The sequence below is a fragment of the Podarcis muralis genome, chromosome 9 (genome assembly GCF_964188315.1).
Source record: "Podarcis muralis chromosome 9, rPodMur119.hap1.1, whole genome shotgun sequence".
In the NCBI taxonomy this organism is placed as follows: domain Eukaryota; kingdom Metazoa; phylum Chordata; class Lepidosauria; order Squamata; family Lacertidae; genus Podarcis; species Podarcis muralis.
The window spans coordinates 29,224,236-29,367,984 of NC_135663.1; the positions used below are offsets into that span (position 1 = coordinate 29,224,236).

A 143,749-nucleotide genomic window follows, 5' to 3' on the forward strand; every position below is an offset into this window, starting at 1 on the left:
GACCCATTTATTATTGCTAATTTTATTGGCAGAAGCTAGCACTGAGTATTTAAAAGTCTGTATTAATGTGTCCCATAACATTCTACTTCTCCCTCCCTCCCCCCCCCCCCCCGCCCCACTTCCCACAGGCAACAAAATGCTTCAAAAACCTTAAAAATGCTGCAGGACGAGAAATAAAAGCAGGATGGGAAATGACCAAGCATGGCCTGGACAGCAACAAACCTATAATGTTTCAAGTCTGTCCTGCTCTGAAAAATCATTTTATGTATATATAAATAAGGTTAAGGACCCCTGGATGGTTAAGTCCAGTCAAAGGCAACTATGGGGTTGCAGCACTCATCTCGCTTTTAGGCCGAGGGAGTTGGTGTTTGTCCACAGACAGCTTTCTGGGTTATGTGGCCAGCATGACTAAACTGCTTCTGGTGCAATGGAACACTGTGACAGAAACCTGAGCACACTTTTACCTTCCCACCACAGTGGTGCCTATTTATATACTAGCACTGGTGTGCTTTCGAAATGCTAGGATGGCAGGAGCTCACTCCGTTGCGGAGATTCGAATCGCCAACCTTCTGACTGGCAAGCCCAAGAGACTCAGCGTGGGTGGCACTGTGGTCTAAACCACTAACAGGAAAACACTTCTGAGTGTGCTCACAATATGCATGAGCCTGCTTTGTGTCTCCATGGATGTGTGCTTTGGGGGCCAATTCCTATAGGATACATACACTGAAGTGCAACATACATACATGCAGATCATGTCTGTTATGAAAGATAGATGGATGAATGAATCAATCATATTTTTTTTATAAAGGAGTATGAACACCAACCAGAAAAAAACCAAACCTATGGTTTTTAAAAAGCTAAATTAATGGATGTGCCCCACCCTTTCCAGCTGATGCAATATGCATATATTTTACAACATACTTTCCCTGAATATAAATAGATTCATAACAAAACATAGATGTGTGGCAAGGACTGTTCAGGTTTTAAGCCATTTGAGTGACCCTTCCCCCCCCCCCCAAATGTGTGTTCTTGAGGAGGAAGACACTCTGTACATGAGTAGAGGCCCTTTGTACAAAATTATTTTTAAAAACCCAGAAAAAGTAGCATTGTTGGTTTAAGGACTGCCCAATTCAACATACCTAAAAACAGTACACACATACTGCATATTCTCCAAATGTGCACACATTGCAATCAACTCAATTAATGTCCTGGGCTTCCTTTCCTAGTATCTTGGGACAACATCCAAGCATGTAACAGTTGTGCACCGCTACTATAGAAACAGCTTTGTTAGAAAAGCTAAACTACTCCAGTTACAAAGGATGTGGGTAATCATTGCAGCAAGGTGGTTATTCTAGACATTAGGTGACAGTACTGTGATATAACATTACAACTGTTAGTCAACCCAGGCTACAGCAGAGCAAGACTAAGCAAATACTAAGTGCCAGTAACTCTTTAGCATGCCTTCCCTAAGACTGAAAAATTATCTTACTTCACTTGTAGTTAGCTCCCGCTTGTTCATTCCTCATAAGCCAGATTTGCCCATGCTGCTTTGAATGTTATCACAGTGCCAGACTAGATATGATGTGGAAGGTATTTGAACAGACTTATTTCCCAGGCTTCAAGAATCAGAGTAACTGCAGACAAAACTAGCTGTTCTGAGCCCCTTATTATTTACTTCATTTACATCATGCATCATCCCATTAAATAATCAAGCTGTTTCTCTGTCTCATCTATCTTCGCAAAGATCAAACTGTGAGCTTCATGGAATTCAGAAAATGGAATGTTTGTATGAGCTGAGCCGGGTATTTCACATTATTTTGCCTCTTACTCCCTCTTCAGAAGTTATCACACACACATTCTAATGAATGCATGGAGAGGCCCACAAATGCTGTTCCAGGATCTGATATCTCCAACTCATATCTTCCTGTGTTGAGTAAAAGATCTGAAGAGAGAACCTACACATATCTGGCAGAAAATGCTTAGGCTCCCCATGAAATTCAGGAAACACAGTTGGGGTTCCCTGATCATGTGAAAAAGCCCATGCACCCAACACTTGAAGGTCTGGGAACAGAGCGTAGTGTTGACTCTCATGTTTATGAATGGCAACCAACTTCTGGTTAAACCAGTGTTTCCCAACTGAGTGCCATATGACACACACACACCCCGGGGCCCTCCAGGATATTCAAAGGGAGCCACAGGTGAAAATGTATAAATGGGGGGGGGGCACAGCACGAGGCTAGGGGGCCATAGATGGAAGTGAGAAATGAAGGGGGGAAATAATTTTATTTTTTAATCCTGATTGGCTGACTATCCTGCTTGGCCAATCACAAGCAGGTAAGGGGGTGGCCCACCAGGGCCTAATGCTCCTTTTTGCCATGTGTGTTTTCTTGGAGCAGTCCTGGTTTGTTTTCAGTGGGAGAGGGCGATAGCTGAGGCTCCCGTTTTGACCACTAGAGCCTGCGATCCAGAACCTCCAGGTCAGGTAAGTGCGCTGGTGGGGTGGCAATGAGTAGGGCTGGGCGAGCCGGAACTGCTTGTTGCTGCTGCCAGTGCTGGGCCCGGTGGCAGCCTGGGCCTGACTCTGCAAGGGGCAGGGTTCAATCCACCCCAGCGCCTAGCCTAGCGGATCAGGACCTTCAGATGTTGCAGAGGGGTGCAGGGCCCGCCAGCAGCATCAGCCCAGGTTTCTAAGCAGAGGTTGGATAGCTGTCTGTCATGGATGCCTTGGCTGAGTTTCCCGCATTGCAGGGGGTCGCACTAGAAAGATGTCACTTCCAGCTCCATTCTATGTTGTTGTTTTTCTGTTTCAACAATATTTTATTATGTTTCCATCATTTTTTGCAATTGTATTTTGTATAAATTATAAAAATTATAAATAAAATATGTTCTATTTACAAACAAAACATTTAAATAGCTACCTTTCTGCCAGAGGGATGGGGGGGGCATGGACATAGCCAGAATTTTTGTTAGGGGAGGCAGACTTTTTTGGGGGGGGACAGAACCTCAGATTTGTATTGATTTTTACATATTGGTGGGGCAGCTGGCCCCGGCCCCCCCTTGGCTACGCCCATGAGGGGGGCACAGGAAGGAAACAAGGTCGGGAGGGGGCCTCGTAGGGAAAAGGTTGAGAAACAGTGGATTAAACACTTTGAGCAAAAGCACCGTATCACATAAATCCTTCAGGACAACATCTTCCAATGGAGTCATTTTGTACAATCCCCTCAAAGTTACTGAGTGATAGCAAAGCAGCTGGAGCTACTAGTGCCAGAGGGAGCTGTGTGATAAACACACACCTGGGGGCCTGTTCCAACCAGGACTGAGGCTGGGGCAAAAGCTTAAAGGCCTCTCCCACTGTGCCATGCTCCCAATCTATTTATGAAAGAAAACCATTTACCTACAACCAAGTTGAATTACAACTGCCACATATGGAGTGGCCCATTGTTCCCAGAGATTCCTCTTTTGAGTTTTCCAAGCTTTCTTAAGAGTCAAACTACACCTGATAGGAGAGTTCCTTAACTGGAATCCAAACATCTTATGTTACAGATAGCAGCCCCAGTGCGAGGAAGTTCGATTTGCACAGGACCTATGGAGCCTCTGCACCACGTGGATTTCTCAACTCAGTGTCATTCCCCAAAGCTGCTATTGCAGGGCGAAAAAGTTGCACTTTAAACTATTAACCTCATAAGTTTCTTCCTCTCTGGTCAATAACAGCTCAGGGATGGGGCAATTTGGGCTAGCACTATGACACTGGGGCAAATGATAAAAGGTGTCCAACCAGCCCAATATTATGGTCCAAATTATTTTCACCCCCCAGGGCTGTTTTTTGTAAACATATAAAATATCTGTAGTCCCATGTGTTTAGTCCTTCAGCTGCCATTCCTGGACACTTCAAAAGTAAAGTCTTGTGATGATACCGAAAAGTCTTCATATACATTCAGGGGAAAAAGATAACTTTAAGGTTTATAAAGAAAAAAGTCATTCAGAGAGAGAGAAAATGAGTGTAATGCGAAAGAAGTCTGGCCACAAGGAGTAAGTAATAGAAAACAGAAGAGGAGGAGGAGGAAAGTGGAATTTGGGATCTTTCTCTCTGCCTGGCTTCTTGCTTCTTAACCACTAGAAATCGGCAACGCCAACTCACAGCACAAAACTACAGTGCAGGAAACTTGGCTAAAAGAATGGAAAATGGGGGGAAGTCTGACGTGGATTTCACATGATTAGGCTGAACTCACGTTGCTACGGAATCTGCCTCTCTTTAAAACTCTTGGATAGACTGACTCAGATGGAATTCAGCACTGAGCAGTATGAAAGTTAAGGGCAGAAGTGAAAGTCCCTTTTATCTGTAGGGCAGACTTCCCCACCCACCAGAAAACACTCCTCTTCAGTAAGGCAGGGACTAAGAAAAATGATGGGGGGGAAATGATGGGGAAACAGACTGTCAAGGAATTATAGAATTTCAGAGTTGGAAGGGTTTCAGGTGGTCATCTAGTCCAACCCCCTGAAATACAGGAATCTCAGTCAAAGCATCCATGACAGATGGCCATCCAACCTCTGTTTAAAAACCTCCAAGGAAGGAGAGTCCACAGCCTCTTCTGGGAGTCTGTTCCACTGCTGAACAGCTCTTACTGTCAGAAAGTTTTTTCTGAATGTTTAGTCAGAATCTCTGTTCTTGTAACTTGAAGCCACTGGTTCGAGTCCTACCCTCCAGAGCAGGAGAAAACAAGCATGCTCCCTCCTCCATGTGACAGCCCTTCAGATATTTGAAGATAGCTATCATATCATCTCCTCTCAGTCTCCTCTTTTCCAGGCTAATCATACCCAGCTCCTTCAAGCACTCTTCCTAAGGTTTAGTTTCCAGACACTTGATCATCTTGGTTGCCCTCCTCTGCACATGTCCCAGCTTGTCAACATCCTTCTTAAGTTGTGGTGCCCAGAATTGGATACATTATTCCAAGTGTGGTCTGACTAAGGCAGAATAGAGTGGTACTACAGGTATTACTTCCCATGATCTGGGCACTATACTTCTGTTGATGCAGCCTAGAATAGCATTAGCTTTTTTTGCTGCTGCTGCATCACACTGTGGACTCATGTTGAGCCTGTGTTCCACCAAGACCCCTAGATCATTTTCACATGTACTGCCAGGTGCCAACTTCCAAGTAATTAACAGAGGAAGAAAAACTTTATGTCTCTGCCATAGCAGCATCGTTTTAAAGGCAACAGCCACCATGACCGTTCCTTTGCAGAGCTTACTTTGTGGGTTTTAATGAGACCTTCCCTCGATCTAACCTACCGCACTGGGTTGTAATAAAGAGGGAGGGCGGTTAGAGACCCTGCACATCGCCCTGAGCTCTTCAGAGACAGACTGGGAGAAGGAACCCATTCAGATAAATGAATGCCCTGCAAGATGGCGCCAAGGCTGCTTCCCCGCCCACCCACTTCGTTAATTTATTAAAACACATTTTAATAAGGAGAAAGAGAAGGAAGCCGGGTATGACTCACCTTTGCCATTGTTTCGGGAATCGATCCGGCGAAGAAGAGACGCTGCAAGAGAAGACGAGCAGAAAGTATCAGGTTGTGCTCTGTGCAGTCGCCAGTAAACTCTGGAAAGGTCGCAGGAAACGCGGGGGCGCAAAAAGGCGGAGCGGAGGGTTCCCTGCCAGCGCCCAGAAGTTCCGATTTCGTAATCGTCACGTCGGGAGCCAACGCCCAAGCCGGCAAACGTGTCCCCACGTCCCCCCTTCCCCTCAGCACTGCAGGCGCACGGAACTATCACAGAGAGAGAATGCCTTCCCTCCTGCAACGATTTTTACGCATTACTTATATACCGCAGGGCTTTATTTTATGTTTATTAGAGCACTGCAGGAGCCTTCACTACACTTCTCCATGAAGTGCCATTACCCTTCTCCACTCCCCAACTCCTGGCCCACACGCCCGCGGAACTCACCGAAACTCGGCCGACGGGGAGCAGCGAAGCGCACGGCAGCGATTACGCGCACAGAGTGGAGGCGCCTAGGGAAGCGCTGCGGTTCTCGCTGCTTGCCACGCCCTGCGCTCCGATTCTCCCTGGCGGCCAAGCGTCGTGGCTCTTCCTGCCTGTAGCCACACCCATCCCCTCTCCGTTACCAGCGCGCTCGTCCAGAGAGAGGCTGGCTTTCCATCCGAGTCCCCGACGGATGCTTCCTCCCGCCCCGTCTCAAATCATCGCCAAGAGACTGAGGGCGAATTTTGAGACGTTTAAATAGACGATGATGGATGACAAACAATATGGGCGATTCAAATAAAGTACAGTGAATGTTTAGTATGCAGAAAATTTTCGACGGTCTGTATACATTGCCACTGCCTAGGCTGCTAAAGTGAAACGAAGGGTGGCGTCCCTATGAAATTGAGGATATTTATTTCTTGTTATTCATAACTCATTTTACGTGTGTGGCAAGGTGATTTATAACAATTATAAAACAGCTAAAAGTGTATTTCAAGTTTTGCATTTTGGAAATGGCCTTTTAAAACTTTATAAAAAGGTAAAGGTAAAGGACCCCTGACAGTTAAGTCCATTTGTGAACGACTCTGAGGTTGCAGCGCTCATCTCGCTTTACTGGCCGAGGGACCCAACGTTTGTCCACAGACAGTTTTTCTTTACACTGCTAGGTTGGCAGGAGCTGGGACCAATCAATGAGAGCTCACCCTGTCACGGGGATTCGAACCGCCGACCTTCGGATCAGCAAGCCCTAGGCTCAGTGGTTTAGACCACAGCACCACCAGCGTCCCCTTAAAACTTTATAGTGTACTTTAAATGCTGTATACAAATAACTGGAGATAGGTCTAAAAACAGTGCAAAACAAACACTTAAGGCAGAGACTGTCTTACTGTTATACTGTTATACTGTTATCATGGAATTGTAGAGTATGATGGGACACTAAGGATCATCTAGTCCAATTCCCTGCACTGCAGGAATCACAACTAATATGTCTACAAGATATGACTGTCCTGTGCAGACTTACTTGCGAGTAAGCGCCATTGAACTCAGTGAGACTTGCTTCCACATGAGTATGCCTATGGAGCACAGAAGAGAAAGTGTTCTTGAAGTAAATTGACAACGCTTTCCAATATAAGTAATTCCCATTGAATTCAAGGATACCTACTGCCAGGTAAGTGTGAATAGGAAAAGTGCAACATGTGGCTTGGTCCTGTGGCCTTCGTTTGGGTATGCACTCTATAGGAGTTCATCCTTACTTCCAAGGAAACTTACCTGTGCTATGCATTGAAAGCAGCATTATACCACTTTAAACAGCCCTCAGATATTTTGCCAACACTGTATCTATCAAAACCAACAAGCAACAGTTACAGCATAAGCTGTGTTCAGGCCTTTATTTATGATTATTTATTTAATTTGTATGCCGCCCTTCATCCAAAGATCCCAGGGAGAATCACAACAGAAAAATAGAAAATGAGAATACAAAATACCGTACATAGCAACAACAAAAAACAGTGACCTCCTTCCCACAAACACATTTTAAAAGCCACAGAAATCAGCTTTGATCTTGCACTCTGACAGCTGGATATGAAAGGGAGCAATGGACACTCATGTGTAGGTTCAATTATTGTATGCTGCTTCATGCATTTCCATGGAAATGTGAAAACAAATATGAATAAAACTGGTACAGTTTCAGAAGAATAAATAAGATGTGAACTGAAATCACACGGATCAGATTGTAGGACTAGGGATCTGCTGTGTGTTAAAACTTTCAAAATGGCTGTTTCCAGTAACATTCCAGAGAGATCAGTCTGGCTGTTTCAAAGCCAAAATCAGCCTGGATATATGCCCAGGTCAGTGCATTAAAAAGCCCACAGAAAAAATATTATCCATGGGAAGTCTCTGTGTACTTTAATCCAAGCTAGCCAAGTTAAACACTTTCTATATCCCCATGACTGAACCGTGTGTTGATTATCTGCATGTGGATCTGTACTGTAATTTCAATCTGTTTTAGCATTTTAACTTTTGTATGTTTTAAAGTATGGTTGTGAATTGTCCTTGGATTTTCTTGTTTTATCTTTTTGTAAACTGTTTTGAGATTTTTTAAAAAACAAGCAGTATATACATTTTATGGCATTAATAAATAAAAATGGGTGCATACGCAAAAGGGGGTACAACCAAAATCTACTGGAGTGTAGCAAAATGAAACTGAGTCAGACTCAAGGGAGTATTTATGAGTCAGAGTCATATGGCGGAATCCCCAGAAAGGAGGAGGAAAGTTAAAGAGACAGCAGATAACATATGAGAAGTACTTGGCTGCTATAATAAGCCTTTGTATTGGAACCAAAACTAGTTGCCTAAAGGGAAGAACTTTGTTCCTAACTAGAATGTGACTTCTGTACTAAATTGCCATGCATAATATGTGGAGACTTGCGAAACGTGTTCCTGCACTGAATAGCTGATTACCTACTTGGAGAATTCCGTGCACAAAAGGAGTTTTACCTTGAAAGCAAATAGCTGTGCTCTGCATTACTGGCATTCACTCAAGTAGATGTATTATTTCACCCAAGGACATTTTGCAAGAAAGTGTCACCCTCCTAGAAGTTCAAAATATAAATTGAATGTCCATCTTATGGAAACAAACCCATTAGGAAAATTGTACTCAGTATTCAGCACATTTGTACGTACAGTGGTACCTCGGGTTACATACGCTTCAGGTTACATATGCTTCAGGTTACAGACTCCGCTGACCCAGAAATATTACCTCAGGTTAAGAACTTTGCTTCAGGATGAGAACAGAAATCGTGCTCCGGTGGCACGGCAGCAGCAGGAGGCCCCATTAGCTAAAGTGATGCTTCAGGTTAAGAACAGTTTCAGGTTAAGTACAGACCTCCGAAACAAATTAAGTACCATATTTTTCGCTCTATAACACGCACCTGACCATAACACAAACATAGTTTTTAGAGGAGGAAAACAAGAAAAAAAATATTCTAAACGAAACAGTGGATGTATGATTTTTGTGGTTCATGCTGTGGCCACAGACATGTGATCTGACGGTGATTTTGGGGTAGCCCAATGCAAAAATCCTGAGGATCCATGTGGAGCCATGCTTTGTAACCACGTTTTTGCACCACTGCAGCCCCAGGCAACAGTGGGTGCATGATTTTTTTGGTGCAAGCTGTAGCCATGGACATGCTATGTGATCTGATGGTGAATTTGGGGTGACCCAGTGCAAAAATCCTGAGGATCCATGTGGATCCGTGCTTTGTAATCACGTTTTAAGTGGGGAGGGAAGGAAAAGCACTCAAGGGACAAGGAACACGCATGGGGTGGGTGGAGAAGGATGCTGTTAATAATGCAGAAGAGGGGTATAAGAGGAGAAGGCTCCTCTCCTCTCCCGCCTTGCTCCTTTAAAGCAAGCAGGCTCTCTGTCCCTCTCCTCCCCCCCACTCAGCAGCTCTTCTCCCGCTTTGCTGTTTCAAAACAAGCCACGGAGGAGGGAAGTAAGGGGAACCATGGATCCCGACTGCAGCAGATCCCCCCGCCATCCGTAGGCATTCGCTCCATAACACACACAGACATTTCCCCTTACTTTCTAGGAGGAAAAAAGCAAGTGTTATGGTGCAAAAAATACGGTACTTAACCTGAGGTATTGGATTTCTTAAATGCAGCAGAAATTCACAACACAGTGTAACAGACTACAGTGGTACCTTGGTTCTTGAACTGAATCCATTCTGGGAGTCTGTTGGAGTCCCAAAACCATTTGAAAACCAAGACACAGCTTCCGATTGGCTGCAGGAGCTTCCTGCACTCAGTTGGAAGCCACAGAAGCCATGCTGAACGTCCAGCTTCCGAAAAATGTTCGCAAACCAGAACACTTACTTCCGGGTTTGCGGCATTCAGGAGCTGAATTGTTCAGGAGCCAAGCTGTTCGGGAGCCAAGGTACCACTGTATCATGAAGAGGAATTCTTGGGCTAGCCTATGCAAAACAACCTGGCCAAACTAGGGCCACTAAGAAACAATTCAGGGTCATTGAGGGCCATTGGCAATGAAAGAGAACTGTTCTTATAATAATAACCTTCTTGCCCTGAAGCGTGAACAGGGTTGCCAGGGCAACTGGGCGTGATGCCATAGGAAGAGTTTGGGGCCTTTGGCATGAGGCTTGGCATGGCTGAAACAAAGACTGAGATCCATCTTTGGCTGAAAGGAGGTTGGGAGAGATGCCTTGGACTCCAGAGTTGCACTACCAAGGGGAACAAGCCCCTCTTGAGATGACCATACTGTAAGAACAGGACTTAAAAGACGCCTGTTTCTTGGGAGAAAAGCAATGACAAACCTAGACAGCATCTTAAAAAGCAGAGATATCACTTTGCCAACAAAGGTCCGTATAGTTAAAGCTCCGGTTTTCCCAGTAGTGGTGTATGGAAGTGAGAGCTGGACCATAAAGAAGCCTGATTGCCGAAGAATTGATGCTTTTGAATTATGGTGCTGGAGGAGACTCTTGTGAGTCCCATGGACTGCAAGAAGATCAATCCTATCCATTCTGAAGGAAAGCAACCCTGAGTGCTCACTGGAAGGACAGATCCTGAAGCTGAGGCTCCAATACTTTGGCCACCTCATGAGAAGAGAATACGCCCTGGAAAAGACCGTGATGTTGGGAAAGATGGAGGGCACAAGGAGAAGGGGACGACAGAGGACGGGATGGTTGGACAGTGTTCTCAAAGCTACCAGCATGAGTTTGACCAAACTACGGGAGGCAGTGGAAGACAGGAGTGCCTGGCGTGCTCTGGTCCATGGGGTCACGAAGAGTTGGACATGACTAAACGACTAAACAACAACAACAACAAAGAACAGGACTCCATCCTAACTCAGGTGTAAATATGTGAACAAATCATCTTTCTTAAAGCTACGACAACCTCCACCAAGTCTTGATTCTCAAAGGAACCCCCTGGAATCCTGCTACCACTTAGCAGAGAGAGGGCAGTGGTGTGCAACTTTTGTCACAATAGAAATGGTATAAAAACTCAGGAGATGGGACACAGCTCAGTGGTAACACACATGATGCTCTGCATGCAAAAGGTCCCATGCCCAATCCCAGGCAGAGCTGCAAAAGAGTCCTGCCTGAAACCCTGCGGTCAGTGTAGGCAGCCCTCAGCTAGATGGAGCAGAAGTCTGATCAGTATAAAGCAGCTTCCTATGCACTCTCCCTGGTATTTGATCCAGAATGCTAGAGTTTCTGTTACAGTGTTAGCATTAGCACAAACCAGCACAGAGTAGAATGGATGTACCAAGGGGACTCCTGTGTTTCTTGCTGTAACGTGTTCAGAATGATATATGAGTATGCTTCAGGTTGGTGATGGCTCCAAAGCACAGTACAGTACAGGCAAAACATCTCTTTTGAGGGCAGGGGTGGAAAATAAATTAAATTCAGTTCATTTTTAAAGGTGAACCTACCTAAGTCATACTTCCCAAACAATACACAAACTGGTGTGCATGCACATGAAAGCTCATACCAAGAACAAACTTAGTTGGTCACTAAGGTGCTACTGGAAGGAATTTTTTTTTTATTATGTTTAAACTAAAATGTTGCCATTCTTCAAAATTCTCACTTCTCTGAATTTCACAGTGCCTTTCTCCGGAATGCATATACTAGGGTGACGTGTGCATTGAAATGCGTCTGTTACTGAAAATAACAAACAAATTTGCATTATATCAGGGGAATTTGCTTTACAAAAATGTGTAGATTTGGCAAATTTTATACAAAAATATGTATATTAAGAGAAACTTTATACATACTGATGAATTTTCATGAGGTTTTTTTTTTTTAAAAAAAAAGCACTCACATACTGATGTGGAAATGTGAAGAAATGAACTTCAGACTGGAAGAAGGTGAACCTAAAAGAAACAAAAATGAACCGATTCACCCACCCATCTAGCACAAAAAGGGCAGGTGGAAGAGGCAACAGGGGGGCTGTAAGTCCAGGAAAGGAATTTGAGCCACAAGAAGAGAGAGGAGGTAAGAGAAACAGGAAGGAAGAGAATATCATATACACTAGAAGCCAGGACCATACTCATGGTTCTGTCACAAAGGAGCTCAGAACTTTTATGTTATGGACTTTAATGTTATGGCCACTATAGGAGGATACAGAAGAAGTCTGTGTAATGCTCTCCCTAAGGAGGCTCGCCTGGTACCTTCATTACATATATTTAGGCTCTAGGTGAAAATGTTTCTCTTCCACTAAGTGTTTAGCTGATTAACATTCTACAGCCTTTTAAATGTGTCTGTTGGAGTGCAGTGGTTATTTTGTTTTGTTTTTGTTATATTATGTGTTTTGTGTTTTCATTTCATACTTTTATGTTGTGAACCACCCCGTGATCTTTGGATGAAAGGCAGTGCACAAATTTTATAGATAGCTAAAATAAGTTGGGTGAAGGACAGCAGTTTGTGCAATCAACCTATTTTCAACCATGGCCTGCTCAAGACATTTTGCTGCCTGAGGTGGAAAAGCAAACGGCAGCATTTAAGTCAATGGGCTGCGTAATCCAAGGCTAATCAAGTTATTTTGGCACCCGAGGGAAAAACATATCCACACCTGCTTCTGTCTGAGAGTAAAATTACAATATTTAATACATTAAATAACTGGACAATTTTCACCCTTTCCTGACACCCAGAATCAACTGTCTGAGGGAGCCATCTCTCTCTGTCTAATAGGAGGACCAAACCCATTTCCAATCCATGTCAAGAGAGTCATGGGTTCCAATGGCAGCTCAATAGGCTCTGATTATAGTGTTATGCGACTTCTTTACAGTTAACTTCCACGGAATGAGAATTGCTCTCTCCACAGCCTAATAGCTATTTTGCAGTGAGCGCTAAGCAATATGACAGCTTCATTTTAGAATGATGGGCAGAAAGATTACATGTGTATTTTGATATTGTATATACCAAAAGTCAAAGATGCTTTATCCCTAGGGTAATTGTGATTGTTTGTGAAAGGGGGCTGATTCTTTTCCCATCTGCCATACTTAATCTGAAAGCGGGAAATGCTATTTTGAGGCCCAGTAAAAAAGTATTTTGTGAAAGATCATATTTCATTTTAAACTGTAGCCCATTACAAATGGACATATCGGAAGATGCTTGAATTCTCATGTGATCCCTTGGTATTGAAGCGGAATGCTAATGGGGGGAAAAACACCACCCTACTATAACAACACTTGACTTTGTAGTTATCTTACAGGGAAAATGCTCATTCTTTCTCCAACCCTCATGTCATTTCATCTAGCTCCTGGAGGGCGGGGGAATTACATTACAGGAAGAACATGAAGTAAGTTTCTGAAACAGAAGAAGCGTAGGCCGCAAAGGCCCTTAAGTGGAAGAAATGCAAAGAAAAATACTAGAGAAAAAGAAAAAAATAATGACCAGAGTGCAAGGCATATGCCACATCCAGTGTTCAAATTCTGATCCCTTAGCTACTGGTTTTAGAAGGCTATACTTGATTTGGCTGAAAAAGTCAAGGAGTGGCTTGATTTTTATGTGAGGAGTGTGGATTTCATCAAAGCCCCACAGTTCAAGCACTGATTAGGATTGCAGGATGGCCCTATTTCCTTAGCCTGATCCTCATCCTGTATATTAGCATCAGACCAGCTAATATCCAATATTTGTCTCTTACAGGTAGTATGGGTTGGGGAAGGGACAGGGAATATCCTAAAATGTGGGAATTACCATGCAAATAATTCCAATTGAGATAATCATCCAGCTAGCATCCAACCATATTGTCCTTTCAATGTTTGCCTCATAATTATGATCTTTTATTGGGTGTGGGGGGCAGGTGAGGATAGTGTTTTCGAGGTTACCAGCATGAGTTTGACCAAACTGCGGGAGGTAGTGGAGGACAGAGGTGCCTGGCGTGCTCTGGTCCATGGGGTCACGAAGAGTCGGACACGACTAAACGACTAAACAACAACAACAATATCCATTTGAATTAGACTGGATTACACATCTGACCTAATTTTTCCATGGCACAGTAGACTTCCACAATTACAATTTGTGCATGTTTCATTGATATAGTATGGGTATAGCCAAGGCCCCAGGCACAGAATTTGGGAGTTGTGGTCGACCAGATGCCCCCACAGAGTTCCCCATGCCTTGCCTGGCTCCAGAGGTAGGGCCTTGATGAGAGAGGAGGGTGAAGAGCATCCTATATCCCGCTCTTGTCAAGAGCACCCTCTGTGTCCTGCCTCCCCATCTGCCAAGCATCCAGGGCGAGGGCTGGGCAAGTGCACTCTGGTACACACATGCACTCGCCCCGGGCACCAACAAGCAGCGCTGTGCTACTGGTGTGTTTAAGTAGTGTGGAAACTATGAATCAGAAGGTATAAACCTTCACATGAGTTGTTGTGCGACTCTTTATGCTAGAATTAGCAATACACATACTTTAAGGACTTCTACCTTGGGGGTGTTTACTCTGACATTCCATCATGGGCAGCTTGAGGCACCTACTTGTGTTTTCCCACGGCCCTGATCCAGAGAAAGTAAGACATGCTGAGGTCCAGCTGAATGGAATACAGCGGTACCTCAGGTTAAGTACTTAATTCGTTCCGGAGGTCCGTACTTAACCTGAAACTGTTCTTAACCTGAAGCATCACTTTAGCTAATGGGGCCTCCTCCTGCTGCCACGCCGCCGGAGCACGATTTCTGTTCTCATCCTGAAGCAAAGTTCTTAACCTGAAGCACTATTTCTGGGTTAGCGGAGTCTGTAACCTGAAGCGTATGTAACCTGAGGTACCACTGTACTTTGTTCAATGGGAATTACACAGCATATTTCCAAAGCCGACATGTTCAAGTAGTACCATGATCGAATCCTGAGCTATATAATGTCCATTCGAATTGGTTACATCCATTTGGATTAATTACATTCCGTTTTGACTGAATGCAAACATGAATTGCACAGCAGAAGAGATCAAGCACAGTGAAGGGGAAGACTATGAAGAGGTCTGGAAAGAGCAAATCATAGACCAGGACAGGTTGAAGAAGAATTCTTGGTGTGGCTTTGTGTGGGATGACGCCTGGATGAATCAGTGAACAGAAGCAAAAACACAAAAGACTAGCCCTCAAAATAGTCCTGTATATTTTTAAAACATTGTTCTATAGAAGTGTAAAATAGTGAAGAACTTTTTAGGGGTCACATGGGTACAGTTTTCTTATTAAATTCCAGGCAGGCTCTGGTGACATCTGGGACAAGCATGTACAGTGGTACCCTGGGTTAAGAACTTAATTCGTTCTGGAGCTCTGTTCTTAACCTGAAACTGTTCTTAACATGAGGTACCACTTTAGCTAATGGGCCTCACGCTGCCACCATGCCGCTGCCGCGCAATTTCTGTTCTCATCCTGAAGCAAAGTTCTTAACCCGAGGTACTACTTCCGGGTTAGCGGAGTCTGTAACCTGAAGTGTGTGTAACCTGAAGCGTCTGTAACCCAACAAGGTACCACTGTACTCAGGACTGTCATGGAATTCTACTCAGTATTGATCCAGAGCAGATTCCAGAGTATAGTTAGCAGAGTAAAAACAGGATCCCCCCAAAATAGACCAGAGGCAATTGTATTTCATCCAGCAGAGCGTTAATGCTACTGAAGGCAAAGGAGCATAATGGTCACAAATCCAATACATTCAAGATTGGCACTGTCTATAAGAAATCCAGTTGCAGCAGACTTAACTGAAACTTACAATAACTTATAATAAGTCTAAACATTAACACTACAGTGGAACCTCTACCTGCGACCATAATCCATTCCGGAGGTCTGTCTGGAGGTTGAAACGGGTCACTGGGAGAGGCACCGTTGCGCGCAGGTGCGGGTGGCAAACCCACTGGTTACTTCCGGGTTTGCTGCGGACTTTGGGTGAAATGGACGCAAGCAGAGGCGGATGTAAGAAGAGGTTTGACTGTACAGTGGTACCTCGGGTTAAGTACTTAATTCGTTCCGGAGGTCCGTACTTAACCTGAAACTGTTCTTAACCTGAAGCACCACTTTAGCTAATGGGGCCGCGCCGCCGCCGCACAATTTCTGTTCTCATCCTGAAGCAAAGTTCTTAATCTGAAGCACTATTTCTGGGTTAGCGGAGTCTGTAACCTGAAGCGTATGTAACCTGAAGCGTATGTAACCTGAGGTACCACTGTAAATACAGAACATCAAACCAGAAGGAAAAGAGATAGAAAGAGAAAGTGAAACCCAGGCTCCTTCTGGCCAGCATGACCTTGACAGAAAGAGATAAGAGTGTTAGGATTCTTGCCTGACAAAGAGAACCAGTTTAAGCTGGCTGTACTCGGCTTTTCTGAAGGAATAACCCAAACATCATGAACCTTCTGCTTGTTTCACACAGAAAAGCTTCCAGAACTCTCTTGAATTAATTAGAACAGTGGAATGTTAATAGGTGAAAGCACCACCCTACTGGACAAGGGTGACAAGGACACGGTCACAACTATACACTTATTCACACAGCCCCTTATACCACATTGGAGGTGTCTAGTAGCTGCTACTATCCTGGCCATGTCTTGGCAATGTGGGGAAGGTCTGTAGGTCTGTGGGAAAGACCATGCTTTGCATGCACAAGATCCCACCTTTAAATCCCGGAATCTCCAGGTAGGGCTGGGATTTGAACCTGGGATCTTCATGCAGCTTCTCATGATGTGCTGGGCATCACTGGGCTATCTTTCTCATGGTGCAGGTGTTAGTTTCTGTTTATGCCACTGTGCAGCGCTTGGAGTCACAAGACTCTGTTTTACATTCCAGAGATTCCAGGCTACTGGAAGCCTCACGGAAGACAGGAGACGGATGTGATGTTACTGGTTTCCTGTTCCTTTGTTGTTCAGTTGCTCTCTGCTTTTACAGAGAGTGGATGTTTCTTTTCTGTCTGCGTAACTAGAATTTAAACTCTTTGCAATGTAGCTCATATTTTCTCGTCCTTCCCTGCTGCTGGATACTCTGCGTAATGAGGGAACGTGCCTGGAGCCTTATCAGAGGCCCAGGACGTTAATCATCGTCGGAGGCGATTCCGAAGGACTCGACCGGAGGATGAGCTTTTCCAGTGATGTGGGTATGGCAGGAGGGGGAAGAGCCAGCCGTTGAAGCTGTGCTATCACTGCGTTCAGCTCCACACCCAGCTCCTCCCGACATCCTGATATTGTGTGCATTGACACCCCCCAATTGCCCTCAAAGCTGGCACCTCTGGGTGTAAGCTCCATTGAGCACAGTAAATTTCACTTCCAAGTAAACAAGCAGAGGATTGACCTCCTCTTAGAACACTAGCCAATATAACTGAACCCAAGTTCTCAGTAACATTAACTTCTCTAGTCATCGGGATGTGGTTTGTATCTATTGCCAATATTAAGAATTCATAACAGCGGCGTCTGGGCCCTGAAGAAGAGAAGCCAGAAAGGGAACATGAAAGGGAAACATCAAGCAGAAAGAACAGAGCAAACGAACCTGAAAAATTCTAACGGTCTGAATCCATACCCCAATTACAAGGATCATTTAAACGTCTCTAGGACCCAGTATTCAATATCTTGAGATAATTAACACCAAAGAGAAAGCAAATAGCTATGGTCTGTTTCTCTTTCCTTTTATGGTCCAGCAGAGTCTGCTTAATTGGCTTGACGCAGTGTGTTTCGTCTGGAGATTTCTCTCTCTTTCTGGATAGTATTAGCAAAACTCCACAAAGCTGCCATACATAGATTCGTTGAAGATAATCAAGGCACGTGTAGAAATATCACTCACATTCCAATAGGGAAAGAAGTGTGTCTCATAAACAATCACCCAATTAGAGAAGCTTGGAGATGCACACTGGGCCAAGGGGTATTATTTTTTTATTTCTTGAGGAGGCTTTAAGAAATAAGCAGAAGAGGAGCGATGCAGCATTGAAATGATATAATGAGATAATATTGACCAATTTAGCAGCCATAATGGAATAAGGAACAGCAGCAGCAACTGATAATGTCTCCCCTAAGGAATGTCACCAGAGAAAATTCATGACAGATAATAACAACTCGTGGTGTTTAACTCTTAAGCTTCACATCCACAAACAAGAGCGACAGTACTGATGGAATACATCAAGTGATGTAAGAGGCTGATGTGACCAGCAAATTTCTCTGCAGACTTTATCACTTTCGCTGATTATGTGACCGAAAGGTATGTAAACTGAATTAACTCCACAATGGCATCACAACATTAAATGTGATTTTTTTCCTCAGAGCATCACATGTTGCAATATAAGCAAGCAACTTATTTCATGAATGGAACCTTTTGTTTCATTCTTAGCTGTAAAGGCATGGATCATTTCATGAACAGCGTTGTCTGCAATCACTCTGCACTTCTCCACACATTGGCCAGGGTTCCAAAGGGATGTGCACAGAACACAGAGGTTTCTGCCTGAGAGAATTCCCTGTTTCCTTACAGCTACCTACCAGGGTTAATCAGCTGTGCTGTTTATGTTTTGGTTTTAGTTTATTTGTTATTTTGTTTTCTCTCCTTTGCATTCATTGTACTTAACCTTTATTTTTCTTAAAGCTCAGTGGTACCTCGGTTTAAGAACTTAATTCGTTCTGGAGGTCCGTTCTTAACCTGAAACTGTTCTTAACCTGAGGTGCCACTTTAGCTAATGGGGCCTCCTGCTGCTGCCGCAGCATGATTTCTGTTCTCATCCTGAAGCAAAGTTCTTAACCCAAGGTACTATTTCTGGGTTAGTAGAGTCTGTAACCTGAAGTGTCTGTAACCTGAAGCGTCTGTAGCCCAAGGTACCACTGTATAATGCCTGAATAAAACAACTAAAGCCAGAGTTTGTGTAGAAGAATCATTCATGGAAAGTTGGTGCCCCCATGTGGAGGCCAGACACACAACCCCATGGTACAATTACAGAGCCCCTATCCCCTGCAAGGGCTACTGTGAGCCTGTAAATAAGGATGGAGAACCTTTTTCTGATTCAGGGCCAGGTTCCTTTCTCTACTACCTGGCAGTGGGAAGGGACAGGGCAAGACAAATGTAAATTTTGCCTTTACAGGAACTTGGTATCTCATTGATTATTATATACTTACTTGTATGAGCAGAAATTCATACCTATCCATAACCAGTAAAGTTCCCTTCTAATAACTTCTGCTGTGGCTACTCTGAAGGGTTTGTTTGTTGGTTTGTTTCCCACCTCCTTCTCTGTCACAGAGCTGCTCCGTTGTAGCATTTGATGTTTGCAGTAATGTAAAAGGGTCCTGCAATTGTTCAATCAAAACTTATGAGATATGGTCTACTTTCCTTAGTGGTTGATCAACTGGGTGGAATTCAACGTCACACTCTTGCAAACATTTCATCTCTGCAAGTTGATCAGCTTGTCAGGTGGAATGATTCCCTCTCCCCCTGCAAACAGGGGGGGGGGTCCTCCCACCCTGCAAAGTCAATTTCGGAGGCACTGGAGGACAGAGGGGAGGAGGTGCCATTGCACAAGTGGAAACTCTTGTGCACGACTTCCACTGATGGGGCTTGTTAGGTGAATCCTACCCATTATTCCCCCCAAATTATTCAGCTATCTCTTAGAAATGATTGTGTAATGTTCAACTGCTTACTGAGGAAAAGACCCCTAATCTTTTTCACAAGCTTTTTCATCCACGTGTTGCATGGACATCTATGACCTTGAGATCCTTTCTTGTTTAGTTGTTGGTCCAAAAGAGGCTGGAGAAACTCCAAAAGAGGCTGGGAAAGTTACCTCATTTGGGACTTTTTAGTTTAGAGAAAAGGTAAGAGGTGAGATGGCAGAAATGTATAAAATAATACATGGGAAGAGAAAGTGAATAGAGAAAAGTTTTTCTTCCTCACTCATAACACTCATAACTGGTGGATACCCAACGAAGCTGAATGTTGAAAGATTCAGGAAAGATAAAAGAAACTAGTTCTTCACACAGTGCATAGTTAAACTATGGAATTTGCGCTCACAAGACGCAGTGCTGGCCATCAATTTGGATGGCTTTAAAAGATAACTGGACAAATTTATGGAGGTATAGGCTATCTATGGCTACTAACCACAATGGTTTTGGTCTAGCTCCACAGTTGGAGGCCAGTTGCTGGAAACTGCATAAGGAGTGAGTGCTGTTGTCCTCAGGCACTGCTTGTGGGCCTCCCATTGGCATCTGGTTGGCCACTGTGAAAACACGATGCTGGGAAGATGAGCCACTGGTCTGATCCAGCACGGCTTTTCTTATGCTCTTAACAAAGAATTTTGGGGAAAGATAACTGCTTTTCTCATTAATTGACTGTAATAAACTGATCACAAAACAGGCAGTTAAGCCTAACAATGAATGCTGACACAACAGAGCATGAAACACAATCACTAGATGATGGAAACTTAAGGCTGTTTTATATATACTGTATATATATATACACACACACACATCACTGTGGATTTTTATTCATGTTCACAGGAAGGCACATGTTATGACAATTCACAAGACTTTGTATCAAGAGCACAAACATATTTTTAAAAAACAATACAAAAAAGACAAACATTCATAAGACGCTTTCCCAGCTCCTCTATAACCCAATGGAAGTTTCTCCGCTTAATTTAATGGAAGGTGAATCATAGCCTTGACCAGCTTTTGCACAGAGGTGTGTTCTTAAAATTTCAGTATATTCACCTAAAACAGGCCCCCTTTACCAGAAAAGTCATTATTGGGGGGAAGGGCACACAGAAGAGATAGCCCATGTAGTACCCTCCACAAGCTGGGGGCAACTCAGTCAAGTGGGCAGGGTACAAATAATAACATTGTTATCAGCATCATTATTATTCCAACAGCCATCAGCCCTAGCCAGCATGGCCAATAGTCAGGGATACTAGGAGTTGTCCAGCTACATCTGAAGGGCACATGCCAGGTATCCCTGGCACACAGGTCAATTATGTATTGCTACTAGACTTTAACCCACGTGGGTGGCGCTGTGGGTTAAACCACAGAGCCTAGGACTTGCCAATCAGAAGGTCGGCAGTTCAAATCCCCGTGACGGGGTGAACTCCCGTTGCTCGGTCCCTGCTCCTGCCAACCTAGCAATTCGAAAGCACGTAAAGTGCAAGTAGATAAATAGGTACCGCCCCGGCGGGAAGGTAAATGGCGTTTCCGTGCGCTGCTCTGGTTCGCCAGAAGTGGCTTAGTCGTGCTGGCCACATGACTAGGAAGCTGTACGCCGGCTCCCTCGGCCAATAAAGTGAGATGAGCGCCACATCCCCAGAGTTGGCCACTACTGGACCTAATGGTCAGGGGTCCCTTTACCTTTACCTTACTAGACTTTAGTCTCTCCTCTGCCTATATAGTCCCATGATGGATTTTATGATAATCCTTGAGTATGATGGGAGCTGGGCTTTTGACATATAGAGTATCATAAAACAGCTAGCATATTCAATAACACAAAAGCTGCCTGATTGAGTATATGAAACACTACAGGATGGTAGTTTAAAGTCATTGTAAGCTCTGCAGAGTAGATGATTGATGTTCTGGCTTAATGGGTCTTTTAGAATAATTATTAAATAAGGATTTCTGTTTTCTTCACCACCAGTGGTGAAGGTCAACAGCCTTTAATCTTGTTATAAGTATTATCCTTTCAGTTCAGTGTTTCCAGAAAGACCAAAAACATAAATCACAAGAGAGTACAAATTTCATTTGCAAAACAAAAGAAACGAAGTTGGGTGGTGGGAGGAGATGGATGAATACCAAGTTACTGCTGTATGATGCATTTGTAGTCTTGTTTATGTCGCGATCTAAAGAGATGCCAGCCGCTCAGCCACTTTCATGGACACACTCCCAAGGAGAAAGGCTATTTATGGGCTGGCCAGATTTGTGGGGATTGGCAAATAAGAAAAAGACAAAGAAAACATGACAGGCATTTTAAAATGCAGGTTGCAGTTCACCACTAAAACACATTCAGTTTTGCTACGTTGCATGGCCATTATTGGTTGACTCCACGACTTGTCCAGTCTCCAAGCACAGCTGCCTTTTCAACCAGATTGCCTTTCTCTGAAGAGCATAGTCTTATTATGTTCCAGGACAAGTGATATGGCATTCCTGTCCTAATGCCCAGTGGCACAGCAGAGTCCATCTCAACTGAGCAAATCATTGACACCATGTCTTTTGTAGATTAGCAGCACACTGAAAGTAAACAAGACATATCAGGTTGGTCACTCTGCAAACTTCAGGTTAGGTTTCTAGAGAAAGAGAGAGAGAGAGAGAGAGAGAGAGAGAGAGAGATGGTGAATGAATGAGTATGCTTTGCATCTTCATAGGAGCCAACTCCTAGGGGCCAAGGTCCCTGTGCTCCCCAAATAAAATATTTGAGGAGGCCATGGCCACCCAAAGTTGATGGGCATTGCCATTCACATGGTGTGCATGTGTATCATCTTGTCATCAATTATGCAGGGTGGGGCTTACCATACCCCCTCCAATGCCTCTTTCTCTCTGCTATAGGGCTGAATCAGTAATGTTTGACAGGCTAGAATGAATTTAATCCCCTCGATAGAGAGACCAAGAGCTTACCCGTACTTCCTCTCATCCCAGTGAGAGCTAGTGTGGTGTAGTGGTTAAGAGCGGTACTCTCATAATCTGGGGAACCGGGTTCGCGTCTCCGCTCCTCCACATGCAGCTGCTGGGTGACCTTGGGCTAGTCACACTTCTTTGAAGTCTCTCAGCCTCACTCACCTCACAGAGTGTTTGTTGTGGGAGAGGAAGGGAAAGGTGAATGTTAGCCGCTTTGAGACTCCTTCACGTAATGGTAAAGCGGGATATCAAATCCAAACTCCTCATCCCATTGCTTTCCCCCTAAGGAAAACCACTCTTTAGCACTCAATCAGAGCAAACAGTGCTTCATGTATTTACTCGTATTGCCATTTGTTCCAATCTATTACTAAAGAGCGGGTTTTCCCTTGGAAAGGAGCAGAGCAAGGTGGAAACCGCTTGAACTCATGTCTAGAAAGCACAAATTAACCATTTAGTCATGTGCTTTCTAGGCATGGCACAAGTGTGGACAAGCCCCACATGCACTGCATTGCCACAGCAATTGAGGCGGCTGGGGCCACACAACGTCAGCAACTTCAGTCTCCCAAATACAGTGGTACCTCAGGTTAAGAACTTAATTAATTCTGGAGGTCCGTTCTTAACCTGAAACTGTTCTTAATCTGATATACCACTTTAGCTAATGGGGCCTCCCGCTGCCGCTGAAGCACGATTTCTGTTCTCATCCTGAAGCAAAGTTCTTAACCCGAGGTAATATTTCTGGGTTAGCGGAGTCTGTAACCTGAAGCGTCTGTAACGCGAGGTACCACTGTACATATAATTAATCTGGAACTGTTGACTAGTTCTCCAGCTCAGCTTTCAGAAATAAAGACTGCAATCCCTCTGTCACCCTTTAATCAAGTATAATACACTTGGATTTCTTTAACCACCTCAACTATAAATACAAGAGGCCAGGTAAAATGTGTACTATATAACATCAAGTATGATCCCTTGGATCCTTTTCAGCCAGCACCAAGGTAGCCATGTGGGAATGGTTTGCAAAATCCCTCATTGAAATTGCTATTCCTTCAATTGCTGTTGTTTCCAGTAGCAAGAAGTGGATGATCAGAAAGTGAAAAAGAATCAAGAAGCCTTGAATAAGATATTATAATATTAGTATTGTTCTGTGAGGCGCCATCAGGATCCTGCTAGGCAACTTAGGCATGATCTAAAATTAAATTAATTAAATCAATTCACCAAAATTTATCTTGAGATAATGGGAATTAGATCTGATAACTAGCTGAGTCCCTAACAATCCTCATGCTTTTTAAAATCTTGTCATCATATTCCATTTATTTGTCAGTTAGCCAAGCCCCCTTATCCCTTTTGTTTTTATCTCTTTTTCCTATATTTGATCAATATTGTTCTAGTAATTAGCAGCTGATAACAGCACATAGCATCTCCTAGGCAAAAGCATTAAAACTGAACAGTGAACTCAACTGAACCTTACATTACCCAGCACAGCCCAGAGACACAGGGGCATCTATTCAGGTTGGCAGTCATTTTGCATTTTACGGTCTAGCTGGCCATAAACCGTCACGGCTTATACTTTAGGTATCTTTTGATTCATTATTTCCACAATAAAGAACTATGGTTAGGTCTGGTCAGCAGCCTTGAAGGTCTGAAACGGCAACATATTTGGGGTTTCCCTCAGATTTAAATACTTCATTTGCATCATTCATATGGCTTACCTCTGGTCCAAAATTGGCCTACTGGCCTACTCAGTGCTATTTTTCTAGAAAAAGAGGTGCCGGAACTCAGCATGAACACCTCTTAGAATGGGAATGGCACCCAGCTGAGAGGTGCCAGAACTGAGTTCCAGTTGAAAAAAAGCCCTGGGCCTACTTAACTGTCTATATTACTTATGATTGCTTGGGTCCAGCCAAACAAAGCTCTGTTATGTTTTTAAGAGGTACCCTATGATGTTGTATCACTTTCCATTTTAGAGATTTCTCAGTGAATTGCTGGAGGCCAGTCGGTGAATCCATTGCAGAGCTGGCATTGAAAACCAGGTTTTCCACATTCAAGGTTAAGAGCCTGTTCACTGGTCAACAGTGTATCTCTGCTCAAATATGTGTTACGTTACCTTAGATGCAACAGACAGGTTTTGGATGCACTATAGTAGGAGTGCCCAAACTTTTTTCAAAGAGGGCCAGATTTGATGAAGTGAACGTGCGTGAGGGCCAACCAAGGTTGTTGAGCTTTTTTCAGGATTTTGCCCTAGAACATATACTGCCACGGGGACCAGATTGAATCGACCCCTGAAACGATAGGAATCACACATTTAGGAAAGCAGGATAACCTCAGTAATTATGTGCCAAACCCAGGTGCAGCTATCATCACCAGGTCTCAAACTTTATGGAAGAAATGGGTCACCCAATCCTCTCTTGATAGCTGGTGCTGAAAATTGTTGTGGGATGCATCAGTTATCCAGGGAAAATTTGGGAAGAATTGAGTAACTGATTTCTTCTATAAGGCTTGACACTTGATGAGAGCTGCTGAGTTACTTACAAATTACCAAGGTGCAAATTGTGATTGTCAGAATGCAGCCACTGAGCTCATGATCCAAACTTGCCTCCAAGCTTCCTTACACAAGATTAACAGTCCAGTCATAACTTTCAAAGATTAAGAGTGGTCATGAGCCATTTGCAGCATACAGATGAAACCAATTCACCATGCATGCATTTTTTTCTCTCCCAAACAACTGTTAGCCTCCGACCTGTTACGTCTGCTCCTCTCCAAACTGCAGACAGACGCAAGAAATCCCTACACACCCTCTGAAAATTATCTCGATTCAAATCCACAGACTCTGCAGTTCTGAGCTTCTTTACAAGGGCACCCACAAAACAAAAAAACACAGCAACAACAGTCAGAGACATGAAGAACTTCCGAAATACAAATTTAAAAAAATAAAAAATCAGATGTTCTTTGGGCCTCATTTGGGTTGGTGCAGCTTTTTGTGGGTGGGCTATAATGATTCTGTAGTGAAGTGGAAAGAAGTTCAGAGGCTGAACCCTTTAGCCATAACTCAAAGTTAATCATGTCTAATAGTGACAGGAAGCTGCAATCTTTTCAACTTTTCTAATGAGAAAAGCAGTGTAGCAGAGCGCTTCCATATTTGATGAAAACTCTTCTAAGTTTGGCAGTGGTGTGCTCATCACCTGGCTATGAGCAAGGTCACAGCTGTACAGCAGGAATGATTAACCACCAGGTCAGGGATCTGATCTAGCGACCCCCAAGCATTTTTTCCTTTTCTCTTGCCAAGACCCCATCAATTTTGGGGGAAGCATCAAAGACTTTTCAGATACTAGAGTGGGCAGAGCCCACTGTGATGATAGGGATACAAATTGGCCCTCGCCAGTCATCACTACATCAATCATTTCATGGAGAGGAAATAATGCTCAAAGGGGGACTGTCTACCTTCATGTGCGTTCTGTGTGGTGGATGTCCACGCAAGAGGTGCGCATGAGAGTGCGCATGAGGCCCCACCACTGTATGCAGCCACCTGCAGCTCAGGGTTGGCTAAGGATCACATATGCTAGCCGTCCGTGCTATACTGGATTAAGGAAATGAATGATAAGAGGGCGTGTGTGCTGTGACAGGAAAGCAAAACAGATGAACATGTTGCAAGCAGCCTATTTTGACCCACGCTATTATGAAGTGCATCTCAGGGCCAAGCCAATGCAGAAAGTAGTCAAATCAGTGAAGTATTGCATGTATGGATGATGTCACAAAAATGAAACAGTTAAAACTAGGAATGGATGGAAAACAGAACAAAAGAGATGAGGAATTGTTAGGTTTTTAATTGGTGAGCAGTATGATTTAGAGAATGCAGCAATGGAAACATTTAGTCAATGCAATCTACTATTGAGGGTTTAAAACACCTCACATATATTACTTATGTAGTCTGTTCAGAATTTTCCCTCCCCGCCCCTTCCCCAGCTGTTATGTCAAATAGTTTTCTCAGTCAGGTCAATCACTTTACTTGAATTGTGACTTGATTCAGAATTATTTTTGCCAAGAGATTTGCTACGCCAGAAAAGAGATAAGTTACGAAAGCCAATTTAAATGATGTAACTAAAGAATGGCTCTGGGCATACAGATGGCACTGGTATACTGCTGCTGATAAACTTTAAAAACAAATTGCACAGCAACTTTTCTTTTTTAGGTAGGATGCTACTTGCCCCATTTCACAGGTAGGAAACTGACATGAGGAAGCAAGTTCTGTTGTGATGGCCAATGGTTCCACCAACAACTTGACTTGGGAGAGCATGTAGCATGCCTTTGGAGGGTCAGCTTCCCCATATCTAAGCACTGCTCAGCAAGGGTGCCAACTCAAATAAAATATGGGGGGGAGGTAAGCCCCACCCCACATAATCGATCACACGATGTGTGCTGCATGCACACTAGTTGAATGGCAAGCCCATCAACTCGGGGGGGGGGGGCAGTCCACTCAAATATTTTATTGCGGCGCGAAGCCCCCTCAACCCCTAGGAGTTGGCTCCTATGCCAGTACAGTGGTTCCTCAGGTTAAGTACTTAATTCGTTCTGGAGGTTTGTTCTTAACCTGAAACTGTTCTTAACCTGAAGCACCACTTTAGCTAATGGGGCCTCCCGCTGCTGCCACGCGACTTCTGTTCTCATCCTGAAGCAAAGTTCTTAACCCGAGGTACTATTTCTGGGTTAGCGGAGTCTGTAACCTGAAGCGTATGTAACCTGAAGCATATGTAACCCGAGGTACCACTGTATGCCAGTAACCCACTGCAGACATTGCTGGACTCCAACTCCATCAGCCTCTGCCAGTACAGTGGTACCTCGGGTTAAGAACTTAATTCGTTCTTAACCTGAAACTGTTCTTAACCTGAGGTACCATTTAGCTAATGAGGCCTCTTGCTGCTGCTGCGCTGCCACTGCACAATTTCTGTTCTCATCCTGAAGCAAAGTTCTTAACCCGAGGTACTATTTCTGGGTTAGCGGAGTCTGTAACCTGAAGTGTATGTAACATGAGGTACCATGTATAGCCAATGTGCATGGACGATGGAAGCCGGGAGTCAGGCTTAGCCGCAGGACCACAGAATTGTGGAGTTGGAAGGGATCCCGAGGGTCATCTAGTCCAACCCCCTTCAATGCAGGAATCTAGGGCTGGAAGCCCTACCCTGAGACTAAAAGTCCCATGCTCTGCGGACTGAGCTATCATTTGCCATTTAGGTCCTTCTTTAAGATTTAAATAAATAGATGAAACCCACCTGTGTCTTGGCTTCCGTATCTCCCCACGGGTGGGGTGGAGGGGGGGATACCAGGCGGTGGCGTCGTGGCCTGAGCGGTCCTCCGCAGCGCCCCCTAGAGGCGGAGCGGCGCAGCGGCCCTTTCCCCCCCTCGGCGCGGGGCTCCCTCACAGGGCTTGCTCTCGGAAGAAGCCCCAGGGCTCGCGCAAGGAGTGTCTCCCGGGCTGGCCGCCCGCCGTGCTGGCCACGGAGTTCTTGAGCTGCTTGATGACCCCGAAGAGCAGCAGGAAGAGCAGGAAGAGCAAGAGGAAGAAAAGCGCCAGGTAGAGGAGTAAGTTGAATTCCCACTCCATGCTGCTGCTGCTGCTGCTGCTGCTGCTGCTGCCGCTCCTCGCCTACAGGTTCCCATCAGTCACTAACTGCCCTGCTCCGGACTCCAGGGAGGCGGCGTGTGTGTCTGTGTTTGTTTGTGTGTTTTGGTGGCGGGATCGGGACATTCAGCCGCCCTGGGAAGCGCCGTCGCCTTGCCGATCCGCTGCTCCTGGCCACATCATGTCCCTTGGCAAGGTCGGGACCGTCCGAAGAAGAATCCGGTCTGGGTCCGGGGGCAGCGGCGGCGGCTGCTCGGAAGGGAATTCCCCCGGGAGAGAGCGAGAGAGCGGCCGGTTTCCACCGCCGCCCCGACAGCAGACGCAAAAGCAAGCAGGCGAACGAGGAACATCAGACTTGGAGGCGAGAGGAATCTTGGAGTCTCCAAAACGGAGGCGCGAAGAAGAGCTGCCCGGGGAAGAGGGAGGGAGGGAGGGGAGCAGGGCGACCTCTAGGAAGGGAGGGAGGGAGGGAGAAGCTGTTTCCTGAATGAAGTGCAAAGGAACAAAAGGCCTGCGCCCCGGGAACTAATAGAGCCAAAGGAGGGTGACGATTTCTGCCTCCGAATGAGGCAGTTTCAATTAGAGGGAGAAAAGAAATCATCGGGCCATTGTTGTCCCTGGCCTGGTCTGCGTCGAAGGTGGCGCAGAAGTTTTTGCCCACCGGATAAACTCGTCTGGGGGGAAAGAAAAGTCATCCCAACATATACAGCTGCAGAGCTCGCGTTGCATAGCACTGCAAGGGAAGGAACTGGGTGCGCGTCCTTGAGATCAGGCAGCACACTTTTCATGACCTTTTGGGAATCTTGCAGCCCAGTGCTGCTCATGGGCGTAGTCGGGAGGGGCTGTTCATGGGGCGGTGGCAGTTGTCCCCCAATCAAGTAAATGAATAATAATACTTAACTAACTGGTAGCGCTTTGGTCTAAACAACAGAGCCTAGGACTTGCTGATCAGAAGGTCAGTGGTTCGAATCCCCACAACGGTGTGAGCTCCCGTTGCTCCGTCCCTGCTCCTGCCAACCTAGCAGTTCGAAAGCACGTCAAAGTACAAGTAGATAAATAGGTACCGCTCCGGTGGGAAGGTAAACAGCATTTCCGTGTGCTGCTCTGGTTCTCCAGAAGTGGCTTAGTCATGCTGGCCACATGACCCGGAAGCTGTACGCCGGCACCCTCGGCCAATAAAGCGAGATGAGTGCCGCAACCCCAGAGTCAGTCACGACTGGACCTAATGGTCAGGAGTCCCTTTACTTTTACCTTTAACTTACCAATTGGGTCACAGATAACTTGGTTCTGCCCCATCCCTCACATAAAGCCTTCTCCCCCCCCCCCCGCCCCCCAACTCGGCAAATAAATCCTGGCTATACCCATGGTCCTGTTTGATTTCACAAGGACGCTCACTAAGCACAATGGGGGTCACTTGCTTCCAAGGAACTGTATGTGATCGTGCATCTTTTGACCACCGTTTGGTACTCACAAGTAGAGTGATTAAGAGGCAGGTTCCTCACTCTTTGGATGCATTCTTTGCCAACAAATTGAAGCTCAGTCCAGATAAGACTGCGGAACTGTTAGTAGGTGGTTCCCTACAGTAGATGGATGGAAGGTTGCCCTCCCTCTGAAGGAGCAGGTACGCAGCTGGGGGGCTACTTCTGGATGCTTTGCTGTCACTTGAACCCCTCAGGTGGCCTCAGTGGCACGGAGTAGCTTCCATCAGCTTTGGCTGGTGGCCCAGCTGCGCCCCTATCTGGATAGGGATAGCCTAACGTCTAGCAGTCTCTAGGTTAGAGCAGTAACTGGAAAGTGTGGGATAACACCTGATGCAAGGTTGTCTATCGCCTCTGCAAACAAATGAAAATGAATGCACAATTTAAAAAATGTCACATAGGACACTTTCACCACAAAGGGTAAGGCCAGATTTAAACATCATGCAGGGGTACCATATGCTCAGCAGCACATATTAACTGGATCACTGACATCTGTGCCTACAGCATTAGCATGGCAGGGATCTGTGGTCCAGGAGTCCATCACTCTGGTGCTAATTTGACGACAATGACAATGATTTATTACATTTATATACCACACATTCTTCCAAGGACCTCCAGTTGGAGTACATGGTTATCCCCTCCCCATTTTATCCTCACAACCACCCTGTGATGTAAGTTAAGCTGAAAGTCAGTGACTCACCCAAAGTCACCCAGTGAGCTTTATGGCTGAATGAGGAGTCGGACCCTGGTATCCCAAGTCATAGTCCAGCACTCTTATTACTCCACAATGTTGCATGACTCAGCAACACAATGTGTGTGCTGCTGAACTCTACATTGTAAGAACATTAGAAGGATCAGGCCAATAGTTCAGAATCCTGTTTTGCACGGTGGCCTATTAGGTGTCCCTGGGACAATCATGTCAGAGGCTGATCTATTAGTGCAAATGGGGCAATGCCCCATCAACCTCAGTCTGCCCTCACCAGCCCCTGCCTGCTTACTTACAACCAGTCCAGTGGGTGGCCTTGGCTGTCAGCTCCCCCCTCCTTAGCCTGAGTTGATTGGCAGGATGATGGATTGGGATAAAACTAGAATGAGTTGGCTTTGCTTGTCATTGATTCTGGCTGTTCCTGCTGTTAGCTCCACCTACCACTGACATCCCTGATTTCTGCCCCACCATTCCCAAGGGGAACCAAACACCACTGTCTAGAACTAAGGTACATATATACTGTATTCATATATGTTTAATGTTTCAGGTCATCAAAGTGCATCTGCAGACTTGGCTTCAGCTGTGTGTGCGTTTTCACCTGCAATATTCAGATAACAATATTCAGATAACAAGTCGGTAGTGGCACCCGCCTTGTGGAAACCCCTCCCATCAGATGTCAAGGAAATAAACAACTACCTGACTTTTAGAAAACATCTGAAGGCAGCCCTGTTTAGGCAAGTTTTTAATGTTTGATGTATTTATTGTGTTTTTAATATTCTATTGGGAGCCGCCCAGAGTGGCTGGGGAAACCCAGCCAGATGGGCGGGATATAAATAATAAATTATTATTATTATTATTATTATTATTATTATTATTATTATTATTATTATTATTACACTTCTTCAGGTGTGGCATTGTTTTTGCTCTCCCTGGAGCTAAACCTCTTGCTGGTATTAATACTTGTTCCTTTTTAACTTAGTTTTTTTTGGGGGGGAGAGGGAGTTTCTGAACAGTTTTGATCACCTAGTAATTTGTGCTTTAGGAAGCTGTGCCTCTTAAGATCCTGCAGTGGAAGTAACATAGCGAAGGCAAGGTAAGAAAGGGAATATGAAGCCTCTTGCATCCTACTTCCCTTCCTTTATATATTCCTTTACATATTCTCTGTTCCCGATGCTGACCTGCACAACCTACCATTCTGTCCCCCGGGTGGCTCTCCAGCAAAACTAGCTCTTGCTGAGAGCTGTAAGTCAGGGAATGCACGAACGTAATAGATGATACAAGTAAAAATGGCTTCTTAACCAGAGCCCAAGGACAACAAAACATATCAGCTAAGCCTGCCTAAGTGAAAACATGCTCAATTAATGAACAGTTTAATGGTTTGATCGTAAAACATGAGTGGATAGTTTGATCAATAAATAAAACACCGTCTCAGCTGTGCCTATTTCCAAAAGGAAACACAGACCCTGGGTAAGCATGCCTGGAACCCCTGTGATCTTGCATCACTCAGAGATTGGGCTGGCATGTAACAATATCAGTTTCAAGGCAGGGTGCCATCCAGCCCCCCTTTTTGAATACTGTACTGGGAACTTAAAATAGACCATGTAGGCCATCCCATTTCCCATGTGGAGACAGAATAGTGCTGAGGCAACTGTTATTAAGGAGTTTTCAGGAGACATTAACCATGGAGATAGACAAGTTCTGAATCCCAACCTAATTTATTCAGCTTAAAAATCAATAGTGCAGTAGGTGCCAGTAACTCATTGACTTTCCTGCGCAAACAGATCATCCTTGCTGTATCAGGGTGATAAGCTGTATCTTAATTCAGTTCACTAAATAAATGGAAGCAATTTCACTTGTCTGATTATCTCTTTTTCCTTGAAAAAGCACCTGCTCATTCTGACTTTTTAATCAATATGTATGAAAGTTATATGAACATATAGATTCAGCTTTAAACTGAAAGCTTTTCACAGTTATCAGCAACAGTTGGCAGTCATATGAACATTTTTCATTGACCATAGTGAATATTTCTTCCCCCATGTCTGTTTTCCTGCAGGAGGCCATCCAGAAACCCTTACTGGTGTACAAGTTGTCTAGTGACAGGGCTGGTCCTCACAGAATAATGACAATACATTTACTTAGTCTTTTATTTTCACGTATCATGCTATGTCAGTCTGCATTGTGCATATATTTCCTGCAGCATGGAATGGTAAGTAACTAACCAGTATGGAAGATGTGATAATAATATTTTTATTAAATTCCTTCCAGTAGCACCTTAGAGACCAACTAGGTTTGTTATTGGTATGAGCTTTCGTGTGCGTGCACACCAATAACAAACTTAGTTGGTCTCTAAGGTGCTACTGGAAGGAATTTTGTTTCAACTACGGCAGACCAACACGGCTACCTACCTTTAACTAGATTTTTTATTAGCTCAGAAAATCAAAGGTGCTGGAGCCAGGTGAAAATAGTATTTTCTTTAACTATTCCATTTACCCGATAAAACATTAATTTTGCCATGGATGTGCATCTGGTAGTTCAGGAATGGTTATCATTTTCTTCTCGGTCATCTTGTGTAATACCTTAGATGCCAGCAACTTAATTCCAACATCATTTGTCAGGTATTGTAAAAAAAATCTCTTCATTGCATTTCCAGTTTCAAACATTTCCCTCCTGCATTCAAAACAATGACAACCATAACAGCCATATAATTATTTGGTGGCAACTCCTGTTAGGTTCAATGAGATTTACTTTCAAGTACAGTAAGTATATTTAGGATGGCAGGCAATGCTTAATTTCTCACTTAAAACTTGTTGGAACATTTAAGAGGATGCTATTTATACATATCAAATCAAAAGGATACAGGTAGGATGGAAAAGTAGAAGCAGGAGATATAAATAGCAAGACTTATAGCACAATCCTATACATGTCTACTCAGAAGTAAATCCCAGTGTGTGAAATTGGGACTGCTCCCAGGTAAGTGAAGATTGTAGCCTGAAAAATATAACACCTGCACTGTGAGCTAATGGATGAGGCTTTACAACTAAGGCAGAATCCTATGCAGGTTTCCTTGGAAGAAAGTCCCACTATGGTAAACAGGATTTCAATTTATAATGTCTCCAGGGGTGAAAATCAAATGGACAGTTATCTGGGAGATAGTTCCACAGTGAGTCATACTGAGTAAAGCCACATAGGATTGGACTACATATATATCCTTGTGGTCTTGTCTTCTGAGCAGCCCAGAACCCACATACACACTGCCCAGGCCTGTGTCCCTGAGAGGTCACTTTGGTGCTGCTAACACAGTTTGAATTTACCCCTGGAGGTACACTCCACTGTCTCCCAAGACAGACAGATGCCAACAGGCAGGGGCAAGCATTATCTTTTAACTCTCTTGCCTTTCTTCTTCTGCTTGTACTTTCACACGCTAGTTGTGTACATTTGGTTCAATAGGCATGGATCACCTCCTTTGGAATGTCCCAAGGAGCATTAACCAAGAAAGACACATGCTACATGCAAGAATTACATAAGGTGAAGGTAAAGGGACCCCTGACCATTAGGTCCAGTCGTGACAGACTCTGGGGTTGCGGCGCTCATCTCGCTTTATTGGCCGAGGGAGCCAGCATACAGCCTCTGGGTCATGTGGCCACCATGACTAAGCCGCTTCTGGTGAACCAGAGCAGCACACGGAAATGCCGTTTACCTTCCCGCCGGAGCGGTACCTATTTATCCACTTGCACTTTGACGTGCTTTCGAACTGCTAGGTTGGCAGGAGCAGGGACCAAGCAATGGGAGCTCACCCTGTCGTGGGGATTCGAACCGCCGACCTTCTGATCGGCAAGCCCTAGGCTCTGTGGTTTAACCCACAGCTTCAAATGTCACATACAAGAGCAGATAGCCTCAAGTTCAACCATCCTTCTCTGCAAGGGCTAAATGAGCACCTGTATGCTACAGCAGTTGAGCGCTATGCATATTTCAGTGCTCCTCACCAAATAACCCTAGCAATGTATTAGGAAAGATCTTGAATCTTGTCATACTTCTGTACCACACTTCACTGCTACATGCATTTAGCAATCAGCTTCCCGTTGACACTTATTAAGGTAAGTGCTCCTGGAATTTCTGATCACAGCAGGCATTTCTTTGAAAAGACTTGATAGATACTATCACACATCAAAAGGAGCAATCCCACATTCATCTCATAGAGGGATTCCTGGTGCGATTTTGTAGAAACACAGCAGCAAGAAATGCAGCATTGAAATTGGCTTCTATCTAGGTAGTGTACATCTGCCAGCAATCAAAGACCTTTGTTAGCATCCATCACCTGTTCAGAAGGAACAGGCGAGCTGAATCCAGTATTCCTGCCAGTGTTAACAGCCAAACATTAGCATAGTTTGCAAACCAGCACCAGATAAACACACACCAGAATGTGGGATATCCTGTGCATAGCACCCTTTTCTATATGCAGTTCCTTTCCTAATATTACATTTCAAATAGAGTATAACTATAGACCAGCCACCAATGCCACTTTCTTGGCCAAGGTGGTGCAAAGGGCGGTTGCAAAGCAACTGCAAGTGTTCCTGGATGAGACTAATTAACTAGATGCACTACAGCCTGGGTTCAGAGCTGAAGCAGCCTTGGTTGCCCTGGTAGATTACCTTTAGCATAAGAGACAGGAACAATGTGAGCCTAGAGGTTTTTACACAGTTGACCATAGTATCCTCTTGAAGCAACTCAATGGGATAGTTTATCGGAGGCACTGTGTTCTCATGGTTCTCTGAACTGGGCAAGTGCAACTTGTGCTATGGACTTCCACACAGAATTTTCCTCTTCCCAGTGCTATATGAGGCCATTGGGAGAAGTCATTAGTTTTGGAACAAGATATCACCAATAGGCTGATGATATACAGCTCTACTTCTCCATTACATCTATAACAGGCTGTGAAAGCTGTTGATCCATGTATGAATGCAATAGTGGACTGGATGAGGACCAATAAACTGTGCTTGAATCCTGGGAAGACAGAGGTTCTTTGGGTTTCCAAGCTTGGGAGATAGGCAAGTTATCCTTTCTTGCTGGTGTTGCACTCCCTCTGAAGGAACATGAGGGTTACTCCTGAATACGTATATCTTTGTCACTAGAGGCCCAAGTGCCATCTATGGCTAGAAGCGCCTTTTACCAGCTTTGTCTGGTTCCCCAGCTACAGTCATTCCTGGACAAGGATAGCCTTACCACTGTAGTGCATCTGTTGGTAACTATTGTATTCTATGAGGGATCTGCAGATACTCTTAACAGGCTACTGGTAGACTGTGAAAAGAAGCTGACATGGTTTTCCTTGGTACGGTATATCATATCCAGAGAGTCGTAAGCAAAACAACCATTTGAAATGTTAAATTTGCTCATTACAAGGGTCATCACCCCGATATATAACAATGAATGTAGAATTAACTGTAATACTGACTTTCTTCTGCCAACCTATTCAAACTGTAAACCAATTTGGAATAAAGCATTGATATATACTACCCAAGTACTGCCTCCACATAAATGACCTTTAATTCAATGGAGTTTCTACAGGAACACCACTTACTGGACTACTTCTTAGGACTTACCGTACCTGCATTCTGTATAGCACTTAAAACTATGAATTAGTTAAATGACTGTTAGTTAAATAAAGAACCCAGAAACTATTGTCTAGACTCTAGATGTTTATGCTTACAATATTTATTTATTTATTTATTTATTTATTTATTTAGATTTAGACCCTGCCTTTAATCAAAATATTCTCAAGGATAGTTGATGGGCTTGAGTCCATTAAAGCATATGCCATAGTAAATTGTTGGTCTTTAAGGTGCCACAATACATCACTTGTTTTAATTTAGGCTGCAACTAAGTTACACACTAACTTGAAAGTTAGTCCCACTGAACTCAGTCAGGCTTCTGAGTAGACCTGTACAGTGGTACCTCGGGTTAAGTACTTACCGTAATTCGTTCCGGGGGTCCGCTCTTAACCTGAAACTGTTCTTAACCTGAAGCACCACTTTAGCTAATGTGGCCTCCTGCTGCCGATGTGCCGCTGGAGCATGATTTCTGTTCTCATCCTGAAGCAAAGTTCTTAACCCAAGGTACTATTTCTGGGTTAGCGGAGTCTGTAACCTGAAGCGTATGTAACCCGAGGTACCACTGTATATGATTGCAATGATAGGCAACCCTGTAATACAATCAAGCTGTTACAAAAATTAAGAACAGCAAGAGGGGTCTTTACTGTACAGTACAGTTTCTTTCTATTGCTAGAAAGATTAGTTTCTACCTCTGAAAACCTATATTCTACAATAAAACCTATAACCTACAATAAGAAACAATGGCTTCCAGATGTGGGCAATTAAGTTAGCATCCAATTATTGCTGCTCTGCCGCAAGATAGAAATACAATTAACTCTACTTTCAGACTTCTAAAACTCTGTAGCCAAGGGAGCAGTTCCCCTTTCCTTAGTTTCAGATGTGGAAGGGGAGTGTTACAGGGTCCACAGTTTGTGTGGGGGCAGGGGAAGCATTAAATCAGAGGTGGGGAACTCCAGTCTGTGGGTCTAATTAGGCCCAGATCCTAATTTGACCAGAAAAGCGTTTTCCCCCAAATCACACCCACTTGTCCACTGAGGAACAGATGGAAATGCAGTTACCAATGCACAAGAGCCCTGATGCACCACTGACCAGCTGATCACTGGTGGTTCAATGCATTGTGTAGGGCTATTTGCAAGCCCTGCCTGTTGCTGTGAAGTCCTGACAATTCTTGGGACTTCAAAGTATCTACCAACTGACATTATTCTGTCAATAAATTTGGCCTGCTGCCCAGATCCAGTTCTCCACCACTGGGTTATATAATCTCTTCTCCCCCTGTCCCCACAGTACTAGTGATCAGGATTTACCCCGGGGATGGAGAAGAGAAAAACAGATATAAAGGCAATGGTATTTAGAAAGGGAAGGGTTAAAATGGTAGACTTGATTCCTAACAAGCAGAGATAGGCCATAGCAAAGCAAATAGCTAGAGGTCATCACTGGCCAGACTGACAGTAAAATAGTAATTTAAAGTAGCTATTCCATTGAGTTTTCAGTTGGATTTTCTTAATTTTGAAGGGGGGGAAACCTGAAAAGGGAAAACATAAAAGATACTGTACTCACAACGTTGTTAAGATGCCCCATAAAAAGTGAGCACAGTGTTAGTATCTAGGATGCCATGCATAGACATAGCCAGGAAAACAATAGAATACTTAAACTAACTGACCAATCATGACAGTTCTGTCTCCCCCCTAACAAAAATCTTGGCAACGCACATGATGTCAACAATGGCACTTTTCACATGCATCCAGTGCTTTTTTCCTGGGGGGACGCAGGGGTACACATACCCCTAAACATTTTGTGAATCTTCGTACTTTTGTCCATTTACTGCATTTCTTTTCCCCGATTTGAACTATAAAATGGTGATTTTCTTGAATCAAAATGAGAGTACCCTTAAACATTTTTTCCCCCAAGAAAAAAAGCGCTGCCTGCATCTCTATCACACTCCTTAGGCCTTTCAGAGCCAGCTATTGGGATAACCCAAATACCAGATGAATCTCACAGTCAGGTCACTAGATGTTAAGGGCTTCAGTTTAAGGAGATTGTGCTTTTTTGTATCTTGACCAAATATTATCATTGTGGTTTGGTACTTTGTTTTCTTTTCCCCCTTGCTTTTCTTTTCCTTCTTATGTAAATAAATAAAACATTGGACTCCACTGGGCTAGAACCTGCAGAGTAACTAAAAAGCTACAGCTCGAGCCATTTCTCTGAATCCTAACCTTAATTTACTAACCCTTAGTAAAGGTAAAGATAAAGAGACCCCTGACCATTAGGTCCAGTCATGGCCGACTCTGGGGTTGCAGCGCTCATCTCGCTTTACTGGCCGAGGGAGCCAGCCTACAGCTTCCGGGTCATGTGGCCAGCATGACTAAGCTGCTTCTGGCAAACCAGAGCAGTGCAAGGAAATGCCATTTACCTTCCCGCCAGAGTGGTACCTATTTATCTACAGTGGTACCTCGGGTTAAGAACTTAATTCATTCTGGAGGTCCGTTCTTAACCTGAAACTGTTCTTAACCTGAGGTAAGGTAAAGGTACCCCTGCCCGTACGGGCCAGTCTTGACAGACTCTAGGGTTGTGCGCTCATCTCACTCTATAGGCCGGGAGCCAGCGCTGTCCGCAGACACTTCCGGGTCACGTGGCCAGCGTGACAAAGCTACTCTGGTGAGCCAGAGCCGCACACGGAAACGCCGTTTACCTTCCCGCTGGTAAGCGGTCCCAATTTATCTACTTGCACCCGGAGGTGCTTTTGAACTGCTTGGGGACGCGGGTGGCACTGTGGGTAAAACCTCAGCGCCTAGGACTTGCCGATTGCATGGTCGGCAGTTCGAATCCCCGCGGCGGGGTGCGCTCCCGTCGTTCGGTCCCAGCGCCTGCCAACCTAACCTGAGGTACCACTTTAGCTAATGGGGTCTCCTGCTGCTGCTGCGCCGCAACCGCACGATTTCTGTTCTCATCCTGAAGGAAAGTTCTTAACCCGAGGTACTATTTCTGGGTCTGTAACCTGAAGCGTCTGTAACCTGAAGTGTCTGTAACCCGAGGTACCACTGTACTTCCACTTTGACGCGCTTTTGAACTGCTAGGTTGGCAGGAGCAGGGACAAAGCAATGGGAGCTCACCACGTTGCAGGGATTCGAACCGCCAACCTTCTGATCGGCAAGTCCTAGGCGCTCTGGTTTAAACCACAGTGCCACCCGCGTCCCATAACCCTTAGTACCCCGACACAGAAGCCAGTCCTATTGAGCTCAACGGGACTCACACCAAAGTGAGTACAGTATGTCTAGGATTACATAGCCCTTGTCCGAAGTACGAGACTCTCAACACGTCTCGCCCGCCTCAAACTCAGGCAGCTCGCTTTAGGACCGCTGGAGGTCGCCCTCATAGAGACTCCTTTCCCCCCTCCCGTTCACGACATGCTCCTTCCATTTACGGCAAGGCTTGCCGACGCGCGTTGTGACGGCTCGCCGGCCTGCTGAGGTGGATGGGAGCTGTAGTCCCCAAGGCAAGGCCTCGTTGCTAAGCAGCGGCTTGACCGGCGACGCTTACGAAGCGGGACGGTTTCTGCAGGCGTCGCATACCTGTGACGCCCTTTTTAAAGCGCGCCCGGAGAGGCAAAGCAGCGCGCCCGGTTACGAGCGTGGGACGGGCCTTAGGAAGGGGAAAGGCCACCGCCGCCGCTGCCATGAAAGAGACGCCGCTGTCCAACTGCGAGAAGCGGTTCCTGCTCCGGGCTATTGAGGAGCGGAAGGTGCGAGGTGGCGGGACGTGGATGCTCCTACGCAGGACTGTGCGCGCTTCTGTGCCGGGACTCGCGGGGGAGAGCGCGCCGCTGGCGGAGCGGGCGTGTGGATTCCGTCCCGCGCGGGTGGGAGAGGCGGTGCCCGTGGGGACGGGAGGGGCCTTGGAAGCGTGTTGTTTAAAAGGTCATGACGCGGGAGGGAGAAGATGTTACTAGCTGTCATTAACTCGAGTGGTGAAAGAACGATTCGACCTCTGGCAATGGATGATGCTGTTTTTTAAGCTGAATAATAATAATAATAAAATTATTTATACCCCACTCCCAATCTGGCTGGGCTTCCCCAGTCATTCTTGATGGCTTACAGCACATAAAAAATTGTAAAACATTAGACATAAAAAATTTACTGATATACAGCTGCCTTCAGATGCCTTCTAAAAGTCAGATAGTTGTTTATTTCCTTGACATCTGATGGGACGGTGTTCCACATGGCAGGCACCACTACCGAGAAAGCCCTGTGCAGTGAGGGAACTTCTCGCAGTGAGGGAACCTCTAGAAAGCCTTTGGAGCTGGACCTCAGTGTCCAGGCTGGACGATGGGGGTGGAGATGCTCCTTCAGGTATACTGGGCCGAGGCAGTTTAGGTCTTTAAAGGTCAGCACCAACACTTTGAATTGTGCTTGGAAACGCCCTGGGAGCCGATGTAGTTCTTTCAAGACCAGTGTTATGTGGTCTCAGCAGCCGCTCCCAGTCACCAGCCTAGCTGTCGCATTCTGGATTAGTTATAGTTTCTGAGTCACCTTCAAAGGTAGCCCCACTTAGAGCGCATTGCGGTAGTCTTAAGTGAGAGATAACTAGAGCAGTCTACAGGCAGGTAGGGTCTCAGCCTGCGTACCTGGTGGAGCTGGTAGACAGCTGCCCTGGACACAGAATTGACCTGCACCTCCATTGACAGCTGTGAGTCCAAAATGACTCCCAGGCTGTGCACCTGGTCCTTCAGGGGCACAGTTACTCCATTCAGGACCAGGGAGGCCCCCCCACACACACACCTGCTCACCCCTGTCCCCCCAAAACAGTGCTTCTGCTGAATTGTTTAAGTGTACATTACCTTGGGGTGTGGAGGACCAAAGGGCAGTTTTATAAATATTTTTAATATTTCTGGAAACCTTGCCCGCCCAAACGTGGCTACTCTAGTGTTAAGGACTGTTGGAATGTGTAAGGGAAATCTAAGCTGCATCCAGCAATTGCTGACCTTGTGCAACCGCTTCTGTACTTCTGTGGCTTACCTTCCCAGTCCCACACTTCACATCTGTAACACTGCTGTGCTCTTACTTTGTAGCGTCTGGATGGGCGACAGTGCTATGACTACAGAAACCTCCGCATTTCCTTTGGCACTGACTATGGCTGCTGTATTGTGGAGCTCGGAAAAACCAGGTATTTCAAAATAAAGGAATACAAGTATCCAGGCATAACTGAACCACCTCACTGCCACCCTTTCTGTCATGGCAGTATGCTGTGTCACTTACTTGGGGACCTACTTGTTATAGCAGGCAGGAGAAAGTTGTGTATAAAAAAGCAGGAGAAAGCCAGGTGGGAGAATCCACAGCTACTCTATTTCTTCCTTCATCTGGAACTTTAGGTATAATGGGAAGGGCCATAGTTCAGTGGTAGAGCATCAGCTTTGTATGCTGAAGGTCCCAAGTTCAGTCTCCAGTATCTCTAGGTAGGACCGGGAAAGATGCTTGCCTGGAACTCTGGATAGCTGCTGCCACTCAGTGTAGAAAATACAGTGGTACCCCGCAAGACGAACGCCTCGCAAGACGGAAAACCCGCTAGACGAAAGGGTTTTCCGTTTTGGAGGCGCTTCGCAAAACGAATTTCCCTATGGGCTTGCTTCGCAAGACGAAAGCCCATAGGGAAATCTCCGGGACAGCGGGGAAGCGCAGCGCATCTTCCCCACGGTCCTCGGACCTCCTCCCGCCACCCGGCTTCGGAACCAAGCTCCGATGCCGGGCGGGGGGGCGGGAAGCTTCCTCCCGCCGCCCGGCATCGGAACCAAGCTCCGATGCCGGGCGGGGGGGCGGGAACGCCTCCTCCCGCCGCCCGGCATCGGAACCAAGCTCCGATGCCGGGCGGCGGGCGGGAACGCCTCCTCCCGCCGCCCGGCATCGGAACCAAGCTCCGATGCCGGGCGGGGGGGCGGGAAACCTCCTCCCGCCTCCCGGCTTCGGAACCAAGCTCCGATGCCGGGCAGCGGGCGGGAACGCCTCCTCCCGCCGCCCGGCATCGGAACCAAGCTCCGATGCCGGGCGGGGGGGCGGGAAACCTCCTCCCGCCGCCCGGCATCGGAACCAAGCTCCGATGCCGGGCGGGGGGGCGGGAACGCCTCCTCCCGCCGCCCGGCATCGGAACCTAGCTCCGATGCCGGGCCGCGAAGCCTGGGCGCGCTGGTCTCGGCGCGCGCAGGCTTCGGCATGCTGGCAACTCTCCGCAAGCAGCGGGAGTGCTCCCGCTGCTTGCGGAGAGGTCCGCAAAGCCTGTCCAGGACAGCTTTTGAAGGGGGGGGGGAGAAGCAAAGACTTTCGCCCCCCGCCCGCCTTCAGAAGAGGTCCAGGACCTCTTCTGAAGGCGGGCGGGGGGCGAAAATCTTTGCTCCCCCCGCCTGCCTTCAAAAGCCATCCGGGACAGCGGAGAAATGCGCTGCCTTTCTCCGCTCTCCCGGGAAGGCAGGCAGGGGGGAGCAAAGACTTTCGCCCCCGCCCGCCTTCAGAAGAGGTCAAGGACCTCTTCTGAAGGCGGGCGGGGAGCGAAAATCTTTGCTCCCCCCCCCCCCCCGCCTGCCTTCAAAAGCCGTCCGGGACAGCGGAGAAACGCGCTGCCTTTCTCCGCTCTCCCGGGAAGGCAGGCAGGGGGGAGCAAAGACTTTTGCCCCCGCCCGCCTTCAGAAGAGGTCCAGGACCTCTTCTGAAGGCGGGCGGGGGGCGAAAATCTTTGTCCCCCCTGCCTGGCTTCCCAGGGGCTTTTAAATCACCCCGGACAGCGGAGAAGTCCTCCGCTGTCCCGGGCGATTTTAAAATGCCGCCCGCCAGCATTTTAAGATTGCCCCGGACAGCGGAGAAGTCCTCCGCTGTCCCGGGGTTTTTTAAAATGCTGGGGGTGGGAAGAAAAGCCCTTGCCCCCCCCCCCCAGCCTTCAGAAGAGGTCGGGGGACAGACTGTCCCCGGACCTGGTCTGAAGGCGGTTTCCCTAGGAACGCATTAATTGATTTTCAATGCATTCCTATGGGAAACCGTGCATCGCAAGACGAAAAACTAGCAGGACGAAGAGACTTGCGGAACGAATTAATTTCGTCTTGCGAGGCACCACTGTATTGAGCTAGATGGACCAATGGTCTGACTTGGTGTAAGGCAGTTTGCTGTGTTCCCAGTGTCAATTTGTGGGTTACAGCTTAGCAACACAATTGTCTCAAGGCTTGCAGTTAACTTATCCCAGGTAAATTTCCCCTTAAGTCCAGAGACTGGAATTTTAGAATGATTCATTGTTTGCTTTCCTGTCACATGTCAATAATTAGTAAGGTGTTAATTTGTTTTCTTTCTAAAAGCTTGTCTTTTGGGGTGGCTTCTCTTTCTGCAGAGTTCTTGGGCAAGTGTCGTGTGAACTTGTCGCCCCAAAGCCAAATCGTGCAACAGAGGGCATACTTTTCTTTAATCTTGAACTCTCTCCTATGGCATCACCTGCTTTTGAGCCTGGAAGGTATGTGAGTGTTCCCCCTGCTCCTTGTAAGGTCAACAAGCAAAGATAATGCAAAATAATAATAATACTGTTCTGGCTTTGCATTTGTTAGGAGCTAATGCTTTGTGTCTTTGGTTTTTTTCCCATTCTAGACAATCTGAGCTGCTTATAAAACTAAATCGACTGTTAGAAAGATGTCTAAGGAACTCCAAGTGTATAGATACTGAATCTCTCTGCGTTGTTGCTGGTGAAAAGGTGTGTGATTGCATAAATTCTGACACTTTAGTCAATTATTTTTCTTTTCTTTTTTGCATTATGTTTTTTGGATTGTGAACCTGTGATCAGGGATTTTTGTTCTTTCTCTCTCTTGTTGCAAGGTACCTAGTACCTATTAGGTACACACACACACACACATATATATATATATAAAATCTTAATTACGGGTATTTGCCAGGAATGTCTTGATTTTTAGTAAACCAATGGTAGGCACTGAGTTAAATGAAACTTAAACCTAAATAAGGTTATAACTGCTGATTATTTCTAGAGATAATGTATTGTATTTGGCAAAGGTATTTTAAATGTCTGCTGAACTGTAGAAGAGACCCCAGCATTTATCTGCTAAAGTATTCAATAGCAAAATATTTATTTATTCTGTAAAAGTTTTTATATGCTATCCTGTCATAAAATATAAGGGTGGTATAGAACATTATAAAAACCTTAAAAGTTAATTAAAAGCATTGCAAAAATTATTGCTGGAGAAAAGTTAATACTGGTTTGCTATTAATATTGGTTAGCTTTCTTTCTCCTGCAGCAGTAATGGGGAACATGTGAACCTCCCATCATCCCTGACCCTTGGGCCATGCTGGCAGAGTTTGATGGGAGTTGGAATCCAACAACATCTAGAGGGCCACAGGTTCCCGATTTCTGCTCTACAGTGACATACACTTATATTTTTAGATACTTTGCAGTGTGTGTGATCACTGATGAGAATGCCACATTCAATATTCCTGCAGAGATCTTGCCTTCCCATGTTTTTAATAGCCTCTTGGAAACCAGCAGAGCCTAGACGTGTGTCCTTATATTCACATGAGTTTTGATTCTTTATTCAAATATGTTTTCTCTAGTTTTTAATGAGATTTCTAAGGAGGCACAAGGCAAATGTATGAACAAAATATGACAGCAGGACTTTTAGGGTTATATTTGCTGAACATTAAAAAACTGAGAAGCAAAGTGAAATGCCATGCTTGTTTTTTATTTTTATTCTGAGGTCTGGCAAATTCGTGTGGACCTCCATTTGTTGAATCATAATGGAAACATTATTGATGCTGCAAGCATAGCAGCAATAGTGGCATTATGCCACTTCCGGAGGCCAGATGTATCTGTGCAAGGAGAAGAAGTAACCCTGGTAAGTTGCTTCAGTCTTGCATTCTTGACTTTCCCTTTAAGTAGAATCCTGATGGTCCATCAGTGAGAGTTACCGTTACAAAGCAAAACAACATACTTGGGACTTCGTAAGCAAGAGGACATAGTACTCAAAATCAGTCAGCACAGATTGAGTACAACCTTGTACTGATAAGAACCTAAGAAACGCCTTGTTCAGTCAGATCAGAGTCCAATGTTCTTTGCAATAATTCCTGCAGGCACTAGGTGGTCTACCAATAATTGGTTTGTGGGCTGCTATCCCACTTACATATTGTCTGATTTTGGATTTGTGATAGCTGTATATTAAATATGAATTTATACATAAAACATTGGGGAATAAGAGCAGGAACCATCTATTGATTTGCTTAGTTACGAAGAGTTGATCAGCTTCAGTTGGGACTCCTCTCTAAAGCAAGTGGGGAGCTTTTAGAGGATGGGCAAGATATTCAAATATAATAAAAATAGAAATCATTTAACTGTATATCTATAAAGCTATGTTCTTCTCAACTCTGAGGGCTGGAAATTTCTCTTCTTACAGTATTGAAAGCCGTGTAACCACTCAGTTTTATTCTGTAACTAGTCAGTAAGAATTCTCAGTTATGTATTTTTTGCTAAGTAAAGTATTCTTTTGTATTGGACTATTTAGTATACCCCCGAGGAGCGGGATCCTGTCCCTCTGAGTATCCACCACATGCCTATCTGTGTAAGCTTTGCTTTCTTCCAGCAAGGGTAAGTTAATCTTGTTCCATGAGCTGAAAGCAACTTGCCAGCAATTTCTAGAATTCAGGCACATAACACCAAAGAGGAACCATGGGGTGGGTTCTTGAAAGTGAGATAGTATGCCGTCTTAATCTGAGAAATCAGTTAGTTATTGCAGTGTAATATGACTGATTTTAACGAGTGTTTTATCAGCATAGGTTTTAATTCACAAACACATCTTAAACATATACCTAACATCTTGCACATTGTATTGTTTAAATTTTCATTGATCTTTTCTTTTGGGATTAAACACTTACTGATAGTTTGTAAAATGATTGCAGGACCTACTTGTTAGTAGATCCCAGTGAACAGGAGGAACGTGTAATGGATGGTCTTCTTGTGATTGCTATGAATAAGCACCGTGAGATTTGTACAATTCAGTCCAGTGGTGGAATTATGCTGCTAAAAGATCAGGTAATATGGAAGTTTCTGAAGTTTAAGTATTAAGCTGTGGATCACACTTTCCTTTATGCAGATAATTAATGTTTCACTGTTGAGTAATCCATCTTCACATATGGTCTTGATTGCATTTTGAACCGGATAGGTACTTTTAATATTATTCTGCAGAGCATGTGTGAGACAGAGTGAGAAGGAAGAGCTTGCACATTTAGGTGCCTACATGGAGATAGAAAGTTTCAAGAGGCTGGGCTTGTTAATAGTCGATTGACTCTTTGAATGTAGAGACACTTCCCTGCACTGTAAATATTAGAAAGCATACAAATGAGACATTTGAACCAGGCTTGCAAAGCTTTTGCATTAAAAAAACACTTTTAACCTAAGAATGGCTTGACCTCTTCAAGGACAAATAATTGCTTAGACATGCAATTCTAACAAAAGTATCACCTAATTTGAATTAAACATGCAATTCTAACAAAGTATCACCTAATTTGAATATTGCTAAAATCATACTTTTTGCTAAAGTTTAATGGAAACTATCCCATGATGCAGTCTTCCAATATTTATTTGCTACATGACTTTGTACAGTACTATTAGCTCAAAATATTGGTTGTTTCTGCTGCCCTATTTTCTTCTTACTTAAAATAGAAGAGAGAAACCTGTAACTTCATAGAGTGAATGCTGCCGTTTACTCTTAGACAGTATGTAAACAGACAGCCTTTTAAATCCTTTAATTAAGCTTCATTTAATCCATTTTAAAGGCTTGGTATTACTCAAAAGCCCAGTAATTCCCAGAAGTCTTGGCAGGTGGGTAGATATCTCTGAACCATGGTTTAAGGGCATGCTATCCTCAGTCTGCTCCCTTGCTATGAATTGACTATCCAGTGTCTGGCTTCTGAAACATAGTCATTATTGCATCTTTCCTTCCCCGGATCTAAGAACTTGACCATACCTCATATGGAATGAACACATGCTGTGACAAAACCTTTTAGCTTATATTTGCTGAAGGAGTGTCTCCACCCCCATCGTTCAGCCCAGACACTGAGATCCAGCGCCGAGGGCCTTCTGGCAGTTCCCTCATTGCAAGAAGTAACGTTACAGGGACCCAGACAGAGGGCCTTCTCGGTAGTGGCGCCTGCCCTGTGGAACACCCTCCCTTCAGATGTGAAGGAAATAAGTAGCTATCCTATTTTTAAAAGACATCTGAAGGCAGCCCTGTTCAGGGAAGTTTTTAATATTTAACGCTGTATTGTTTTTAATACTTGATTGGGAGCCGCCCAGAGTGGCTGGGGAAACTCAGCCAGATGGGCGGGGCATAAATAATATATTATTATTATTATTATTATTATTATTGTTATTATTATGTCATGATATTGATCTATTTACCACAGGTTCTGAGATGCAGCAAAATAACCGGTGTTAAAGTAGCAGAAATTACAGAACTAATTCAAAAAGCCTTGGAGAATGATCAAAAAGTTAGGTTAGTATGTCACAGGTACTCACTTGCATCACCAATTTGTTCCATTTAAAAATTAATCTACAAATTTTCTCCATCAGACTTTGTATAAAATCTGCCTGATAGGTTTCCTGTATCAGAATAGTTGAATTGGACCATTAGTATTTACTCAGGCCATTAGAAATAGGGAAGAAATATATTAGGGCTGTCAAGGATGCTTCTTTGGGCCACCAGAATAAGGCTAGGAGCCAGATGATAAGTATATATTATACCACTTATACATCAGTTACACTGGCTACCATTTTGTTTCTGAACTCAATCTAAAATGTTATTGATCCTAAAAAGGTTAGGCCATGGCGTATGCACATAGGAACCTGCCTGAACCCTGAAATTGGCAGTGTTGTCCCAGCTGTCTGACCAATTCAGCCTTTTCTGTCATAGTACTGCCAAGCCCCTCCTCTTCCAATCTATAAATAAGCTCTGAAAACATTTTATTCAGAGAAGTCATATTATTTCTTCCCCACCCTACTACTCTTCTTGTGCTGATGTACTTTTGTTTTCTTGTTTGGCTGGTTTTAATTGTTCTGTAACTTTGTGAGTCACTTTGATGGGAATTTTTTTTGAAAGCAGGATATAAATTGAAACAGAAGCTGCATTGCTTATTTATATTTGTTTGTAGAACATGTCAACATTATAAATGTTTATGTCAATTTGGATGTCTAAAGGAACTTTTTTGTTTGTTTTAACAGGAAAGAAGGAGGGAAATTTGGATTTGCAGAATCTATTCCCAGCCAGAAAATAACAGCCTTTAAGATAGATCAAGCCCCAATTGATACTAATGATGTACAAGAGCAAGCTGAAGAAATAATCTCAAAAGCATTTCCACCTTCCGAAGTGTATCCTTTTTCTTTTTATTGCCTCACATCAGTGTGTTAGGATCTCGTGCCTTAGAGCTATTCTTTTGCAGTTGAATACATTTTCACAATTCTAGTTTCAATGGCAATGCCTACACGAATTTTTATAAAAGAGTGTCCAAGAACCGCATGAAGATTCACCAAAGCAGGAAAGAGCATATAGCAATCAGGGTTGTGATTACCCCAGTAGGAGAAAAGTTAACTAGATGTTGAAAAAATTTGCAAATGTCCTAAGAAGGAACCCTAGCAAAATGTTGAGGAAAAAAGGTATCTGAAGCTTGTGCATCATATTGATAACAACACACTGTGCTAAAGGCTATTGTGCAGAAAGGTATCAGAGTAGGTATCACTGTGCTGTGATCCTAAGTAGCCCTGTTTAGGGAAGTTTTTATGTGTAATGCTGTATTGCATTTTTAATATTCAGTTGGGAGCCTCCCAGAGTGGCTGGGGGAACCCAGCCAGATGGGTGGGGTATAAATAACACATTTTATTATTATTATTATTAATAATTATTATCTATACATTTTGTCAAAATATTATGAAGAATTTATACCATTGCTGCATTGCATGCAAGTGTTGAGGACATACTGAAGCCTGTTTCTCCAAAATAAAAAGCAAAATATGGTACAAGGTCAGGTCTATTTCTGAGTCAGAAAGCCCACCAAGTCCCTCATACTATAATGAAATCTGGATAATGTCTGCATTTTGCTTAATGAACCTAGCTTGGCCAAGCCCATTTTATGGGCTTCTGGCACAGCCCAGATTGGAGAAGGACAAGAGAGTTCTTGGGGAGATTTTGAAGAATCTGAGAAGGAAGAGGAGGAAGATGAAGTCACCCCAGACGAACCAATAACTGTAGAAGACCAGAGTATGGAAACAGGAGACACTGGTGTTCGAACCAGAAGTCAGAAAGGTTGGTACCTTTAGCAGCAGTGCTTCACGAAAGATTGTGGGTAATATCAAATGGGAAAACACAGCTTAGAAGTTGTAAATTAGTGTCTGTAGATGTTTCTGCTTTAGTGCATGCTAATTATAGGTAAGCAAGAATTCTTGGCCACAACAGTAGACAGTTGAATATGCAGAGGGGACAGTTTGAATATTGTCTTGAATAAAGTCTGTTTATTGCCAACCAGGCTGGGCCAGATCCTGAGCTCATTGCCCAATGTGGGCCAGTTTCACAGCACCTGTCAGTCACATGATGTCACTGTGACATCCGATGACCCAGCTTCAAAATTGTACTCTTAAGTGCACCCACAGTATTTCCTTTCTTCTTTGCAGCCTGGCTTGAACTTGAGATGGGCTGCAAAAGGAAGATCCTTGCCAAAAGCACGGTTTGCAGGCTGATCAGCAGTGGTTGCAAGCCAGGATTAACTTGGGAGCTCAGGAGTCAAAACTAATCCCAGCAGAGTTTGCATTTGGTCCCAGATTTAAAAGGTCCTGAATATAAGCCCTGCTTTCCAAATAATTAATGGGAGAACACTTTGAGGCTCATGATGGTTCCTTTGCAGCTGTGTCTTTACCCACCCACCTAGTGTCGCACCCATTGCTTGGCCTGTGGGCCAAAGATTTTGTCTGTTTTCTGCACCACGTTGCTGTTGAATCAGAAGAGTTAAAGTTTTAGCAAACTGATATTTTCCAATTAGTGGGATGGGCCCTTCTCTCAACTCACAATTAGTTAGAAACATGAACGTCTTTGAAGTGGAGTTTTAGAGTTGGAAGGAGAGCAGTTGTTTTTAGGATTGTAGTTGGGGATGATGTGGACTGGAGGAAAAATAATTGCAAGCTGTCAGCATTGGCAAGCTGGAGAGAAAAGTGGCAGGCTGTTAAACACATCAAGCTATGCAGAGGGACAGAGGGCCATGACTGTCTTCTGGCATCCAAGGCTGTGGCCGTGGGAGAGGCTATAACCTTTTGGAGTGTTAATGCTTTGAACCCCTCGCATCGTATGCTCAGGTTGTATATATGTGTATATAAGTCATATATCCTAAAGATGCCAAAGGAAACAGACCCTGGGTTCTGGAACCCCTGGAATCTCATGCCACTCAGAGATTGGTGTGGCGTGTAACACAATTCAGGATTAACCGTGGTGCCAACACACACTACAGTTGCCATCAGCCTGAAAATGGCACACCCGTTCTGCACTTCTGCTACAGCATATCGTTTATCATGTTGTTCCAGATGAAACCCATGTACCAATGAATAATTTTCTTACATTTTTAAGATGAGACAATCGTGTTGTCTGACAGTGAAGAGGAAGATGTTGTTATCCTGGAGCCAGAAATTGCACTCAGCAGGTAATCACAAGGACATTCTCCTGTTTCTATAGCTGGCTGTGTTTGACTGAGACTTACTGCTAGTATGGAAGGGGATTCAGATCAGCTTGGCTGCTTTGAACCACATGGAGCATGGTCAGGAATCCACACGTTGCTTGTGAGCAAGGCACTTAGCACTGCTCCCCACCCTGGTGGTCTTACTTCCACTAGTTTTATTGAACAGATGAGAAATTGGAGTCACTTCTGAGCAGTGTTCAAATTGCAGGACTAAATGCCCACCCTAGTCCATAGCATATCTGTAACTCAGGTGGGATATAAAATAGGGGTCAGTGAGGCATAAAAACTAATGGATTAAAAAAACCAAATAGCTCTGTATTCAGAGATGTCCTTTAAGATGAACATGAAGAAAGGTAAGAGTTTTTGAGGCTGCAGTACCCCAAAGATACTGTATGTTGATGGAGTGGAAGCTTGCATGTACGACAGCAAATAGTTATGGGCAGGATTGCTGCAGACCTACTAAGTTGCTCAAATTGTTACTAAGCTGTTTCTAAGTTGTGCCTTTGGAGGAAAGAGACCCAAATTCCACAGAATGAATAAATGTGTTCTGTATCTAGGCCACATGATCTAAACAAAATAAGTTCATTTTAACTGAAAGTTAGCTATGGATTCAAAGAGAAGTTTTTGTATCTGAATCAGGAAAAGATATTGGTGTTCTGGATGTGTCTAAGCTTTTCCACCTTGTGAAATGTTTACTTAAAATTTTATGCTAAGGTGGAAGAAAAGGGTATATTTCTATATTTTTATGTGCTTAGCTGGAACTTGAAATAAAAGAAATCTAAATATTGCATTATAATTGTTACCTTCTTTTACCCATGTAATGCAAGTTAAGGGTGAATTCTGAACCCAGGAAACAAGTTCCTACATCTCTTCTACCAGTTCTAGACCCATACTCTTCCACTGCAGAAATGTATTGGTCATAGCCAAAGTCCCATGGACATTGAATTGTCTATTGTGTATCAGCAGGTTTAAAACCTTAAGGCTGGGTAGTGCCCAATAGCAGTTTCTGAAACTGGGGGTGGTGGAGAGAGCATGCACATAAGGGTTCAGTACTGTGCAATTCTAAATATGTTAAGTGATGAGTGAAGCTTATTCCCTATAAACATGCCTGTGGTAAGGAGTACAGCCTTCATAGCTGTTTTCAGATACAATGCTAATCTTTTAGAGACCTGGGCTCATCCACCATTCCATTTGCCCCATTGCTTCCTTCCCCTCAGGAAAACCCAGTTCACACTGAATTGGAACAAATGGCAGTTGGATTTTTTGTGGATTGCTGTTTGTTCCATCTGAGCACCATAGTGTGGTTTTTCCAGGGGAAAGGCAAAACCACTCTGTGGAAGTGCAAATGAGCGCATATTTTGTATAATTGAAAATTAATATAGTGTAGTTTGATGAAATAGACAGATTACTGGATTTTGCTGTAACTTCCCTGCTTTTCTTCCCTACAGACCTGAGTCTTCCCCAAAGCAGGACATCAATAAAAAAACAGCTGGCAAAAAGAAGAAAAAAGCTGTTTGAAGTTTTATTGTTTATATTAAACTTGCTTGCTCTGTATTCTGTAACTTAGCGTGTATGTGCACATGCAAGGAATTGCCATGGTGTGTTCACTTGCCTAAGTGCAGTATCTTTTTCAAATAAAGTTTAGGCAGAACTGGACTAGGGCTCTATTCTGTGTTCTATTCTTTGCTAAAGGAAAGGTTGTGAGGATCTGACCGGTTACTTGATTTCTGCTTTCTGTTCACAGGGTAATGACAAAATATCTTTCCTCCTCTTTGACACCCAAACCTCTAGGTCAGTTTTAAAAGTGACATTTTTAGAAATAGCCCTATAAAATGGTATTGAACTTGAGAAGGTCCTATGGAGCGCTTATATTGAAAATAGGTTAAGTTAACACAAAGGCAGACAAGTCCTCTTTCAGGATTTTATTGACCAGCTTCAAGATGGTTTACACGTAGGTCTTTACATGCAATTGGTTTGCTGTGAGCACATGTGAAGCAGTATTCTATCTTACAGAAAATCCTACTTAAATATGAATATAAAAGTTAGCCACCCTTACAAATATAGAAAACCTTTCAAACCAGGGCTTAGTTTGTACAGCAGACCCACTACTTCCACCCTGTATCAATACATATCACATTTGAACAGCTACCCAAGCCTAGGACCTTTGCTAGCTGCAGTTGGGTTGCAGAGCAGTATGCATGAGTTGAGATCACTGTTCAGCACTGCAACCTCTAGCACCAAATCCATGGCCTTTACATCTGTAGGTTATAGTTTGGCATGCTCAAATAGGCAACACATTAAGTAGTTTCAATTTGTGACCTCAGAGTACAAGCCAAGACAGTTTTCAGACAGCAATAGCTGTCTATATAGCCTTCCTGTGACAAAAATGCTATTTCTTGCCCTTGTTTTCAAGACTCCCTTTCTGTGGGTTAGAGTGAAAATCATTAATGCAGCGTTTCATAAGCGACTGTAGCAGCATGAACTTAAGTGGCACTACTGCCACCAGCAGGCACAAACATCTAATAACCAGTCAACATTCTTAATGGCTACTCAGAACTGTAAAAAGTAGCGTCACTCTTAAATTATGTTAAGCATTAGTTGACTTTCCCAAATATTCTGTTGCAACTTAATTGTATATAGGAGTCTGAATGGACTGAACCTTCCTTCGTATTAGTATTTCAAGTATGCAGACAGACTATTGAATTTTCTTGATTTGACATTTAAGAGTCAGAATCCCTACTTACATGCTCTTATTTTTAAAAAACGGTCAGCAGTACTTAAGTGGTTGACCTGCATGGTTTAAGTCTGTTTCAACAGAACTTTTAAAGGCGCGTCACCTAAGTATTTAGAACAAGATTGCATGTACAAAAGTTTACATTAAAACATTATAAAAGTAGAAAACTTCACAATTTTCTATGGTAATATACCAGAGTGATTGAAGTCTAAATAAAAGTTTAAAACTGTACAGTTGCTATTACAGGTAATATACACCTTTGAGATGCCAAGTTTGATTGTTATGATAAGATTAGTGTCTCTGGCGGGTCAATGAGCGATACTGCATGGTACCTGAAAAAGATAAGTTAGACAAACACTTAACTTCTGCTCTCCAGCACAGTATTTATATTCCATCAACTGTATTTGTGTAGAAAATGACAATATATTCTAATGCAGCAGCAGTCAACATGGTGCCTTCCCTGCCGATATTAAACTACAGCTTCTATAATCCCCGACAATTGTCTGTGCTAGGTGGGGCTGTTCCGTGTTTAAGTGAACAAGATCCGAGGGCATCATGTTTGCCACCCCTGTTCTAGTGTACCCCCAACTGTTTAGACAAAAAGCATAGGAAAGAGTCTTACTTTACAGCCTTGTATTTCTCTCGTATAGACTGTTGCGTATGCTGTGCCGCTGTCTGGTAGGTCTTGTGGAGGTCCATTATACAAGGCTTAAGACTTTCAATTGTGTATCCCGTAACTTCCGCAAGAGAGTCAGTCTGCCAAGGAAATTGTCAGATGGTTATTCAACTCTGCCTTTCAGCATTATTGCTGGAACACTGCTCCTATTTTCTTAGGCTTTGTCCTGAATCTGAAATTTGGCATTATCAAAGGAAGAGTTGGGGTTGACATGGGATGAACTGTAGGGAAAGATTTTTTAAAAGCATAGTAGAGAAGACAGTTCTTTCTCTACTTTTGTGGATTTATTTCCATAGCACGTACAAGCAAATCTGATTACTAGATTAAATGGCAGAAGAGAGCAAAGTCTGTTGTGTTAAGAGAGCCTGAAGATGATAGTAGTCCTGTTGTTTATTGCCTAAAGAACCTAGGCATGCTATGCACGCAAGTGTCCCAGAGGAGATTATCCTTTTCAGTACCCTTAAGACCAGAATTTGCCCCGGGGTGCCTGTATGGTTATAGACGATGGAACGTCATTTAAATTTAATGATGAAGGAATAGCATCAATGCTAATCATGGGTCAAATACTTGAGCGTTCGGGGAGGGGGAATTTTAAAAATGGGGGCAAGGGACACAGAGGTAGGTTGTACAGAAAGTGTCATACTTAGAAGTACAGAGCAGTTAGATATTATGGCCTATGAATCCTTGTGTGCACATTTTGCAGACTTTAATTGAAACCTCCCAAGTAACAACTGTGGAATTGGATCATTGAAAGTGCCCAGCAATCGTTACAGGCCACCAAGCAACATACTAAATACCACTGATACTGTGTTCCTATGTGCCTAAAGGCAAAACACCTACTCATCTTCTCCAGTAATGTCAACTGCCCCATAACAGTTAACTTTCAAGGCAGTTTGAAAGAGAATACATCATAGCAAAAATAGAAACAAAGCCTCTAAAGTTTCAAGATACAAGGCTGGGGAAAATCAAGGTTTTTGCCTGGTGCTGGGAAAGAATGTAGGTAACCAGGCAAGTCTTCACAATTTCCCAGGCAGGGCCCCATAACCATGGTGGCCGCCTTCCCACTTGCCTGACCTGATGGCCAGAGGATACAGAAGAGGGCATCTGATCTCAGTGTACAGGCAGGCTGAGGTGCAGGTAGACCCTTTGACGCTCCAATATGTGTATTAAGGCAAGTATTATACATACCCAAGTTTTTCCAGAAATAGTATAGTTTGCTGTATGAAATGCTGCGGCAGCAATTACTGATGGCAAATATTTCAGGTATGTCTCAGCATCAATTAAACTCAGTTCTCCCAAGTACTGTAGAGAGAGAAAACATGCTTAAACCTGGCCCGCTGCATTTTTGTCGTACAGAAGCTGCACTTTCAAAACAGGCAAACAAACTGTCTCTGTACATTAACAGACTAACAAGCTGTGAGTGGCATTGGCTAAACCAAGCCAGCCCCTTCCTGTCCTACACCACACAAGTACATGGAAATTGTGCCCTTCAAGTAGCACAAACGCTTCTAATAAGCACCTGGAAAATGCACCATTCAGTTGGACTCATGCTATGCCCTCTAGCCACATTAGCTGGAGAAAGTTTTACCCCCCTGCCAACGATGGTGAAGAGTTGGGATGGTTCAATCAGTACAGCATAAGACTCTTAATCATAGGGTTGATTGTAGGGGATTGGACTAGATGACCCTCGTGGTCCCATCTATGGTTCTAACACATGCCTCAAACAAAGCTCTTCCTTAAGAGAAGGCACCTGGTTCCCACAGGAACTGAAGGAAAAACCAAAACCTTATGTGCAGAACCAAGACTTACCGTTGCCAGGTTTTCCACTTGGGAGCTAGCTGGCTGATGCAAGAAGTATTGAGAAAGGAACTGGTTTATAGTAGGTGCTGCCAGATCAAATGAAAGGACTTTCAGAACTAAGTGCTCCATCCTGAGGACTTGTTTCTTTGTGTAAGTGTCATCTGTGATATATACAAATTCTGCTACTTCAGGAGGGTAGATTTCTTCAAACTTTCTAGGGTAGAAAGGAAAGCACTGCTGTAAGCATCAAGCTGCATTTGTCTCCATCCCTTGTACCATTTCACCCCAAAGTATGCATTAGGATAAGCAATGTATCCAGTAAAGATGCTGTTTGTTTTTATCCTACTTTGTATACTCTGCCCTCCAAGCACTTTGCTGCAACCAGCTTGGGAACTCTCATAAGTAGAGAAGGTCCCTGGCACGTTCTAGGTACCCTGGTTTATATGGTGTATGCATCAGGCAATGGTGTAGAACACCAACAAGTTGCAATAGCATCTTAAAAAGATTTGTAGACCCAAATGTTTATAGCTCAAGATTTGTATTCAAAGAGCAATGCACTGGATTTGTGTTTTTAAGCACAGACTGCACTCCCTCTGAAAGAGGAGGCATGCAGTTTGGAGTGCTCATTGACCAGACTCTGTCACTCAATGCTCAGGTGGCCTCAATGGCTAGGAGCACCTTTTACCACCTTCAGTTGGTAACACAGCTAATGCCATTCCCAGACTGAGACAGCTTTGCTGCTTGGCATGCTAACCTCAGGTCTGAAATACTGCAATTGACTATGTTGGGTTTCCCTTGGGCTTAACTCAGAAGCAGCAACTGGTACAGAATGCAGCAAGCAGCTAGGTTGTTGACTGAGGTACAATAAGCCCAGAATTTATCCGGGGGTTACAATCTGGGGATTATACCTAAAGCCAAAATTGTGGATAGTCAGAACACATTGGGTTCAGTGGCAGGTGAGATTGGCAGTCATTTTTATCAGAACCCCCTCCCTTTTATTTGCCATGCACATAAAGCTGAATGCACAGAAGTTAAATATATGTATGCTGCAGGCTTACTGTATTCCACCAACACCATATAACACCTCTCCTAAGCGAGCTGCACAGGCTGCCAATATTCTACCAGAAACAGTTCAAGGTATTGCTTTTAGCATTTAAAGTCCAAAGCAACTTGAGACCAGGTAACCAAAGGGAACAACCCTCCCCATATACCCATGCCTGGCAACTGTACCACTCAGATGGGCAGCAAGAATACTGTGCCACTCCAGCTGAAATTAGACAGACACCCAGAATTATGTTTAGATGTCTATAGACTTTCCCAGAGGTGTGACAAAATGATTTATGGAACAGTAATTCTAGCAATAGCTTTTACAATTTGTATTTTATTCTTTTCTTGTACACTGCTTTAATGGCCTCAGGCTGTGAAAGAATTTACACATTTGTAAAACAATAAGCACATTTCAGCAGTACTTTGCCCAGATACACATTTCCGATATGGGTGTCAGCACTGTACCTGGGAAGTGTTGAATGATTTTACCTGTCTCTGGATTCCCAGAATTGGGAGATATTGGTTTTTATGAGACAAAACATAATATTCCAAAGTAAAACAAATATAGAATACAATGGATATTAAGTTTACTTACGATGCCAACAGCATGGCAGCAGTTCCCAGAAGTTGAAGTTTCCCTCTTAGCACTGACATTGAGGACAGAAACCTGTCAATGTAGTTTACCGCCAAGTGCAAAGTTTCATTTTGGAGCTTGTACTCTTCGCCAACCTCCACTAGCCAGTCCACAAGAATAGCCCGCATATTGTTTGTGATGTCTGGCTGCTTCTTCATGTAACCTGCTTTGGGCTTGCATTTCACCTATAAAGAGGTCATTGTTAATTACTTCCTGCCACTTTTTGATGGGCTTTGGGCTGCTATGCAATTTGATTTTCTGCTGGGAGACTGCAGGCACGCTTTACAACTCTGGGTTGGGGGAGTCATCAGGTCACCACTGTTTTGCCCCAGTTTAAGATTTTGAAAAACAGGGAACCTATATTTTAAATTCACTTGCTCACAATTGATGGGGAGCCATCTGTGTGAGCAGACAACAAATTGAAAGAGGACAGTTATCCTGTTTGGATACATTGGTTCACAGCTCCTTTTGATATTAAAAAAGTGGTCAGACCTATTTGCTATTAGATGCAAGTTTCCAAGAAATATGCTACCCAAGTAGCCTGGAGAGTCAACACATTGTGTTGTAAATCAAACTGAAAGAAATATGCCTCATATCTGAATTAGCACTTCTACTTGTGCTCACAACTTATCTAGTTCCTTGCCAAGTTCATGCCATCATGGTTTTATGACTGCAAGCCTCAATTTTTCCTTTCTACAATCAAGAGAGCTAACCAAAAGAGATAAATGTTAACACTCACAATAGTAGCTATCCATTCTCCACTTAACTGACCCCCACCACCCACCAGCTTTTTATAAAGCATCTAAGTCAGTTGTCTGCAATTGCTATCACACCAGACAAGTGGCAAATTGCAAAGATAGCTGCATATTCACTTAGAATAGATTAAAGGAGTGGTGACAGGGCATACAAGCCAGAATTGTATTACATAGGGGGACTTGACATTCTTTGACCTAGTATGCATTTTACAAGGGAACCCAGCAGAATTGCGACAGCCAAACCCTTCATATGAACATCCCATGATAATCATCTCTGTGCAGTTAGAAGGGACCCAAACTCAATTAGGTAGAATTCCTCCCTCCAAAAATAAAATGTCTAAGCTGTATTCTCACCTCCATTTCCCTAAGATACTTATAGATATCTTCAATGTAGTCTGGTACATGGTTAACATTAATTCTCTGCTCCGTTTCTTGGACTATTGACATATCCATAATACTTGGAGATCCTGAAATGCAAAATATAGGACAATGTAAAACAATTTTCATTCTTATGAAACAACAGTGAATGCTATAAAGCAGGCACATCCAACTCCCAAGAGACTGCGATCTACCCCCACCATAAAAAAACTGGCAGTGATCTACCCATTGGATTGATCCTTTTGGGGAGGATTGATCAGTTGTTGAGCTTCTTTTTTGGGGGGGCGATCGATCAGGATCACGTGATTGACCAGGGACCCCCTGTGATTGACCAGGAGATTGCGAGCGGCCAGTTGGACACGCCTGCTATAAAGCAACTGAAGGTTTAGTTCTTTCAAGTCCAGAGTAGTCCTTGCTTGTGTGCCGTTGTTTTATGATTTAATAAATTAACTTGCGAACAGTTCAGAATAACTGTTTCCTTTTTTTAAAAAAAACAGCGGGGATAGCTGGGTCAGCACGGCATGAGACTTTTCATCTCAGGGTTGTGGGTTTGAAGCCCCCATTAGGCAAAAAGATTCCTGAATTGTAGGGGGTTGGACTAGATGACCCTTGTGGCCCCTTCCAAGTCTATGATTCTATGCCCTTAGTAGCAAATATAACCATGTCCACTACTCCTTTACTCCGGAAGACTAATCTGTGTTGGGACACCTGGAATGCACCCCCATATGACTAAAAGCCAGGATTTCTTTAAACTTTGGGCTATTCTTACCCTCACCGAAGCTCAGATCCATTGGGTTATCTATAGGTGTCAGAGGTTTCCTGATTCCCATTGAAGCGACTGCCGTCTTCAAGCCTAGGGCCTCTTCACTTGAAGGCATCCTTTTCGACATCATACGTTTTTTCTGCCTGGTGACATCAGGCTCATCCATATGGATGGTAAAAGCGGGCTGCTTATTCCCCATTTTGCCCAGGGGAACATCGAGGCAGTTTTCATCATTGGTACTCCATGGAATTTGGCTGAGGGAAGCCTGTAACACGAAGTTCACTGTTAGCAATCACGCACCCAATACCTGACAATGGCCTTTGAAAACTTTTCCACTGCCAGAACTCGTTCTTTTCTTGTTTTTAAACAAAAGCCTGGGCAGTGCAGCAGTTCAAGTATGAGAGACTGGGCTCCCCAGGTTCAACAGGAAGGCAGGAAACAGTGCAGTCACTATTTCCCAACCTCACAGGAGAGAAGCGAAGGTTGAGTACCCTAACCTCCCTGGGGAAAGCGTGGGATATACCTGTAGCGTGAACCAAGATGCCCTGCGGGTGTGTCCCCATGATGAGAGGCCACGCTGTGGCTGCATGTCGCGGCCGCCTCGGAACGAAGCGGGAGGCGATGCTCGCATACATCGTGCACCGAAACCATCGGCGAGGGCAGGGCGCGCCGCCCAAGTTGGCGCCCTCCCTGGGACCCGCCCGCGGGGAGCGCCCCCTGCAGCCTCGAGGGCCGGCCGGCCGCCTCTCCCGCCACTGAGCCCCGAAAGCTCTCGCTTGCAAGAGCAGCAGCAGCAACAAGGTAGGCGCCCGGAGGCTGGGGTGGGGGGCATCCCGCCCCTCTCCCCCCCCCCCAATGCAAGGAGCCTCTCCGCCGCCTCCTTCTCTTTTCTGCCCCGAGCTCTAAGATGGCGGATGCGGGGTCTGGGGAAGCTCCGACCGGCCCAGGGGCGCGGGAAACGGCTCCCCTTCCCCTCCGGCCCTTTACCTGCGGCTGGGCGAGGGGCTCCCGGTTGTACTGCAGCAGCCCCAGAGCGACCCGCGTCCCCAGCGCAGCGCCCGCCAGCCGAGGGTCGCCCTTGGCTCCCGGAGGCACGTTCTCCTGGTTCTCCCGAGCCAGCGAGGCGGCGGCGGCGGCGGCTCCCGTCAGCATGGCGATAAGCGCGGCGGCGGCGGCGGCGACTGCAGAACCGGGGAGCCTCGAGCCGAGCTGCTCTGAACGGACGCTCGCTCGGCGGCTTCGCTCTCGTTCTCTTGCGGGCCCGCTCCGCTTTCGCCGTTCAAGTAGCCCGCGACGATTGAATCCGCCAATGGCGAAGCGGCTGCCCTCGACGTCACGTCGCGGCACGGAAGCTGGCGAGGGTCAAACAGCCGCAAGACGCGCTGGGAGGCGGGGCTTGGAAGCTCCGCCCGCCGCCCGCGGAGATGCTGTCGCTGTTGCTGATCGGCGGGACGGCCGCTCAGGGGGCGAATAAGGACACCTTCGAGCTTTGGGTTTAATTCGTACGCAGAGGATTCTGCGAAGGGTCACATCTCTCTCAACGTCCCTGATTTTAAATGTCCTCGCGTAAGATCCCTGCCTGGAAACTTGGGAGGGCAGGAACAGCACGAAACGCCTCGGCACAAGACACACGGCCATATTTATTTATTGTCTATTTATTCATGCTTAATCAAGAACTTGTGGTTAAGATTGCTTTTCCGCATCGCAGTACCTTTAGACTGAGAGCACAGACCGTGCCTGCAGCTTACGCGGAGTTAAGTTCCACCGGTCGCAGCTAAAACCAAATTCGTGCAAAATAAAATCTTTTCTTTTCTTTCTACCACTTGGAGGAAGACTCTCTTTTGGAGCCTCTCTCAAATAACAAACGTTTGCACACCTCATTCTCATATTTGTCATGTTTAAGATTGATAAGACCCAACATGGTTTCCCTAGACTAAAATTTTGAAGCAAGCTTGTAATTTAAAAACTATGTGCACTTAAGAACATAGTCTGTGGATGCTGAAGCCAATGTAAACACAAACCCTTCAAATATTTCTAAACCTTTGAGTACATCTCTTATTCATTTATAGAGAAACTAAGATCTCTAATTCGTGGGCTCTCGTGCTGGGTTATTATTATATCTACTGCCTTCTGAGCACCATTAAGTTTATGGTTTCATGTTCTGGCTTTAGGTTATAGTTTAACAACACAAATTTGATGTGCTCAGCTCTCCCTAAGGGTTCACACCTGATTTTGTTGAAGGATCCCTGAGGTGGCCGCATTGCCCTGGGTTTCAGGTGGTAGGCCTAAGCCACCCACAAAAAGTTACAACAGTCTCACAATTTGGACTTCGAAAGACCATTTTGTCCCTTTAAATCCCCCCCCCCAGTTGGAGATGACAAACTGGGGGGGCGTATCAGAATCCTCTCTGGGGCAAAAAGGCTTCACGGAAGCTTTGTTGCCAGGAGGAGTCCAGCTAGGGTGTTTAGAAGAGTGAGCTCCCATTTCCCTTTAATACTGAGGGGGGGTTGCTCGATAACAAGCTACACAAGGAGATACATAAACAGATACAAGAGAGGGACAAACAGGGAGGGGAAGAGAAAAGAATATCCTATCAGTTTTATTCAGTCTAACACTCAAGTGCCCCTCTTGGCCCTTTCTGGGCAAAACTCCAATGGATCAGACCGGAGAAGGCTAGTAGCAATCCAAAGGCAATCCCTGCCTACAACTAAAACCACAGGCAACTAGCCTGGAAACCACGGGTCTCTTAACCCGGAAAAACCATGGATCCGGAATCCACTCAAGTGCTGCTCACAAAACTAATCCTAGTGCGGGGCCCTGTCTTCTTCCCAAACCTCCTGCTCTACTGTCCATGACAGCCTCCTGCCTGATCTTAGAACTATGTTCAGAATTCCCTACTGGATGCTTGCACAGTGCAATGCCAGATTGGGGTCCGAGAAGACAAAGGTTTGAAGGAAAGCAAATGACCTTGCGTTCTCACGTACATGAGTCATCCCCAACAAGGGTCATCATGACAGAGGTGCAGCTTCATTTGTTTTTAGGTTTGTTTGTTTTTTAGGGACAGGAGAGAGATTTTCCACGACCCTTCCGGCCACGCTCCAAGAGAAGGCGTCGAGGAGAGAAAAAAGGAGATTTTCCACAATCCCTTTGGCCACCCTCCGAGTAAGGGAATCGGGAGAGAGAGAAAAGGACTTCCACGACCCTTCTGGCCATGCTCCGAGAGAAGGCGTCGAGGAGAGAAAAAAAGAAAAGTTCAGCTGTCGTGGAGATGTTATCCTTCCACCCTCCTCCCAATGTACTAATTTCAAACCATACTCAGGTCCTCGAATGTCCCTCGTGGATCCCGGGATCCTTTTCTTTGGCTGGCTTGACCTTGCCTTTGCTCCCCTGGTTGAGCTTTCTGGTGATGATTGATTACCGCCCACAAAGAGGAGGCAGGGAGAGGAAAAAAGATCCCTGGGCTAAAGTTGCCCTGTGGCGCCCGATCCCCTCTATCTTCCCCCTCACCTTCACAGGAGAACCAAGAGTCCCTGAGCATGGTCGCCAAACTGTTAACGGAGGAATCCAAGGGCTCCCTTGGGCAAAAAAACAAAGACACCAACAAGGACAATTTGGAGCAAAACAGCAGCCTGTAGGCTTGGCTTTTATTGGAAACTGTTGCAACAGGACTCCCACCAACCACAAGATGAAGCAAAATGAAAGCCCCGAACAAAAGAAGACCCCAACTTTTATTAGTTACTAATCCCCCAAACTACACCCCTAAGACTACATCACAACTACATCACAAAAAGGAGGGGTTGAGGGAGGAGATGTGGAGGTAACCTGAGTATCTTGTCACCTGGCTGGTTCCTCCTTTCCCCCCTCCCCATGAGTACTTTCCAGGCGACAAAGGGGAGTTTGCAGTTTCCTGCCCCCAGAGGGAAGAGCTGATCATTGTCCTTTGTTCCAGTCCGTGCTGAATCCACTCCCATATGCAAGTTCTTTGTGACCTTGATGATCTTCTGTCTAGGGCAGGGGTCTGCAACCTTTAAGACAAAAAGAGCCACTTGGACCCGTTTCCGAAGAAAAAAAAACTGGGAGCCGCAAAACCATTGCGACATTTAAAACAAATATATCTCCGGAGCCGCGATCTGACAGCGGGCGGGAAGGTGACGTTGGGACGGTGCGTCCCGCACGTACCGCCCCCATGCAACGTCACAGCCAGTACAGCGCCCGCCACAGTGGGGAGTGTCGGGGCACACAATGCGCCTCCTCCCCTCGCTAGTATCCGCCCCGGAGCCACGGCAAAGGTGTAAAAGAGCCACATGCGGCTCCGGAGCTGCGGGTTGCAGACCCCTGGTCTAGGGCCATCAGGGTTGGAATAGCAACTGGGAAGGGCTCCTGTGTATGTGCTGGTATGCTCAAGGGATTATGGCTGCCCTGTATCACACCTTCCCCATTTTGTAGTCCTTCCTGGAGTAAAATAAAAGTGGAACGGTGCAGATCTGATGTATGGTTGATTTTCTATGAATTTATAACAGAAGCGTAGTGTATTTAGTGTGTGTGAGAGTGTGTGTGTGTGTGTGTGTCAAGTTTGTACAAACTGAATGATTTGGGGGGGGGTTTCCTGCGACAAAAGGACAGAAGGCTATTAACATACTGTATGCAGTATGAATGCTTTACTTTTCCCTTTCTCTGCAGATACATATGCAACTTTCCTCAGAAACAATTTTTTCCCTCGTTATTTTGCTGGAATGAAAATCAGGTGTTTTACAAAACGTGTGTGTTGCCTGCCCAGCCCTAAGGTACCTCAAAGTTACCATTTCCCATTCCACCCTCCCCAACTACCACCCCTAGATATGGAATGTTTCACAGAGACTCCTCCTTAATCCAATCCATGCATTTAATTTCCTCAAGTTCAAAATCACCATTTTCAAATTTTGTTCAGCAACCAAGCTACTGAGTAAGCATTTTTGAAGCTATTACTTGATTTATCTTCCTTTGTAATACTACTACAACCTTAAAAAAATTAGACCACTCCACATCTGTCTAAAGCCCTTTGCAGAGATTCAGTTTTTAGTATGTGCAGTAAAAGTATGGCTGCGGCATCTTTGAAAAAGCACCTTTCCTCAAGGTTTTCACTGCTGCTGCTCAGATTGCACTTCCTCAGCACTGTATTTTCTATCTGGAAAATAAAGACTCTTTTCCTATGGAATTCATATCCTACAAGTGCAGCTGGCATAAGGTTGCGTTCAGTTGTAACAAGCACCTATTGCTGTAATACGAATAGTAAGCAATACACCTCCACCCACAATGCAAACATAATGTGACTTTAAAACATTTTAAATGCTCATTGTATCACATCTGATGTATTTCAGAGACTTGTGCACACACGACATTTAGACATTCTATTTATCAAAGTGATTATGAATTAGACTAGAGCCATTAATATAGTTTTATTTAAAATAATTTAGCAATTTCCTTCTTATATACATAATTGCATATAACGTACAACATGTACAGTACTGCACACATACACAGTGCCCAGCAATTTGTGTATTGTATGTAGGATGGGGTGAGGAGGGGAGAATTCAGGAATCAAAGATAGCCAGTTAGTCATTTCTTACTATGATCATGTCAACTAACAACTGAGAAAAGTAAACAAAATGGGGGGGGGGGGGAGAGACAAAAATGTGCAGGAAATAATGCAACAAAGGAATAAAGGTATTATGACAAATCACTCATCCAAAAGACCACTTCCCCTCTCCATGTGAATACATGGTTTAAAAAGAGTACTTTCCAGATTTTCAATGGCTAGTTAACTCTCACAAGCTCTAAAACAGATGCTCTTTTCACTCTATACTCTCAAGGACCAGCCTGACACTATACTTTGCTTAGAACAGGTATGCCTTCCTCCTTTCCTTCTCACTTTTAGTGTGGGTCTGTTGAAAAATTGTCACACTCCCTTTAGGCTTTTGGAGTAGTTAGGGCTTCTTTTAGTCTTTAGATCAAGGTGTGTATGTATACTGCCTGCTTATATTGTATTTTTACTGCCTTAAGCAGCTTCTATATACTCTATCACTTTCATTTCTAGTAAGCAATTTTTTTTTTAAAATTCCTCTTGGATGCTAATTTCTTGGGGCATAAAGATAAGGGTCAACACATACTCATAATGGGCACATGTTGTATCTCCAAAAAATACGCTGAACTTCTTGTAGTGTGGAATACATGTGAGAGCTGGATATGCATGTGGGTTCAGACACAGACCTTGTAGCCACACTTCCATGGATGCTGAAGGTATACCTCTACTTTGTGTATTTTCCTGCTCCCTCCTGTACTGGACAAGTATAAGCTACCAGGTACACAGATGTTGCAGTGGTATATATGACCTGCCAGGACAGCAGGATCATGCGATTGCTCAACTATTTACAGAAAATACTGTACACAATTTCACATGGCTATATTCAAAATTTTAAAGCTTCAAAGTTTGCTCATTTCATAGCTAAAATAAATTAGAATCCAATTGTATATTATTTAAAAGCTAAGAATCTGGTAATGTTTTACATAAAACTAATTTGGACTGTATATACCTGATCTCACTGCAAATTAGCAAACTATACCAACCATTGTTCAAGCAAACAAAAGGGGGGGCTATGATTTCATATAACGTATGCTCTTGACATCAGTCATTTTAAAAAAAATAACAGGTACAAGACACTGATATAAATCAATAAAATAAAATATAGTAACATATATTTTAAAATGGATGTAAATATGCCTGGTCTATGTCCACTACTTTATCTTCAGATTGCTGGTCCAATTCTTCCCATTTAAGCAGCGCTATCAAAAAAGGCAATCAATGCTTTTTGATCATAACTTCCCAAAATTTCCAGGAGAAGGGGAACTTTGGTTTTCACATTAGTGCCTTTGAATTTAAATTTATCTATGAACAGATCTGTAATCATACCTGGAAGAAAAAATGCAAACACTTATTATTTTGACAAATTGGTGTTTCCTTTTAAATCGAGAAAAGTAACATTTATGATAGAAGACTTTGGATATTTAGAGTCTGTGTTAATAACAAGTATTTATTTTAGAATGCTTTGCAACACATGCAGCATGTGGTAAAATATCTAGTGAAATGGAGCTGGGTGTCAGAAATCTGAGTGAAATCAAGAGTAATATAGAACAAATGAAATCAACTTTTTTGTTTCCTTCAAGCCAAGGTGTTCTGTAGCCAATATTCCCATAGATTTATTGGTACATCTTTGTGCATCAGCAGTCCTTGCTGCATTTATTTTTAGTAAAATCCATCTCTATAATCTATAATTGTGCCTCTGTAGTGCCAAAGGAGAAACATGTATTTAAAGGAAATACACATAAATATGTGTTTCTCCTTTGGCACTACAGAGGCACAATAATACTATAGAATTAAAATTACGCACATAAATTCATTGACACAGTCATTCAGAGTCTGTGTGCAATTTGCTATCTGGGCTTTTGCAATCATTTTCATTCAGGATAAGATCCATATATGAAATATATGCATTATCGGTGTTCTGATTCCTCCTTAGAAATGAAAGGTAAAGGTGATTGTACTAAGATTATGTGCACATCAGAGCTTTTGCATGAGAAGTCTCTTATGTTGTACAGAACTACCACCCTAGAAACAGACCTCTCTTTTCACATGATAAGATTTAACAAGAATGGAAAACAATACTACAGAAAATTAGGAAAACTGTGTTAATGAACCAACCATAAAGTCTTTCAAGAGATGTAGGTTGTTTTTTGTGTTCTTTGAGCAGCTCCTCTGCCTCCTCCAAAATGCTGCGGTACTCTGGAATCAGGAAGTCTGTGTTTCCTTCGTGAGCCTGCAATTCCTTAAATTGATGTTAATAAAATGTTAAGACAGTTACAAACCCTCTAAACCTGACAGAAAAGTTGAAAATTGGGAGCTTAAAGATGCATGGCTACACAATGACATAGAAAAGAGATAGGCTAGATTTTCGCCAGCTTTTAGCCCAGGTGATGTTCATAATCCTTTGCTAAGAGCCTCCATCTTTAACCACAAAGAGGATTTCCTTCTATTACTGTCCTTTTCTACAACAATTAAATAAAAATCAACTTTCCACAAAAGCATATTCAAATTCCTTTCTGTACAGTTCAATATAATTTATATCTGCATGCTATTACTTATATGGTTTATAGTACTTGTGTGCAGGAAAAAATGTCCCATTTGGCCTCTTCTATGGGGATGGGTAACTCCCATAATCTCTGAACACTGACCATTCTGGCTGGGGTTGATGGGAGTTGAGAATCCGAAAGGTTCCCCATCCCTGATCTAGAAGTAGATTTGGTCTGCATGAAGGTGAGCAAATAGATTTCATGTCCCAATAGGACCAAAGTGCTACAGGTTGGAAGTTCAGCTGATCTAAGTGTGATTATTAATCCTGGGTTCCTTAAAACCCTCCTTAATAGAGTTCAAAAGTATCACACAGCAAACAAACATGAAAAACCACTACACCGTCCCTCCATAGTACGTGTAATTTTGCAACCACCAAAAGACTTACTTTTAAAGCATCCAACAGTTCAACCTTTTTAGCCAGCATTAGCTGATATTCTAATTTTGGGTGGATTAGCTTTAAGGTGTGGTTCACAGATACTTCATTTATATCTAGAAGATCACCACAAGAAAGCAACTCATTAGTTTGTTAACTTTTATGCATTTCTAAGTAACCCAAGAAGAAGAGAATTAAAAATTCTTACCACATGATATATTGAGATTAATTTTCCTTTTAGTGGCTTCTTTAGAGAGCACATCCTTTAGAATAGATATTGTGGATATATTGTCAGATTTGAAGTAGCCCTCGCCTTTCCTATATAGAAGATGTTAGAAATTAACAACTGGTAAAAACTGTGCCAGCCTTTACTTCTTACAAGGTTCAAACTCGTCCAGAGATATTAAAAATACACAATCCCATCTTTCTAGTTTCTCCTCATACACTTCCACTATAAATACCCTGACTTATATTTGGAGGACTGAACAGAATTATACTAATTCCAAACAGTTTAAATAGTAAGCTGTTGAATGTATCTCTGGTAGTTTCTCAGTCTTAACCTAGAAACCCTAGACAACTCTCACAAAGATAAGGAACCTGTGGCTCTCTAGATGTTGTATACTCAAAAGTTCTATAGAATTCAAAGGGGCTTATTACTAGGTAAGTGAGATTACAATTGCAGCCTAAAGATGTTTAGGGCTAAGTTGCACATAAAAAAGGAAATGTCAGAGATAAGGTAAGTGAAAAGAAAAAGCTGGACGTTTTTGAATGCCATGTCCTGAACAAGCATGCTTTACTAGGATCTACTTTTCAGCATTTTATATATTGCCTTTCAAACGAAACCAGCATGTTTCAGGAACTGTGTTTCATTTTACCGGTAAGTACATTCAAGTTGTGTATCCAAAAAGGTGTTCTGAAAGTAGAAGCTGACAGTCTCCCCCACTGGTGTCTTGTCAGGAACTTCAGGCAAGCAAAACACCACCCAGGAGTGAACTTCAGCAAAGCTGAACTGGCCTTTGAGGGTTAGTGTATTCATGGGTCTGAATAAAAAAAAATTAAAAAAGCATTTTGTTACAAAAGAGTATCTACCATTAGAAACAAAGGCTACTTACTTTCTAATGGTACAGCAAAACAATGTGAGGTTTCTTTGGCTTGATCTGTGAGAGCCATAACCTTCAAGAACTAACTTGGAATGTTAATCTTTATACTTTTTGCATTTTGCTAAGTTTTAGCAGGAAGATGTTATCCCTACAAAGATAACACCTAACATCTACACAAATTCCCATGAGCAGGATCCAGGATATCCATCAAATCAACCACCTTACTCCGATGGAAGAAACTCCTTAGTTTGAGAAAACTTCTCTAAATCCAGTCCCTGTATTTTCATTGTAGATGCTGCAGGCGTGCTTCTGGGTTCTACTAAGCACTGCCTTGAAATGCAATCAAATCCTCTATTCAAATTTAAACAAGCCAGTTGTTCTCAAAAATACCTGTCACGATCAATGCAATGCGTCCTCTGATGAAGTGAAAGTGGCTTAATCTGATACTGCCGAACTTGACAGGTTTTTGGTTGAACTCTTGGAGTTACATATGCTTGCAGAGTCCCATACCGGCCTTCAATTGATAGAATCTGTCCAAGGAAGGGGGGAAAGAAAGGGGAACTAACTTCCATTTTTGATGACTTGATAATTACCAGTTCTAGCAGATGGGTCCCACCTTTATCCATCAAAACACAAAGACATTTTCAAAACATCCATTTAGCCATCTGTAAAATACTAAAATTAAACCCAAAAGCAGTCCCAATGAATTCAGTGAGTTTCTTCCAGGTAGACGGCAGCCTTAACAACGGTCACATCCAACTTTATCTCAGACTAACACTGGAAAAATGCCATGTAGAAGGCTTACGACTCCTATGGTGTGAGCATTTTAAAGTGTGCTTCATGTGTTTCTGTTATCTCACTGGTAGATCTGAGTGCTATTCATCTTTCCTCTGTAAAAAAAGAAAGCAGTCAGCAAGCCTCAAACTTCACTCCCTCTTTTCAACTAAAGGAGGGTTGAGTGAACCACAACAGCTTAGAGGTGGAGCTGCAGCCTGCATTGTCATTCATGTAAACTGTACTAAAAGAGGCTTTAGAATTTATATTTTAATGTCACCATAATCACATCTGAAATCTCCCTAAATGAAGATGTAAAAGTGATTTTTTAAAGTAACTGTGCTATATTCTAGTAAACTTTCTATTGATTTTGTTAAAACTTATCTTGAAATCACTGTGTTCTCAACTCCATTTTCATCTGAAATGTGAATACTGAAAACTTACTCATAATACTTTTCATTCTGACACCACTGTATTACCCATACCTCCCTGAGAAATTTAATGACCTGGGTGTCTGGCAAACAGCCATAAAGAATGATGCTACATCAGCAGCCTACAGTTGGCTAATATATCTTATTGTGACAATTCACCCACCCCATTATAAAATGGGAGTACTTTCAGAGGTCATCTTGGTATCTCTCACTGCACTGAAAGGGGATTAAACTTTCAATAATCTATTTTTAATACATGTTCAAATTATTTTATTCTTATTACAAATTGGTAGGGGACTTTTTGTTGTGTGAAGCAATTCATACACTCAATAAACCTATCCAATGGGCTAAACCTTATTTCTAAAAATACAAATTTATCACAAACTATCCTATTGTGCAATCCAATGCATATCTACTCAGTCCTCTGGGCTTCATCCTGGTACAAGGGTACAGGATTGCATTCAAAGACTTCCATTTTATACCTCATTGTTTAGTAACTTATAACAAGACATCATGGTAAACAATTTCTCTCCACACCACAACAGTCTTTAATTGAAAATAGAAATATACGGTAATTCATGAATCAAAACAATCAATACTTGTTTCTGTCTTCTTTTAAATAGAAAAATCATTAATCTCTGTTTTCACAGATGTTCCTACCCAGGATCTTTACCACCACTGCTGCTCTTTGGATAGGTTTTAAAATTCACATACTCAACAATATGTACAACAAACATGTTTAATCATAATTTATATTTAAAATATATAAGCATTCCTATATTTTACCTTAAGCTCCAACCTTGTGGTATTTACTTGACAGCGATATGTGGCAAGGAGGAAGTTGCCATTTGGCTGTGGAACATGAAGATTGTGAAATAACATACTGAGAAACAGCAATAAAGTCTCATTTTTTAATTTTATTTACAACTAAAGCAGTTTAAGTCATTTTAGTAGTACCTGTTTTCTACAAGAATCAGTAGAAAGTTTTCTGTATGTTTACAATACAGGCATATGTATCACTACTCAAAAATAAATCCCACTGAGTTCAATGGATTTATTCCCATTAAGTAAAGGCTTGCAGCCTTACTTACAAATTTTGAAAGAAAACTAGGAAAGTTGTTCTAAAAATTGTTTTTTTAAAAAAACTAGGCACCCTGCACTCTACGTGAGAAAGGAAGAAGAATAAATAAATAAATAAGTAGTAACAGCAATTACCACCATCATCTTAACTCTCTGCAATATGAATTTAGCCCCAAAGCAGAAAACCTATAGCTGGATGCTCATCAAGTGAAAAAGTTCCAAAAATGTTAAAATCATAAAGGTCTGATATAATAAATTAGGTTGCAATCTTATGCAAATTTACATGGAACCAAGCACCATTTGACACAACTGGCCTTACTTCCAAGTGAACATACATAGGATTGCTTAAATCCTAGGCATGTTTATTATTTAGTAAGGGATTTTTATCCCACTCTTCAAAAATGTCCTCTTTGTCAGCTTCAACAGTTAAACTTCACTAGAATACACTTCATGAAATTAAAAGCTGATATTCAGCTTAAAAGCTGATATTCATCTTTTCAACTATGTAGAAAAGATCTGGCATTTTACATACCTCTGATTCGCAGTCAACAACACTAACCACAGCTGAATTTTTATCCACATCCTTTAGATCTATTGGAACATCACACTATGGAGAGAAACAGTAGCAGGCAATAGGAAAGGTCAACATGCGGATGTTCAAATATACTTTCTCAATTTACATAAGTTATCTTCCCTGAGAAATTTTACAGTAAAAATAATATTATGGTAAAAATAAGTATCAGGTAACCATACATCCCATGGAACACTTCAGAACTCAAAAACAATGCACACAGTAGTAAGGAAAAGGTGTATATGATGTAAAAGCACAAAAAGGAGCCAGTTTCAAAAAAGGAATTGATTGTCATCAAAACAAGTCCAAACCACACAGATTACTAGCAAATGCTTAGTGCAGATATAGTTTGAAATCCTAATCATATTGTTCCCTTGGAAGTAAATGGGTGGGATAAAAGCATGTATTAGTGATGCATGACTGTAGCCAAAGAGCACAATCTGAAGAAAGTTAAGTGCATCCAGATCTCACTGAAAAATATTTTAAACATCCTTATGGTGTACTCAACTTTCTGCACATTGCACCGATAACTTCAGCATGTATCTTTGCAAAGTTAGTGCTTGTGTTGACTTCTAAATAGCCTGAAGGGAATGAGCCCATCTCACCCAGTTACAGTCATTCTGCACAAGTGCAAGTTTCAGAGAAAAGTTAGTGCATACTATTAAATGGTATTCCACTTAGTGAAATTATCTAATTTAATATAAAAACAAGCTAACACATCTTTAATTTTAAAAATAAAATCAAAGTTTCCAAATACCCAAGTCTACAAAGTTATTCTAAATAATGTCTCACCTGAAGCAAGACAGTATCAATTGCTGCCTGGACTTCTAAAACAAGGCTGTAGCTTGCATCATCTCTATTTAATGTAAACTTATCATTTATGCTGAAGGTTGGAACTGCTGACACAGCAGTGCTGGACTGAGAGGACTGCTGGTATTTTTCACGCTCATGAAGTACCTTGATCTGTAGCTGTTCCAATTCATTCCTATGGCAAACAACAGAATGGTAGGCTAAAAAAGCTGCTCTAGATAACAAACTGATGCCTGGAAAACAGTTTTTATCTTGATATTTTCCATCTAGACTGAAAAACATGTTTTCAGAAATAATTCCACAAATACTGGATATAAATGTATTATCAAAGTTCTGTCCTAAAAAAAAAAATCAGATGGAAAGTGCATAATAGGGTTAAAGGAACAGAACTTCATTTTCTATATTCTTTTCCTAATACTTGTTTTCCTTTACTTCCTTACTTTGACACCATCTTTCAAAAATTGTTCAAGTCAGTGGACAGAACAAATATGTTTTGGTAACATCTGTTCAGTTCTACAGCTTACTAAAATTTATCTGAGGTAACATTATTTTGATTTTTTGCTTTATGTAAAAAACAGGCTCTCTTCCTATGAAATGTCACAAAGGGATCAAGAAGCCCAGTCCCAGCAGAATGTCAGTTCACAGGTCTCCACTAACTTACCAAACTGGCACTGCAACTTATATACTATCTATTTTAAGTCTGAAAAAGGCAGAAAGCATCTCTTTCAGTACATCCACATAGTAGCAATTTTGCACTAGAAGGGTGAAAATTACAGGGATGCTTACAAGAAACCAAACAATGTAATGAAATGCACATAGCTGAAACTATGATACTATTAATGAATTGCTGTACTATCACAAAGATTCTACTGGAAATGTTGTAAGTTAACTGATGTATAGTTATAACCCAGCAGGTAAGGTTAGATATCTGCTCCGGATATGCACCAGGATAAGGCAAAGATTGCTATAGTATTTTCTCTTTTGCATTGTAATAAAACAATTTATTACCTTAAGGACAAAACCTTGTTCTGCATTTCATGAGTCATCTTTAAGCCATCCCCTGATCCACATTCTCTGTGGGTAGGCTCTGTAGTCAGTCCTGACACCCACCCTAAAAGGAAGATATGAACAATTATGAAAAAGTTTTCCAGATGGGTTATGAAGATAACACTGTCAGAGGCTCTAACCAGGATCCTTAGGGTCTGAAACTGAGAACCCTCACAGTGAACTATCATAGAAACCTGGAATAGCTCAGTTGGTAGAGTTCAAGGCTCTTAATCTCAGGGTTGTGGGTTCAAGCCCCATGTTGGGCAAAAGATTCCTGCATTCCAGGGGGTTGGACTAGATGACCCTCGTAGTCCCTTCCAGTTCTGCAATTCTATAATTCTATGGACTGTTCATATGCAGGGATAAAAACCTCCATCAAGTTGAAAAGGACATACAACACCAGCAACTGGTATGCATATGAAGCCCCTTCAATGGCCCCAGGCCTGGTCAGCAGAGCACTATACTATCTGATTGCTGTGCATCCAAGGCCCATATTCCCAAGCTAAGCTACTGACTTCAGGGAATATGAGCCAGAGAACACATTCTATGACTCCATTTTTATTTTTTTAAAATTCATGTTAAATGTATAAAAATTTCAGATATTTAGAAACATTTTAAAAAATAACCTGAATATGTTGATGTTATGATCTCATCATAGCCCTCTTTCCCAACACAGCCACCTTGAACAGATGTGACACTTTCTGACAAGGCCTAAAAATAAGACAGAAGAAGACGAAGCATAATACGTGTGTTAGATTCTATTTAATCTTTAAAAATGGTATCCGTTGAGAAAAAAATATACTGTATTTTTCCGTCTATAAGACGCCCCCATGTATAAGACCATGTATCTTTTCCGGGACTCCAAATTCTCTCAAGGGACAATAAGAATAGCCTAACATGACTGTTACATGCAGAGATCTATCCCACCTGCTTCTGACTGCATTCTTGTGAGATATAAATGCCTGGTGCACTTCCTAGAAATTTATCATTTTAACTGCCCAGGGATAGGTTCTTAGGGCACACTATACAGCTCCATTGCTGAAGATATGCAAGTCTGTGCCTGGTCAGTGCATGGGCAGAAGAGCTGGAAACCCAGGTGTCCTGCTTTAAGTTCCATGCTGGTAGAAAAGTGAAATTTAAGTGTACTAAATAAATGAAAACCACTTCCCAGCTCTTCTGTTAGCATAATAGGAAGCATAACAATGGGACTTTACATAATTCTCAGCACCACATGTGGCTCATCTCCTCTCCTGGGAATAATTTTATGACTCTGCACTGTTCAGCAGAAAGAGTGGAGGAGGAATAAGAGGAGGGTTTGAGGATATCTCTCTAGATATGCAAGCTTCAGGTCTGCTGTAGTGCTGCATCACAGCCTGAATCTCTGATATTTATATATTTCTATTAGTTTCTGAAATATTACATTGGGCATCACCCTGTACCTGTGGGATCCTGGACATAGACATGTGCAGTTTTGTCCCAGCCTCTCTATTCCAGGGCTGGAAAATCTGTTGCTCTTCAGATGTTCTTGGACTCCAGTTCCCATCAGTCCAAGCCAGCATGGCCAACAGATAGAAATTATAGTAGTTGTAGTCCAAAATAATCTGAAGGGCCACAGGTCCCCTATCCCTTCCCTATTCTAACATTGGCATTCAGTCTTTACCATACTTGCTAGTAACACATATGGCTCAATTTATGTGAAAGCAATATTTGACAGAATTTTGTATAAAAGAAAGTATACTAAGAAAATTTCCTTCTACATAAAGTAGTCATTAATAAACTTACATATTCATATCTAAGGATAGGGCTTTTTGCATATTCAAAGTTATAGATTTCTAACATTCCATCATCACGACCGATGATCAATTCTTTAACTCCATCTCCCAAAATATCAAAGCTATCCATACATAAGATGCCTGAAAAACAGAACAGGAAGCATGTATCTACATCCAACTGACTAATCATATCATCTTGTAAATCTCACATGCAATTTAGGAACCTAGGAAACTTTCTTAATTATACAGAGTCTGGTCATTTATCCATCTAACTCAGTACAGACTGGTAGCAGCTCTTCAGTGTTTCAGACAGGAGGCATTCCCAGGCCTACCAGGAGATGGCAGGGAATGAACTAAAAACCTTTTTCAAACCAAGCAGATGCTGTACCACCGAACTATTGTCCTTCCCCTTTAACTAAATAAATAGAACTCTGTTAAGAACTATCACCCAATACAGGATGAAATCAACTGGAATAACTGCATTATTACTAGGTTCTTAAAAGCAGAATGTTAAAATTTATCTATGAGAAACTATTACATGTTAGGTGGGATTATTGTCTGATAGATGGGTATTTCACTCCAGTAATAATAAAGTACAGAATTTATAGAAACAACCCCAAACTGAATACTAACATAAGGCATTGTTGGTTGGTTATTCTCTTCATGGATATACCACACCTGCCATTTGTATACTTGCGCATATAGCAGGATATGTCTGCCACAAAAATGGTAAAACTGGTCACATACTATTATTATTAGTTTGAAATCTGATGTCATATTAGAATGTTTAATGTCTGCAAAGCACGGCATTGAAGTTTGGAAAAATAAACATGCAGTCCTCCAAAATAAGTCCTATCTAGAGTTCAAACCAAAGTTTCAGAAGAGGGCTGAATAACCATTTCCCAACAGTCCAAAACTGACCAGTGGGATGATCAAGAAAGCACACACCAGCCCCTTCTCATCCTCTCACTACTAACCCATGTAATTACACAATTAAGAAATACTTGCAGAAGAATATATTTCATGTCAATGTGGTGTTTGTTGGTTATTTTTTTCCATGCTGAAGTTACACAAATCTAGAGCATCAATTTATTAATCAGAATCACATTTGCATGCAGTTGTGTTAATCTGCAGCAGCTTTACCATCTCCTAGGTCGCCTGAGTGCTGTTTCTGCTTTTAAGCGTCCTTCTGCATTCTTGTCCTTTCTTCCTTTCTTGTTTACTTCTCTGGTGGGAGCCCACAATCAAGAACAAGACTGATTGCATGTTAAGAACTGTAATCAGACTTGCTTCATTTGTATTTTTAATTTTCTCACCAAATTCTAATCAAGAAATAAGTGGGGAAGCTGGCTGTAAACTTTTCCATTTGAACCAGGTGCAAGTGGACAAGGTCAACAGGCCTGGCAGATCTCATTGTTTGTAACCATGTACTTTTTGCAGTTTGAAAACCTTATTTTCCAAACACATTAGCATTGGTACATACTCTCTCACATACACACTCACACAAAGTCCCCACTCAGCAAGTGATGAAGTGGGGAGAGCATCTTTTCTCCCTTCAGGCGGGCATAATGTCCTTTCTCTCTGAACCAGATGCCAGCTACACTAGCACAGCCATGTCCATATTCCCCAATAAAAACTTGGCCAAAATAATATATGCTATGAATGACATGCAGGAAAAGAGGACAGATGTTGGGATTGTTTTTGGCACACCCTGATATGAATGAGTAAAATGGAGGGGACAACATACACAGTCCAGGTAGAAAACATAAACATTGAAGTCCATGTTTGAGTTGATGGTAACTGTAATTGTTTTTGAGAGTTGACAGTGGATGTGATATTTCTTATAAGTTATTTTATACCAATGCAATATGCAAACCACAGTACTAAAGGGAGCTATTTCTCACTGTGCCTGATGTGAATAACTATGATCTACCGGGAAACCCTTAAGACACCTACCACCTCTTTTTTTCTCATTTTCAATTTTCCACTTTTCTACTGGAGAAACACCAGAGATCTCTACTAGGCCAATTTTACCATCAGATGTCCCAAACAGAACTTCTTCACCAGAGTCACCTAAGAAAATAAATTAAAAGTAGGATTAGTTTTTAATAGGCTTCCATTTAACATTAGATTCAGTCCACAAAGATTCTCTGTATCACACTAGCTCAAACTGAGGTACAGAGGGCAGGAAGGAAGAGTTGCTTTGGTATGCTCCAGCTCCAACTCTATGAATAGAGGCCCCCTTTGGCAACCTTCCAGTTTTGAGTGCTTGTTCTTGATGCTTCGGATATATTGGTGATTCTGTTGGTGTACTGCCTACCCTACTGCCCAACAGTCTCCTAATAGTAATACTAGGACTGGGTATCAAGTCCTAGGCAACATTACAGATTAAAATCCATGTCATGCTTTTTATTGAAATAAAATGCACCAAGAAATTCTGCTTACCACCATTTCCATTGTTCAAAGTCAGAACTGTGGGTGGACCTGGAACTTCCATTTCATACAGCAAATCTGACCCCTCAAGAAAATGAAGTAGAAACACTGTTAGTTTCAACCCTTGATTTTTTCTTTCGTTTTAATTTAGAGGGATGGGAAGGTGATGTCTTCCCTGACAGGTGGTGTAAAAGGAAAGCTTTTAAATAAGCAGCATTATTTTTCTGCCTTTAGGCTAAGATAAAACCGAGGGCCTAACCTATCCTATCTAAACCAAAGCCATGATCTCATTGCCAAGCCTATTAACGCCACTGAAAAAAGGATGTTGTTAAGGGAAGGTTGTGTGCAAGGATAATCCACTCAAGTGACGCCGAAACAAAACCCCACACATATACTAAGTGGAAGAATAGAAGCTTTACCACCCCACCCCCACACACCATCCCTACCCCACCCTCTTTCCTTCCCAACCTTATACTACATGCAACACTAACGTCTCACAACAAATGAAACTGATCTGTAGAAAACACAACCTGAAAAAAGAGACAATGCAGTACTTTTGTAAACTGAGAAATCTTTAATAAAAAATATTTTAAAAAATATTTAAAAAACCAAGGGCATGAAAGTGTATTAATATGGAACAGAAACAGAAAATACTGGACAAACAGTCAGATATTATATAAAGTCACTTATTAAGATTCCAAACAAAGCATCAAGAATAATGCAGGAGTCCAGAGCTTCAGAAAACTAGGCTTCTGCTAAGGACAAGGGGGAAAGCTATTGGAAGGTTGTAATTCCAGGGATCATAGAACTCCTAAAAGGCGCATAGGAATATAGGAAGAAAATAGGAAGAAGAAATTACCAATTCAGTCATAAAGGGAAAGAAGGACTTCCAGACAGCCCCATAAGTGACAGTTTTGAGGCTCAGCTATGCACTTGGAGTTTACCAGTTATCAGATGAGCTGCACCAATAGGATTTTTAAATGGGAAAAACCTTTGGAATAAATATCCCGAAGTACAATTAAAATAATAATACACTTCTGTTTTCTCAAGCAGGTGTTGACAACGTATCTACTGGCTATTTAACAACTGCTATTGATAATGGCAACAATTAAATAAGGTATACCTGCAAAACTCTAACAACTCTATCTTGACATGCCAATACTGGTGTAATGCAAGACAGCTTCTCTACTGGAAGGCAGAGAACATCATTGATTTTGTCTCCTGATAGGTAGTAATGCTGATCCTTACAGTCACAGTAATGGTTATAGACATAGCTTGCACCAAGAAAGAGATCTGATCCGGATATATGCCTAAAATGATAATAGCAATAATCAATACTATATTCCAATCATTGCCACCAAAAGTTAAAATATTTCAACTACCATTCCTATGCACAAGCTATTATATTTTGTTAAGACTGTACAGGCACTTAGGATCAAATTAAACAAATGTTTTTAAACAGTAGTCTGTTGGCCATTTTAGAATAAGTAAAGTCACTTCCATTGGGATCAGGAGCAAAGACGCCATCTTTCCCCACTCAGCATCTTCAAGGCAAAACACCCCACCAACAGGTCTTTAATATGTGTCTGGAAGGTGGAGGGGGGGAGCTGCTGAAGGAGATTAGAAATGTGGAAATGGCAAAAGGGTTAAATGTTCTCATTTTCCAATCACCCTCAACAGAAATATTTTGTCCCTATTTGAGCTACCATTATACATGGTTTCCAAATGACACATAGCTTAGCCTCCTAGGTGACTAATTCAGAAGAACAGATGTGGTCTGCAATTTAAAAGGAAACTAGCAGAATAAAATGACTCTTATTTGCTTGACATCACAATAATTTTTACTTGTTTCTGTGTACTGTTGGATCTCCTGTTGGAGAAGCACTGGTTTTGATCATATTCTTATTTTATTGCTACCACATTCTAAGTGGTAATTATCTTTCAGGCATTATTTTTAGGTATTCAATCAATGCAATATTGTTTTATAAATTATATCATTCGCACATCTATACAGAGCAGACATATGTTTGATTGCAATTACAGGAGCATGCTTACAAAAGAGTATTACTGCTTTTGAAATCACTGCACTATATATAGAACCTTCTTGACAAAATTTTATTTTAAAATTCTTAAGGATATTCCATCTCTTTGAGAGCTATTGTCTAAATTCTAAGTAGCTTTGATAAGCAGCAGTAATTCAGCTGAGATATTACAAAAGGCGGATTAAGGAAAGAAAAAATAGTATTCCACTGATTATGCACAGTATTAAGGCAAGGTTAATGACAGCTAGAGAGAGTCTGAAATCTATAAAAGGCTGACATAGAAAAGAAAATAGAATCAAATCATGTTTGCCACTATATCAGTACAAAACAGTAACCAGACAGGAGCATCAAATTTGGATTTGGAAAACCCAGAATCAAACATCTGGTCGCTTATGAAGCTCATTGTGTTACCTTTGGCAAGTCATTTTCTCCCAGCCTATTCCCATGGTCATTTGGGGGATAAAATACTGCTTTCAACTATTCAGAGGAAGGATGTAAGAATTAATAAAGCTTCTAAATATTTCTAGTTTAGTTCTGAATGTAAACTGGTACAAGTAAGAAGCATGTTTATTCAATTAGTTTATTGTAGAATACCATGATTCCAACCTATTTTTGGAGACAGATAATAGTTTTCCAGGAACTGAAAGATGCATAAAAGAAGTATCATTGTCCATGATGTGTACACCAATTCAACTGTTGGTAAACATGTTCTGTAGCGATCCATAAACTTGCAGATCTTGTTTGACTGAGTTGATATGTTTGGCCAGACAACATGTTTTTAAATGTTTTATCTTCTTACATTTCACCATAGAAGTGTAGAGTTGGAAGGGACCCTGAGGATCATCTAGTTAAACCCCCTGCAATGCAGGAATATGCAGATGTCCCATACAGGGATCGAATCTGCAACCTTGGCATTATCAGCACCAAGTTCTAACCTACTGAGCTCTGTGTCTCTTTATATTCCGCCTTTCTTCCATCATGGAACTCAAGGTGGAATTCAAGGTGCCATACATGTGGCTTCTAGGAGGTGTCCCATTCAGGTACTGACCAACTCCAGAACAACTTAACTGTAGCAAGTTGGTTGTTTCATGTGCCTTCAGACCATAACTGGGAAACAGAAAGACTAATATTCCATCTGTTGACACTGACTAGCAGCAGCTCTCCTGAGCTAGGGGCAGGGGTCTCTCTCGGCCCTACCTGGAGATGTCAGGGATTGACCTTTGGACCTTTTGCATGAAAGATATGCACTCTACCAGTGATCTGCAGCTTTCCCCAAATGGGATAGCTCAGTTGGAAGAGCACGAGACACTTAATCTCAAGGTTGTGGGTTCGAGCCCCACATTGCGCAAAATATTCCTGCATTGCAATGGGTTGGACTAGATGACTCTAGTGGTCTCTTCAAACTCTACAGTTCTATGATTTTTTTACAAACAAACAAGGATAACAATGCTGCTATCATTCAACTTGCTTAAAAACTATTATTTGACTCCAACTATATAACAAAATGTATCACTTAAATTTCAATCATACACACCAAAATTTGGTTAAAAATAAAGCAACAGATTGTACAGCACATCAGCATTTAATTAAATTATCAATACTTTATTATGTCAAACCAGCTTATGGTTTGCATCAATTACAGCAGATTAAAGTAATATGCACAACAGGTTCAGATATTACTCTGGAAAACGCAGTAAGAAGATTTGATTTGTGATTTAATTTAATTGTGAATCAGCTAAAGTGTTGCACTGTTTCAACCTTATCTTTCAATTAAACTGATTAGCTTTTAATGACTCAGCTAATTTCTGTGTTTTTTATTTTAATGACTTTCATTAAAGTCAGTGCTTGTGTACGCACACCGCTGAGGGCAAAATTACTGTTGCAAAAGTGCAGGATGGAAACTAGACCTTTATATAGAGCCATACACAAATAAAATTTATGCTAAGATTCAAGGCTATTAGAATACATAAAGTGATTGTTAAACAGGACACTAAAATGTAACAAATACTTATTTCATTCATTAGGATAACAATTTAGCACCTAAATGACAGTAGCACATCTAAGGTTACTAATGTATTTTCCAGTATACATACATAGCTTTGATGTTCTCAGTGAGGTTGGTGTTAAATGCAAGGAACTGCTTCCCTTTCTTTGTGAAACCTCTAACCTCAGACCCTGCGGCCACAAAAATTTTCTCCTGGGGTGTATTAAGAGCACCTCCCAGTTCTAGCCTTGCAATCTTCTCCCCTGGCAAGGTCTTGAATACTGGCTAAAAAAAGAAGACAGACAATGTTCAGTGCCAATGTTCACGACAAATCATAATATGATATTAGATACAAAATATATATGTATTCCATTTTGTATGCTTTTAATTATTTTATGCTATATGTATATTTCAAAAAGTTAGCTATTTGTGTGATTCTACCATGAAAAGCACAAAGTTCATACACACAATTGCAAAATGTTCCAAAATCCGGCTAATAAATGGTCACAAATAAACCCAAACAAGAGCTCATACCAAAAAGTCGGCCAAATAAGAACAGTTTGTATGTTTTCTTCAACAGACACCACAGGGTTTCATCACAAGTATTTTAAGACCAAGGTCAGAGCTAAGAATGCCCTACACTAGCATCACATAAATCAAACCTTGCTTTGTGAAGTGACCCAAAGTCTGACCTCAGTGCCTTAGCATAATAGAAGAGGGAAAATATAGAGAAATCAACACAGCACAGCCATAGATTATGATGGTAGGTCCTTGTTTTCCAGTAACAAGCTCTATGTTATAATCAACATAACTGCTATTCAAAAAGACATTTGAGGATTCGGTGGGGAGAAGCTTCTTCAAGAGAATTTAATCAAATTACTACAGTGAAGCACACCTGCAGCATGCCTAGGGTGGTTGTATCATTTTATTTTGAAAATGTCTAGAATAAAGCACAAACACATTTGGGGGGCATGTTTTTCCCAAGCCAGTGCATACCATAAAGAGCTTTAAGAAGTCCATATGTTATCTGTAAACTAAGCTTCATTATCAATTAATTAATGGGGGGGGGGAATTAATTGAAAACTACATAGAGAAGTTACCTACCACAGCTTCTCCTTTTTTCATACCGAAACAGGTAACAACACCATCATTATCTCCAATAACAACCTTAAAAGTAAAATAATAGAAAGTTATGTCTACATTAGTCATCTAAGAGTGCAAAGGAAATACATTTATATGTATTTCAGAAATCTATAGAAATATAGAACTATATCTCTGTAATCCATACTTTTCCTAACTCATCTCCAAATGTGTATCTGATATTTCAACTTGGATGTTTCCTTACTGTCTAAAACTCAGTATGCCTAAGATAAATCGCCTTCTTCTCCAAGTTGCCCTCCTTTCAGTTACTCTTCACATCCATCAATATCACCATCCTGCTTGTTGTTCAAACACAAAGCTTTGGCTTCACCTTTGAATTCTGCCTCTCCTTTATTTCCCATATTCAATCTGTCACCAAATTATGTTGTTTTCCCAATACCACAAATATCCTTTTCTTTTGGGGCTATTCTCTTTATTACCACTCTGGTTCATTTTCAAGCTATGACCTACTTTGACAACACAACCATCTACTCTACAGACTTCCCACATAACAACTCAATCTATGCACCTCTATCCAAAGATATGCTTCCAGATTTTATACTTCTTTTGTCATTCAGAACACGCAATACCCGCCCTCAAATTCCTACAGTGATTTCTGGGTTCTCACACAAATTACTTGCCTTTAATGTCTTCATTCCCAACTCAAAAAGTATAAAAAGCTTTTTGCATTCATTCTTTCCTATCTTTTTAATGTTGCGTTCTTATGTTGTCTGCTCCACCATCAACACTTACATTACAAGCTTTTGAGGAGAATGGCTCTGTGACTTAGATAAAATGAAATTTTATACGATTTTGTCATCAGAGTACAATTTGTATATGTAATCATTCCCAGAAAGAAACATTTGAAAACAACAAATTTCTATACCTTCTGTGTGGCCTTGCGTCCTGATGCAGGGAGCAACTTCATGGTCTTCTGAGATGTCACTCCCACCTAATTGGGGGAGAAAACCATTTCATTATTAATGCTTCAACTTGTGGTATAAAATGGATTGTCATGTATCACAATACAAACAATACAAAGTAGTTATTTTAACATGATTAATATGAAAAAATCATTTAAAATCATGTAAATGTATTTTGAGGGACACAGGTGGCGCTGTGGGTTAAACCAAAGAGGCTAGGACTTGCCGATCAGAAGGTTGGCGGTTCGAATCCCCGCAATGAGGTGAGCTCCCATTGCTTGGTCCCTGCTCCTGCCAACCTAGCAGTTCAAAAGCACCTCAAAGTGCAAGTAGATAAATAGGTACCGCTCCGGCGGGAAGGTAAACGGTGTTTCCATGTGCTGCTCTGGTTCGCCAGAAGCGGCTTAGTCCTGCTGGCCACATGACCTGGAAGCTGTACGCCGGCTCCCTTGGCCAATAAAGCTGATGAGCACCGCAACCCCAGAGTTGGCCACGACTGGACCTAATGGTCAGGGGTCCCTTTACCTTTAATGTATTTTGTGTTAACTCAATTCTGAGCAGACTAAGCTTCCTGATGTATATTGTGCTCTAGGGGGCTTAGTTTGGTCAGAATTGAGTATCCACTTCCAGACATATGCAATGTCTTCAGAGATGTCATGTAAGGTCAACTGCCTTGTAAGGGTTAACCATGAATCAGGGACAGGAAGTGAATTAATACACCTTTTACCATCTTCTCCTGTTGTGAACAGGTTAGGAAATGGCAGAATAAATCTGTTTATTTATTTATTTATTTATATACATTGCTGATGTGTTATTCCCCCCTAGTTCTACAGAAGATATACTGATGCATCTGTTTGGAATCACTCCACCAATCAAAATACAATTTAGTTTTTTAAATATTTAACAGGTCTTTTAAAAACATGTCTAGAGACAAAAACTGTTTTCTACATTCTATTATTATTCCATGATGGCTCCATGTCTTAATAATCAGATAAAATACAATTTTTGTCAAACAAAGCGCAACAAAACCACAGCAAACCAACAGCTGAATATCCATTTATTTCAATAAAGGGATTGTGAAGAAAGCTAACAAATGCCTGACGCACACTCTCTTCCTGACAAAAAACAAATGTGTGTGACACTTAATTTAATCTCAAATTAATCCTCTTCTGTGACATCACTTTTCTCAACGCACCATGTTGAGAGCTGTCTATGGCAGCATCCTCAATGACAGGACTATGGTGCTGGGTTTTTTAAAAAAAAATAAAAAACAAATAAACCCATACAACTCCTACATCTAGAAGCCAAGGGGTTGACAGGAGGGGTGAATCCGGATGGCTATTTGCTCTTAAATCAGAGGTGTGGCACTCCAGATGTTGTTGGACTATATGACAGGCATAAGCAAACTCGGCCCTCCAGATGTTTTGAGACTACAATTCCCATCATCCCTGACCACTGGTCCTGTTAGCTAGGGATGATGGGTGTTGTAGTCCCAAAACATCTGGAGGGCCGAGTTTGCCTATGCCTGATATAGGAACACGCGTCAAACCATAGATGATGGACTATCTAGCTTCATACTGTTGACCCTGACTGACAGTGGCACTCCGAGGTCCCAGGATTTCCCAAGCCCTACCTGGAGATAGGGTCCATGCTGGCCCTTCTCCAACTCCCATCTAGCCTGACCCCCGGGCCTGCTGGCTGGAGCTGAGGGCAGTGAGGCTCCCGGAGGGCCACAGGTGAGCCGGCGGCGCTCTCGGCCCTGCCTCCTCTCCCCTGCCTTCTGGTAGGGCGGCTCCTCTGCCTTTGCCGCAAGGCCATTTAATTATTCGAAATGTGAAGAAGCTCTATCTTAGTACGAGGAGGGGCGGCAGCATCACCGGTTGAATTTCCGCCTGTGAAAGGAACACGTGTCCGCAACAGCGTCAGGGGGAGGCGAAGAACGTCGCTCTCGTTCTCGCGCGAGGCGAAGCAGGGGGGTTCGCTGACTGACACGCAATCTCGCCCACCTGCCCACCCACCCCCATTTACCTGCAGATAATCCACCCGGCTCAGGCCCAGGTCCATGGCGGCGAGCCTCCCGCGCTTCTAAGAAAAGCAAACCGTTATGCCTCTTCCCTCGTCCCGGGCTCTGCTTTTCACCACACAAACATCACCGCGAGGCCTAAAAGCTCACGCCAGGCCCCGCGTCACCATGGTAACGCGACCGGACTACGCGCGCGCCGATGCCGAGATTCAATTGGACACGGCGTGAAGGGAGGAGGCGGGCTCCGCTTGGAACGCGCGCCCTGTGATTGAGCAAGGAACATGCCCATCTAGTTACATAGTCATCCGCTTGCGGGATTGGTGCTAAGGATGGCTGCAAGGTGATGCCGAAGAGGAGTCGAAAGTCATCCAGGAAAGCAAGGGGGACCCCATGGCTACGTGGTGCTGCTCATCCCGCCGGGAAAGGCGAACACATCTTGCACAAAAACAAAAGAGGTCTTGCACACAAAAAGTGCTACAGTGGCCGGGGGGGGGGGGCGCCGCTGTGCTGCATTGCAGGGCAGGCGCCTCCTCCCGCCCTTCCCTCTGTTCCCTCCCCTGGAGCAGGGCTATCTGAGCTGGGACAGCCCAGATAATGTTATTTATACCGCCCGCTGGACCACCCGGGCCTCTGTCCCGCCGCCTCCCCGCGCTCTGTGCTGCCCTAGGCAGGTGAATCTGACCAGGGAGAGAGGCATCTGGGCACCTGGATGGAGCAGCTAGGCAGCTGGGGTGGAGTCTGGCAGCTGGTGGGTTGGGCTGGTGGGGAGGGGGAGGTCACGATGTCGCCAGCATCTGCCACCCCAAGCAGGCGAGGTTTTTAAAAGAACGAACGGATGTTGTGGTGGTGAGGAACACCGAGGGGGAAATTAAGAGAGGGGAAGGAGTTTGGATTTGATATCCCACTTTATCCACAACAAACACTCTGTGAGGTGAGTGGAGCTGAGAGACTTCAGAGAAGTGTGACTGGCCCAAGGTCACCCAGCAGCTGCATGTGGAGGAGCGGAGACGCGAACCCGGTTCCCCAGATTACAAATCTACCGCTCTTAACCACTACACCACACTGGCTTTCACTGGGAAGGCTTGCAGATCCTTATTGCCAATGCCTCCCACCTTCTCCGAGGCTGACAGCCAGGGGGTTGGCGTTGGCCCACTGAGAAGAGAAGTTAAGATTCTCGGCTGCCCCTTAGATCCGAGCCAAGGTTGCTGACGGGAAAGGCATGGAAGCAATGGGGCTGAGGAGAAGGCAAAGTTAGGAGGGTTGTGTGTGTGTGTGTGTGTGTGTGTGTGTGTGTGTGTGCCTCTTACAAGATTCTGGAACTGTCCCATTCCCAGCAGCGCACCTGGAAGTGGAATCTCAAAATGAAGCCTAGCCATGTCTCCTTCTCCCACACACTTATGTTACGGGCATAAATGAACACGAGTCTTTGGGGAAAGATGCGGCGGTGAACCAGCTTTATTCACACCTCAAAGCCTTTGGAACAAAGCTGCAACTTTTCCAAAGGCAATTGTCATAAACACAGCCCAATACCATACATTTTTCAGTGTTGCAGGAAATAATGAACAGTTTTCCACAGGACAATATCAGTGCGCAAACGAGCAGGTATGTAGCAGACATTGCATCTCTGGCTGGGGAGTTTAAACAGCGCTTTCAGGATTTTGCTGCTATTGAAAAGGAGATCAGCCTTTTCTCCTCTCCATTCTCTGTTGACCCCAATGATGCTCCAGATCAGCTGCAGCTCGAGCTCATTGAGCTGCATTGTGACACTGAGTTACTTAGTCGTCCCCAACAGCTCTCTCTTGTGAACTTTTACCGCCAACTGGATAAGAGCCGGTTTCAAGAGATTTGAACATTGGCTAAGAAAATGCCGAGCTTGTTTGGCCCAACATATTTGTGTGAGAAGACATTCTCTGCTATGAACTTTAACAATTTGCATTTAATTTTAATGGTTCAAAGAATGTAAGGCATAATGCTCAGCCCTCATGCATGTTCACTTCATCAAATCTGGCTCTTTGAAAAAATTTGGACACCCCTGTACTAGAGGACCGCAGTTCCAGATTTGACTGATTTTCTTTTGTTCCCATGCCCTGCATTAAACCAATTCCTCAGCCCTGTAGTTCCAGGTGGTTTGCACCTCCATCCATCCCCTTCCCCTCAATGTGCCTGAGCATTCCTACTCACTACTGACATAGTATTAAAAATAAAATAAGAGTCAATAAAGTATGAATATTTTATTTAACAAGTACGCATCAGAGGCATTATTTAGAACAAATGTAACAAAATATCAGCCCTGCATAGTATCTTAAATTTTAAAAAATCATCTTCACCACATGAAAATGTATATTTTGACAGTTCACATTAGTTAGAAGTAAAAAAAAAATACTTCCTATTCTGAAAGCAAATATGCAAATATGCAAACTTATATAGGTATAGGTAATTTTAACGGCACTATTACTATTATAGCCGCATTTTTATCTTCACTATTAAACATTCAGTTGTCCATGCCATGGCTTGTTTCTTAAGAAAGCTGATAAATCAAGGGGTGTGATCCAGTGAAAGTTAAGCACTTAAAAAGGTTAGTCCAAGTATCCATACTAGGAAGCAGCAGTGCAATCCTATACGTGTCCACTCCAAAATAAGCTCCAGTGAGTTGAGTGGAAGCATGTATAAGATTGCAATCTAAGGCCCACTAAACGTTGGGGACTTGCTTCCAAGGAAACATGCACAGGATTGTGCTGAGTTTGTTTTTTACATCAGTGTGAGAAGCGCATGCCACTGAAATCAATGGGAGGTCAACGTGCTTTAATTTTAACTGGATCATATGCAAAGTACTTTCAAGTAGTCTTTCACTGAGCTGGCTTTATTTTGGTTACTACATCTCCCATCAGCATGGTGGAGGACATATGCAGTACAATGCTAAACATGTTTACCTCCCTAGTAAACTGGTTTAGGATTGCAGCCCTAGTCTTCAGTGTTGTTTTTTCTTTGTTCAGTGCAAATGATAAACATTTTATTGATAAAACTATTTGCAATGCAAGATTGTTTAGATACAATTGCACCTTATTAAATAAATGCAAAATATCCTTCATAATACACATTAAATAAACTGGGTTTTTTGCATGTAAATTCATAAAATCTTCTAAGACTGTATTTCAAATAAAGCTGTACATAAAGTTATTTAGTGCTAAAAATCTACAATACATTTTCAAGTATAAGTCACTCATAAATATTATTGCCAATACTTGTGCTCTGGTCAAAATCCAGGGATTTGAGATCATTCACATCTCGTTAAATTTGGGTTGAGTTTCTCACTGAGTTTATGGATGAGAATTGCCAACTCCTCTGTTGCTTGAGACTTGTCTTCAAGGAGTTCATAGCGAAGACTGGAAATATCTTGCTTAATTTCCTTAAGTTCACCTGTGTAATTAGTAAAAAGAAAGTTGTTGACAGAAGCTTACAAAGACCAAGCATTTGAAGTAGTACTGGATACTACCAGGCAGAGGGTCTTCTCGGTAGTGGCACTGGCCCTGTGGAACGCCCTCCCACCAGATGTCAAAGAGAAAAACAACTACCAGACTTTTAGAAGACATCTGAAGGCAGCCCTGTTTAGGGAAGCTTTTAATGTTTAATAAATTATTGTATTTTAGTGTTCTGTTGGAAGCTGCCCAGAGTGGCTAGGGAAACCCAGCCAGATGGGCGGGATATAAATAATAATTTTTATTATTATTATTATTATTACTACTACTACTATTATTATTATTATCACAGCCTGGATTTAACCCTGCTAAGGGCACTGAGGCACAAGACCCTTGTTTTCCTTTAACAGACCATTGTATTTTAATATTTTGTTGGAAGCCACCCAGAGTGGCTGGGGAAACCCAGCCAGATGGGCGGGGTATAAATAATAAATTATTATAATATTATTATTACTTAGGTCCTGTTTGCAGGCTTACAATAGGCATTTGGTTGGCAACTGACAACAGGATGCTGGAATAGATATCCCACTGCCCTGATCCATCAGACTCTTCTTATATTCTTAGGTTTTAAACCTATGCTGATGAATTATATAAGGAGCTGCTTTACATAAGTAATTCCATTATGACTGAAGAAGTGTGCATGCACACGAAAGCTTATACCAGAACAAACTAAGTTGGTCTGTAAGGTGCTACTGGACAATTTATTATTATTATCTATTTTTATTTCCATTATGACTGCAAGCTTTATTGAACTATTAAGATAGATTACTTAAAGCTTTTATTGTATTCTTCTTTGAACTGGTGGGGTTGATAATAAGCAATGATGTGTCCTCTATCTGTTTGATTATTTAACTGCATTTTGAACACAGGACACAATCCAGCCAAAGTTAATCACTTTTACATTGCTATTAATTTCAGTGGTTGAAATTAATGCTTTACATACACCCCCCCCCCCCCCGAAATGCTTGATGCTCCCATTTTGATCTAATGGAACTTATTGGTGCTTAGCTTTGGCGAGATCCACATGAAAAATGCATTATCAAATGGAGTACCTCTGCTATAATAATTTATTATTCAAATTTCTGACTGTTAAATACATTGGGTTGGATCCAGACTTTGTCATGCTTAGCATACACCACCTATTGAAACCAACATCAACCCTGAGAAGTATGACATTTGAGAAAAAGATGAGGAATCTCAAGGTTGCGCAAAGGGAAGAATTAATAGCAAAATTCAAAAGTGTCCATTCCAATCAGTCCTCAATATATATAACAGTAGACTAACAAGACATTAGAAACTGGATTGAAATAAATGTAACTGGGTCATTTTAAAGGACTGCAATTCACTTTTCTGTGTGTGTGGTCTTCATGTGATGTGTGGAAGAAATAAGCTTCAACAAAAATCTAAGTATGCTTTTATTCTCTTGACGGTCTAAGATGCAACTCTCATGCTTCTAAGCCAAAAATGACAAATAGCATTCATTGTATTTCCCATACTCTTACAAACACTTCATATCTTACAGCAGCAAAGCAACATCCTTGAAGTATTAAGGTCACATATTTTTTCTTAGCTAATTTTAGAAGAGAATTCAGCTCACGTGGATATGTTTTTAAAGGTCACTACCACTGGTATTTGGGGTTTTAAGTATTTTTAGCTGCTTTGTCTTAAACTACTTTATTTTGTCCAATTCAAAAATAAAGCCGTTCAGAGTTTACAGCTCTACGGAATTAGTTTATAGCATTCACATGCAACTATTCATCTTCACATTTGTTGACAGAAGTTTAATTTAGCTCAAGAGATTTTACAGGGAAAACATGTCCATGTCCCCTACAATAAGCTGACAAATAAAAAGAACCCCTGGGGTTGCTTCCTCCATACAGATTTTCATGAGTTTGGACTGAGGCAGGTTCATGATTTTAAATATTTACCCTGGGAGCCAAAGAGGCAAGGATCTCTCTCTCGCATTCTCCAGATCTCTGGAGGGTAAGTTGGCTGCTGAAGGGTTTTTCTGCAGATCGAAACCTTCACTCAAAGTATTAATCCCCCATCACATTATCTTTCATAACTAAAGACTCTAACCTATTCCAGTTTGGAATAGGAGATGGCTATCGGCAAAGCCTTCTTAAGCTTCAGACAGATTACTTCACCTGTGCCATTTAAATAGCTTCTGAGCCTTTCTCCTATTGTGAGTGCACATTTATGAAAGGCAATTTTAAGTATGCCTGTATTAAGTTTTTAAATCAGCCAGTGGCCACATATGTACAAAAGTGGATTTACAATCATATTTCAGGTATCCTGAGGGTTGTTTTTTATATATGTCATTTGTGAATCAATGCACTCTATTTCAAGTGCATTTTTAGTCTCCAACCTGCCTTTTCCCCATAGTACACATTTGGGAATTACTTTTTGAAAGCATATTAACATCCTCCCTGTAAGAAAATGTGAGAGGAAAGTATTTTCAGTTCCACCAGTGCAGGTTTCCTTCAAAGTCTCCCCTTCTCTGCTAGCTCTTTACTTATTTACTTATTTATTTAAACCTTCAAATCAGATAAGGAAACTGTAGCACTCTAGGTGTTGTGGGACTTCAGTTCCCATCAGCCACAGCCAGCCTGGCCCATGGTCAGGGCAAGAATCCAACAACATCAAAAGGGCCACAGGTTCCCCATCCATGAATCTTTTCATGTGTTTTCTGTGTTGAGTCTGAAGAAGCTCACTTATTTTTCCAAATGTCATAAGGCTCATTATAATAACATTTTGGGGGCAGGGGTGGGGAGCAGCATTGTCTGTAAATAATCCATACCAGTGGTGGGCTACTTCTAGCCCACAGCCTAGTCAGGCACTCCAGGCCATTTTGGGCAAAGTACAGCCACTTTCCCGTATGCTGACATCATACACGAATTCAGTGCAACAGATGGCTAACATGACGCATATTTTGAAATGCCTGCTTTTAACTTGACAATTTTAATGTTTTACTTTATATTTTTGAAAACCACTTAGAGCTTTGTATACCATCCAGCGGTATATAAAATCTGCTGAATGAATTTTAAAAAGCGAATAAATGATGCCTGCTTCAGCAGACAGTTTATTCAAGTTTCTGGTGAACCAAGAATTAGCCTCACCTCAAAAAAATAAAAGCAAATATGTTTCTACAGTTGCTGTGTAACTTGCTACCAATTTCTGCTAAAACATCTGGTAGTAACTATAGTTGTAGTTGTGGTATAGCTAGTGCTTTTTGTGTGTGTAATGGCAAAGGTGCCCAGTACTCATATCTTGATAAAAGTGCTGTGGGCTGCAAAATAAGAGGTGATGATAGTTGATAAAAGGCACTAAGTGTACCAGTTACTGCACTATGATCTGACTCTGTAGTTACATTTTTGGGACAGCATTCAGAGTCTTCCTACTGTACAAGTATATTAAGAAGTCTGCAGTAGCACTTACCCTCATTGACTTCATCATTTTCCTTGTCTACTTGTGCTTTCAGAACATAACGTTTTATAAGTCTCTTCATGATTTGCTATTGGAGAAAAACAACAACACCACAACAACTGTTTATCATTTCATGATGCTTTGAATGTCATAAAGGTAACAGTACAATCAATTCTTTCTCACACATACAACTCACAGAGCTACACAGGCTGGAAGGGATCCCGACCCTACAAAACGCCACACAGAGCCATTTAATTCCTCTCCCCTGCCCCAACTAGACATGGATAGTACCAGATATAATACAGCACCACATGCCTGGCTGTTTCAGTAAATAGAAGGACCCTGAATATCTGTCATACACTCATTTCTTCCTGAAAATATGTAATAACAAACCTTGCAACCTTTGGGCTCCCTCTCAGGGCTGCAACCCCTGTTCACCACAAGGTGTCAGCAAAGGTTGCTCGTTGAATCCCACCTTTTTAATCGTGAGGTGGGGCATTTTGTGCGGGAATGACTTCTTCAAGTCAAACCACTCCCTCAAACACAGTGCCCCTGTGCCAAGAGCCAAAGCAGAAACAAGAGGAAGGTTATCACCCATGAACAAGCATAGAGAAGGGGACAGTATACACTGACTGTGACAAAACACTTCCTGTTCAGTTGTGTTTTGGCACCGTGTCTGGGACTTTGCATGACAAGGGTTATGTAACTGCAATTTGATTACTCTGGAAAAGCCGGGCAAGGAGGTTTTGTAGCGGCACTGGGTTTTTAAATTATTATTATTATTATCTACCTCATCCATTAGAGTTAATGGTTTGTTGTAAAAGGATAAGGCGTCAAGAACTAGGGCAGATGCAGGGCTCCTACTGATGAGTGTGTTTCAGCTTGTAAATTGGTTATGTTTTAGGAGGCATTTTTTGTTGTTTATTTGTTTATTTATTACATATATAGGTCACCTTTCCTTCAAGGAAAGCAAGGTGATTGGGCATTGTTCTCCTCCCCCATTTTATCCTTACAACTACCCTGTGAGGTAGGCTAGGCTGAGAGGCATTGACTGGCCCAAAGTCACCCAGTGAGCTTCATGGCTGAGTGGGGATTGAAAATCTGGTCTCCCCGGTCTTAGTACCACACTCTTAACCCCTATACTACACTGGCTCCCTATTTTTATCTTATTTAGTACTGTATTTATTGTATGTGAGCCTTGTTCCCTTTGGTAGAAAGTCAGCCTATGAATTCATTAAGGCAGATGTTTTCAACCTTTTTGAGTCCATGCCTCCCCTGACCAACTACATTATTTCTGTGGCACCCCTATGGGGCTCAGGAGCCAAGTTATGTCACCCCCTGGCCTGCGGAGCTGGCAGCCCCTCACACCTTTTTGAACACTGTCCCTTGGGAAGTGTTCCCACAGATTCCTCTCCCCTCTCCTTGGGAGTCCTCCGGTCAGCTGCTGCTGCCGCCCCTGATCTCAGAGCTGTGCCCCCTGCCCCAAAGAGAGGTACCTCCTCACACTGCCCCACAGGGGCCTGGGACTTGTCTGTCCATTCCCAACAGCAAGGGGTGGTGGACTGGCTGACAGGATGGGCTCCCTCGCCTGCTGGCATGCTTACTTCAAGGCCACTTCAGCTCCTGGCAACCAGCATCCCCTGGCCAGCCCCAGAGGCACCATTCGCCTAGCAGGCATGGCCAAACTTGGCCCTCCAGCTGTTTTGGGACTACAACTCCCATCATTCCTAGCTAACAGGACCAGTGGTCAGGGATGGTGGGAATTGTAGTCCAAAAACAGCTGGAGGGCCAAGTTTGGGGGTTTGTAGCCAGCGCTGCTGCAACAAACAGCTTTGCAAGCCTTTGGGAAGCAGAGACGCAAGAGGGCATCAGAGGAGGGAGGGAAGAAAAGAGGGACAGAGACAAGTGTTGCCCGCAGCACCCCTGACCATCATTCAAGGCACCCCAGGGTGCCACAGCACACTGGTTGAAAACCACTGCATTAAGAGATCATAAGTGCCAAAAGAAGTTCCAAAAAAAGTACGTGCATACACCCCAAAAGGAGTTTAATCTCCCCAAAACAGCCCAACAAAGGCTGAGCTTGAGCCATAGAACACTGAGTGTTACTTATAAAATACTGAAAGGGAAAATGGAGGGGCAGAATGAACCACTCGAGTCCCTTACAGCTTGCAGAACTGAATTTTGGGGGAAGGCATTCCTGCCCACATGGTTGGAACACTGGAAGCAGGAAGTAGAGCATTCATGTTATGGGATGAAGATAAACTGCCACGCTTTTCTTTCAGGTCTTACTTGTAGTGATGGCAAAGGGGCAACTGACAAAGGCTTCAGCCAGAAGCAACATTATGGCAGTTTCACAATGTTATCTGCTCTCATTGGCATGTACAATACAGAGTCAGGAGCCCGGGAAGTTGCCTCCTCTCAATGAATTAAATAATAAATAAGTCCCAGTATAGGGGCCAATGCAGCTAGGTCTGTACAGAGATCTTAATGGTGTTGTTGTCTCCACATGTTTCTGGCTTCATTTGTAACCCTTTTGTCCACTGGACAAAAAACAAGCAAACAAAAACGTGCTCACATCACATGCCATTTCTGTGAGTGGGGAGAAATTATATTTTTTTTCCAGGACTGCTGTCAGGAATTGTAAAGCTGGGCCAGTATTCATACTCCCCTCCCTTGTACGCAATCATAGCAGTCGCCGAAGAGCTGGTCTGCATTTCCAATTCAGAAAATAAAAATCCCATGTATTCTATGGCTCAAGGTCAGACTTATGTCAACAGGAGAGAAAAAGGGAGAGAGGGAGAGAGAAGGGCATGGGAAAAATCTTTCATATCACTGTATCTGAATAATATGCTTGTGTTTGTTTATGCAGATTGGTATTTAAATTATTCATGTTCCATCACTCTCCTGGATGCTTTCAATATGGTCTATCTTGCATTCTGACCTTTTGTTAGAACAGTGTTCTGTAAGCTTAGCATTCAACACAACTGGTGCTTTAAAATGATGTTGATGAATCTGTTCTTTCAGCGCTATAACTCGTTTTTCTTTGAACCCGCAGGCCTGGACTTTGAGAAAGACAATCAAAAGCACATCCTATGCCTTAACCTTTTCAGCCTTCTGTGCCAGCTTTTGATCAGCCGAATCTAAGGTTTTACAACTGAAATTGTTCCATTCTCCATTTAATAATACAAATTGGGCTTGCAACACGATGTTACAGCATACATAGTGTTTCTGCTTAGAATTCCAGTCAGATAACATGCCCCTTTTCCAGAACACACCATTCTATTCCTCACCCCCTGATTTTCCAGGGTCCACCACCATTAAGGGTTTGGCAGCCTCTGAGCATTATCTGTTCTCACTAAGATAAAAAAAAATTAATGTTTTCCTGCTACCCTTAGGGCTCCCCCCCCCAAAAAAGCTGTTACACTGCTCCAAATGTTTATGTTCCCCCAAGCCTCCTAATACTTCCCTCTTGTATATGGGTGGTTGGTGTGATGGCCAGAATCTGAAATTTTGATGGTTCTAAAGGTTTTTCATAATGCAGATATACAAAATGCACTTACTCGTGAGTTAGGTCAATTAATTAAAATGAACCATTCAATTAATTAACTGAATATTCCTGAGTGAAATCACTGTGGGCTACAGTCCAGGGGTGTGCAGCTTATCAGTAATAAATTTGCTGGCACATTTCTCAGCATTTTCTCCCAGCAGTTTCTGCAACACAACCTCGAAACTCACCCAAGTTTTAATAAGTCATTTGGGGATTTGGCATCAGAGCAGTGAAAATAGCAGCAAGCAGGAAAACGATTCCTTCCTGCAAGCTCTGTGCTAAGCGATTAACAGATCTGTCACAAAATATTTGTTTGTGAATTGGCAGTCCAACTTCAGAGCTGCATGGAAACTTGTAATTTATTTAGATAATCATGGCTGCATGTACTGCCCAACTAACCACTCACCTGATAGCGTGTTGGCTGATTGAGAATGCTATTAAAGCTGTGTGATTCAAAAACCCTCGAGTTGGATTGAGAAAAGAGATTGAGCTAGGAAAGAATAAATCTAAAATCAGAATATTTTCCATGGAATTTGCAACTGTAATCTGGCATTGCTTTATTACTAACTGATTACAGAAATGTATATTTTTCAGCAAAAACATTCTGAAAGAAACAAGCTGATCTGTGATTCCACAAACTACTTGTGCATGTATTTATTCTCAACTTCAAGGATGTGCTCAGATAAGAATATGTATTTTACCTATTCTCTGAACTGGAATCAAGTATGGAAGACAAATTCAACATTCCACACACTTAAAGACTAGTTGCACTGGCTGCTAGCTCCCCAAGCGCTGAGATTGTGGCCAGGCTAAAGAAGATTCGAGAAGTAAAATATTATAATGTACTAATTTAAGATTAAAGGTAAAGGTAAAGGGACCCCTGACCATTAGGTCCAGTCGTGACCGACTCTGGGGTTGCGGCGCTCATCTCGCTTTATTGGCCTAGGGAGCCGGTGTACAGCTTCCGGGTCATGTGGCCAGCATGACTAAGCCGCTTCTGGCAAACCAGAGCAGCGCACAGAAACACAGTTTACCTTCCCACTGGAGCGGTACCTATTTATCTACTTGCACTTTGATGTGCTTTTGAACTGCTAGGTGGGCAGGAGCTGGGACCGAGCAACGGGAGCTCACCCCGTCACAGGAATTCGAACTGCCGACCTTCTGATTGGCAAGTCCTAGGCTCTGTGGTTTAACCCACAGCGCCACCTACATAATTTAAGATTAGCATCGTATTAAAATAAACAACAGTGCAAGGAATACTGACAAAACTGAAACCGAAGTTTCTGCCACTGCCCCTCTGCCAAAGCCTCGCATACCAGGGTCATGTGGCAGCAGGGACAGTGCACTAGCAGGGGTGCCACCTGGCAGAATTTCACTACCCAAGGCGGGCCAACTCTGATACACATGCATCCCTATAAACTATTCCAGAGACTGGGAATTTGGTTTTGCCAGAAATTAACCCTAGAAAGAAAAGGTATGTTGGAACTGAATGAGAGAGGATGCTTCCAATAGCCCCCCCCCCCAATAACACACTCGCAATAACAAGGTCTGATTCTGCTAACTCACCCAATAATGCCACCGGGATTGCATGACAAAAGGGGCTTGCTGGAAAGGGAAAAGGCCTTATTTGTTTGCAATGCCCCATATACATCTGTTTTCTTGTGGGGTACAATCAGTTTTCCATGATATAGCTTACAATTCAGCTCTCACCAGCCATCTCCCTCACATGGGGCATTTATGTCTCTATGTGAGATTGGATGCAGACATACTTTGGTTATTTTCATTACTCCATATTTTGGTTCTTTCCCTACTATGTAGAAGACCAGAGGTGGGGAACCTGTGGCCCTCTGGTTGTTACTATACTCCAATGCCCATCAGCCCCAGTCAGCATGGCTAATTATCAAGGATGATGGGAGCTGTAATCCAACAACATCTGGAGGGCCTTCCATGGGAAAGACCCTAGAATGTGATCACCAATGCATACTTCATCAGTGCAAACCATTACTTAGAGTTCAAGAAATAGCAAAAGCTTAAAAAATAATGTTCCATGAAACAGAGTGTGTCTGATTTGCACTTACCCTGGATTTTGAGTTGCCTATTCCCAGTTCCATATCCTTCTGCAGTCTTTTCCGCCTGCACTTAAATAACTTAATGATCCTTATAAAGAAATAAACAAAAGACTTGGGACTTGGGACAAGACTGAATGGAGGCGGCAGGGTTTTCCCATCATCAAAGTATGATAACCAGAGCTTAGAGCGAGCAAATTTCCACTCCACATCACTGTCATCCTACATTGGGAACAAAGAAATGTCCATTTATTTATTTATGAATGGTCTTACTCGACTGCACATTATTTTTACCCCACTTTTCTGTGCAGGGACACATAAAGTGCCTTACTGGATAAAAACATGAATAACAAGCAAGCAATTTCAATTATAAAAAAGATGAAAAGAGAAGAGGCAAGAAACAGAAACATCAGTGTATAACTAGTAGGAAGAAGGAAGAGCAAAGGACTACACTCCCTGCTCTGTCTCCTGGGTAAAACAAGGTTTACTGAGAAGCACGAGTGTGATCACACCACACTCTGATCTTCAGGATTACAGAGTCCTCCCCTTTCTTTACCAAAGTCCCTCAAGCCATACTTGTTCTCCAGTGACTTATATGAAGTATCCTGCAAGGAAGTGGCAGGTTTTAGGCATATCCAGTGGTGCTCACACTTCATGTGTTCTCTGGTAATGTTCAGTAAACGTTCTGGGGTAGGAGGAAGTTCTGCAGGAACTAGCACTGTAGCTCCACATACACATCATCCTTGTTCTGAACACCCTCCACAAGTTGGAGTGCAATCTTCTCCTGGTTATGTGCTGCTACTGCTGGCATTAAATATTCACTTTTGTTTTGTCAAAAGTTCACCTTTTCCCAATTCTCTCCGTCTCATCGTCAACATCTTTACCCAGATGTACTGAATAAAATGAGACTTACTTCCTATTAAGTATGCTTAGGATTGCAACCTGTTTCCTCCCCCCCCCCCCCACTATATTCTATGACTCCCAAGTCCTTGAATCTCGTCGTCTTCTTTTCAGTACTCTTGGGACAAAACAAGAGTATGGCTTATATCCAAAGAGTGACTTACGTACTTCCACAAATTTAGCCCTGCCTAGTAGGATTTAAAAAAAAAAAAAACCAACAACAACACAAGCCCCATGCCAGAACACAAATTTATTGGGGAGATTCTCTCAGTCTGAAACTCTGTTGCTCTTAATAGAAACCCACAGCCATTCAAGAGCTGGATAATGCAATAGAGAGAGCTATAATTCTAAGTAATAAAAATAAACCTATTAACAATGCAGAGTTATTTGGACGTGTTCCCCACAGCTAAACTGAAGAAACGGTCTGAGGAGGTTCAACACTGTAAAATACCATTGTTTGCAACATATGTAGAGTCAGTGTTGTATCAATAAGAGCGATGGGCCAGGACAGTGGGGAATGGGGTTCAAATCCCCATTAAGCCACGATGCTCACTGGATCATCATGAGCCAATCACTCTCTCTCAGCCTAACCTGCTTCACAGAGTTGTGAGGATAAAATGCAGAAGAGGAGAAAAATGTATAGGGCAATAAGTACCTTAGAAGAAGAGTGGGATAAAAATCTAATCAATAAAATTAAAAAGAAAGCAGTCAATTAGTCTGAAAACATACTGAACTTTCTTCGAATTTCCCAGGATGCATAACATTCTTAATTATTCGGGATACTAAAAAATAACACTACAGCTCTGGAAGTTTCTCTTGAGAACCAAGATTAGTGGAGTTATTTGCCAAGCATGCCTACATCTTATTTACATGTAAAATATACTATTATCTATTTCAACTGCACTGTGTTTAGAACATAAACACCCAGGATGATATGGTTATTTTTTTTAATGATGTGTTTTGCAGTCCTGCTAAATAAGGCACTTTCTGGAATAAAAAACGTGGCTATCAGTAATTGATTAAGTAACGCACATTAGCCCTCTTTGAAAACCTGACACCCTGCAGATGTTAAGTACAGCCTTGGCTGTTTTAGAATAAACACCTACGTATTTCTAATATGCACCTAGGATTAGAAGCAAGCTTTAAATATGGTAAGCAGAAAAAGATGCTTAGGTTACACACTGAATAATTAATATTTGGAAATGCAGTTTAGTCATTATAACACACTCCCAGAATGCATTTTCACCAACTCTCACCAGATATTAACATTTTTAAATAGAGGAGGCGGCAAACTGGCAAAAATTGTCTCACACCCCTTTTTGTTAGCAAGACTCTCTGTTCACAGAAATGCATGTTTTGATCCAACCAAGTATACATGGATATATCTTCAAACTGAAATGGATACTTCCTGGATCTTAAGTAAGCTATCTACAAAAGCTTATGTTTTAAAGACCTTTTAGTATTTGTTTTCATATTAATGTAATTGGCAGCACCACAGAGTCCTGTTGACACAGCAAAGATGATTGTGTTCATAGAATGTGACATAATTATTTATCAGAATCACAAAATTAATTATGTATGTTGTTACAGTAAATCTCCTATTTCCCAGGACTCAGGTCATAATAATTATGCAAATCAGGCACATTTGTATTTATTCAATTTTGGAAAACATGTTATGCTTACAGAGAATTTGAAAATCTAACCTTTGCTCTCACCCATCAGGGCTTCTCCTATGTTCTTATTAACACAGAGATGATGTATAATTATATTTTATTGTTTTAATTTTCACTTGTACACATCCCAAAGGATTTTTTTGTGATGGGGCAGTATCTAAACACTGGAAATAAATATGTACAGAAATGGAGTGTGAAGTTATCTCACTATTAATTTTTATATGAGGGGCCTGCAGTCACAAGAGCAGCCAATCAGAATCATGCATCATGACACTGGCCTGTCTAGTCCAGCATCTTGTTCTCACAAAGACCAATTTGATGCCTAGGGGAAGCCTGCAAGCAAGACCCAAACACAAAACAACTCTCCTCCATTGAAGTATCCAGCAACTGGTATTCATAAGCAGGTAAAAAAAGGTAAAGAACCCCAGGATGGTTACATCCAGTCAAAGGCGACTATGAGGTTACAGCGCTCATCTTGCCTTCTGGCCGAGGGAGCCAGCGTTTGTCCACAGACAGCTTTCCGGGTCATGTGGCCAGCATGACTAAACCGCTTCTGGCACAATGGAACACCGTGATGGAAACCAGAGCCCACAGAAACACCCGTTTACCTTCCCGCCACAGCGGTACCTATTTATCTACTTGCACCGGTGTGCTTTTGAACTGCTAGGTTGGCAGAAGCTGGGACAGAACAACGGGAGCTCACTCCATTGCGGGGATTTGAACCGCCGACCTTCTGCTCAGCAAGCCCAAGAGGCTCAGTGGCTTAGACCACTGAGGATGGATGGATGGATGGATTCTTAAGCATACAGTTTCTGACTATCATGCCTAGTAGCCATTGATAGCTTTATCCTTATTTTTACAACACTTTATAGCTGGGGGGTGACAGTAGCTGAAGGGAGGAAGAGGAAATGGGAAGCTTTCCTTCCATGAACATTCTTACGTTAACATACCTTAGGGTCTAAGCCAGGCATAGGCAACCTTCAGCCCTCCAGATGTTTTGGCCTACAACTCCCACGATCCCTAGCTAGCAGGACCAGTGGTCAGGATGATGGGAATTGTAGTCCAAAACATCTGGAGGGCCGAAGCTTGCCTATGCCTGGTCTAAGCAGTTATGGTAAGCTGAGAAACAGTATATACAGAACAAATCTTTGCAGGGTGGGTGGGCAAAATAAAGCAGAAAAGTACCCACCTCAATTTCTTGATAGGAGCTGTTGATCATGGCAATCAGCATGTTGAGTAAAACCACAACCATTGTTACGTTGTATATTCCATACAACACGTAGCCAATATTCTCAATGAATTTGTGGTCATATTTGAGGACAACTGACGTGACCTCCGATAAGCCAAAAATTGACCAAAATAAGGTCTTAAAGCTTTCTTCAACTCTGTATGAAAAAAAGGGTACGTTAATGAATTCAAATATAAATACTTGTAAATTGTTTTGTTTAAAAGTAGATGATTCAAAGATCCTAGTGCAGACATTTAATCAAAACAAGATGCTCGCAACATAAAATGTTTTCAGATAACTTGATTCCCCTGTGGCTTTTTTGCATATTGCCAATTATGTTTGCGGCTGGTGAGCTGTATTAACAGAATTAAGTTTGACAGGGGAAAGTGGTGGTGTATTGCCATTTTTTATATCCTTGTACACCAGGATGCTGCCTTACAACTTTGATTAGATACTTGTTTAATAAAGTAAATGGCATCATCTCTAGAACTCCCTGCAAACTGTGCAAAAATTAAATGAAATATAGTGCAGAGGCATAGCTCAACTTGTCACAACAGACTTGCACTTTTTATATATAAAAGCACCAAATGTACATGTGTGTGCATGCACAGCTATTTCAACATAGCACAGTGTGATTCTTATAACAATTGCTTTTATGAAAAATGCATGATTATTATATGTCACTGTGTATTATAGCATGCGCAGTGGACACACATGTGCAATATTGCATGCCCCAGGTATAAATGCATTAGTCCATGAATGGTGTAGATTTGGCTCCCCCCCCCCTTTTTTTTTTTTTTTGCAGGAAGAAATCCAATTATTATATGAGTGACTGTATGGTATACCATTCTCAATCTGCTGTGCATTCATACAAATCTTCAATATCACATGCCCTGTAAGCTTCATTTTTTAAAAAACAACAACATAAGAATGTTAAATAGTTTGTCTAACTACCGTATTTTTCGCCCCATAGGACGCACCGCCCCATAGGACACACCTAATTTTGGGGGGGGAAATAAAGGGGAAAAAATTTTCCCTCCCCAGGCACGGGGCAGGCGCGGGGGAAGCCCGAGCTTGCCCCGACCCCAGCCCCCAGAACAGCCTGCTATCTGCAAGCCTAGGGAGCCGCGCCGGTCTCCCCAGGCTTGCGGAGAGGTGCGCGAAGCCCGGGCGCGCTCTTCAGCGCGACCAGGCTTCGGAAGGCAGGCAGCTCTGCGCTACCCTCCGGAGCCCCGCGTGGCTTCGCGCCGGGATCCAGAGGGTGGCGCAGAGCTGCAGGAAGCCCTGGAGCGCAGGCAGCTCCGCGCCACCCTCCGGAGCCCCGCGCGGCTTCGCGCCGGGATCCGGAGGGTGGCGCAGAGCTGCAGGAAGCCCGGGAAAACCTGCATTCGCCCCATAGGACGCACACACATTTCCCCTTCATTTTTGGAGGGGGGAAAGTGCGTCCTATAGGGCGAAAAATACGGTACATAATGCACTTGGTTATACTTATATAATAATTGCAACTCAAATACATTCAGTAACATTTACTCTCGGGATAGGCAATTATGGGCAGGAGGCGACAGAGGAGAAGCTAGAATCAGCTGAATCCATCCAAGTGAACTGAGTGACAAGTTATTGTGATGGACATGCATGTGTAAACTAACTTGTACTGTAAACTTCCAGCAGCCTCCATCACAAAGAGGATGCAAAACTTTTGTCCTTTTTTTCATAAGCATTACTTACGTGGTAAATGCTGCGTTTACTTTGGCTCCAAGGTAATAGGAGTACAATATGAACATCCCAATCATAAAGGCAAGGAATACCATAATAAAAAGGACCATAAACTTGAAAATGTCTTTTACGGTCCTTCCAAGGGAAATCTGCAATGGGCCAAAACTCTCATTCGCAGGCAGGATATAAGCTATCCGAGAGAAGCTAAGCACAACAGCTATTGCATAAAGACCTTCTGATATGATCTGCGGATCAGATGGAAGCCATTTATCTCGAGCTGAAAGAAAAAGACATAAATGAGAAACTGTTGCTTTACATATTTTTTTTATTGCGTGTTAAAAAAATAAAATATCTGGCCGTTCTATATTCATATATCTTGATAAAGATACATATTTATAGCACTGAATAGATATTTTTGAGTACGGTAATTCGAATTCACCACGACCTTGTAAGAGAAGTTGATTTGGAGGAAATAATTCATGACTTTGTGATGAAAAAGGCCAGAAAGCTTTAAAGTGATTTGATTTACTTATCAAATGTTTGTAGCCCTTCAAAACTTCAAAAGAATAATATCTTTATTTGGATTTATTTATTTATTAAAAGTTGCAAAACAGACACCAAGCTTTGTAAGATTCTTCTTCAAGCTGGATGTTATGCTAAAACAAAAATAGGAAAAAAGGAGATATATTGTTTGAGGGATATATTAGCTAGATACTATTCCTTCCTTATACAGTGGTACCTCGGGTTAAGTACTTAATTCGTTCCTGAGGTCCGTACTTAACCTGAAACTATTCTTAACCTGAAGCACCACTTTAGATCCAATGGGGGGAGATCAATGTATTAAATGTAATTGCAGAAGAAAAATCAAAACTTTTCTTTCATGATTTGTAAGGTCATATGCAAGGAGTAGCATCTTCAGGAGGAGGCTTGTTTTATAAGTTTGTACTGGGCTCAAAAAAGTAAAGGTAAAGGTAAAAGGTCAAGGACCCCTGGACGGTTAAGTCCAGACAAAGGCGATTATGGGGTTGTGATGCTCATCTCGCTTCAGGCAGAGGGAGCCGGTGTTTGTCCACAGACAGCTTTCCAGGTCATGTGGCCAGTATGACCAGACTGCTTCTGGAGCAATGAAACACTGTGTCAGAAGCCAGAGCACACGGAAACACCATTTACCTTCCCACTGCAGCAGTGCCTATTTATTGTGCTTTTGAACTGCTAGGTTGGCAGGAGCTGGGACAGAGCAACAGGAGCTCACTCCATCACGGGGATTCAAACCACCGACCATCTGATCGGCAAGCCTAAGAGGCTCAGTGGTTTAGACCACAGCACCACCTGCGTCCCAAGTATGCTTGGGTGGTTATATGAGGTTACAGGTGCAACTCACCCAGTGGGGCAGAGCTGCAACAAGAGCATCCTGGCAGCAGAATTGCTATTACTTACTGGGAGGGTCAATGTGGGGTCTGTGGGGCTGCGCCAGTAGAGCCAATCTACCCTGTCCCAGTAAATAATAGCAATGCCACTGCCAGGATGCTCTTGTTGCAGCTGTGCCCCACTGAGTGAGCATCTCCTGTGATAATCCTCAAGCTATTTCTTTAAAAGGATGCTAGCCATTTTAATATACTAGAGACACGAAAACATTTCTTTCACTTGCCATAGGTAAAATATTCTATGTTTGGTGGAAGTGTGACTTCAGAGAGGTCAGGCTCTTGAATGAAGTTGTCCACATACTGCTGTGCTTTTGTCGCCTGCAGAAAGGCCAGCAATCTTGCTGTGAAAGCGGCAATGAAAATAGACAACATCCCAAAATCCAGAACGTTCCACAGCTGCAAAATATATTCCCGGGGTCCTTCTGTCCAGAGCTCCTTGCACTCGGACCACATCATGCCTAAAAACCAGAAAAGCAATAAAAACACAGTGAAGACTGCAGACTGCTACACACTGACTTGTGAGCAAGCCGCTGCTCTGCGAGACTGACTTCTGAACAGACATACATAGAATTGTACAAGTGAAAATGAATTAGGTCTTTCTTAGCTGCTTTACACAAGGCATGTCATACTTGAAAGCCACTTCCATGCAGAAAACTGCAAGGATCTCACCTGTCACACCAGATTTATTTACAGGGTCATAGGCCCATTCTGCAATATTACTGGTGTAACAGACCTCGTGAAGTGTTAGCACAATGTGGAATACAGCAAGACATATAAATCTGAATATCTAACCCAAACTCACACTCAGATTATCTGAGCTCTTATCTTGATTACCAGATTTAGGTTAGTCCTGCAGGAAAGTGACGTAGGTAATCTTCAGCAGCTGCTTGGCGGAAGTATTCCAGCCTCCCTCCTGAGCACTACCTGTAAAAGTAACACTTCCCTATTCTCACCTGCAGAAGAGAAACTGCTGCTCAGCACTGATGGATTTATTCCATTCATTCATCTAATCTGGGAGCAGCCGGGTCACCTTAAGGTGACAGGGAGAAAAGGAAAGAGAAAGTATATGTGGGATGGTGGGTGTGGGTGTGTATGCACACTCATATGTCTAATGGAAGATTCAGGTGCTCTGAAATTTTCTGGCATTCTATTGTGCTAAGGGAACAGTGTTAACTTGTGGGTGAACATATCAGACGGCACAGCGATTCTTCAAACAGCTCTTGTTTATTCACAGGCCAGAACAGAACTGAACTGAAGGGTTCAGCCAGCCTGCTTATATAGAGCACCACTAGAACACAACAGTAACCACTTTCTGTAACTATCCAATCACTGAACGTCACTTTCAATCCCTTATTTGCATATGTGGACCTGAGTGAAAACTATCTACAGTATCCCCCTGCTGGCCCAGGGTGAGAACTTCAGTACATAAGAAACAGACCTCCACAATTTTAGATACGATGTTCATTTTATATGAACTTGAAGAGGATGTTAATAAAGTTGAAAAGGCATACAGGTACAGGGTAGTATTTGAATAAGACATATGCATAATAAGACAACTGGCGCAACATACAATAGACTCGTTGAATTCAACACATTTGTCTAACACCAGTTTATTTTAACGGCTGTACTCTGAATTTGACTTGGTTACAGCCCACACAGTGGCGTAGCGTGGGGGGTGCAGGGGGGGCTGGCCGCACCGGGCGCAACATCTGGGGGGGGCCGCGCTCGCACTCGCAGCTCTCTGCCCCTACCTGGCTCACTCACTCTCTCTCACTGCAGTGCTGGCTGTGCAAATCTGATCCGAGCCGCCGGGTCGCTGTCCACTGTGGAGGGGGGGGGGGGTGCCAGGCGTGCAGTGCGGTGCGGAGAGAGAGCGAGGGACTATCAGGTTAGGGTGCGCAAATTACTTGCCTTGCCCCGGGTGCTGACAACCCACGCTACGCCACTGAGCCCACAACTTTTAAATTATTTTTAGTCCTCTACAATAAGGTCTCCAAGAGAGCAAAATAAAAATGCCAGAGTTATTTTAAGGCTCTAGGGATCAGTGATCAAGGCTATTGACACTCCCAGGCTATGGGGAAATGCTGTGCAATCTCCAGAGTTTATTTAACTAAACTCTGAGATTTTCAGTTCAGTCTAAATTAAGAAACACAGCCATTATAGATTTGGCTAGCTGATCTATCTGCCTATCATGTTGCTTCTCTTATCTTTTTAAGTTGTAGTGAGATTTATTTATTTACTGGAGCAAGAAAGACTTCTTCCCAGATCCCTTGGGTATTCAACACATATCCTGTAATTTGCATTGAACATCTAAGGTCACTGGGAAGAAGTCTGATTTTTGCGACAAAACCTTACACCAGCTCTTTGTTTCAAAAAATATACGTTTTACAAGTAGCACTCTCTAAACCAGAGCTTTCCAAACTGTGTGTCACGACGACACGTTAGTATGTCGGCTGCAGTGTGTAGGTGTGTCATGTGAATGCTCCCAGTGCTCCTCCCAGGGTTGGAAAGGGGTTTATTTAACCTCCAGTTTGCTAGTAAAACTGAATTACTGTGTCGCGAAATGCTGCATGTCTAAAAGTGTGTCACCACCATGAAAAGTCTGGAAAGCCCTACTCTAAACCATTAATGATGCTTAGTTTTAATTAGTTCTGTTTGTGAGATCTCTGCCTAGAAATCTACTACAATAGACCCTCGAGTTACTCTCGAGTAATGTAAACTTCGGGTTGCAAAAGTGGCAAACCCGGAAGTATTTTTCCAGGTTTTGCTGCTCACGCATGCGCATAAGCGCTCTGTGCCTCTGGATACAGATTTTTCAGGGTGCGCACAGACCCTTGGAACGAATTAACGAATTAAATCCACTGTACAGGAGCAGCATACAATAGCTATGACAGAAAGCAGTTTTATCGAAGAATGCCACAGAAACTAATCAGGTTGACACTGAAATAGATAGGCTATATACATACCAAGCACCCATACCATGATCAGCATCTCTGTCCAACTGAACTGAGTGGTCTTAACCCTAAAAATCTGTTTAGGGTAATCAGTAACTGTCACGTTGGGTAATACTGTGACCCCTTCAAATCTGTCTGAAGCGTTGAACACCAGCAGACCCAAGAAAATAATGAAGGAGGCTGCATGTGCCACAAACTTCATAAATGGACTTCTGAGAACTTTTCCAAGCTGAGAAAGCAAAGGAGAATATATTTGTTTTTAAGCAATGTATGCTTTCACTTTCAACAAACATGGCATGTGCCAAAAATGCATATTTAATGCTAAATTTCAATTTAGGGATACTTCTTTGCATGCAGTTTAACTATTGTAAAGCCATACTTAAGAATCCTTCGCCTAAATGACTGTTTATATTTTTATGCTTTTGTAAACCATTTTGGAATCACATTTTGATGAAAAGTAGCACCAAATTGTTGGCAATCCTATGCAAAAGTTGAAAAGGTTTTGATTCATACGTTTTTATTGGTCTGAAGCAACCCCACACACTCTTACAATTTCTGAGGGGCTTCTAGGGGTTCCCTCACTGCGAGGGAAGTGAGGTTACAGAGAACCAGGCAGAGGGCCTTCTTGGTAGTGGCACCCGCCCTGTGGAACCCCCTCCCATCAGATGTCAAGGAAATAAACAACTATCTGACTTTTAGAAGACACTGAAGGCATCCCTGTTTAGGGAAGTTTTTAATGTCTGATGTTTTATTGTGTTTTTAATATTCTGTTGGGAGCCGCCCAGAGTGGCTGGGGAAACCTAGCCAGATGGCTGGGGTATAAATAATAAATTATTATTATTATCTCAAGCAAGCAGTATTAACAGGAGGCCTATGAGGCCACCAGTATGTTGGGTAACACTGATCCTTATAGTGTGTGTGTGTGGTGTGTGTGTGTGTGTGTGTGTGTGTGTGTGTGTGTGTGTGTGTGTTTCTTTTCATAAACTTATATTTTACATTTCTTCCATCATTGAGCCCTAGGGGGTATTCATGCAGTTCTCAGGCTCTTGTATTGACCAGACCTCGTTAGCTTCAGCAAGATGATGGCCTCGTGTGCTTACAGATCATACTTGAGATAGCTTTTCTTCATAAGAGAGAAGAGAAGAAGATACAGGACCTATTCCCTAGGTCATCCAAGCAGAGCAGCCACAACCTATTTTATTTAGTTTAGAAACCTGTTATAAATTACTAATCTTTAGCATTATTTTATTTGCATAGAGTGTTACTTCCTTTTAGTAACTAGGGTATTCATGCTCCAAATTCACTCGCCCAACAGAAGTACAGGATAAGAAACTGTAAAACATTCTGGTGTAATGGAAACGAATAATCACAATTACGTTAACAATAGCAATCATTTGGTTTCAGGAAGGTATCAAGAGAAACAGGAATACGGCCTTCAGCACACGACTGGGTCTCTCACTTCAACAGAGGGCTTTTTGAAATGAAATTCATTTACACACCAAAAAAGCCAAAAACAAAACCTTGTACCCTGCTACATGGTGCAATCCAGTACCCAACGGCAAGAAATGGAAGGCCCAGTGCTACCACCAGCACAACTAGACACTTGATCGCAATGGCCTGTTCCCGTAGTCCTGAGAGGTTTTCATACCAGATGGTCAACAGCTGTTGCTGACAGTTTGGATGGGCCACAAACTGTGGGGAAAACAGAAGAAAAACAAGTTACACAGATACTGAAGCACATGTAATTAAGGCACTGCAGGGTTGGGTAACCTGTGCCCCTCTCCCCAATATAAGTCGTTGGACTCCAACTCTCATCAGCCCCAAGCAGCATGGCAAACTGGATTGATGGAGCTGCATGTGGAGGAACAAAGATTCTATTGCATCTATTGCAACAGCTCACATTTTCCATTTCTTAAGAATACAGACAATGCAAACATTAACATGTTAATAGAAGAGATATTTCAGTTGAGAGTTGAGAGAACCTTTCAGTTTCCGTCAAATCTTTATATAATGATGAATAATTTTGTATAACTATTTTGAATAACTATTGGGACACTGGATCATGTTACAAGCATATTCCTACTTAGAAACAGGAGCTGCATGCTGGAAATCATGTTTCTCCCTCTCATTACTATACTTGGGATAAAGGCTTTATTCTTTTTATTCTAAACTAAACAGGACCACTTTAAAATGAAATAAAGGGACCAATGGTGAAAGAGGGTATAATAATTTGCCTCTCCATTAGGGACTAAATTTTCACATGGCGTGAGATTCTTTTGAACAAGCGATCGCCCATTTATGGTCACCCAATACAAAAACTTCATGTTTGAAAAGGAATTATACCCCAATATAGCCACTGTGGAGGTGTTAGGGAACAGGGAACAGAATAATAGGTAAAGTAAAAAGGTAAAGGACCCCTGGACGGTTAAGTCCAGTCAAAGGCGATAATGGGGTTGTGGCGCTCATCTCGCTTTCAGGCTGAGGGAGATGGCATTTGTCCACAGACAGCTTCTGGCTCATGTGGCCAGCATGAGTGAACCATTTCTGGCACAACAGAACACTGTGACAGAAGCCAGAGTGCATGGAAACGCCGTTTACCTTCCTGCCACAGTGGTACCTATTTATCCACTTGCACTGGTGTGCTTTCGAACTGCTAGACTTCTGTCATGCGCTTATATAGTGCTCTCTACTTTGTACCAACCTCCACTGTCAACTCATATCAAACGTGTACGTAGGGAATTTCCTCTCCCCCTTGTAGCAATCACAGTTGCATCCAAACCACAGGGTTAGATTCAAGGAACCCTGGCAGAAGGAAAATAGCCAATACTGCTATTCTGCAAATTCTAGGCCTGGGTGGATCCGTTAGAGAGATTCAGTATGTCATGGATACAGTGGTGACGATAAATCAACAGCAGTAATTAGAGACTGCTTATTATGCAGTGTGTGTGTGTGTGTGTGTGTGTGTGTGTGAAAACACGGTGTTCTCTCTTCAGGATGAACAGCATTTTGTTTTAGCTACATACAAACTGCTGTCATAGTCACCTATGGAATTGGCACAGTGCCATAACATATGACAGAAATTCTCATGCTTCTGCTTTAGACACTGGCCTGATGCATAAGGGAGAATGTAATCTTTGGTTTTACCTCCACTTTTCTCAAACAAAGTTCTAGTGATGGATATAGAACAGCTCTTCTGTGAGTGGAAGAGCAGCTCTGAAAGACCATTGTGCAGAGTTAGAACACATGTTTGCATACAGAAAGCCCCAGATTCAGTCCATGGCATCTCCAGGCATGGATGAGAAATACCCTGGCTGAAACCCCGGAGAGCCTGTTGCTAGTTGGTGTAGCTCAGAGTAGGGAACCTTCTCTCTCCCTGCTCAAGAATCACATTCCTCTGGGGTAATCTGTTGGGGCCACATGCCAGCAGCAGGCAGAGTTAAAGCCCGTACAATAGTGAGGCCACTCATCTCTCACTATTTCTGTCACTCCTGCTCACTCTCCCAGCAGCTTCTCTCTCTCCCTCTCTCTCTCTCTCTCTCTCTCCAGCAAGAGGGCTGCTTAGTGATGGACAGACTGCTCTCATCAAGAGGGTTCCCCCACACTTCTGCTGCTCCATCCATTTTGGCTTCCCCATCTGTAATGTACTGAGCTGAATCCTAGAACAATAGGATCCAGAATGCAGCAGTCTGATTGGTCCGCAGGAGCCACCCAATCCAGCTCCAGGTGGAAGTGAATCAGAGACCTGATTGGCCTGCAGGAGCAGCCAATCAGTCTCCTGGATGAAGTGAATCCGCAACCTGATTGGCTTACAGGAGCAGCCTGGAATTAGCCAATCACACAGAGCCCATTGTGTAAATAATGTATATATAGCTAGACGTTTCTGGGGAAAGTTTCATTCATTGCTACTACGAGCTGACTAAAGAGCATGAAATTCACACTCGACTCCGAGTAAATTTCACCATCCCCTTCTTCCAGCCTCCCACCACTGATGTGACTTTAGATCAAAAGCTGCATGCTAAATGGTGCAAGGCAGCTTTCTCTGTTCCTATGAATCCAACCCAATTTATATGACAAGAAACAAGCAGCTACAACCCCACACAGGAAACTTAGGTTTATCGATTCTACTGAAATCAATAGGCTTAAGCATGCCTTACTTGGTGTTTCATTTCCCAGTGGTATTTGGCTGGGCTGTGTTATAGCCAAAACAACTATAGACTCCGGTGGAACCTTAAAGACCAAGAAATGCTAGTTGTTTGTGGACTAGAACACTATCAGATTCATTATCAATTTTTGATCGTGGTCAATGTATCAAAGCAAAGTCCACCTGAAGCAATACTACCCACCAATACAATGAGGGCAAGCAATGCAGATAGTAACGTACCATTCCCAGTTTTGATTTTCCTGATAAATTACTTGTGAACAGGAGGAATCTATTTATTATGAAAATTAGGAAGACGTCAGGCTCTCAGTATGTATCAAGCACCTGTATATACACTAAATCACATGGGAATTCTCACTGGCAAATATTTATGATTGCAAAAAAAGACGCCTTCTGATTATGATGTTGCCAATATAACTCCAATAATAGTTTTTTTTAAGCTTCATTATCAGCTACTAAAATTATAATAGCAACCTATTCACATGTTGCCACGGCTCTTGAATCTGAGGCATATTTCTTAAAAATAATATTAAATTACAAGCTTCCTCGAATAAGCTATTTCAGACTTTATCAAGAAAGGCTCCTGAATGTACAGATAGTTATCACCATACAATTTTATGTTATTATTAGGTTTGTTTATTTGGCATGTTGCAGAGTTGCTAACATCACAGTAACACCTCCACAGGCTCAAATGAGATTGGAAACATGTTTTTTTCAGAAACTAAAAATATTAACAGTTGTTCTTTCTTGGTGCAAGTGGGAATTTCATTTTAAATGTCCCTCACATACGTGATTAATATTTTTCTGCTTAAAATGCAGTAGTTGTACATAAAGGCACAGAACAAAACGTGCAGCCCTTTGTACAATAAAGGCAGGAGGCCAACAGTTTCCTGATATGTGGGCCTGCAACAAAATGTTGTTGTTTGAATTGCTCCTATTCAGAATGCCAGCCAGCTACCCATGTTCTCTTTCAGGATATTCCATTCCACCCAGTCCCCAATTGCCAGTCAGCATTCCACAGCCACTGAGTATGATCATGGGTAACACTTTTAAGCAATATGGTAAGCTAGGAAAACATTGTGGGGTTTTTGCATGCAAATAAGCAGTAAGTGCCCAGAATTCTGAATATGAAAATGCCAGCAAAAATAGCTTTAAAGGGGTTTTTTTTTTAACTTACGTTCAGCATAGGTAAGGCTATTATCAGCCATTTACACAATATAACAAATCTTCAAGACATTTGGAAGGCATAAAGATTAGTTCTAAATTTGCTTTGATTAAGGGCTCATCCACACTTATCTGCACTTTAAAGCTCTGTGTCTGAGTGCCATCCCCCTTTTTCTTTGATCTGGAGCTTTGCCCATGAAAATCCACTCTTTAAAGCTGATTCGTAGCAAACAGCAATTCAGGTTTTCCACAGACTGCCATTTGCTCTGATCCAGCTTTAAAGAGCAGGTTTTCATGGGGAACCCTTCATGAGCAAAAAAAGGAATGGGTGCTCAGCCATTGTGCTTTAAAGTGCAGACCATGCCTGTGAGAAGTGAGAAGGAAAGGCAAGCATGGATAAGCCTTAAAGTAGCCTTCAGGAGCAAGCTAACTTGCATTCTGCTATATCTACTGCTGAATTAGCTAGCATTGGCAGTTAAATTAGTAAGCATTCACAAAGTAATTAAAGAGCACCTGCACCAAAGAGAAGAAAATTATGTTAAAACTCTGAAATTACTAAATGTGCATGTTTTGTTATATAAAGCCAAAATAAGAGATGTGGCTGAGTTACACACTTGAGCACAAGCATCAGTCTTTTGGGGAAATCTTTCAGCATGCGTAAATTCTTCAGCAAGTCTAAAATGACTTTAGATATCAACTTTAGAGTTTTTAACTATCTATTATTTGCAGCTGTGATGGTGTTTCAGGGTAGACATCACTGGGTACCTGCCAAGATACACACCCTAGCACTCCCCATTTCCACTCCCTAGAGTCCCCTGACCTTTTTCTTACTGTGACACAGCACATAATTAAACTGTGGGATTTTCTCCCTCTAGATCTAGCGATAGACACCAACCTGAATGACTTTGAAAGGAGGATTAGGGTCCACCTGGCCTAGTATCCTTTTTCGAATACTGCCTAGCCACATACATGTCAGGATGCTCTGCCAGAGACACTCTTCTTCTAATTGTGAAGGTTATGGGACAACCCAGCCAGATGGGTGGGATATAAATTACTACTACTACTACTACTACTACTACTACTACTGGGGATGCGGGTGCCGCTGTGGGTTAAACCACAGAGCCTAGGACTTGCCGATCAGAAAGTCGGTGGTTCGAATCCCCCGTGACGGGGTGAGCTCCTGTTGCTCAGTCCCTGCTCCTGCCAACCTAGCAGTTCAAAAGCACGTCAAAGTGCAAGTAGATAAATAGGTACCGCTCCGGAGTGAAGGTAAACGGCATTTCCGTGCACTGCTCTGGTTCGCCACATGACCCCGAAGCTGTACGCCGGCTCCCTCGGCCAGTAAAGCGAGATGAGCGCCGCAACCCCAGAGTCGGTCACGACTTGACCTAATGGTCAGGGGTCCCTTTACCTTTACCTTACTACTACTACTATTTGCTAATTAACCTCCATTAATTTGTCTAAGAGCAACATGTTCATATCTGGAGGTTTATATTTTAGCTTAATACGCCAAGATATAAACGAGCCATTCATGGCCACTTCACTCCATCCGTTGCTAACAGACCAAGATGTTTTCCAGTTAACTATACTTTCCCATTTCATGAACCATACCATGAAACCATGGTTAACTGGTTTGGAACATGCAAGGAGACAAAGCCATGGTTTGAAAATGGCTTTGTATTCTTGCTTATTCTGAAGCCATTATTTGGTTCTATTGAAGCAAGAAACTATACCTAACTTGAATGTTTCTTGGTTGGTTGGTTGGTTGGTTGGTTGGTTGGTTGGTTGGTTGGTTTGCTGGCTGCATGTGAGGGCACAAGGCTCAAGGTTCATTCCTATCTCAGCTTATTAAATGAATATATGATCATCCGAATGCAGCTATGAATTCTAATTTTAACACAGCATCTCTTAGGAGAGCTAGGAGAGTGCAGAGCAACTCAGAATACTTGCTTCACAAGTAATGCTAAGTATGCCATCTCTAAAGTAGCACCATTTGCATCAATTGCTGCACTGCTGTTTTCTTCCTGACTTCTTCTCCCTAAACTTTTCAAAAGACTATGAACTAATAGTCTTCCAGTCACTACTTATTCTAATACTTACTGTAACATCTTCGGAATTTCTGTTACATTGCCTCTCACAAAAGATGCCCTCAACTAGTACTGGTATATTTCTTATCAATCTCTATGCTAAGCCTAGCACTATTCTTAAACCAGCTTCAATTTAATTCAGCATATGAACAAGGAGCAGATTCAATGAATAAGAACAAACTGGGTTTTACATAGCCACTTCCACAATACAAGAGACTTCCAACATTTTATAACCTGATAACAACCAGCTGAATTCCCCATCCAATGAACTCATTTTTCCTTTAGTCCCGTAACCCAAAGACTTGAGTAAAACCATGTTTCCATTTTATTTTCCTTTATGGCTAAATCCTGTCCAAACCTAACAGGAACTGTCCCAGCAGGCTGCATTAATATTTTGAGAAGAATATAAGCGTAATACCTGAGCATTAACTGTATTTTCCATTTAAAACTTACAAAGAAATCAAGTGCAGAAGTCCTTATCCTTGCAAACCTGAGTTCTCCAAGTAAAAATCACTAGAAAGGCAGCTCGTTTAGCAAGTTTCTGTAAATCCTCTGCAACTGCAAAGCGAAGCTTGCGGTACATACATACAACAGAAATTCTGAGCAACGGTTTCTAGAACTTTCTTCCAGACTTCCAATGTACATAAAATATATAAAGCATATGTAAAATACTAAATTGTTAAGCCTAATCAAAGAAAACTAGAAAAAGCAGAAAGTAGGATAGATCAACATGATAAATAGGTGATGTCAAATGACATCACAAGATTGACATGCAGATGGAGTTTATTAGGAATGGCTAATGGGTCATTTGGAGGAGCTTGGAGGACTGAATTAGGTCCACAGCCTGGAGGTTCCCCAATGTTGTCCTAAGTTTATAAAATCAGCAGATCCTTAAAGATTCAATGTTTTTAAAAGCCCAAAAGAACCTAATCAGTTGATTTGTGTTCAAAGGGCACATGCCTAGGAAAAAGAGAAACATTTGTTTTGTTGCGGTGCAGAATAAAAAGCAAACTTGTGGCTTTCCAAGTTATCCAGGGAAGTTCTGCACATCAGTTTCGGGTTATGAACAATCTGCCAAGCTACCTCTCATGCTTTCAGATTCGCTGCCTACTGCAAAATCAGAATCACAATGACAAGACTCTACAGAAGGCAGGAGCCTTGTCTCTGAAGAAATGCCACAGAAGCATTCAGAAGCCAGCTGTGCACTCTGCAAAGCCTGCACTGGTCCCATAAATTAATGGCCCCCACTGGCACTGTAAACAGGTAAAGCATGAGCTCAAGATGAAGCTTCCGTGGAGTGCAGGAATCACAGACATTGCAACAACACACCTGGTCTCAAAATAGAGATATACTATATAAGAACTGGATAGTGTCAGTTTCCTTAAACCCATCTCTAATTAATAAACCCTCGATTATTTTTAAAGTTTGTGATCTATATAAATGAAAATATTCAAGTATCTATTAATCAGGGATGAGTTTAAAGAAACTAACACTATCCAATTTATGCACTGCAGTCTTACTTAGTAGGTTGGCTTTAACAGGTGGCTCACTATAACACAATGTGATTTATAACAGAAGCTGTGAAAAAGCTTGCTGTTACTGGCAGCATGGCCACCAAGGCAGACATATTCAAATGTAAATAAATGTAGGTGTCACTTCCTTTCCGTAGTCCTCTAGCATTTGTGTTTTATTACTTCTCAGAGGTGATGACCCAAGGTGATTATCCGTAAACGTTAAGACCCAGAAAGCACTGGCCTGGAAGTTTTATAATGGCTGTTTTCTATATAAATAAACTGCCCTTGGAACAGAGTTTTCTTCTGTGGCTATTTTAAAGACTTTTGTCAGCAGAACCCCCTAGAATATACTGTACTGTACATCTATAATATCTCACGTCATAGCAGATTCCTATGTAGAGAGACTCTGACCAAACATTATCATTCCAAGCTTAAAATATGCTTCTCAGAGGCGGAGCTAGCTGCTGTGCCCGTGGGGGCGGGGCTAGAGGCTAGTGTCCCAGGGGGGTGCGGTGGCGGCGAGCGTCCGGGGGGGGTGTGCTGGTGGCGGCGAGCATCCCCGGGGGGACGCCGCCCGCAACGATGTCACCCCCCCCAGGGATGACACCCGGGGCAGGGCGCACCCCCCTTTCTCTGCCAGTGATGCTTCTAAAAGGAACTAACAAGGCCTGTTTCTGTGCGCATGTGATACATCACTTCCGATCTGCAAGCAACTGCCTGTTGCGGCTATTAGTTGTAAGAGCAGTAACAGCTTTCAAAAGGTGAGTGCCATTTTTAATGTACTCTGGTGCATCTACCTCCCATTACACTGACACTACACACAATCCAGACAAAGTGAAGTACTTTTAAGTGCTGTTAATTTAAATGGAAGACACAAAATCAATGGGACACAGAAGAGCTTAACTGTGGCTGGATCATGGTCAGCGGGGGAGAGGGTTGAGTGGAATGGCAGTACAGTTAAGAACAACATAATGATATAACATCATTTCTATTTACAGAATGATTTCTCCAGTCTTTTTATTTATGCTGAAGACGGATCAAGACGTGGCTGTTTGTCTCTGGATGTTTTAATGCACATGTGTGAGAACACTGCATCACAATAATTGACTCGTGTATGACAGTCCCTATTACTTTCATTGAAAAATGCCAATCTCTCTGCTGCCTTATTGTGAAATCAGTTTGACATTAGTGAATTATTCCTGTCCAGAGGACAGGACCCATAAAGTGTTTACAATACAGGCCTGTTATAGTGCTTAAGGTTCTTGACGCAGGCAGTTTATGATGCAATGCATCCAGTATCATACTGTCTAAAAGAGACAGTCACTTACCTTTTTGACTTCATACTTAATTGCCAGTTTGACACGACTCAATGAAGCTCTGTGCCTTTGTGTTTCAACTGGCTCAGCCTCCAAATCTCCATTTAGAATGGATTCTACCTCTTCAGAGTCTCGGCAGAGATCAAGGACGCCAACCACAAAATCCTTGCATTGCATAGACAGCTTGCGATAGTCATTCTAAAAAGCAGACAATAGTTATTGAGTCACATCAATTCATGTGGAACTGATTTAGTAATGTGCATTTATTTAGCATATGTACATTCTGCAGATGACTGTCTAGGCTGGATTGCACATTTCTGCCCTCTTTTTCGTACATGGTATTCAAACGATACTTTAATTTGCATAGCAACACAGATACCAACGTGCACACTGAGACAGGGAAGAAAGACAAATGCAGCACTAGGCAGGTCCTCAAATTAGTGTATTATTAATTGTTATGATTTATTATATTTACTGTGGCTTTCCACAAAAGCTGCATCAAAACGGCTTACAGATCCATTAAATACACAAGGCTTGAAAACATTTAAAAAACAAATAAAATACATAAAAGAACGGTTTATCTAAAAAGTGCTCATGCAGCAATGAACCTAACCCCACACAACTGAAAGATGAGCAGGTGAAAAATCACACTGTGTTATAATCCAAATTAATCCACCAAAAGCCTAGGTAAACAGGAATTTCTTAGCCTGGCATCTGAAAGCTGACAGTGATGGTGCCAGGCATGTTCTTCTGGGGAGAGCATTATATCAATGGGGACCAACCACTGAACAAGCCAGTTCTTACCACCCTCCATACATTTATCAGAAGGGGCACATGGAGATGGGCCTCTGATGATGATCGCCAAGATCCCGGTAGGTTCACAGGAGGAGTGTACAGTAAAGGCTGCTCTCATATTTGGTTTTGGTCCAAGAGGACCAAAGTAATCAAGAGCAGCAGTTCACGGGGCAGGATGCTAGAGTATTCCATATGATGGGTACAAGTCAATCACTTTATTATCTCACCTTTCCCTTCTGCTACTCCAGTTGTCATTCATTTGTCTCTTACATTCCACGGCTCTCTGTAAATCTGTTATTACTGTCTGTCACCTCTGAAAAATGGTCCTTGTGTTCAGAAACTCCTTAGCACACCAATCTCATGGAATTCTTTTCAGCACCGTTAATTTTAGTATTTAAGTCTTGAGCCTGGTTGCTTTCACTACAGAAGTGCTGAATACATTGATAATGTACCTCTCTTTAGAACTTTGCTTTGAATACGTCCCAACTTCCTCCTTATTCTCCCTTATTTCAGAAAAGCATTTAGGGTTGCTATTCTATGCCACTTACATGGGAGTAAGTTCTGTTGGAAGCCATGGAGCTTACTTAGGAATACACCGTAAAACTCAGAGTTGCCAGCATCACTATGGCTACACCTATGATTTCAGAAATCATTATCTTCCTGTCCTAAGATTACAGAAAGGTGAAGACTCTAAAATTAAGGAGCCGATTTCATTTGTTTCCTGCCTTCTTAGTTGTGACTTCTTAGTCCCTCGAAAGCCTTAGCTACAATACATAATTAACTTCCCCCCCCTCTTTCCTTTTTCCTTTCTCCTTCTGTGTTGGAACTCCTATTTGGGGACTTCCCTGGCTTTTTTCTGGCCCACGTAGGACCAGTCTGGATAGTTGGCCTTGGTGAAGATTCAACGTTTTCATCCCCCAAAAAGTTTTTGATTTGAGTTTCCGTTGAAATGAGGCTGCATGTTAATGTTTTAATGTTGCATTTTAATCTTGTTTTTTAAGTTGTATGTCAATCAGTTTGTTTTTATATCGGTTGTTAGCCGCCCTGAGCCTGGTCCTAGCTGGGGAGGGCAGGGTATAAATAAATAAATAAATAAAATTAACTTTTTTTTAAAACCACATGATCAACTTGGGTTGTTAAAAATGTGGGCCAAGTAGATCCATGCAAAGTTCAGAAAGTCTGAAGCAACCTCATGCATTAGACTGCAATCCTACACTCACTTACCTGGGAGTACGTCCAACTGAACTCAACAGGACTTACTCCTTCAGAGTGCACATACATAGGATTGTGCTGTAAATCACCAGTGGTAGCTCAACACACACCACCTCAAATCTGGCAAAAGGAGACCTGGCAGCAGCAGGTCAGTATATGTGGGTCAGTGTGCAAGCTCAGCACATGCTAAAGTGACATGGTTGGCTCCATCCAGGTAGTCATAAGAAGTGGTTCTGCTTAATTGCTTGCAGGGCCTGAAGCTTTTAGCGGGGGGCGGGGGGCGGAGCAATGACACCTGTGATAAAATTATGAGATGAGACCACTATCTTTCTCATCTTCCCAGCTGCCTCTTGCACAATACCCATTGGAATTATTAAAAGAAGGAAAAATAAGATACTTACAGTTGCAAGTGTTATTTTCTGGTTTATTTACTTAACACTGTGAGCATAAGCACTTAAAACCTTTTCCCCCACCCAACTTTGTTCTCTGCAAATTTTGAAATTGAATCATCAAAATCAATTCCTTTCACTACTTTTTTTTCAATTGACAAGATGGCTAAGCCAGAGAGCTGAGCTTGACTCATAGTGGACCTAAGATAACTCTTGATAGAGCATTTTATCCTTACTACAACAACCTTGTGAGGGAGCGGCCTGAGGGATCCATCGAAAAGGGAGACGAAGCTAATAAGCACCTGAGCACTTAAGCAGCTCTTTTGTGTCAAGACTTGGAGCACCACGCTTGCAACCCGCCCACCCACCTGTCAGAGGATGGGAGCTGTCCTTCGAAGCCTGACTGTCAGGGAGCTAGCAGAGAAAGTTGGCTTGCTTCAGCTGTGCCTGGGGGAGTCTCCCCACCTTCCTCTATGGAAAGGCAGCAGCGGGGGGGGGGGGGGTCTGCCTGCCTCCTCCAACTCAGCCTCCCTACAGCTGGGAGGGAGGCAATGGGCAGACTGTTTGGGGTAGCGTGAAGCCTGCATGCACCAAAGCCACTGTGCCTCTCCTAGGAGAGCCGAATGGCTCAGGTGCACTGCAGGGCCCACGGTGAGTGCCTCCTGGCATTCTGTCACCCCCCTCAGTGGTGACACCCGGGGCGACCTACCCTACCACACCCCTTCCTCCGCTCCTGCTTTCAACACACTCAAAATCGCACACACATTTAATCCAGGAAGAATCATAGCAGCACTGCACTACTGTATTTTTCGCTCTATAAGACGCACCTGACCATAAGACGCACCTAGTTTTTAGAGGAGGAAAACTAGAAGCAAGAAAGTAACGCAAAGCATCTTGAGCGAAGAGGGAGGAGCGCTCCATAAGACGCACACACATTTCCCCTTACTTTTTAGGAGGGGAAAAGTGTGTCTTATAGAGCGAAAAATATGGGTATATTTCTTTTTCTTACTACCGCACATGTCAAATCTAACTGTGAGAGAGTGTTTTTGTGTTAAAGGTGTACTTTTGAGTCACCCACTGCTGGAATATACCTCGCCCCCAGACAACTTTCCACCAAGTTAATGCTGTCCTCGAGCAGAAAAAGGTTTTCCACCCCATGAGCTAAAGAGAGATCAGGACTGAGAGAGAGAGAATTTCAAAGAGAAGCAGCTATGTCCCTGGGTCAGGGGGCGGGGAGCACTTCAGTTTCTTTTTCGACATGGCTGCTGCTCTCTCTTTCGTATGCTCGATTTATTATAAAGCTTAGTACCAAGTCTCAACTAAGCAATTACACAAACCTCGGAGTGCAAATGGTATTATCTGCAAAGCGTCTAACACATTTTAAACTTGCTCTGCAAATAAGAACGCAATTATGACAACTAGCTGCGATCTCCCTAGAGAACTGTCTTAAAGGGCGTTTGAAATTAGGGCAGCTTGCTCACTTGTTAGTGACACTGATCTTCTTGTCAGATTTTTGCCGTTGTTCGCATTCTTCCATGGGAGTTGCATCTGGAAACCCAGGCCAGCCACTTCTCCTTTGCCTGGGAAGATGTCTGAAAGCACCCCTTGCTTCTTCTTAAAACCTTTGCTACCGAGTTTGAGCTGCTCTAACTCATATGTATAACAATAGACATTATTGGGCAAAGCATGGGTCAATAATCACAGCAAAAGCAGCATGGCATGAGGAAGGACCATGGCTCAATAGCAGATGTCTGCTTTGAATCTCTAAATAGGGCTAGAAATGAAACCCCAGGGAGCTTCTACCAGTCAGTGCAGACAATACAGTGGTACCTCAGGTTAAGTACTTAATTCGTTCCGGAGGTCCGTACTTAACCTGAAACTGTTCTTAACCTGAAGCACCACTTTAGCTAATGGGGCCTCCTGCTGCTGCCGCGCCGCTGGAGCACGATTTCTGTTCTCATCCTGCAGCAAAGTTCTAAACCTGAAGCGCTATTTCTGGGTTAGGGGAGTCTGTAACCTGAAGCGTATGTAACCTGAAGCGTGTGTAACCTGAGGTACCACTGTACTGAGCTAGATAGACCAAGGATCTGCCTAAATATAAGGCAGCTTCCTTTGTGCCTTACATACTCATTTTAGCAAAAGGGAAGAGAATTTAGTGTTCGATCTATCCAGATATGTTTGTTTCTGATTTTTCTAGAAAAAGGCTTCAGCTCTAACTGGTAGAATTATTATTATTTTAAAGCCATTGTTTTAATGTGTGTGTGTGTGTGTGCGCGCGCATTACTATCTTTGACAAGGATACAGTAGTGAAAGTGGATTTTAAATATCCGGACTGATGCAAGTCATGAAAAAAATAAATCTCATTGTGTTGGTATTGCTTCTTAATCACTCAAGATTTTTTCAGCATTATTCAAGTCCAATCAATCATGCCAAAGCATTTATAAAAGAATAATGCCAGCTAGATCTCCTTGACAAGAGATAATCTAATGAGCAAGAACTGCTGTTCTTTTAACAAATTAGAAGTTTAAATATTTTGCAAAGTTGCAATATCCTTAATAGAATGAGCATTTCCTCACAGTTGCCAACAGTCCTAAGTTAAGAGCCCTGGAATTCATCTATGCCAGGCATGTGGGGATATGCAGCGTGAGAAGGCAAAAACCTATTGCATTTGCTCTGCCTCAAATGGTAATGAATGGCTGCATGATTCAAGTGATAAGCCTGATCCATTATGGAATGGAAAATCCTTCTCTGTCCCATTTTAGCCATAGACTCTGTTGAAGAAAGCAACCTCCTGGACAATCAGATAAACCAAGACAACCAATTAAAACCCGTGATTCTATGCTCTCTCGCTGTCTCTCGCTCTGCTTTCAGAAGTGTCAGAAGGTATGCTCTGTTCAAAGCTTGTGGCTTTCCGATAGCTTTGAACAGGCATTTCTATCTCAAATCCTGTAGGCAAGGTATTCTCTCATATTTGATTCTCCTCTCAGCACAGGATAGGGTAAGCAGCAGCAGACAATTTCATTCTCACTTCCATTCAGTTTCCCCTACTGAAGCCAAAATCAGTTCTACAATAGACTAATTGCATTGCTTCAGACAACAACATTTCGGTGCCATAGTTCTTCCTAGTGTCATGGTTTCAAATTCATCCCTCATACTGGTCCACCCCACCTATCTCCATCTGCCACCACCAGACTTTACATTTCAAAGCCTTTCCCCACTAGTTATAAGGCAATGGATGACTGTGCACCTCAAGCAGCCACAACACTGTAGTCCCTTCTCTATGTTAACATTTGCAAATAATGCATATCCCAGACACATTGCACGAGAAAGTTTTGAGACCTTCTGATAAAAGCCGTCCAAAATCCTTAAGGATACATATTGCATGGCCAGGTTGACATTGTTTGTTGCAAATAAACGTAAGAGATGTTTGAAAACTTCCCAAAAAGTTATAAAGAAGACTGGAGTTTTGTGAATGGACCCTCTAAATGAGATAGTGGTTGACGACTCCTCCTTGTTGCTGATTAGATTGCTTTGTCAAGTTTGGACGCTGATAGGTATTGGTGTCCCATTCAAAATACGGTAAAAGGATTAAGTTCTGCTTAAAAAAATCTTTATTTACTTACTAAATTTTTTATCCAGCCCTTCCTCCAAGGAGTTCAGGATTTCCCTGGCCTGCAACACAGTTCGTCAAGGCACACTAGTTAAATGGGTTGACAACAGGCAACCAATATTAATGGTGGAACTGGGTTTCATAAATAAAGCAGTAAGATGCCTTGAGGGGCTGGGTTCTCGTAGTATAATGCAATCCATCAGTGTAATGGAGCAACAAAGACAAACAAACCCCACAAAAACCTACAAAGTAACATTAACACCAAAGCCTGAATAGAAAAACCAATCTGCCCCATATGTATATACATTAGTGGCTTACAAAGTAGGCCTAGCATTAGGGGATGCAAATGATTCCCATTCTAATGCTCACATTCTCCATCCTTGAACAAGCACAACAAGCTCTTGAATCTGTGCCTTGAATCTTGAATCTGTTAAAGACAGATCTATTTCTTTCTTCTGGAATGGATGGGAGATTCCATCACCAGCTTTACTTAGCCTTTAATCGACAGTGGAACTTTCAAAGGTTTCCTGTGCCTTCAAATGTTATGCACTGGAGGTGTGTGTGTATGTGGGTGGATTTTACTTTTTCTAACCTATCTTGAAGACTTTTCCCACACAAATTTACATTAAAGAATACAGTCATACCTTGGTTTTTGAACAGCTTAGTTCTCGAACATTTTGGCTCCCGAACTCCACAAACTGGGACGGTTCCGGTTTGCGAACTATTTTTGGAAGTTGAACGTCTGACGGGGCTTCCAATTGGCTGCAAGAGCTTCCTGCAGCCAATCAGAAGCTGCGCTTTGGTTTCCGAACATTTTGGAAGTTGAATGGACTTCCAGAATGGATTCCATTTGACTTCCAAGGTACGACTGTATGTCATTTAAAGACTATGCCATGCAGTTACGGTCTTAATTTGCTACTGCATGGGCTGGAATCATTTGCTCTGTTGGTACATAGTACAAGAACGGTATAAGAACAAACATAGGTAAATGCTGCTGTTTCTGAGTGCAAGTCAAAGCTGACACCTTAGTATTTAGGTGCTGCCACTGTTTGCTTGGGTCTATATCTCTCCCAGTCTTTGCCAGACACTTTTGTTCTATTAATAATATGATCTATGATCAGTTACAGTCAGTAAACTACAATGTCACTGCATGCTTTATGAGAAGCTGGGATAGTAGGGCCAAGCCTTGAAAGAGTATATTATGGCCTGTAATAGCTGCACGTTCAACTTCCAGGATTATAGTCTTCCTTCAAACAATATTTTTGTAACTTCAATAAGTCAATTTTATCTGGATACAGAAAATAAAAAGTAAGGAAGAAACGTATTTCTGCACTACACAACAATGCATCAAATGTATTATACACTACACAACAAGGAATGATCTTAGAGTTTCAGTACAATGTATAAAATAAAGATTCACAAATCTACAATTTAATAAATTGCTGTGTTGCAGGATGCATTGGAACAAGATGAGGTGCTTTCCTTGGTATGAGGTTGCAATACAAAACTGTGTAAATAATAATAATAATAATAATAATAATAATAATAATAATAATAATAATAAATTTTATTTATATCCCGCCCTCCCCAGCCGAAGCCGGGCTCAGGGCGGTTAACAACAATAAAACAGTACAAAACAGAATGATGAAGTAATTACGTATTTACCGGTAACTATTCAAATCCAAATCTAATGCCATGCTTACAAAATATGCAACTTGCAAAAAGGCTAAGTTTAATTTTTCACCACACTTCCATCTACAATGGAAGGGCCACTGAAGGAGCTGAAATGTGCCGTAGCAGATATTAAGTTGTACATTATGTCTGGCACTGCAGTGTTAAATATCCACATAACCATATACCATCACTGCCAGCCCATGCTGCTCACCCACATTTAGCTCTTTAAAACTCTCTCTGCTCGGATCAGGCCTCGCAGATTAATGTATCTTTCGCATCCTCGCAATAATTTAGGGAAAAGTTAATTAGAGAAGTGGAATCCAACACTGACCCAGAAGGACCCCATTAAAATGTTTGCTGCAGCTGGATAAAATTGCCATTTGTAGAACCAATTTTGTTTACAATCTGCATCCACGGTCCCAGTTTCATTTTTCAGAAAGACCTACTTCAGGATAGGGCTATCCTCTGTAACTTTATCAGGCATTTTAAGAACATGGGCATCATAAAGGGGCAGAGCAGAGTAATGCTTATCAGAGTCCAATTAATGAAAAATCTGGAAAAAGAGAGACTAGTCGGCATGCTACGACTCCATTATATGTATAGATGATCATCAGACAGAAAGGTGGGACATCTGGATAGATTTTAACAGCTGGCTCTTGGCAGGCTAATACATTTCTGGCAGATGAATGAGTGGTGTCCTTCTGAGAGGGAAATGACAAATGTGCGTAGCTTTTATAACTTGTAAACAACAATCTAGAGGTGTGAATAGAAACAGGAATACTCATTTAGGACCTAGCGCTTGCTTTTTCTTCTGGTAGCTCAGATGACATTATTTCAGCAGAGTGCACTTTAATAAAAACAATTATGTTCTGTTACAGTGAACAAACCTGTTTTCATCTATTCCAAGGGGAGTATTGCGTTTTTTCTGATTACACCCGGTGCTTATGAAGTATTTTCATTTAAAGCAAAATGGTGTTTTCAAAAAACATCCAGACATCGCAGCAGCAATATTAAAAGGAACAGATAAAGCGAGGGGGAAATAAATGTGAAGTGTTTTAATCCACTGAAGCCAATGCAGCCCGCAGAGAAGGCACAGAAAAAAGAAGAAGCCTTACCTTGAATTCTTTTTCAATATTAGCCAGTTTAGCAAGCTCATTACTGAGTTCTAGAGCAGTGAGAACCGGGTCTTCGCTGGACAGAGACAGGTAGGCAGGACTTGCCAGTCCCTTGTATGCATTTATCCTTGACCTGGAATGGCTGAAAGAATCATGCTTTTGTTTCTCAGTACAATCGTTGCACTTGCAGAAATAATCGTGAGGTCTCTCTATCCTCGCCCCTTTCATTAACAGCATGTGCACCACCTCATACTTCTGACAATGGGCTGCTAAAATGATGGGTGTGATGTCTGGGGAGAATCGGGTGCCGTCTTCATCGTAAGAATAAAAGTCATCGTCCTGGAGCTCCTGCTCACACGGGCTCAGAGTCAGCCGCTTGCTAGCTGCAAACCCCGGATGATTCAAGATTGCTTCCACAATCCGGACATACCCTTTGCTAATTGCAAGCAGCAGGGCATCTCCGATCCGTGCCAGGTTCTCCTTCTTCAACAGAAGTTCTGTCACTTCCAAATGTTCATTCCCCACAGCGAGCTGCAAGGCATTTTGGCCCATGTAGTCGACACAGTTGACATTCAAGGTTTTTGACTCTTCCAGCATTTTGCGTACCACAGGGATGTTCCCATACTCTGCCGCGTCCAGAAAGCGCTCTTCCTCTGCCGTAAGACTTGTGCCCCTCTCGTTGAACATAAAAGCTGGACCTCTGATTGCTTGCCGCCTTCCCTTTTCCCTCATCACAGTCATGCGTCTCAAAGAAGGGCTTCCATCAATGGTCCTAATGAGCAGAAACAAGACATTTGGAATATTTTTATAGCTGTCATTGTCTTGGAAGAGCTTCTCTAGGAATCTACACTCTTGGGCTAGAGTGGCCCAAGTTAAATATGCATACAATAGGTGAACACAGGTCAAACACAAAAAAGAATCCACACTGCACACCTGGATTAATTGATAATGACCGCTCCCCACTTCAAACGGGGGGGGGGGGTGCTTTTTGTGTGGCTGCACACAGCCCCCTGATCCCACACGATTCCTGGCAATTAGGCCTGGCTTCACCTCCCCAAGCTGGATACCTGAAGGTTCCCACCCAACCTCAGACAGTAAACCAATCCCAGCTGGGGAGGTGCTGCCAGGGGAGTCAACCAGGTAGGGTTGGGACCGCCCTGCACACACAATAGAGCAGGCTTCCTCAACCTCGGCCCTCCAGATGTTTAGAGATTACAATTCCCATCATCCCTGACCACTGGTTTGTTACCTAGGGATGATGGGAGTTGTAGGCCAAAAACATCTGGGGGGGCCAAGGTTGAGGAAGCCTGCAATAGAGGGTGGAACTTACCTGGGAGTTGGTCTCCCTACATCTGAAAGTTTAATAAAGTTGTGGCCAATTTTAATCCCATAACACATTGTCATGAGTCATTATTCCACCCGGGGGTCACCTGGGGTTGGGGGGTTTCCGCCTGGCCACGCAATAAGAATTTAACAACCACCTACAGAGCAAAACCATTACAGCTCACTTAGAACAGCAGGCAGTCATAGCAATATCCCTTGCAATCTTGAAGAGGCATAGCTTCTTACAGACCACCTTCTGCGTTTTCCATTTTCACAGACCCAACCACAAGTTTCTGGACCACTGACCACTATCATCCCTGACTGCTAGTCATGTTGGCTGGAGCCGATGGAGGTGGAGTCCAACTGCATCTGAAAGGTTACAACTCCCTCATACTTACAAGGCCACGCAGAAAACTTTGAAACCACAGGCTTTCACTTCCTTCTTCCCTTGCACCCTAGTACCACCTCACTCAGGATGGAGAAGAATAATAAATTCAGCAAATGAAACTCAGTTTTTATAGGGTGAGAACGTTCTTCCAAATGTACAGTGTTTTGTCAGCGGAGATAAATAGCCCAATAAATATATTGTGACAATGTCATATATTTGATGTGCCCGATATGTCTTCCCAAAAGAAATTACTATTAGAAAGTAGCTTGTATTTTTGACAAGACTCTTGCCTGGCATTTGAAAAAGCATTTTTCTTTTCTGTGGTCCTGCATATCCAGATAGCTAGCTAAAGGGAACATATATAATCAAATAAAATAAGGAACCAAGATGCACTGTAATTCCTGCACAACCAAATTGGCTATTGAAGTTTGAGAATTTAATGCCGATGTGTTTTTTTAATCTGCTTACTGTGTAATGGCGGTTGCTTGTGATAAATTTTCTGGCAGGAGATTGCATGGGGGTGGAATTTACTGTGATAAATGTTAGTTATTATTGAAGTATGTTTTAAATATATGGTTACTAGGAAAGTAGTCCTGAGACCTTCAGGAATAATGCCATGTTTAAATAAAATAGCAATTCTAATAATAATCAATGTTAATGAAAATATTGTTGCTGTAACGGTTCAAGAATTAGACACTAAAACTCACTATGCCACAGTTAAGCACTTTTCAGTCCAATCAATTTCAAAGGGAGAACACTTAACAGTCCTCCTGAAATCAATGAAACAAAAAAGTTATTAATTGTAGCAGACAGTAGTTTAATTACTCTATCCTGTTTGTCCTTATCAAATGAGAGCATGGAAAACTAGCACCGAACAGCATGTGCAAAAAAAGCCATACTCAAACTGCCATACATTTGTTAACTCAAAACCAACAGGTAAGGTAGAAAGCAGAGGTGCAACCACAGCCAGCATGGCCAATGGTCAGGGATGATGGAAGTTGTAGTCCAAAGTATCTGGAGGACACCAAGGTTGAGAATGGTAGAGTGCAAACACTGGGTAGCAGGCAAACTCAGTTATTTTGCTCTGAAAATGACAGCTAGCATGTTTTACAATAATGGTATTTCAATCAATCTAAATTTTAAACATAGTGGAAATCACAAAAGATGCAAGAGTGTTTGTTTCACATGAAAATGTGATAAAAAAAAATTATCCTAGCATGTTTTGAGTATCATAAGGTCTTCAACAGGGGGGAAAGAATCTAAAGTGTTCATTAACAGATCATATTACAAAATGCTTTCTAAAAACACCTGCCACTAACAGACTGAGTAGCACACTCTCTGAGAATTTGTGAATGGGTGCAGTCCTCTTTTTCTACGCACCTCTAATCGGACCCAGTTCTAAACTAACTACAGTAATGAAAAAAAAGTTAAAAACCAAATTTCCTCCTAATGATTTCCTGTCAGATTTAATATCTATTATTAAAAACATTTTCTAGAAGGGCAATTATTAAAAAATAACTTGTAAAAATGGGGGATTTTCTGGAAGTCTTCTAGGGAAGCAGTTCATGTTAGCATGAAAGGATGGAGTCCTGGCATGTTAGTGTGAGACCATGATGGGAATTTTTTCAGCACTGGGTAGGTTCACATTCTTTTTCAATACAGTGGTACCTCTGGTTACGAACTTAATTCGTTCCGGAGGTCCGTTCGTAACCTGAAACTGTTCTTAACCTGAAGCACCACTTTAGCTAATGAGGCCTCCTGCTGCCGCCGTGCCACCAGCACACAATTTCTGTTCTCATCCTGAGGTAAAGTTCTTAACTCGAGGTACTATTTCCGGCTTAGCGGAGTCTGTAACCCGAGGTGTTTGTAACCCGAGGTACCACTGTATTCCCATTCATGTGTTTCACAAAGAGACACACAAACAATTTATACAGTGGAACCTCAGGTTGCAGACGTAATCCGTGACAGAGGCACATCCACAACCCGCAGCGTTACCCGCAGCGTTCGCATCCTGAAGTGCCGCTTCTGCACAGGCGCTGGTGCAATTTGGTGCTTCTGCGCATGCGGCGAAACTCGGAAGTAACCTGTTCCGGTACTTCCGGGTTTCCTGCAGTCCGCAACCCAAAAACACGTAACCTGAAGTGGCCGTAACATGAGGTATGACAGTATTTCCCATTTATTTCATCCCAGTCTTTCTTCCCCTCCCCCCCCCCAAAAAAACAAATACTGAACTGCTGGAAAAGTTGGAGGGGAAATTTTTAATCTTAGAATATGTTTATAATTTGAAACATTTTGTAAAGAACATCCACTGTGACACATTGCAGCAAACTGAGACAAAGTATACAATACTAGCAGCGCCAGCCCTGCCATTAGACAGGGGGCAAATGCCACCTAAGGCAGCAGATGCTGGGAAGTGGGGAGTAGCAGCAAGTTGTTGGGATGAGAGAGCAGTGTGGGCCAAGAAGCCTGTCCTGAGCCCTCTAAAACAGCCTTAAGGGGATGCTGTTCCATCATCAGTGCTGAAACAAGGTTTGAATGGCCTGCTTTGCAAACTTCTGCAGATGGGACTGGGGAGATGTGGCACCATCTTATTCTTCACTCAAGGCAATAACATGACTCAGGTTGGCCCTGAAGACTCGTATGAACAAACAGCAATATTGCCTGAATTAAAAAATGCACACCATTAGCAGCCATATTTTTTTTTTACCTAAATATTCTGTTTTAAATTTAAAGGCTATAGGGTGCTGTTTAAAAACAACCCTCTCTCTCTGTCTCTCTCAAACTTTAATTAATGGAATTTGAAAGCATTTGCTACTTACAAAGCTAAACCCAGCAAAACATTACCAGAATATATAGCTAAAAATGGCAGCTTTAGTTCTTGAATGTGCAAACTGAAAGGCTCTTAAGCGCTCTTCCGCCACCATCCAAATTCAGAATTGTGTCTTGAATTAATAACCTTTGGCAAATGCATACAACAGATGCTGAATTTGTTTGATAGTCCAAAGAGGGGCCTAGCAAATCAGGAGTTAATTATTCACCTTTTATTTGCAGCTAGTGTGACAATAGCAAAGCTCTCGAATGGTTTTAAGTGCACTGATGTAGACGATTGGTATTGTTAAGATTTGGCATATAGCCCTGTTAGAAAAGCTTTCGCATAAATGGCAAGTTATTAGGGGGCAAATAGAGAGAGATCAATTTGCAACCATATGGTTCCTTTTTATTGAATACACTTACATACAGGAGCACCAGCAGAGCTGTTTCCAGCACTACATAAGTCAGTAGGGCTATTATGGGGAGCTCTAGGTAATGGAAACAGACTTTGTCTTGGGTCCACTGGGGTCTCCAATTTCTGTTCAACGAAACAAAAGGAATGTACTTTCTTTCTCTTTGGTTACCTGTGCACGTTCTTAAGATCTTGATAATACTATATCCACTTAAATTGAGGGTGATTTTTGATGTTTTCCCCCCAACCTGGTCTTCTTTTTACTCTGTGAGGTAGGTGAATAGTGTTGCTTGTTTGGGGTTGTACTGAGGGGGACAGGAGTTCCTTCCTCTGTCTATTCACATTTTAGAAGAAAAAAACTTTCAATAAAGAACTATATTATTAAAAAGTTGGTGCATACAACTGAGGTGGAAACTGAAGCGTAGAACCATTTGCCACACTTGCTGGCACCTGGCCCTTTAATTAGGCCCAGCTACAAGCAAGTATGCACTAACCAGGCAATGAGGAGACAACATCTGGGCATTGCCTGGAGACTCCACCTGTGGTTGATGGCAGTGAAGAAGCTCATCTTCTGCCTTAGGCAGAAAAGAGGGGAGGCAGGAATGATATAAAAAGACAGAGAGAAGAAGGTGGAAAAGCCCAATGGAGACATAAGGAGCAGGTTGGTCAAGCTGGAGGCTTAAATAAGGTGCCTCCACAGAGACTGGGGGGGGGGGGAGTTCTTGCTTCCCTGTTGGAAGGTCTTCTTCAGGCTGTTCCACTAAGCTCTATTGGGCATGACCTAAGAACAGAGTATGCTTTCTCTTGAAAGACCTACACTGGCTCCCAGTACGTTTCCGAGCACAATTCAAAGTCTTGGTGCTGACCTTTAAAGTCCTAAACGACCTTAGTATACCTGAAGGAGCGTCTCCACCCCCATCGTTCTGCTTGGACGCTGAGGTCCAACGCCGAGGGCCTTCTGGCGGTTCCCTTGCTGCGGTAAGCCAAGTTACAGGGAACCAGGCAGAGGGCCTTCTCGGTAGTGGCACCCACCCTGTGGAACGCCCTCCCACCAGATGTCAAAGAGAAAAACAACTACCAGACTCTTAGAAGACATCTGAAGACAGCCCTGTTTAGGGAAGCTTTTAATGTTTAATAAATTATTGTATTTTAGTGTTCTGTTGGAAGCTGCCCAGAGTGGCTAGGGAAACCCAGCCAGATGGGCGGGATATAAATAATAAATTTTTATTTTTATTTTTTTTTTATTATTATTATTATTATTATTATTATTATTATTATTATTATTATTATTATCATCATCATCACAGCCTGGATTTAACCCTGCTAAGGGCACTGAGGCACAAGACCCTTGTTTTCCTTGGGGAAGAAACTTTCCTGGAACTCGGAAGCATCTCTGGAAGGAACTGACTGTCCCTATTGTTTGGGACAAATCATAACCTGAATGAAGTCTGATATAGAGTTGACCTGATGAGACTTGGTGCCATTCTTTTGACATTTTTGGAACATGCCCCCTTGCTTTTGTCTGCTCCTTCCTCAGGGGTAGGGCACCCAAGTGAATACAGGAAAGAGCCCCTGTTCCTTTAAGGGCATTTACTGTTCTCTAAACTTGCTCTGATGTCATATGCATGCCCTAGTGATATAAACAAATGTACAGTGAAATCCTGTACATATCTGTTCAGATGTAAGTGCGGCGGAATTTAATTGGGTTTACTCTCAGGTAAGTGGGCAGAGTGTGGAAGCTGTAATTCTGGAAATGAGTTGATGCAACTGTCATAATAAATCCACTTAGGGGAAAACTATGTTCCTAGTGCAGGTGAAAGTGGCAGGGAAACCTTTTAAATAAATTAATAATATCTACATAATGTTGGCAATGGGAGCCTTACTGGGATTTGTGCCAGCTGAAAGCCTTCCTGCACTGAGAGATGTTTTCAGGAAACTTTCTGCAGCAATACTAGGGAAATACTCCCAGAATAGCAATGCTCACTTACAGCCTCAGAATTTTTTTCTTTTAGGTATTTGCATGGATCAGAACACATCAGAATCAGGAGGGCTTTTATTGCAAGTTAATTAGTACTGGATTTTGTATTACCTTTAGCCACATTTGCTTCATTAGCACATGCTTCACACTGCGGAGCATATGAGCTTCAAATTAAAATGCAATTCAAGAGGAAAGTACCTACTTTCTAACAAAAACGGGGCTGCTGGCTTCTGTGTACCCCAGTGAACAGTGGCTGTGAAATACCATATGACGAAGTCTGCTTGTACAGTGATACCTCGGGTTACATACGCTTCAGGTTACATATGCTTCAGGTTACAGACTCCGCTAACCCAGAAATAGTACCTCGGGTAAAAAACTTTGCTTCAGGATGAGAAAAGACATCGTACTCCGGCGGCGTGGCAGCAGCAGGAGGCCCCATTAGCTAAAGTGGTGCTTCAGGTTAAGTACATTTTCAGGTTAAGAATGGACCTCCGGAACGAATTAAGTACTTAACCCGAGGTACCACTGTATATAGCTACACTTGGGAAGAGTCAGGCAACTTTCTTCTACAATAATTTATAGAGGGGCAGAATAAGAGCGAGGAACACTCTAAACCAGGAATGTGCACACGCCCACAAGTCCCTTGGTCTCTGGTGTCCTGTTGCTTAAGCACATCTTGTTAGGTTGATTAATTGAGCTCTAGGAACAGCATAGAGCAGAGTTACATCTGCTGCTATGGCAGCTGGGTGGGACAGACTGCAGAAAATGCATTCCAGTCAGCAACCTCCAACATGCAGAGGCCGAGGGTGGAATGAAAATGATGCTAGTGTTGTTCATTCCATAGGGCTCATAATGGCAGTCCTCCTCTACTCATGCCATCTTAGAGAGTCGCATTATTGTCCATCTAGATAATTACGATTACTATTATATCATCTAGACAGCATCTTAAAAAGCAGAGACATCACCTTGCCAACAAAGATCCGTATAGTTAAAGCTATGGTGTTCCCAGTAGTGATGTATGGAAGTGAGAACTGGACCATAAAGAAGGCTGATCGCCGAAGAATTGATGCTTTTGAATTATTGTGCTCTTGAGAGTCCCATGGACTGCAAGAAGATCAAACCTATCCATTCTTAAGGAAATCAGCCCTGAATGCTCACTGGAAGGACAGATCCTGAAGCTGAGACTCCAATACTTTAGCCACCTCATGAGAAGAGAAGACTCCCTGGAAAAGACCCTGATGTTGGGAAAGATGGAGGGCACAAGGAGAAGGGGACGACAGAGGACGAGATGGTTGGACAGTGTTCTCAAAGCTACTAGCATGAGTTTGACCAAACTGCGGGAGGCAGTGGAAGACAGGAGTGCCTGGCGTGCTCTGGTCCATGAGGTCACGAAGAGCCAGACACGACTAAACGACTAAACAACAACAATTATATCATCAGTTCACAGCCTCAGTAAAAAAAAACAACCCTCAGGATGACATTGTAACATGTTCTGTGAAACACCCTGATTCCGGGTATAGGGCAGTATATAAATTTAATAACATAATAACATAAAATGTAACATAAAACATAACATAATCAGGGGTGGGAAACCTTTGATCCTATGCATGCTGTTGGACTCCAACTCCCATCAACACAGCAAATAATGCAGGATGATGGGAAATAATGCAGGATGATGGGAGCTGGAATCCAGCATCACTTGGAGGGCCACAGCTTCTTCATATCAGACATGTATCATGCTCTAGGATGTGCAAAGCACTACACACACACACACACACACACACACACACACATTATCTCAGTAAGCTTTGCAGCAACTTTCCTAAAACTTGCCACAATTGCTATCCTCAGTGTTATCATCATAACATTACAGATGGAGGACTAAAGTTGAGGCAAGAGTGGCTTGGTGTGGTTTTAGACAAGTCTCACAGCCGAGTGATAATTTAATCTGGACCATCCAAGTGACAGCCATCATTTTGGCCACTATGCTGCCCCAGAATGCCAAAGGTAAATGCTTAACTCTTAAACTGGGTTTTGCATGTTCCCTTCCTACTGCTTTAGGACAGAAGAAATAGGTTGCAACTTGCAAATCTTAGTATCTCTAAGAGAGGAAGCAATGTACAGCACAATGACCTAGCACCAACATCACCCTGCAGGCACGCAGATCCCAGGAGAGAGCAACTGAACTAGTTGGCCTGATTCTATTTGGATCTGGTGGCTGGGAGCCTGAGCGCAGTGCAGATCCCACAAGGCTGTATAGGCATGAAGCCAGGGCATGGCAAGGAGATTCACAACTGCACTGAACAATTGCAGTGCGCCAAAGGGTCTCTTCTGCCAAGCATTGTTACAGTTGCTGTTCCCAGAGACAGAGGAACTATGTTAGAAGATGCCTGACCCACCTACTGCGTAAGAGTATTTAACTGGGAATTGCAAAAATTAAACAGGCAGCCTCTTACACATTAAACTACATGTCCTACCACAGAGCGCTGGGCCTTCCTCTTCACTACCTTCCTACTTATTTCTAGCCCAGTTTCTTTCCTCCCCTCTCCCCATAGGTAATGTGGAAGCCACTCTCATTCATTCATTCATTCATTCATTCATTCATTCATACAAACATACACACCGATACACATTCAGAAGGAAGGGCGGGATACAAATTCAATGAATAAAAATAATTCCTATGCACACACTTTCATGCTAACTCCACAGAAGTTGTAGCATCCCATGATGCTCATGCTGAGCCAGTCTGAACTCTAGGTTCCATAGCGGTGCCATTGTCCAAGGTATTTGTAGCTTCAGTTGTTGTTACAGGGAACGAGCCATAACCATATGGAGAGGATATGCAGGGCCCAGGGTTATAAATCAGCCGAATACAGAGAAGATCAGCCACAGCTCTGTTGTATAGCACATGTACTGCACGCAGAAGGTCCCAGGCTCAACCCTTCCCATTCCCAGCTAACATGATCAGGTGTTTGTTACCCGCAGAGCCACTGCCAGAGGGGACAACACTGGGCTGGATAACAAATGATGGTAATTGGTGTAAGGCACTTTCTTATGCTGTACCAATGTGGTACAAAGACCAATGTGAAGAGCTGCCATACCAGGTTTCAGAGACCAATGTAAAGATCTGTGAATGTATGAATGAGGCTAGGGTTTTATTTAAATAGTAATTTTAATTTTCTATTACCTAAATTCACTGGGCGCTGCATGAACTACATACAGGGGATTTACTTCCCTGTATGTAGGGAAGAGGAGAGCACAAAATATGAAGCTCAACATTAAAAAAACTAAGATCTTGGCTACTGGTCCCATCACCTCCTGGCAAATAGAAGGGGAAGAAATGGAGGCAGTGAGAGATTTTACATTATTGGGTTCCATGATCACTGCAGATGGTGACAGCAGTCACAAAATTAAAAGACGCCTGCTTCTTGGGAGAAAAGCAATGAGAAACCTAGACAGCATCTTAAAAAGCAGAGACATCACTTTGCTGACAAAGGTCCGTATAGTTAAAGCTATGGTGTTCCCAGTAGTGATGTATGGAAGTGAGAGTTGGACCATAAAGAAGGCTGATCGCCAAAGAATGGATGCTTTTGAATTATGGTGCTGGAGGAGACTCTTGAGAGTCCCATGGGCTGCAAGAAGATCAAACCTATCCATTCTGAAGGAACTCAGCCCTGAATGCTCACTGGAAGGACAGATCCTGAAGCTGAGGCTCCAATACTTTGGCCACCTCGTGGGAAGAGAAGACTCCCTGGAAAAGACCCTGGTGTTGGGAAAGATTGAGGGCACAAGGAGAAGGGGACGACAGAGAACAAGATGGTTGGACAGTGTTCTTGAAGCTACTAACATGAGTTTGACCAAACTGCGGGAGGCAGTGGAAGACAGGAGTGCCTGGTGTGCTCTGGTCCATGGGGTCACGAAGTCAGAAACGACTAAACGACAACAAAATATGCTTAAGATTGGACTCCATATTGGAGCCCAATCTTCTTGTGGATTCCACTGCATGGTAATTATGACAGAGCGTGGGGTGGAATCAGAACTGCTTGTATGAATCAATTTTAAGTTATAATTGGAGAGATTCAAACAGCTTTCTTTCTTGACTTAAGGAGTTGCACAGTGATGTCCACCACCCAAAAAAACCCCACCTAATTTTATATTCTGGGTTTGCCGCCAGCCTCAGTTTAATTAATTGCCTCTTTAGAAACACTGTATTTTATAACTCAAAACAAAGATCTCATAACAGAAGCTTTTCATAAAGTGTACATTGAAACAGAGTTATCCCCGAAGACTAAAATACTGAAAAGTGAAAGCAGGCTATGTCCCACCATAAACAGAAAAGATAATTCTCTGAGGCAAAAATTTATTCTAACTCAAGGCATTTTATTGCTTTTTAAAAAAAACCATTGGGAAGAAATGTATTATTGCTCCACAAACAGGAAAAGGAAATGAATTGCTGGCATACATTTAATCATAATCTTTATCTCCCCTGGGTATGAAATGGCAGGGCACAGGAAGTGGTTGGAGTGGGTGTTTGAGAGAATAAGCCATTATGGGAAAGGAACAAGAGCAAACAACAGTTGGAATTAGGGAGGGGGATATAAATGGGAATGTGGTTAGTAGGAAACCTTGCACTGCTCCTTTTATGCTGATAGATGAGGAGTTAGAAATGAATATGCTTCTTTCTTTACTTCCACTTTCCCTCTTTTGCCCCCTCATATCTTATTTCACTTAAGGTATCTCCATACATTAATTGTTGGAGAACTGGAAATGCTATGGTAGGCCGTCCATACTTTCTCCCTGTAATGCTACAGGGGTAGTCTGGAAAATCTATCATAACATAACACACTTACATCTGCAATAAAATAAAATAGTACAAGGGCAACAAACATAAAAAACCGCAACACCAAGTACATTTCATGGCTTACTGTTGTGTGCATTCTAATAGTGCTAGCAGACAGTAGTGTTGCTCTAAACAGTGTTAGAAATTCATTTTCTGTGACTGGCACGCGTCCAGTTGCCACCACATGGAGATTTCTGGATGCCAGATTGGCAGATGACATCTCCGTCTGCCTGGCCCCGCCAGCTTTCTTGAGCAGGTATGTGGAAGAGCTTATTTATTGCATTTATATCCCACCTTTTCATAAAGTGTACATGGTTCACCCCGTCCTCAGTTAATCCCTACAACAACCCTGTGAGGTAGGTTAGGAGACTGTGGCTGGCCCAAGGTTACCAGTGAAATTCATGACAGAATGGGGTTCAAACCACAACCCTGAGGTTAAGAGTCTCATGCTCTACCAACTGAACTATCCCAGATCATGGACCGTTGGTCTGACTTCCCAAGTTCTATGATACCACAAACATAGTGCTTCACAGAGGCACTGCTAGAATGTTCTGGCAAAGGACTCCCCCTAAACAAAACATAAAAAGGTAAAGGTACCCCTGCCCGTGCGGGCCAGTCGTGTCCGACTCTAGGGTTGCGTGCTCATCTCGCTCTAGAGGCCATGAGCCGGCGCCGTCCGAAGACACTTCTGGGTCACGTGGCCAGCGTGACGAAGCTGCAGCTGGCGAGCCAGCACCAGCGCAGCACACGGAAACGCCGTTTACCTTCCCGCTATAAAGCGGTACCTATTTATCTACTTGCACTTAAGAGTGCTTTCGAACTGCTAGGTGGACAGCTGGGACCGAACAACGGGAGCTCACCCTGCCGCGGGGATTCGAACCACCAACCATACGATCAGCAAGTCCTAGGCACTGAGGTTTTACCCACAGCGCCACCCGCATCCCCAGGAAAACAAAACATAGAAAGGCCTTTATACTGTGAGTCCCTTGGGGATACTTTGTACAAGATAGGCCAGAAGTCCAAATAAAAAAATATTGAAAGCCATCCTTCCCTGTTTGTACATTTAGTAAGGAACATACAGAGACTACCACTTAAAAATAAGCTCCAGACGATAGCAAAAACTTCCAAATTAGAATCTTCTTTTAAGTGTCCTCCATCTCTTTTCTTTCCCCAATGTGACATTCTTCACTTTGACAAATTTGTTTGGCCATGTGAAAATACAAAAAAAAAGTTCGGAGGAAAGGTAATTTATTTTTTTACTGGCAGCAGAACAGAACGGCTGCAAGACCTGAACTGACACAGGAAGTGGAGCTTCTCAGCAGCTATTCTAGCGGTCTGAGAAAAACACCCCTGACTCATCTGGGTCTATTAAACAAATGCTTTCAATGTCAATTAAATGTATTCAGCAGGATATTAAAGCATGCTAGACTGAGCCGCTGTCTCACATTTTCATAAACTCTTCTCGCTTGGACATTTAAAATGTTCCTTTCTATTAGGATTTTATATCTATTGAATGCAAATATTAATAAAAGCTTTCTTGAGAATGCATGAAATCAGAGAGAGAAAGGAATGTTTTAGGTTTTGTAAAGAGGTCAGTGATTGCTAAGCTTCTGCACCCAACAGAAACTGCCCAGAATGTTCCCAATTCTATGACCGACTTCTGGGGGGGAAATGTTGTTGTGTGTTTTTTTTAAGGCAGGAAAGTAGCTCAGCAGCAACTTTGTAGGGAGTGCTATGGCTTTGTGAGACTGTGAAGGACAGACACCAGGTGGTGCTGAAGAATATTTCTTCCAATAGGAACATAGGAACCGACTTGTTGTTCCATGTAGCTTAGTATTGGCTGCACTGACTTGCACCAGCTTTTCAGGGATTCAAGGAGGAGTTTCTTCCAGCCCTATTTGGAGATGCTGGGGTATGAGACACATACACATGCCAAGCAGCTGTTCTACCACTGAGCTATGTGCTTCCCCCATGTTCCACGGGGGTTGTTGGGCTGTGGGGTTTAAGAATTTATGCATGGCCTTTTCTAAGTTCTGCCTTTTGTCTTCTGCTCAGGATATCAAGACAAACTGAAAAAGGAAAAGGGCTACCATAAACTTTTGCTGCACAGTTATTTAGGAAGTCAAAAATTTACTTCTGGGTAGACATGAATAGGACTTCCATTGTAACAATTTCCAGCAGGGTTATAAACAACTGTTTTGTAAATTTCCTCTGTTGCAGCGAGACAGCAAAGAGTCTTGTGGCACCTAAAAACTAACAAAGTAGCTAGGGTATAGCCTTTTGTGAATTACAGTTAGCTTCATCAGATGTATGCAATGTTATCCTGATATATATATATATACAGTATATATATATATATATATATATATATATATATATATATATATATGGGGCAGGGGGACAGAAAACAATTAGGTCTGTGAGGGCAGAAGGAAATGACTTGCAGAAAATACAGGTGTTAATACAGTGGTACCTCAGGTTACATACGCTTCGGGTTACATACGCTTGAGGTTACAGACTCCGCTAACCCAGATATAGAACCTCAGGTTAAGAACTTTGCTTCAGAATGAGAACAGAAATCATGCTCCGGCAGCGTGGCGGCAGCAGGAGGCCCCATTAGCTAAAGCGGTGCTTCAGGTTAAGAACAGTTTCAGGTTAAGAACGGACCTCTGGAACGAATTAAGTTCTTAACCCGAGGTACCACTGTAATTATACTATCAACCTATGTTAAGTTTATCTCCCTATGTACTGTCTGCATTTCACTCTTCCTCTGACCACACTGTTGACAATCCTGCCTCTTCCATATATATCTAGAAATCAGGATAACACTTCATACATCAAGCTTAACATGAGTCAACAGTGAAGTAAAACAGCAAAAAAAGCTAACGCTATTCTAGGCTGCATCAACAGAAGATCAAGGGAAGTAATAGTTCAGCTCTATGGTCAGACCACACCTTGGTCAGACCACACCTGGAATACTGTGTCCAGTTCTGGGTGCCACAATTTAAGGATACTAACAAGCTGGAACATGTGCAGAGGAGGGTGACCAAAATCAGGGTCTGGAAATCAAGCCTCATGAGGAATGGTTGATGGAGTTGGGTATGTTTTAGCTTGGATAAAAGGAAACTGAAGAGATATGATAGCCATATTCAAATATCTAACGGGATATCACATGGAAGATGGAGCAAGCTTGTTTTCTTCTGCTCCAGAGAGTAAGACACAAACTAATGGATTCAAGTTACAAGAAAGGAGATTCCAACTAAACATCAGGAAGAACCTTCCGACAGTAAGAGCTGGTCTCTCCTTCTTTGGCGGTTTGTAAACAAAAGTTGGATGGTTACTTGTCATGGATGCTTTGGCTGAGATTCCTCCATTTCAGTGGGTTGGACTAGATGATCCTCTGGGTCCTTCCAACTCTACAGTTCTATGATTCTATGATAAAGTGGACTGTAGTCGACTAAAGCTTATGCCACAATGTATTAGTTAGTTGTTGGTTGTTAAGACGCCACAAGACTCTTGGTCGTCTGTGAGTCAGACTGTCAAGACTTCTACATAGTACATTCAAATAAGAGAACATGCATCTATCAGTGGCTAGTTCCTGAAGACCACCTGCCCAGAATCCACTTTCTCTGGCTTGAAATAAAATCCAAGGTCTGTGGTAACCAGTTGTGGTTGCACGGTAGTGAGGGGAAAGGCACTGTGTCCTTTTTCAATTATTGAGGAACTCTCAATTGTTATTTCACATTTTCCAGGCTTCACTGAGCCCTGGCTCAAATTAAGCTTGGCACCTGTGCTTACTGCATGCCAACCATCTCTGACCTCAATATTTTTCCAGCTCCACATTAGCTCTAGTGAAACAGAAATCCATTTTTCATTCCACCAAGAGACATTTTCTAACCTCGCATGTCAACTCTCAAGCACTAACAGAAATGATCCCATTTACAATTATTCCAGCATCTTTTCTGCCTGAGCCATTTTCTCAGCTGTATCCTTCACTTTCCAGTCCCTGACATCTATATTCCGTGGCTGTGCATCCAGACCTGCAATTTTTCACTATGCAACATTAAGAGACAGGAAATCACACAAGAAGGTGACTAGTCTGTACTAACCACTGCACTCCGTAAATCTTGGCTCCTGTTTAGAGCTCCATTTCTCAGTTGTCCTACTCGTCGTTCGTCACAGAGCTTGTCGTTCATTCCTTTGGCCGGTCCAGCAATATTTGCAGATACAACATTTGTACATTATGTGAGTTCTCAAGTAGGGCATAAGAAACGGAGGCCGTGCAAGCCATTTTGCTGCCTGGGACAAAGGTCAAGATGGTGCCCTTGTCCATTACAGTGGTACCTTGGGTTACATACGCTTCAGGTTACATACGCTTCAGGTTACAAACTCCGCTAACCCAGAAATAGTGCTTCAGGTTAAGAACTTTGCTTCAGGGTGAGAAC

The 143,749-nt window shown here is 42.7% G+C and overlaps 6 protein-coding genes and 1 long non-coding RNA gene across 11 annotated transcripts in view; 2 read left to right on the top strand and 5 right to left on the bottom strand.

Moving 5' to 3' along the window:
- Positions 1-6,092, bottom strand: part of ANXA5 (annexin A5) — a 26,686-nt gene extending 20,594 nt beyond the window's left edge. Inside the window, exons 1-2 of the mRNA XM_028744073.2 lie at positions 5,942-6,092; positions 5,497-5,538 (exon numbers count right to left, since the gene is read on the bottom strand). Of these exons, the coding sequence (XP_028599906.2) occupies positions 5,497-5,505 (9 nt within the window). The 5' untranslated portion in view covers positions 5,506-5,538; positions 5,942-6,092. The remainder of the gene's footprint in view (positions 1-5,496; positions 5,539-5,941) is intronic.
- A 14,302-nt stretch (positions 6,093-20,394) lies between these two features.
- On the bottom strand, positions 20,395-28,955 carry SMIM43 (small integral membrane protein 43). Of its 2 annotated transcripts, XR_013394168.1 has the most exons (4): positions 27,782-27,930; positions 24,622-24,796; positions 22,521-22,682; positions 20,395-22,136 (listed from the first exon to the last, which is right to left on the bottom strand). XR_013394168.1 is itself a non-coding variant. In XM_077934012.1 (3 exons), the coding sequence occupies exon 1, from the start codon at positions 28,111-28,113 to the stop codon at positions 27,928-27,930; it is 186 nt and encodes a 61-aa protein (XP_077790138.1). In that variant the 5' UTR covers positions 28,114-28,955; the 3' UTR covers positions 20,395-22,136; positions 22,521-24,796; positions 27,782-27,927. The 2 variants fall into 2 exon arrangements, 1 of the variants encoding a protein (XP_077790138.1); XM_077934012.1 differs by having other exon boundaries at positions 22,521-24,796; positions 27,782-28,955.
- On the top strand, positions 27,961-35,830 carry LOC144328861 (uncharacterized). Its single transcript, XR_013394169.1, has 3 exons — positions 27,961-28,083; positions 30,863-31,408; positions 32,369-35,830. It is a non-coding gene; the product is annotated as an uncharacterized LOC144328861 (long non-coding RNA).
- Positions 35,831-39,401: 3,571 nt separating this feature from the next.
- EXOSC9 (exosome component 9) lies at positions 39,402-52,312 on the top strand. Its single transcript, XM_028743468.2, has 12 exons — positions 39,402-39,660; positions 40,987-41,081; positions 43,281-43,400; positions 43,532-43,634; positions 44,647-44,784; positions 45,448-45,530; positions 45,842-45,974; positions 47,348-47,436; positions 48,162-48,308; positions 49,049-49,239; positions 50,548-50,620; positions 52,105-52,312. The coding sequence occupies exons 1-12, from the start codon at positions 39,595-39,597 to the stop codon at positions 52,172-52,174; spliced, it is 1,308 nt and encodes a 435-aa protein (XP_028599301.1). The 5' UTR covers positions 39,402-39,594; the 3' UTR covers positions 52,175-52,312.
- Positions 52,313-52,563: 251 nt separating this feature from the next.
- On the bottom strand, positions 52,564-60,753 carry CCNA2 (cyclin A2). 2 transcript variants are annotated; one of them, XM_028743470.2, is made up of 8 exons: positions 60,431-60,753; positions 59,456-59,708; positions 58,657-58,769; positions 57,509-57,732; positions 55,876-56,080; positions 55,255-55,368; positions 54,013-54,146; positions 52,564-53,722 (listed from the first exon to the last, which is right to left on the bottom strand). In XM_028743470.2, the coding sequence occupies exons 1-8, from the start codon at positions 60,593-60,595 to the stop codon at positions 53,671-53,673; spliced, it is 1,260 nt and encodes a 419-aa protein (XP_028599303.2). In that variant the 5' UTR covers positions 60,596-60,753; the 3' UTR covers positions 52,564-53,670. The 2 variants fall into 2 exon arrangements, with proteins under 2 accessions (XP_028599303.2, XP_028599302.2); XM_028743469.2 differs by having other exon boundaries at positions 59,450-59,708; positions 60,431-60,752.
- Positions 60,754-64,863: 4,110 nt separating this feature from the next.
- Positions 64,864-86,304, bottom strand: BBS7 (Bardet-Biedl syndrome 7). Of its 3 annotated transcripts, XM_028743492.2 has the most exons (19): positions 86,116-86,304; positions 84,051-84,116; positions 83,129-83,191; positions 82,134-82,309; positions 79,122-79,308; positions 78,011-78,083; positions 77,522-77,638; positions 75,576-75,706; positions 74,420-74,504; positions 73,755-73,857; positions 72,729-72,921; positions 71,898-71,972; positions 71,072-71,137; positions 69,471-69,610; positions 68,856-69,020; positions 68,189-68,298; positions 67,993-68,096; positions 67,179-67,302; positions 64,864-66,389 (listed from the first exon to the last, which is right to left on the bottom strand). In XM_028743492.2, the coding sequence occupies exons 1-19, from the start codon at positions 86,149-86,151 to the stop codon at positions 66,253-66,255; spliced, it is 2,151 nt and encodes a 716-aa protein (XP_028599325.1). In that variant the 5' UTR covers positions 86,152-86,304; the 3' UTR covers positions 64,864-66,252. The 3 variants fall into 3 exon arrangements, with proteins under 3 accessions (XP_028599325.1, XP_028599328.1, XP_028599327.2); XM_028743494.2 differs by lacking the exon at positions 67,993-68,096 and having other exon boundaries at positions 66,185-66,389; XM_028743495.2 differs by lacking the exons at positions 83,129-83,191; positions 84,051-84,116; positions 86,116-86,304 and adding an exon at positions 80,452-80,517 and having other exon boundaries at positions 82,134-82,271.
- A 2,022-nt stretch (positions 86,305-88,326) lies between these two features.
- Positions 88,327-143,749, bottom strand: part of TRPC3 (transient receptor potential cation channel subfamily C member 3) — a 58,520-nt gene continuing 3,097 nt past the window's right edge. The window contains exons 2-12 of the mRNA XM_028743969.2: positions 127,553-128,324; positions 118,770-118,955; positions 110,045-110,209; positions 108,530-108,746; positions 105,788-106,021; positions 104,152-104,416; positions 102,388-102,583; positions 98,638-98,847; positions 96,966-97,049; positions 93,025-93,100; positions 88,327-89,527 (exon numbers count right to left, since the gene is read on the bottom strand). Coding sequence (XP_028599802.2) covers positions 89,385-89,527; positions 93,025-93,100; positions 96,966-97,049; positions 98,638-98,847; positions 102,388-102,583; positions 104,152-104,416; positions 105,788-106,021; positions 108,530-108,746; positions 110,045-110,209; positions 118,770-118,955; positions 127,553-128,324 — 2,548 coding nt within the window. The 3' untranslated portion in view covers positions 88,327-89,384. The remainder of the gene's footprint in view (positions 89,528-93,024; positions 93,101-96,965; positions 97,050-98,637; positions 98,848-102,387; positions 102,584-104,151; positions 104,417-105,787; positions 106,022-108,529; positions 108,747-110,044; positions 110,210-118,769; positions 118,956-127,552; positions 128,325-143,749) is intronic.

What these genes read in the sequence shown, in the direction of transcription:
- SMIM43 (XM_077934012.1), bottom strand. Translation starts at nt 28,113, where the DNA reads ATGGAGTGGGAATTCAACTTACTCCTCTACCTGGCGCTTTTCTTCCTC.
- EXOSC9 (XM_028743468.2), top strand. Translation starts at nt 39,595, where the DNA reads ATGAAAGAGACGCCGCTGTCCAACTGCGAGAAGCGGTTCCTGCTCCGG. An exon ending in GGGCTATTGAGGAGCGGAAG is followed by an intron (nt 39,661 to 40,986) that starts GTGCGAGGTGGC and finishes CTTACTTTGTAG; the next exon opens with CGTCTGGATGGGCGACAGTG. An exon ending in GCGTTGTTGCTGGTGAAAAG is followed by an intron (nt 43,635 to 44,646) that starts GTGTGTGATTGC and finishes TTTTATTCTGAG; the next exon opens with GTCTGGCAAATTCGTGTGGA.
- BBS7 (XM_028743492.2), bottom strand. Translation starts at nt 86,151, where the DNA reads ATGGACCTGGGCCTGAGCCGGGTGGATTATCTGCAG. An exon ending in CATAACATCAACATATTCAG is followed by an intron (nt 73,858 to 74,419) that starts GTTATTTTTTAA and finishes TCTTCCTTTTAG; the next exon opens with GGTGGGTGTCAGGACTGACT. An exon ending in CATTGCATTGATCGTGACAG is followed by an intron (nt 69,021 to 69,470) that starts GTATTTTTGAGA and finishes TTTTTTATTCAG; the next exon opens with ACCCATGAATACACTAACCC.
- CCNA2 (XM_028743469.2), bottom strand. Translation starts at nt 60,595, where the DNA reads ATGCTGACGGGAGCCGCCGCCGCCGCCGCCTCGCTGGCTCGGGAGAAC. An exon ending in AGCCCCTCGCCCAGCCGCAG is followed by an intron (nt 59,709 to 60,430) that starts GTAAAGGGCCGG and finishes TTCGTGTTACAG; the next exon opens with GCTTCCCTCAGCCAAATTCC. An exon ending in CTATTTCTGGAAAAACTTGG is followed by an intron (nt 54,147 to 55,254) that starts GTATGTATAATA and finishes TTTCCTTGGCAG; the next exon opens with ACTGACTCTCTTGCGGAAGT.